The 144,179-nt window shown below is 41.5% G+C and overlaps 3 protein-coding genes across 6 annotated transcripts in view; 2 read left to right on the forward strand and 1 right to left on the reverse strand.

Moving 5' to 3' along the window:
• Positions 1 to 10,841, forward strand: part of MAEA (macrophage erythroblast attacher, E3 ubiquitin ligase) — a 69,006-nt gene extending 58,165 nt beyond the window's left edge. Inside the window, exons 5-9 of the mRNA XM_075194142.1 lie at positions 1,611 to 1,687; positions 5,891 to 5,999; positions 7,867 to 8,000; positions 8,898 to 9,093; positions 9,979 to 10,841. Of these exons, the coding sequence (XP_075050243.1) occupies positions 1,611 to 1,687; positions 5,891 to 5,999; positions 7,867 to 8,000; positions 8,898 to 9,093; positions 9,979 to 10,074 (612 nt within the window). The 3' untranslated portion in view covers positions 10,075 to 10,841. The remainder of the gene's footprint in view (positions 1 to 1,610; positions 1,688 to 5,890; positions 6,000 to 7,866; positions 8,001 to 8,897; positions 9,094 to 9,978) is intronic.
• A 24,056-nt stretch (positions 10,842 to 34,897) lies between these two features.
• On the forward strand, positions 34,898 to 94,830 carry UVSSA (UV stimulated scaffold protein A). 4 transcript variants are annotated; one of them, XM_075194145.1, is made up of 14 exons: positions 34,898 to 34,989; positions 36,031 to 36,147; positions 42,316 to 42,646; positions 47,864 to 47,984; positions 48,722 to 49,102; positions 50,975 to 51,084; positions 52,967 to 53,095; positions 67,526 to 67,631; positions 77,552 to 77,717; positions 78,908 to 79,033; positions 84,394 to 84,577; positions 85,279 to 85,407; positions 90,031 to 90,211; positions 94,099 to 94,830. In XM_075194145.1, the coding sequence occupies exons 2-14, from the start codon at positions 36,050 to 36,052 to the stop codon at positions 94,104 to 94,106; spliced, it is 2,070 nt and encodes a 689-aa protein (XP_075050246.1). In that variant the 5' UTR covers positions 34,898 to 34,989; positions 36,031 to 36,049; the 3' UTR covers positions 94,107 to 94,830. The 4 variants fall into 4 exon arrangements, with proteins under 4 accessions (XP_075050246.1, XP_075050247.1, XP_075050244.1 ...); XM_075194146.1 differs by lacking the exon at positions 94,099 to 94,830 and adding an exon at positions 94,086 to 94,096 and having other exon boundaries at positions 90,031 to 90,199; XM_075194143.1 differs by lacking the exon at positions 94,099 to 94,830 and adding an exon at positions 91,345 to 91,502 and having other exon boundaries at positions 90,031 to 90,199.
• Positions 94,831 to 107,952: 13,122 nt separating this feature from the next.
• NKX1-1 (NK1 homeobox 1) lies at positions 107,953 to 114,433 on the reverse strand. The gene is made up of 2 exons (XM_075188629.1): positions 113,567 to 114,433; positions 107,953 to 108,730 (listed from the first exon to the last, which is right to left on the reverse strand). The coding sequence occupies exons 1-2, from the start codon at positions 114,009 to 114,011 to the stop codon at positions 107,970 to 107,972; spliced, it is 1,206 nt and encodes a 401-aa protein (XP_075044730.1). The 5' UTR covers positions 114,012 to 114,433; the 3' UTR covers positions 107,953 to 107,969.
• Between the last annotated feature and the right edge of the window lie 29,746 nt (positions 114,434 to 144,179).

Below are 144,179 nucleotides of genomic sequence, written 5' to 3' on the forward strand. Positions count from 1 at the left end.
GTAATGATCTAGTTACAATTGATAACCTCATTAACGGGCATGCCAGTAAATGTGCTAGATCAGTGATGGCTAACTTGTGACACTCCAGGTGTTGTGAAACTACAAGCCCCAGCATGCTTTGCCAGCTATCAGCTAGTTATCTACTGGCAAAGCATGCTGGGGCTTGTAGTTTCACAACACCTGGAGTGTCACAGGTTAGCTATCACTGTGCTAGATGATGTCCCCTAAGGTGTTTTTTTTGTTTTTGTTGTTTTTTTTTTAAAGCTTTATTTATAAACAGCAATTTATAGATACAGTATGTTGTGCAGTTCCAGAGATATACAAAATAGCGGCATGCCAGCTGAGTAGTAAATATATGTAAATAGCTGTGAGTCTGCACACTAATTAAACGGTTTCAAAAATATTAACAAAACAGGAGAAGGTCTGATCTGGAGAGATAGCATTGACAATGGTGGTGAATTAGATGGACTATTCATCACCATATCACCATTTATTTATATAGCGCCACTAATTCCGCAGTGCTGTACAGAGAACTCGCTCACATCAGTCCCTGCCCCATTGGAGCTTACAGTCTAAATTCTCTAACACACACACACAATTTAGCTGTTATACAGTCCATATAGAAACAGGGCTACAACCGTCTTTAATGCCAATGCAAACTTAAATGAGAGTGGCTGTATGGGTAACTAAACATAGGCCATCATTGTGACATATACACAGCAACAAATATTCAACACCATCATTTAAAAAAAAAAAGTGATATTACTGTATACGATCCTCCCTTTCAATCAGGTTTTCCACTGCCGTCGTAAGGTTCAAAAAAAAAAATGCAAGTGCCAAAAAAAAAAGAAGCGAAAAACATAAAAGCATTCATACTGTAGTTAAAAATAGCAAGATAAATAGAGGAGGATATCCAGAGCGTAGTGAGCCATAAAACATTCTAACAAGTGTATTTAATTAAGAAAGCATTAAAATAGTAAATTTTGTGGTGAGGTCCCTAGCACCGCCTAATATATCCGTATTTTATAATTAAAAGATAATAATAAGTTTGTTCTTCTCTTTGAAGCAATATTTTAATACAGACACCCCCACTCCCGTTTTAGGGGGTGCATTTGATTAATCACCGTCCCTCTCAGTTCAAAGCTCAAATGGTTGTAATATTTTCTGTACAGCATTTCATACTACGGTGGTGCTACATAAATACACCAGAGTAATATTGTAGCACAAGATCTTTTTTCACCTTTAAGATTAACCTGCTAAGAATCTTTAGTATGTTGTAGGAATACCAGACTGTCCCACATCGGTCAGTGAGCAGCTGTATTGTACCTATTGCAAAGCTGAATGATGAGGTTATCTTCTCCAGTAGTGGATGGTTGGCAGTAGCTGAGCCCATAATGAATGCTCATGGATCTAGCTTCCTGCTAACAGTCTCCTACAGCTGTGCTATATTGTTTTATTTGTTTTGTAAAATCTTCCATCTATTCAAACATGTCTGGCTTGAAAAATACATAAAGCGCTAGCGATCACTCATGGCGTCCTGAGATTACACCGCGCCTGTGAGGAACCTTGTATCTTCATAAGTTGTTTCTCACGTCGCCTTCCTCTTCCAGAGCTGCCTGGAATTCAGCCTGAGGATCCAGGAGTTTATTGAACTCATTCGACAGAACAAAAGACTGGATGCTGTAAGGTAAGAAGACTGACAGTTCTCTAAATCTGGGGACGGTTCTGTGTTTAGTTTTCATGAAGTGGGCTCTTGTGTGTTCTGGAGGGAGGAACAGACTTATGGTGTGATTAGGGGTAGAGTTCTCAATGGGTCAATGCAGACAGTGGTAAGATACTGTTCTATAACGGCATCTGGTCTATGAGGCTGGACTTGTAATCTTTCTGGCTGAAAGCGTAGAATTGCCATTGTGTTTTGCTGGCAAATTAATTATACAGGCTGATTTGTCCACTCACTAGTGCTTCTATAGCTGCCTTGAATTTCTAGCTAATACATACTGTCGCACATAACCCACCTACCAGTGTGCCCGACTCTTGCCCAAATGTTGGCCAGCACACAGGTAGGTTCTGTCCAGTGCCGTTCAGCCTTGGTGCAGGCTAGTATGAATCCTCCAGAGAGGGTAGAGGTACACTATGCTGAGATGCAGGGAAGTAAGTGCAGTTCTTACCAAGGTCCCCTCTCGCATTACTGTAGTATAAATCATCATTTAAAAAATAAATACATTTTGATTGAGAAATGTTTTGGGATATGTACACTGTGATTTCCCTCATACTGACTTCCAGCTCTGTTCATTGCTTGTGAATACAGCTTAAATGCGGGATTGAAAAGTATGGTAAAAGTATTGAAGGGACGCCGGGCAGACCAGAATTAGAGCAAGCTGTGATTCCGCTTCGTCCTGTTGGAACAAGTGCCAATGTGTACTGACAGCCCGTTTAGCATAGAGATCAATATAACAAATACAAGATTCATATCTACCCACAATTGGAGTAGGTCTTACAGCTGTTTATGTAAATTAAGTTATCCGTCAATTGAATGATCTCACTTTGCATGTGTACCAGCAGAGGGCAGAGTTCTGGTGTTGAGCTCTCTGTGTTGTGACCGGTTCAATTTCAAGACCAGTCTTGGGGGTATATTTACTAAACTGCAGGTTTGAAAAAGTGGAGATGTTGCCTATAGCAACCAATCAGATTCTAGATATTATTTATTTAGTGCATTCTACAAAATGACAGTTGGAATCTATTTGGTTGCTATAGGCAACATCTCCACTTTTTCAAACCCGCAGTTTAATAAATATACCCCTTGGTGTTTACCATTGCTCAGCTGAGATTCAGAAAGCTTTTCCTCAATGTGTTCACAGAGCAGTAACTAGGTCACTCTTCTATTAGGACACAGAGTCCAATTACCAGTCCATTGAATAAGTTTGAAAGCTTTAGTTATGGCCTCCAAAGTTTCCTCGCAAGTGACATCTGGGCTTTTAGCAGACAATGGATATAAGCCTTAAATATGTAAATGTGTTTTTATCAATAACCATATTCCAGCAGACGACCACTTTACATATGATGTCTGCCTGCTCAGTTGAGGGATGAATGATAAAAGGCCTATTAGTAAGCACACAGGCATGAGCTGTAATGATTCAAGTATTAAATAGCATAGAAATGCAATTTGTGTTTTGAGATGATTGAACTTTATAGTATTAGCTGTAACTTACTCTCTCTTTGCAAAGTATGCTTCATAAGAACCAAGGGTATAATTACTAAGCTGCAGGTTTGAAAAAGTGGAGATGTTGCCTATAGCAACCAATCAGATTCCAGCTGTCATTTTGTAGAATGTGCTAAATAAATTAACTAGAATCTGGTTGCTATAGGCAACATCTCCACTTGTTCAAACCTGCAGTTTAGTAAATATGGGCCTAATTCATTAAGGAAAGTTAAGTAAAAAAAAATTGAGTAAGTATTTTCCTGGACAAAACCATGTTACACTGCAAGGGGTGCAAATGTAGTTTTCTATTTTGCACATAAGTTAAATGCTGTCTGGTTTTTTTTTTTCATGTAGCACACAAATACTTGATGCTTATTTGTACCCTGAAATTTGAAGTTGATATTTGTGTGCTAAATGAAAAACAGATGGTATTTAACTTATGTGCAAAATAGAAAACTAATTTGCACCCCTTGCAGTGTAACATGGTTTTGTCCAGGAGACTACTTACTCAATTTTTTTTACTTAACATTTTCTAAAAATATTTTAATGTAAAACCTATAGGGTCTGATTTTGAAAGTACAATAACCAAGCCATACACTTTAACCAAGAATTGCAGATAACTAGGCGGGGGGGACATTGAATTTGGCACAAGGTGCCGCGGTGTGTCTTCAGAGCAGTCCGCGGAGACACGTGGGGGTAAATGTATTATGATCCGGTTTTTTCAACTCGTGGGAGATCGGCGAGTTGACAGCTAAAATTTCAAGCGGAGCTGGCTTGTAAAGTCAAGTTTGCCTTTACAAGCCAGCGCCGCTTTAAATATTAGCTGTCAACTCGCCGATCTCCCACGAGTTGAAAAAACCGGACCATAATACATTTACCCCCTGGTCTTGATTCTCTGACCGAAATCTTAACTTTTTTTTTTTTTTTTCTTTGCGTCCCATAGAGGTGCGCAGATAAAGGAGTGAGATTCCTTACCGTAATGGGGAGCTGGTGCCCGCTGGCACCTCACACTGAATTAAATCTGCCCCTACGGGTCTTTTACATACTAATAATGACTTTACTTTATCAACAAGTTGCACGTTGAGGCCACACTGTGAAACTAAGGAAGAGGCCTTTAAACTTTCCAAGCCAAAATTCCCAAATCCCAGTCATAAAGTATTACATAAATGGATGCTGAGAGTTTAGTCACAATTTATATTCCGTACTTAGTAGCAATTTGGTTTCTGTGAACGACTACTGTTTCCTTTTATCTTGACGCGCGGACGTTACGCCCTCTTAACAAATGGAGTATAAGGAACCGCTTCTTGTCTGTCCCGCTTCATCAGTAACGTGGCCTATTTGTCTTCTCCTCTCGCTGTGTCAAACTGCTACCCAGAGCGTTTCTATTACCTCCGTTATTTCCCTTCCAGTCTGCTGCAAATAAAGATGCCATTAAAGAGTTGTTTTGCTATAATTAATAAACAGTGTGATTACTGCTCTGTGCAGGAGTTTTGTTTTTCCAATCTACACAAATTATTAACGGCAGTAATACGAAAATCCTCCTTGAAGGGCGACCGCCGTTCATCAACAGGGTAAAGAAATCCTGAGTGGCTGGTCCTGGTGTGAGCCTTTTCTTAATTGTACATTGGGACAGCCAGTACTTTGCTGTACGTTAAAGATCAAAATTAAAAGCCTGATGCGCCCATTATAGGCTGCGGAGACTGCGCGGTAGAAAGTTTACAGATAGGTAGATTTAGTTATTGCTTTTGCAAGCTGAGTTTATATATAAATAATATTTAATTGTACTCCTCACCAGAACACACTGGAGGCAGCAGTTTTGTGGGCTGAACCAATTCATTAATGAAAATGCAGCCTGTCTATTCTCTACATACCAGTAGTACATGTATTCTGTACTCCTGCACTGTAGTTATGAAACTGGTGTAGTACATGCTGTCTCCCATGTGTGTACAGCGGACACTTCTACCATAGTCCTCTGTAATCACACTTGTTCCAGCCGCAGTGGCCTCATGGGGCTTACATGTAATACATAATCTCTTGCCTAATCTCTATGGTACCTTTTTAATTAGGGAAGTGTCCAAGCTGGCCTTACTAGAAGAAACATTGACCATAAGATATACAGCGGATCAGGGTTTGAAGCTACTTGCATGTAAGCGGAGTGGAATAGTACCAAGAGCCGGTAGCCGTAAGGTCTAAGCATTTGCTGGTGGCGCCCATGATTTTGGATTGATTTGGCTAGATCTTAATAGATACAGCTCTTCCTCAGCTCCTGAAATATCCATCTGGCTCTTAGGTTGGATTGTCCAGGTCCTTTAATGCTATAGGACAATTCAGAAAGTAGATCTTGCATTATATGCCTACCAGTATCCTAGGTAACCCAATGCTCTGTACATACTACAGATAAGTGTATAGACAGATATACTGATAAATGACTGCTATGGCCTGTGTCAGAACCACTTTACACAGTGTCCCAAATGTGTGGGGGCGGCTGTAAATGTTTGTGATGAAGAGAGGAAATATGTAATACATCTTTACCTTTTAGTCCAGGCAGCAATGAAAAATGTAGATAACCTTAATGAACGTTTTGGTTGTTGTTTAAAGGTTGAGTGTAAATGGTGGTTCTTCTTTCTGATGCACATTATGATGAGGGAATTCAGCAAGAAATGTGTTACTGTAATGACTTCTCTCTTCTAGACATGCGAGGAAGCACTTTAGCCAGGCTGAAGGCAGCCAGTTGGATGAAGTACGACAAGTGATGGGGATGTTGGCCTTTCCTTCAGACACTCACATCTCTCCTTATAAGGTAGGTGTGCTCTGGTCTGTGTCCAGGAGAAACTGACTGAGATTAAAGGTGCCTGATCACCAAGCCAGCATAGGGGGGAGAAACTCAATATAACCTTATAAATGTATGGCTAGTCCAAGCTAAAGTGTGCACATAGAAGGCACTGAGCACCATGTACTGTATCACCATGCTCTATAGAGCAGGTACTGGGATTATAGATATCCTCATGTGGCCTGTACATGGCAGGGACTTGTAGTACCACAAGTGCTGGAGAGACTATGGGTTGCTTCAGGGGAATTTTTACTAAGCAGAGGGAAACTAGTGCACTAGAAAGAAGTCATTAAGGAGAGCAAAGAAAAAAAAAAAGAGTAAGTTTGCTCCTGGACAAACCATGTTACAATGCAAAGGGTGCAAATTAGTTTATTATTTTGCACACAAGTTCAATTCTGGCTGTTTTTTCATGTCGCACACAAACACTTGATAGCATTATGTTACACTGAAATTTAAAGTTGATCTAGGACATGCCCTACACAAACTATAAATCTGTCCTCACATTTTAAATTTAGCCCCCCCCCCCCCCCCCCTCCAATACAACATGGTATTGCCCAGCTGCAAAGTTACTCATTTTTTATGCTTTGCTCTCCTTAACGACTCGGGCCCTCTCACACAGGCCCTGCAGCTCACAATGACAGATCAGATAGGAGCTGTGATAGCAGCAGATCACCAGTTTAATGACCCTGTAAGGACCCACACAGAACCTCCCTGTTCCCCAGCCAGGACATGTGAGCAGAGCCATTTCCTAGGTACCCCTCAAGTCTCCGCTCTGCTTGGAGTTTGGAATATAGATGTGGGGGAGCAGGTGTGAGGTGTACTCAAACCATATAAATATAATAATCAAAATAATTTGGAATGTGCAGATACATATATAGAATCTTTTTTATTTTTTTACCTTTTATTTTACATTAAGATACAACAAACACACAGCCAAGTAGAGAGATATACAATTTGTCCCAAGTAATAGTCCCAAAGTGCCTGAATAAATATGGCCACCGAACCTGACAATACTTGAATTGTAGTATTTCTAAAGACCGTAAAACAGGAGACTTCATGATCAAAGGATATTTCATTCATGTATTAATAAATAAAAATAACAATCACCCAAGGCTACAGGGAGAATTACACAGCCAGATCTCTCACTGTCATTTTTACACAAACGTTTTGTGATTGTTCTTTGCTTATTAATATGTCGGTGGATGGCCCATTAACAGTACCATTGAACCTCTCGCCTTCTGTTCTATTTTCAGTTGTCCCAGATAACAGCCATTTAAGGATGTATATATGCTGGGCAAAGAGTAAAAGGCTACACTGTAGTATAATAATGAATCACATCTTAATAGTTAAAATCAGATGACCGTGCACTTGACCACGTATTCCTTTAATTCTAACATATGTGCTATGGTTTGTAATGGTTACTAGTCTTTCAAAAAATACCTACTAAACTACTATATGTCCTGATCTGTTTTCACATCAAGCCTAGGCTAGTTTAAGAATAAACATAGGTGTCCTGATGTATTGGGCTGAAGATCGCCTGAGCAGAGAATGGATTCATTGTTTGGTCATCTGTTCTGAAATTGCTGTTTAAAATAAGAAATAATACTTTGAGCCTTGGAAGACTTGTTCATTGATTTGCCCTGGAAGAAGCTCTGGTGACTAATGACTAATAGAATGGTTCTGCCTCTTCCAGTATGCAGTATATAAATTATACCCATCAAACACACAGTGAGGGCAGCCAAGTTTGGGGCATGTTTCCTGTATCATCATAGGGCTGATAAGCATTTGTGTCGTGATTAAGTAAAGACCTTTAACAACCCCCTCTCTTTCTGCACAGGATCTCTTGGACCCTGCCCGATGGCGCATGCTCATCCAACAGTTCCGATATGACAACTATAGACTACATCAACTGGGGAATAACTCTGTTTTTACTATTACTCTTCAAGCTGGCCTTTCTGCCATCAAAACACCGTATCCTTCATACACTACAAAGGCCTCTTCTTCTTGCCGAGATGTCTACAGCTTTATTTCTATCCCAGGCACAGGCCCACACAAGTTGTTTGTAGCCACTAAGCTTGGAAGATAATATTGTACTTACTGTCAAAATGCACATAGTGCTTTTGTGGGGGGATCTGGCAGCGTTTTCGAGTAAGTTCAATATGTATTTGGTATAAGTGAGGTTTGTGACTGATTGGCTATGGACATGGACACCATTGTAATGTCACGTCAACATTAATTATAGACTAAGGTAAGTACACCCTTACTGCTTCCGTGACAGTAAGGAAGGTAAAATAAGGTCATTTAATTATTTAATCATCAGAATGTGCTGTCACCACTGTATAAAAACAAAACCTTATGTCCGTTTTGGGTGGATATAAGGGCGTTTCCAAACCTTTACCATTATTCTCTTCTGCTCTTCTGTGTCCAACTGGGAGTGTGGCTCCTGGCTCTGACATCATCATAGCCTGACGCCTTCCACCCAGACTATCTCCGGCATGGAGGAGCGGCAGCCGGCGGCTTTACATGTAAGGAGCTGGCGGTGGCTCCTCCTTCATGTCGGCACCTGGCTCCCATTGTGGAGGCACTGCAAGGAATGTAAAAACCACTGTATGAGGGACATAAGGAGATCACTTTAGGTCGCCCGTTGGTATTGCCGCCTGTAGTGAACCTCATGGACGCTGTGTAATGTCAGAGTAAAATCACAGGATCATATAAATGATCACCTCTCACTACCTGAGGTTCTTCCAGGCATTTCAGGAGTTTCCAGGTTTTGGTGCCACAGATACTCCCGGGCTTGGCCTATTCTACCCAATCTCTACATAAAGCACCAATAAACCGTTCTATCTCCTTGACCCACATCCCAAACAGACAGTGCTACAAAGAGGACGGGACTTCCAAAAACCCTGACTGTCCGGTGTGCAGCAAATCCCTGAATAAACTGGCCCAGCCGCTTCCAATGGCCCACTGCGCCAACTCCAGGCTGGTCTGCAAGATTTCAGGAGACGTTATGAATGAAAACAACCCTCCCATGATGCTCCCCAATGGATATGTGTATGGGTACAATGTGAGTACCTCTTCTTCCATTGTGTTTAATACTCCAGGAGGTAATGGTATAGGTTTGTATCATGAGACTATGTAATCCACAAAGTCTATGCATCAAGGTTTCTTCTTTTGTTTTGGGCATCTTAAGATCAGATTGCCCCGGTAGTGAGTACAAGACTTGTAGTGATATGACAGAACTGGTAAAGATCTATATGCAGGGACCGAGAAGCTAGCACTCGTTGTGAGATACAGATAGTGTAGGCTTATTTCAACCCATCAGGTAAGGCAGTAATTATGCCAACAACTGTTGTACTATATAGGTCTTGAGAAAGATCTATGCTGAGATGGATACATGAGAACACGTTTAATTCTGCCTGTGTAATAAACGGTATTCGGAGTCTGAGAAGTAGAGACACATCAACCTCCTCTTACATTATGTTATATTTCCTTCTTAGCTGACGTTCCCCTAAACTGTGTATTATTACCTACAAAATTAAGTTAGGCGGGGCGTTATAAATGTGTAGTGAAATAATACATCGAAAGAATAAAGCAATATAATTTTTGTGGGTTTTTAAAGCTTTTTGGGTCTTTTTTACTTTTTTTTTTTGTACAGCCAAAAATTATTTTACTTGCCCACCTTACGTGATTTCCATGATTTTAATTTTTAATTTGCTAGAGTGGGAAAAATGATTTTTTTTGCCAACTTTTGCTCATTTACTTACGGTGTGGTCCTTATGTCCAACTGAAGTTGGAAGTGGTGTATTTTTAATGGAGTCTAAAAAAAAAATGTACCCCACCTTTCATAGAATAATCCTAATTATTGACAATGTTTTTCTACAGTGTATGTATCTGGCAAACTCTTAACTCTCCTAATAATTTCTTTCTTTTTTCCCCTTTTATAACCCAGTCTCTTCTCTCTATTCGCCAAGAAGACAAAGTCATTTGTCCAAGAACCAAAGAAGTCTTCAACTTCTCCCAAGCCGAGAAGGTCTACATCATGTAGACCCTCCCGCGAACGTGCCTCCAATCACTGCTGAAGAGAAGACAGAGGCCTCTTCGGCAGACAACAGTATCACACGCACAACCGGCAGACGGGGGGCGGCGTCGGCCCTGTTCAGTGGTTGCATTTATTGTCTCTTGCGACCAAAGATTATAAAACAAGCAACAACAACACTCACCAAATTCCATCTTGAAGTGCAAAAACATAACAACAATAATTTGTACTTGACAATAATAAATCATTTTTGATTGTAAGCATTTTTTGTAACGTTAGTCAAGACTGATGCTTCGGAAAACTTCTCATGTCTAAGAATTATTTACTTCCTAGCTCTTTACTACTACAGGAACATTCAGCGGTTTGCTGATCCCTGGAGTAGTAAGTCTATAAGGGTTTCATTAGTTCTGTGTTATAGGTCTTGGGATCATATCAGTTTCACGGCCTTATCCTTAGCTTTCAGAATGTACTCACATGGAAACTCGTACTACAATCCTTTCTGTGTCGGATCTCTACAGTTCCCCGGGGAGCAGTCTGACTCTCTCTAATATGTTTTAAAAGCTAACCATGAGCCATGAGGAAAAGCCACAGTTCCTATTTTAGTAGCGCAAGGTTCATCTTCATAAATACTCAAGCAACAAACATTTTAGTCCTTTACAGTCTTTAGGAAACAGTGCTGTAGACATTTGTATTTACTGCTTATTTTTATTTTTTTTTGCATGTTGGTGTAATTAGCTAATAAAAACAATATGTAAATTTGAAACCCGTTAATAGAATATTGTTTTTGTTTTGTGTGTGAATTTTAATGTATGCAAATAACATATAGGTGGCGAAAAACTAATATCAGTCTGGAGCTTCGCCAAGTTTTTAATTGCAGTTGGTGCAGAATCCGGCATTAGATTGTAACTCTACGCACCATTTGTTGCCTGGATTATAAACCGCTTGTGATCACTGTGTCTTGTCCGCAGGTCAGATTAAAAGTGTCAAACTGTTGTCTGGATTGAAATACATTTGAGCAAAGGACAGATTAATAACATAAGGCAGAAAATAAAAACAGACTTTATATATTATTTGTGGATATTTTCTGGATGGTGTATTAAGCATTGATGGTCGTTTCAATGTCTTCATGTCTGTTTTAAAACAGTAATATAACCCATTTAGTCCTCAAATAAGATTTTTTTTTTTATTATTGTTCTTAAGCACATTATTCCACAAAGTGAATGTTTTGCTTTTTTAACGTGTAGATTTTGGAATTAGAATAATAATATTTGAGGCCAACATTATCGAGCCATGAACTGTACTTCACTGCAGTCTTGGCATCGGCACAATGGTGCAAACAGTGTACCACAAAGTTTACGTCTAATTTATTTTCTTACATTTAGCCCGTAGTGACCGGCATTGACTGACTGAATGTGTTCGAAGGGAGGGACCTGGACGGATTTTTGGAACCCTAATTTGAAACATACTAATTCCGATCAGCCACTATAATCATTACAGGGCTCAACATGGAGTATTTTCCCCCAGCAAGACCCTCCCCTGGCCCATAACCTCCTTTTGCCACTCCCTGCTGGGTCTGATGTGGGCACTCTGATCCCTGTAGGTACTAGAAGAATGGGGCCACCAGGTGAGACAGAAACAGATGACAGCCGAGAGTGCTCTGAAAGCGGCATGTTTTATGGGGTTCATAAAATGTCGGCAACTACTTTTGGTTCCAGTAACGACTATTGATAAAGTAACCATGAGCCCCGTGTCTCATTTAAAATGAATCTGTGTCCCAATTAGAAGATATCTATATTTGTAAAAATCAGTAGATAACACTGTAAATTGTATATAAAATATAAAAACAACAATGTACATAATTCTGGCAATATCCTTGCTACTGACGTCCTGGTCTTATAAGGGCAGCCTGTTGTCCATCGATAACACTGCATCGGGGGCAAGCTGGCAAAAACGGGCAACGTTGGGGGGGACCCGATGGATCACATCAACGTCGTACTCCAGGTAAGTAATCTATTTGGGACCTGGTTTTACTTAGGATATTTTATCCAAAACTTAGATTTACATTTGGGTGGAATTACCTTTTAAATAAAAGACAACTAATCACTTATTATGACTGATTGTATTAGGTGATCGCTAACCAGATTATATACAGCATCAAAGTTCTGTTCAATTAATAACAGTTTTCTATACTTATTGGATCCATTCCAATTTTAAGCCCACTGGCCCTTTCAGAGCACTCAATCACCCAACTTCCACCATAAACCTACATCATTGTAATGAATACAGTGTTTGACATCCTGAACTGTAGACTTCTTTATATATCATCTTCAGCTGTAATTGGTTGCATTACTAGCTCATTGACGATGAGTAGTCCAACACTAGTTACAGAACGGAAAAACATACTTGCAGATCTTTTGGATTATCTGTTTGTGGGTCATTGTTATAAGAGTCGGGGAAAGAAGAGTGTGGTTATTGTCGGACGTTTCATACATCTCTCAGGGTAAACTTGTCACTCTTCATCTATTGAACTAGACCTCCCGCCATGTCGTTCCAGCCTGTAACTGGCAGAGGTTGTTGGGATTGGACTTTGATGAAGCTGAAGAACCAGAGTTACATATTTACTATGCCGATTGAAAAGGTATCTCCTCTACAGGGCAAAAGCTAAATGGCAAATCAGTAATACACAGGTTTTGATACAGAGTGCATACAAACAGTCTACACTCCCTTAGCGAAATTGCAGGGGTTTGTGATGTGACGCTTGAACTCAAGGTAGATCATGTCAGACCTTTTTCCACCATAAATGGGATATTAGAACCAACTAAAGTCAAGTAATAAACAAATAATTGTTTGGGGGATTTTTTTAGGTAAAAGCAAAAAAAAAAAATCTACAATACACCCTTTCATAACGGGTCTGTAACTGTACATCTGCCAGCAATGAAAGTTATTGTGATTAACCCCAAATATAGGCTGTTCCTGGTGGATTTCCTGGCAGTTATCTTGGTTGCATTCTACTGGGATAGTCGTGGTCCTCCAGGAGCTTTCAAAACAGCTTCAGGATTTCATTGTTGCAAGGAGGTACCAATCAGGAGAGAGGTATACAAGAACTTCAAAGGCATCACATGTACCCTGGAACACTGAAGACTATCATCATTAAGTGGAGGAAATGTGATACTAAAGGGACGTTTATTGTAAGCTTGCGAGCAGGGTTCTCTTACCTCTCTGTATGTATTACCCAGTATTGTTTTATTAATGTTTGTTTCCAGTTGTAAAGCGCTACGGAATTTGCTGGCGCTATATAAATGTTGATGATGATACTACAGGGACATTGCCAAGATCAGGACATCCCTCCAAAGTTGATCACCGGACAAAAAGAAAACTAATCGTGGCGGCTACCAAGAGGTCACATTAAAGGACCTCCAGGAACTGATCATTCCCTGCATTTGACCACAATTTCCAGTATTCTGCACCCGTGTGGGCTATGGGGTAAGGTAGCAAGACGGAAGCCATTTCTCACTATAAAGAACTTCCAAGTCAGTCTTAATTTTGCAAAAGAATACATTCAATTACCCCAAACCATGTCTTGTAGTCCGATTTGACAAAGGATGTGCTTTTTGGCCCTAATTCTAAAAGATGTGTTTGGCTCAAAGACAACACAGCTCAATCACTCAGAACACCATACCTGCTGTGTAATCCGGTAGTGGTAGCATCATGCAGTGGGGCTGCTTCTCGGGGACAGGGGGCATAATGAACTGCTTCAAATATTGATATATTTTGGCATGAAACCTGCTGACCTCTGTCCGCTGACGATGAAGAGGAACGTCACCGTCCAACATGATAACGAACCCAACCGCACATCCAAGTCCACCAAAGAATGGCATCAAAGGAGGAAGATCAAAGTCTTTGGAATTGCCCAGTCAAAGCAGACCTCAACCGCATTGAAACCCCGTGGAATGACCTAAAGAGGGCTGTGCACAGCAGTCACCCCTCCCAATTTGGAGGGAAAAGTGGGATAGAATTGTAAAGTCCAAGAGGTATATTTACTAAACTGTGGGTTTGGAAAAGTGGAGATGTTGCCTATAGTAACCGATCAGATTCTAACTGTTCTGAAGAATGCACTAAATAAATGACAGCTAGAATCTGATTGGTTGTTATAGGCAACATCTCCACTTTTCCAAACCCACAGATTAGTAAATCTAGCACCAAGTGTGCGAAGTTTAGAGACTCACTGCTGTAATAAAATCTTCTACAGCATTAGTTTAGGGTTGTGCACACTTATGGAACCCAGGTATTGTAGGGTTTTTTTTGTGGGTTTTTTTCACCACTTTTTTCCTATAAATTGTCTATTTTTCACATGAATTTTCTTGGTTACAGGGTCACATTAAGGAATGAGGGCTGACATGATTTATCTTAATTTCAGGCTTTATATCACAAAACCCTGCAATAATGGTGTGTAGACTTACTATATACACTGTATTAATGTCCTTTCGTATTTTTACCTCATTTACTCTGTGTTTACTGCAATTGTTACCTCTGTGGGAACACTGGAGCAGACCATTGTGTAGTGTTAGAGTGTATGAGAACTGTCATTGCACTGTTTGCAGACCACCCCTCCACTTACATGGGAAATTCCATTATACTGCTGATACCAGTAGCAAAAATAAGTTTCCTTATAGCGCCACCTCCTGGATCACATATTTACTAAAAAAAAATAATCACATTTTTCCACATTTTCCAAAATACATTTGACTATTTTAAACTCTTATTACATTTATAACATGGATTTGTTTTAGGTGGGGTGAAAAGATACTTTCTGAAGAAAAATCAAAAAAATATTTTCATGGTATAGAAGCTTTAAAGAAGACCTGTCAGGAGTATTATATGCGTGCAATAAAACTTAAAGATTTTATTATTAATACTTAATATTTTATTTTGTTTATCCTCTACCCTAGTCATCTCGTTCAGCGTTTCCCAACTCCTGTCCCCGCCACCCAACAGTCCAGATTTTAAGGATATCCATGCTTGGCTACACGTGACGTGTGTCAGTCATTTTTATTTACCCACCTGAGCTAGGCCCAAATAAGAGGTAAATGTGGGTAAATTGATGGATTAGTAGTGGTAATGTATTGTGAGAAGTCTGTAAATCCTGCACATAGATTAGCCCAAATGTGTCTGTTCCAATTTATACTCCCAATAGGCTCCATACAACAGATATTCACCCTAATGTCCCAAATGTACAAGGAATGTAGGCACATATGAATCAACAGTTGATAAACCCTTAAATTTACTCTCCGTGCAAGATTTACGAGAAGAGTAGGCGTGAATCACTATATTATGAAGGGTGTAACAATACATTTATTTAGAGCAAATAAATATTTGTCTTAAGTTATCAGTGGTAACCTCTTTCGATGTTTAAAATCCTCTTTGGGCATGTTTAGCCCCTCATTGCAGGGGCAAACGCAGGTTTTGTAGAGGGGGGTTTCCACACCACGCCACCAGTGGGCGTGACCAGCATGCATGGGGGGCGTGGCTATAAAATTAGACAGTGCTTGGCTGCTCTCCAACTCTTACTATCCCCATAATATACATGGGCAATGCTGCGTGCACTACTGTTAAGTGCACGGAGCTCTCCCTTTTCAAGCAGAGCAGTGTGTACTGCAGGGGCAGGGTCCAGCCAACTCAATTATACAGTGCCCCAGGCTTGGAGGGGGGTTTCCAGGCACTAGGAACCCCCCCCCCCCAACCTCGGTTTGCCTATGCATTGTGTGCAGGTGCTGCTGGTTTTTCACCAAAGTGGTGGTGGTTGGCTGGAGCAAAGTTTACAATAGCCGCTGGGAGAAGTTGGGCCGAGTAATAGTGTTTCCTCTCAAATTGTGGACTGTATCTACTTCAGCCGTCCCAGGAAGAAAATGAGACTCTGTTTTGCAGAGTGAGGCTATTCAAATGAAGCATCCGGTCTGATGTGGGTGCGTTGTTAGTGGAGTCCATTGCTTTGTGGAAGAGAGCTCAGCCAATTCCACTCTGCAGAAACACCTAAATGTTTGAATACTGGGAAAGGTGAGTATAATGTGGGTTTATAGGGTGAATTGTGTCTATATCTATAATCACTGAAAAGGTTTAAGAAAAAATGGATTTAAAAATAGTGTGTAAAGTTAGTTAGGACAAGTTTTGATAGATCAGTGCTTTTTTTTTCTTTACAAACCATAGTTCCAACTTTTTTTTCCCCCTGGACGGACTATGGGGTAGATTAACTAAAATTTCTAAAAAGTAAAGTGGAGATGTTGCCCTTAACAACCAATCAGATTTTAGCTATCATGTTCTAGAATACTAGCACTAGATAAATGGTAACTAGGAACTGATTGGCTGCTGTGGGCAACACCTCCACTTTTCCTTTTTAAAAGTTGTAGTAATTTTATCCTTTTGCCCTATTTTTTGTGATCGATAACTATAGTTATCTGCCACTTTCATATCATTAACTTAACACTCTCCTCCAACATGATACTGGCAATATTCTTTTATGATCTTCCCTGTCGTTCTGGTTCTAAAGCCACATAAGAGGGACCTTTCTAGGTTTAAACAAAGAAAAGATACAAACAACCTGACTCTTCCCCTTTAAACGCTCACCCGAGAAGACGCATTTGCCCTTCAGTTAACATTTTTCTAGCTTTGCTCTGTAAATGAAAGCGGACAGACCACAGGAGCACCAATTTAGATTATAAAGGGTTTCCCTGAACAGTTAGAGCGACGTGAACTGAATCTTTAAAAATGATTGGCAAGTCCTCACCTGCGGTGCTGTGCAGGCTTTACAAATAGTAATCACACAAGGAGCACAAGCGTTCCCCAAATGGAAATTCAGACGGTTTACGGCCAGCGCAGAGAACTTGGCTATTTTTATTTCCTTAGCTTTCAATACCAAATGTGTACACACTGACTATCGCCCAGAAAGAGATACCATCAGCTATTCAGTGTTAACTCAGTGCGCCGGCAGTTACCTAGTAAAGTACACCATTATTCACAAATGACTTCAGTAAAAGTAAAATAATCAATAGATCTCCTTACTGTGCAGACTGTTCATTTAATGTCGCTGAGCATTTCCTCTTTATTTACCTCTTCCCCCGCTACAGTCCCTGCTGAATATTGACATTCCTGCATTGACCATATTTCTCTGGCTTCTCACTTCGCTCTACCTTTACTGCACTTAACATTGCTCTCTGGAGAAGAATCGCTTGTTACATTTCTAGAGTGCAATTAATCTGATTCACAGAAGTGTACGGAGGAGTACATGAGATATATATCCACGGAACGGCAATAGAATTTTACAGTTCTTGCGTTGAATATTTTTGCTCAGTTGTCAGGATAGATCTGTTTATGCAGAAAGACGTTTTATAGTCTCCACCTGCAGCCTTAATCATTAGCTGCCCTCATCTGCAATTCCAATATGTGCGACAGCACGGAGAAAAGAGAGTTGGACTAACCCAGTCCTAGCTATGTAAATAGTTGATGCAGTACCTGATTGATTTGTCTACAGATCCCATCCTGCACCACATACTCGCCTCTATTCCCAGTATTTGGAGTTTCTGACTTCGGTTTACTGACCACTTTCCATGTTGATGTTTATGGACAAGCACCGGCAGATCCCTAAGGGGCGGTCAATGGTTGTACAGTATGGCAGTGACACTAGTTTAAAGGTGAACTCTATGTTGACTTAAGTCTCCACTAATCCAGGCAGTTTAAATGCCCCAAATGCAGAGTAATATTGCAGCAGAGGTGGAGTCCCCTCATGTCAAGTAAGATGCTGGTAGGGAGGTAATTCCTGCTAGATTCCCACCTGTAACTGTGTGGGTACCTACAGCATAGGCAAACCAAGGGGGTTTCCTAGTGCCTGGAAACTCTCCTCCAAGCCTGAGGCACTGTATGATTGAGGTAGCTGGACCCTGCTCCCACTTCACACAGCTCTGCTTGAAAAGGGAGAGCTGCTTGTGCACGCAGCATTGCCCATGTATATTATGGGCATAGGAAGAGTTGGAGAGCAGCCAAGCACTTTCTAAAATTAGAGCCACGCCCCCATGCATGCTGGTCACGCCCACTGGCTGTGTGTTGTGGAAACTCCGCTCTACAAATCCTGCGTTTGCCCCTGCTACAGCCTGAAAGGTGAAGAAGGTATGTAATTTTACACTGCGGAAAATGATACTAAAACTATTTCCGTTGACGACATGACCATAGATCCTACCCCACAAGCTCGCTGCCTAGGTATGATCCTTGACACAGAACTATCCTTTGTTCCCCTCATATACTCTATATCTAAATCATGCTGCATACATTTTAAAAAATAAAACTGTCCGGAATATGCACATAGCTTACACAAGACACTGCAAAAACTCTAATTCATGCACTTATCTCCTGCATTGAATATTACAAAATCATCCTTACTGGTCTTCCTTGAATCAAACTCTCACCCTACAGTCAATTTTGCACACAGCAGCTAGACTGATTGCAAATCGTCCTTGCTCTGCTGAACCACTCTGTAAGTCTCTACATTAGTTGCCTGTTTTTTTTACTGAATCCAATATAAAATACTTCTACTAACCTACAAGGCCATCAACAAAATTGCACCAACATACATCTCCTCACTTGTCTGAAAATATCTCTCAACTCAACAACTCTGTTCTGCACAAAATATGCATCTCTCTTCCACTCTCAACACCTGCTCCCATTCCTGTTTACAGAACGTTTTTCAAGCTGCACCCACTCTATGTAATTCCATCCCTCGCACAATAAGACTTTCCTCTGGTCTACAAACCTTCATGCGTTCTCTGAAAACCCACCTCTTCAGGCAAGCTTATAATATTCCTCAACCACCCTCTTAACCTCACAAGGTTACCCTATTACCACCCTTTAGCACAATTCACACAAGACAACAACACTCTGACCCCCCCTGCCCAATATTGCTCTGTGACTGGATCTTATAGCATACAAATCACTTTTTATCTCTGCAATCTGGCTGAACCGAAATGCAATATGTAGGCTAATCTTATGTATCCAACTCCCATTTTCCCATAGATTGTAAACTTGTCTTCTTACCTTTCTGTCTGTATTACCCAGTATTGTTTATTACTGTATTTTGTCCCTAATTGTAAAGTGCTACGAAATGATGATGATGATGATGATGTATGCACTGAAATGTTTTATGGGGTACTACCTAGAATGGCTGCTCTATTTTCTCTCAGGGGATCCTAAATGTATAGAGTTATGGATAAATTGCAGCGCAGAGATTCTGGGCAAGTAGACTATAATGTGTCCTCACTTACTGCAAATTAGTTGGTGGTGAAATTACACTTCTAATCGCTCATTACATTTATCTCATAAATGCTTGATCAGCTTGAGGTTAAGGAGATTGCCGTATTATTTTGAATTCACTGTCATGTTCCTGGACCCATTTCAGTACTTTCCTAGCCTGGAGGAGTGGAGCATAGCCTTGCTGAAAATGCCCATTCACAGATGTGTACACTGCTGCTGAGTACGGCAGTACAAGGTTTCTATGCACCCTAAATATAACTTCAGCCTACCTCTCCTGCTCTCTCCAATATCCTCTTCCCAGCCCCTCACACACATACATACTTGATATTTTAAAACAAATCAATACGAATTCAGCATTTATTATTCAATTCTACGTGAGTGGGCATGACCAGCATGCGAGGTGCATGGCTATAATTTTAACCCCTTCCCATCCCCTTCAATGCTGCGTGCACTATTGTCTGGAGCAGGCAGCCTCCCCCCCCCCCCCCACACACACCTTCACAAGCAGAGCAGTCTAAAGCATGACATGCCTCTCAACTGTCCTTGTATTGGGGACAAAGTCTTGTCTGAGCGATCCCAGTTGTCAGACTGCCCTGCTTTCTCCTACCTGTTTTTGCAACTTTCACTACCTGCGGCTGCTGGTGTCTTAAGCTCAGTTTCTGCTTGGCCGGATCCTGGAATGTTAGGGCCCTTTTTGAATAAAAGGATGGGTACGTGAAATATGGATGTAACGATCTGCTTACAGCTTACTGCTTTGCCTGGCAGCTCCTGCCTCCTGGACTTTTGGACTTTATTATTTGTTCATTTTGTGTGTTGCAGCAGTACCTTCATTCACCATAGGTGCTGCTATTGTGCCCTACTTGTTTGTATCAGGGGTTAACCTGCCCTGTAATTATTCCTTGCACCTGGGTGTGTCCCTTCTTAAACCTGTCACTCCCAGCATACATTGCTGGTTATTGTTGTCCCATCCTGTGATGTCATATCCTTGTTGCAACCTGTGGATTCTTCCTCCAGCCTTGCTCCTCTGGTTCATGCCTGCTTGGAACCTGTTCATACCGCCTGCTTCCCTGCATTAGCTGCTTACCTGCTGGTTTCTGAACATTCGTATCATTTCCTGCATCAGCCTGCACCTGGTATTTACTACTGCTCTCAATTACCTGCTATCATAGCCGGATTAAGGGGGGGGGCACAGGGGGCCGGGGGCATGTGCCCCGGGCCCCCCTCTCTCCGAGGGCCCCCCGCCGCTGCGCGCATAACCTCTGATGATTTTTTTTTTTCTTCCTCTTTTTTTATTTTTTTTAATGGCGGCGTCGGTGGTGGGGGGGGGGGGCGGGCTTGCGGGCGGCCAGGTTCAGGGCTCCCTTCGTTGGTGGGGGGAGCAGGGAAGCAAAAAAAAGAAAAAAAAAAAAAGATATACTCACCTGATCGTTGCGCCGGCGTCCCTCCTCCTCCCTCCTCTCTGCACTGTTAACACTGAATGACAGGCATGATGTCATCAAGGCACGCCTGTCATTCAGTGAGGAGCAGCGCGCAGAGGACCAAGAAGACAGAAGAGAAGACAGAAGAGAAAAAAGAAGCTAAAAGAAAGGTAAGTAAAAAAAGAAAAGGGAATAACGCAGAAAGGCACAGTATGGAGGAAAAAGGGGGAGAAGAGAGGCACACTACTGAGGATAAAAGGGGGAGAAGAGAGGCACAGTAAGGAAAAAGGGGGAGAAGAGAGGCACACTACTGAGGATAAAAGGGGGAGAAGAGAGGCACACTACTGAGGATAAAAGCGGGAGAAGAGAGGCACAGTAAGGAAAAAGGGGGAGAAGAGAGGCACACTATGGAGGAAAAGGGGGAGAAGAAAGGCACACAATGGAGGAAAAAGGGGGAGAAGAGAGGCACAGTATGGAGGAAAAAGGGGGAGAAGAGAGGCACACTATGGAGAAAAAAGGGGGAGAAGAGAGGCACAGTAAGGAAAAAGGGGGAGAAGAGAGGCACACTACTGAGGATAAAAGGGGGAGAAGAGAGGCACAGTAAGGAAAAAGGGGGAGAAGAGAGGCACACAATGGAGGAAAAAGGGGGAGAAGAGAGGCACAGTAAGGAAAAAGGGGGAGAAGAGAGGCACACTACTGAGGATAAAAGGGGGAGAAGAGAGGCACAGTAAGGAAAAAGGGGGAGAAGAGGGGCACACTATGGAGGAAAAAGGGGGAGAAGAAAAGCACACCATGTAGGAAAAAGGGGGAGAAGAGAGGCACAGTAAGGAAAAAGGGGGAGAAGAGAGGCACAGTAAGGAAAAAGGGGGAGAAGAGGCACAGTAAGGAAAAAAGGGGGAGAAGAGGCACAATAAGGAAAAAAGGGGGAGAAGAGAGGCACAGTAAGAAAAAAGGGGGAGAAGGGAGGCACAGTAAGGAAAAAGGGTGAGAGGCACAGCATGAGAAAAAAGGGGAGAGAAAGGCACAGTATAAGAAAAAAGAGTGAGAGACACAGCATGAGGAAAAAGGGGGGGGGAGAGAGGCACAATAGTGGGGACAATTAATTAATTTAAGATGGGGTGGCTTGGGCGCTACTGAATGTGGGGGTGAGTTTGGGGAGAATGAGGTCCCTTTATTAAATGTGCCTATGAATTATTTAATGGCAGTGACGGTTGCGAGAAATAGGTATATTTCTGAAATGTAAATACTATTAATTTATTGCTGGGGCTGTTTGTAGGGAGGGAAATAGGTTTATTTATTAAATGTGAATGCTATTATTTTAATGTTGGGGCTGGAGGAAGGCCTAATTATTAATCATGGGTGGTACTGATTTAACGCCGGGGTGGCTGTCATTTTCTAAATGTACCCATTTTTTTTTCCAAATAGGGCCCCTAACATTCCAGGATCTAGATAAGCCACTAAAGAAACCTGCAGCACAGGTGGTGAAAGTGAGAAGAACAGGTAGGAGAGAGCAGCAACGTCTGTGAAATGTTGTGATTCTAGTGGGACAATCCCAATTTTTGGTGACCGTTCAATGGTGTACACAACAATGCAGGTTTTTTTTGTCTGTAGGAGGGTGGCCTGGCCATGCCCAATGATGCATTATCAATGGTATTTTAATTTGCGGTATCATTGCTAGTTTTAATGTGCATTATAAATTTTATTTTAAAAGTGCGGTATCATTGCTAGTTTTAGCGTGCGGTATCATTGCTAGTTTTAGTGTATGTTATCAATGGTATTTTTAATGTGTGATATCATTGCTAGTTTTAATGTGTGGTGTCAATACCCATTTTAATGTGGTGTTTTGGTGATTGTTTTAATGTACAGTATTTTAGTTTGTGGAAGCAATGATTTTTCTTATGCAGACAACCTAAGCGAGCCCTCTGGGAGAGCTGTAAGTGTCATACTGTGGGCTGTAGGTGATGTAATGCAGGATGTGTCACTATGCCCTTAATTTTAGATTTTAGGGGCCCCCCTGTCTTAAGTGCCCCGGGCCCCCCGAAGCCTTAATCCAGCTCTGCCTGCTATTTATACTTTTCTGCAAATAAACAGAGTGTTTTCACCATATTCGTGACTCCTAGCTGTACTCCTGTTTGTAACCGTGACAATGGAAAGCCGGGCAATGAGTGAACCCTCTAGGCCTCCATTAAATTAATAGCATTTATCCACAGAGTATTTTTTTCATTTGATTTGGTTCCAGCTCTTACTTCACTGCTAAGCTTTACCCTACTCAAGATTCATTACACAAGGATATTTGTAGACTTATTCTCGGTTACTTTGCCTGTATTTTAAAATCGCATTTAATAGGCAAACCCTGTCTTCGTTACTTGTCTTAACCTTCTTCTCTATTGGCTCTTACTAAATATTTATCCATTTAGAGCATTGCAGGTAGAATGGGGATATAGTCCAGCTCGTAAATGATGCTTTTTATAAGTTCATTAAGGTACTGATTTACTGACCGTCCAGCAGACACCTCATACACATCAAATCTCCACTTAAAGGACCACTAAACCCCAGAATTGAATCTTTCATGTATGAACCATAAAGGTAGAATACATTGTTCTGTGTTAAACTGACATTTCATTGCAGCTGCATTTAAAAAACGTATTAAAAAGTATTATATACTTATACTATGAAATGATGAGAATTGGCCATATCAAGCTCAACATAGACTTTTTTTTTTTACTGTATCGGATGCACTACAAAGAAATCTCATTCTTATAGGAAACATTCATTCATAAGTGCTGGAATAAAGTTAAAAACTGCATGAAAACCAATCCTATACCATTGACAAATATTTGTTCTAGTTTAGTAAATGAGAAGTTAAATGAGCTCTTAATGGAAACTGTGCTCTATTTCTGCGAGGGTTATATAACTATTCCCATGTTAGACTGTGTTCCTCAGCATTTGACTCTGTTTGCCAAATAGCTTCAGACCACCAAAATCCTTACCAAGGATAATGTGTGTTTTGACCCTATTATGTTAGATACATTTCCACATCTTTATTTAACTGAATACACTTGTAGTCGAACAGATCATATATCTGTGTGTCTAGGGCACGATAAGAAAAGGCCATTTAAAAACAATAGGCAAATATACTGCTTTTGGCTTTCATTGTCTTTTGGTCAGTGGTGTAAATACTGACACCTGATGAAAATTGGTCAGGCCCACTTCACATCTCCCCTGCACTTAGGGCATGCACCACAGAAGACTTGTCCAGCAGGCCATCATAGGTCTTTCCTTTACCCGGGGGTGGAGCTTGTGTGACCTGGGAGGGGCCTAGATGTAAGTCAGGACAACTGGGTAATTAAAATGCTGTGCAGAAGCAGACTTTAATTATCCTTTCAGAGGCCGGCTTCATTTTTCTTCCTGGCCTCAGTGGCTCCCCTCCATGTTCCCGTACCCTACGCAGCTGCCTAATGGTGGCGACAAACCTGCTGTCAAGAAGAAAGGCGCCCTATTGGCAGATGTTCTGAAATCTTGTAGCAAGTAAATATTACACCTCTTGTATTGGTAAACCCAGCGTGTGCCACATATATTCACACCATGACGCCGCAACAGCTACCTGCCTACGTTTGTGACACCCAGCAGAATGAATACCTATACTTGTCTTTAGCAAGGGGCTGGCTGGCAAATTTTAGCCCAGGGGGCGAAACTCGTCTCAGCAGCCTATTAGGAACATTTTTAAGGACAAATGCAGGTAGCCCAGTCTCCCAGCTCAAGGTAGCCTACACTAGGACCATTTGCCCCCCAGCCCCTGTCCTTAGCCAACTGTAATCAAAACTTTTAGCTGAGAATAGTGGGATGCACTTGTACCAGCAGCTACCATCTGTGATGTCTCTATGAACGCTTGTATATGTCTCTATAAGCACCACTGTTCTAGTCAGGTTACAGCCTACGCTCTGTCTTTCAACTACAGTCTATTGATAATTACAGGACCAATGTGAGCTGACTTGTATTTGGGTAGCTGCCTATTCACTATATACCTATGATACAGAAGTGATTGTGTCCTTGACAAACTTTTGCTGTGTGTGGCACTGACGACGACTAATTGACCATTTCAGATCATTCTATAGAAAGCGCAGCGGAAACCTATTAAACTGGCTGCCCAGGATAATATTTTTAATGAGAAATCATTTTTGCATCTGAATCCATCTGTAGGATGAATGTCTTGCTCATTGAGGTTACTCTATTCCTGTATACCGGATGTTAGGAGAAGGAATGCTGGACTGGACTCCATACTGAAATACACGTCTGGAATCTGGAACATGATGGTCTGGAACCCGGCCGTAGGAATAGGAAAGACCTGAACTCACGACCAGACACTCAGTATCTCCAGGAACTCAGACGAATATAGTACCACAACTGGGATTGGGAAGACTCAGGCAGTGGATATACAGGGGTGGTAACCTCCTGAACAGAATAAGCCTGGAACTGGCCCTGGACAAATCAGAACCTGGGGTAGGCCTGGAACTGGAAGTCTGTACCCCGAGACACAGTGATGGCTCCAGAAAGTGGATGACTCAGAACAACAACCTACTACTTCAGATAGCCAGGAATAGATTGATGAGAGGAGGATTCACACGGAAGGTAACAGCTGGAATCTGTACATGAGCAGATAGAATGATGTTGAATCCACACGAATAATTTATTTCAGCAGGCAGAATGAAGCTGAATTCACAGAAAGGGTTAATGGTTAAAGTCTGTATCACAGCAAGCAGAGTAAGGCTGAATTCACACAATAGGTAAATGGTTGAAGTCTGTATCACAGCAAACAGGATGAAGCAGCACCACACAGCAACAGTGGTGAACTGGAAGTAGGAAGTGCTGCACTGGCAATTAGCTGAGTATAGGAGAAGACTCTTATACCGCTTTCATACTGCCGCCCCGGCAATATCCCGGGTTTTTCAAGTCGGGTTTTTGCCGGGGCTCGGAGCGTCCCAGCTCAGAAACACCATTCATACTGCACCTCGGACCCGGGAATTTCCCGGGTTGACCCCATTCATACTGCACAAGTCTGTGCCCTGGCAATTTGTGGGAGTCATCACCAGAGCAGTTTTCATTGGCTGAAAAATGGTGATACACAATATAATAATACAATAATGAATAAAGGATACCTCCAATTGGCTTATATATTTAGTCGTACTAGTCTAGGAGGGCTTTCTGAAAGGCATAAAGAGACTGGGAAACATATATTTAAGGGAAGGTTGTAGGAGCTTTTAAAGCTAGGCATTGCATATTTCAATGATTACCCCAAAAGACTAGACTTCTAGATGGAAAATTAATGGCCTCTTTTTGGCAAGCATAAAATGAATGAGAAATGCCTAATTCCAAATTGAAACTCCACACAGATAAGGCTAAATCAAACCCATGCCCGCAGTGTCGTGGACCCCTGGAGTGGCTCCCACCGATGACATCATCCTCCAGAGACAGGCAGACAGCCAATCAGCTCGTTTTCTGTGCAACCCGGGTTGAAAAACCCGGGTTGCACCATTCATAGTGCAGGCAACCCGGGTCCGACCCGGGAATTACCCCTCGATAAATCCCGGGTTGAAGACCCGGGTTTTTAGACCTGGGATTTTTGACTTGTACCATTCATACTGCACCAAGACCCGGGTCGTTTGAGCTCGCTCTGGCAAAAAGCCGGGATTTTGGTGCAGTATGAATGGGGTATTATAATCTGCAGAGGAAGCTGATTGGTGGATGAGATCAGCTGTTCAGAGTCAGCAGGATGTTAGCAAATGTCTCACCCAAATGACAGCCTCCAGTACAGCAGACAGAAGTCACGCTTTGTCCCAGGATTTAGAATGCTGCATTCTGACAGGAGGGAGATGCATGGTGATATGATACCGCCGAGTGGCGTAAACTAGAGATGAGCGGGCTCAGATTATCGCAATCCGAGCCCACTCGAACAGTGCAGATCCGAGGGCGATCCGAGCACTGTTCGGGTACTTCCGGCGGGGAGAAACACTGAAAGCGAGGCTGAGACTCAAAATCCTGCCGTCGGATCTCGCGACATTCAGATTTTTATTTTTTTATTTGTATTCCCCGCTATAATGTGCTCACCAGACAGGAGTGCTGTATGGAAGTATGGGTCTGCACAAATTCCTCCATTATGTCTGGAAGCCGACAAATTATCAATGTACATTGACTGCACACCAATCAGTCAGTATAAAAATCCCCAAAAAGGTGAGTACAAATCAAATATGAGCATTACAAATTATTGTAAGTCTAGGAGTCATAAAATGTGGTTTTAGTATTATTAACGTTATGATTCGACTGGAGAACCCTTTTTAATTCCAGTTTTTGGACTCCCCTTGTCCCTGTGGCTCCATTGCAGAAATTGGTGGTTGCAAGTAAATGTTCATTTAAAAAAATAACATCAGACTACTTAAATATAACAATAGCAATTATTGTTTGCAGTACAGCTAAACTTGGAATATACTACTAACAGAGAAATAGAACAGTCTGCTTTTAAATAAAATGCGTTTTGAAATTATAATGTGCAAAGCATTGTCAATTTGTGTGGAAGAGCTGTAATTGAACTGATTGCAGTTGTAATAAAGCTGATGGAGCAGTTGAGAAAGTGAATTAGTACATTTGTGTTACAGAGATATAATTGATATGCTGTTTATGTATTTACATGGTACATCTCGTGTATGTATGTGGTGTCATATATCTGTCAATTTAGTATGAAAATGTACAGAGTAGACTCTGCTTATTCACTCACAATGTATTATGACATAAATGTTGTGTCTGCTTATTGATTTGGTCATAAGGTGCATTATGGTGTGATATAATTAACCAGAAATCCATATATTCTATATATGCATAACTAATGTGTATGAACCAGATCCTGTAAATATCTATTAATCTGTGTTACAGTTAATGTTATAGCTATTTATGATTAGCGGTCATGTTCCAGTTTTACAGCCCTCTGCTACAATGGTAGTATCCATAAAGTATGTGTTCCATATTTTACTGGCCATGCCCCTGTGTGCATATTTGTACAGATTATTTGCGTTACCTAGGAGACTGCAAGCAAGGCACTGATCCAATATTGTGAGGTGTTCAGAATAGACTGGAAATGAGTGGAAATGAATGTTATTGAGGTTAATAATAGCGTAGGAGTGAGAAAAAAAAAACAACTGGATTTTAGCACTTTTTATGCTTTTTTAAAAAAAAAACAGAACCCAAAACCCTAAATCAGAACCAAAACCTTTCGTGTGGTGTTTTGGCAAAACAAATCAGAACCCAAAACCTCAAGCTAATCAGAACCCAAAACCCAAAACACCAAAAGTGGCCGGTGCACACCCCTAGCGTAAACAGGACTAAGACCCCAATTCATGACAAACACATAGGACCAAAAATATGTCAAATATCAAATGAAATTAGAAATCATTAATAGACTAATTGAAAGTTGATATGAAGTATGCCAGAACAAAAGATGGCTGCATGTTAGACGTGTGTCAACTACCTCTACCCAATCGGAAGCATTTTTAATGCCAACTCTGCTTGTAGTAAGATTAACTACCATTGGTCTATTACCCCAGTAAACCTTTACAATTCCATTGTTAATTGACAGAAGGCTTATTGCATTCGTAGTCTCTTTGTGCTATAAACTCTCTTTAGTGCTTAGAAACATTGTGGTTGACCTACTACATTATTGACTGAACTTGGAAATCTTATACCCCCAATGAACCTCTCCTAAAACAAGGTCTGGCTGGGATTCAAGCTGAGGTTTAATATAAGATGTGTTAATGCAAAAAGTTCAGGCAGGGAAAACCAAGGAAACCTATTACAACATAGAGTAAAGTAAAATAAGAAAGCAGCGATATCATGTCAAAGTGAATATTCAGAAGATTTTATTTTAATGATTATGATTAGACAATGAATCGACCACAATTACTACAAGTACTATAATGAATATAATTACAGTTAGAAACTGTGTGGTTTATGCCGCAGGGATAGTCCTATGAGTGAACAATCTGAGCCATGATCCAGGCACAACCTATTGGAGAGTGATAGTTAGATATTAAGTAGTACTATAGTGTGATGACAGTAAATATTAACTCGGCCATCTAGTCTGTCTCTCAAATGGTTTATTCTCAGACTATAGCAGGGATAATAACATTTTATTAGTGTTATTCCAACATACAGAGACTTTCAACCAAATAATAATTTTAATAACATTTTTCCCAATAACTCCCCATATAATTTTTGTCTGCATTCGACTAGTGTAAGAGCTCCTATTGCATTCATTCTTCACCTCTTCCAGATCCGTGTGTGTCCAGTTTTCCATTGGGCGAGTTAGGAAAACCTGCAGCCAATCACATCATTGGAATATTCACAATAACACATACCTTAGGAGATGAGTGTGCTGGTCTTGTGGGAGGCAGTTATCTGTCCACTTGTCTGCGATAACAAGAGAGGGCACAGAGCATTAGATAATGGAATCAAGAGGATCCCCCAAAAACACGCAGTCCAGATTGGGATTTCTGAATTTACCCCCAAACTCATCTCTTCTCTCTAGTGTTTATCATTGCGCAGGGTGTTATTTCTATTTAAGGATCTTTGTATAACAGATCAACACTTGACCTATATCATATCTATGAGTTGTAGAAACTCAGCAAAAAGTTCCCAGAGCCTTCAGGCCTATGCTGGAGATCTAAATCAACAGTTGGTACGCTGCTCCGTATTTGATGTGACTACCCCATGATTATACCGTAAGGGCAAAGTGTCATAAAGACATCAAGTTACGTAGTGGGGGAGGGGGGATAACCAGTGGCCCAGAATTCTGGTTATTAAACTTAACCAAAACTCCCACCTCGAGATGCAAATAATCTTTTCAGAGACACTTGAACATTGCTGCGGCAGTGGTTTTGCCATACTGGCGTTGTTAGACTATTTCTTCTCTGTAGGGATGGTTTAGCAAATTAGATTATTATATGGACAGAGACAATATCACAATGTCAGCCAGAGGTCAGTGTGATGAATTTAGTAGTAAAGTAGTTCAGTATATGACTCCCCCCCCTACCTTCTTCTTTCCTATGTTCTTTCTATCCCTCTGGCTTATGTCTACTTTTCACCGATTATATAAAAAGTTTTCAATCTCACTCTCGTATTTTGATTAACATTGAAATAAGACAAATACTATAATGTTTTGACTTAATCTTGTCTTACTTTACAAGAAAACCCAAAATACCCGATCAGTGGTGTAGCAACGTTGCCAATGGAAGCTGATCTAAAGACACTCTGGAGTTATCTGACAGAGAGTTGCTTTGGAGAGTGACTTCTGATTGGTCCTCCCTCTGCAGCCATTTAAATGTGGTCAGCTGCAATTACTCCCCCCGGGAGAGTGTTAAGGGAAGAGTAGCGTGAGATCCTCAACTGCTAGAACAGCTTTGCGAGAAGTTCATCTTTAGCAGCCCCCTTTCCGAGGAACTTGTTACGTTCCACAGTTCCTCGGTTGCCCCCAGGACTTGGGCTTGGGTAGTACAAGTTGTTGATCTAGCACCTGCCCAGTGGAGAGGACAGAACACAGTAGGACGTAATGAGCAACCAGTCTGTATTAGCAGAACTCTGAGCCAGACAGGCAAAGGTTAATGTGGAGTAGTTGGCACTTGTCTGATGGAGTGTTACAGATAGTGAGCAACCAGAATGCAATTGGCAGAACTCAGAGTTAGACAGGTAAGGGTCAGGAGTAGAGAAGACAGAAGAATTCTCTAAACAAGCCAGGGTTCAGGGCAGGTAGAAATATGAGAGCAAATAAGTTTAACAAAGACAAGATTCAGAAGTGGAGAAGACAGCAATTACTATAAACCATCCGGATCAAACACTGATAGCAAGACAGATCAGGATACAAAGCACATAGGTCAGGCAAAAATTATCACCATCATTGGTATGCTGCCAGGATGAGGTATATAAAGGCAGCAGCACCAATCAGAACTGCAGGATGATTAGCTACATAGGTGTGGTAAGTGATTGCACATCCGAGACTGCCAGACTGAGAGCTGAATGAAGCTTGCAACTATTTGCCTAGCAACTGTTACAACTCTGTCTGTTGTTTGTACCTAGCAGCAGTGCCTCATACCACCAGAGGTGCTGCTGTTCTGTTCCTGAACTCTTCTACGTGCCTGAAGGAGTTAATCTCCTTGCATTATGCCTGATTAGAACTGCACCTGTTGCACTGCTTTAAGTACCCGCCTCTAGCTGTGCTCTGTGCAGTTCATCCCGTTTGTTCCTGGCTGCTGCTAACCTGCTCCTGTGCTATTTGGTATATACCTGCTGGACTGAACTTCTGTGTATGACCCCTGCCTGTACCTTGGACCTGCCTGCTTGCCTGAGACCCCGAATCGTTTGCCTGTACCTTGGACCACGCTGTTTTGCCTGTTGCCCTGACCTTTTGGACAGACTTCTGGACCTCGCTAATTTGCTTGATCTCTGCTTGGCTACTTGGATTTGTTTGTCTGATCACTGCCTTATCCCTGGACTCTGTCTGCTTTCCTGGACAGCCTTGTGCCTTCTGGACTTGGGTAAAACTTATAATACCTGTTCCTGCCATTTTTACTATACAGTCTCCTTAGGAACCTGTTCTTATCAGTGGATCTGAGTAATCTTTGTTTGTGTATTTACCTGAATAAAGACACTTTGCTTTACCTTTCTGTTGCTCTTCGTGAATACACTGGGATTCATAACAGCAACCAGCTATATCAGTGAACTGCAGGAATGATCCTAGACACAAAAGTAGCAGTAATTGCACAGATGATAGATCAAACAGGAGAGCTCCTATTTCTTAACAGAGAGCAGCTTTAATAACCATTCACCCCCATAACTATTCATTTGTTGAACCACCTTAACAGCTATCACAGCCAGTAGTCTTTTGGGATATTCTCTTGTAGTGAGTTAACATCCAATCACCAAAGTCTTGAGTGAAGGTCAACCAGAAGCTTTATTGTGAGGATCCGCAGCAAAACATAGCTATGCAGAAAGTTAAACATATATTAGCTCTTTCATCGGGGCTGTGCGACACTTCTACTCTCCCCAGACATTAGCCAATGCTAGGCTAAATTTACGCAGTTAAATAGGTCCAACCTCCTCCCCTCTGAGGAATGGGTGGGACTTCCTCCTGAAGCCCCGGAGTTTAACCCTTTCCTCAGATGTGGCAGTTTCTCGCCCTGCCGCAACTCCATAAACTCTGAAGACCGACATAGCTATATTTGCTCACCATCTTTGCAAAATTGCTCATGTCGGATCAGGTTAGTAGGGGAGCGATGCTGGACAGGACGTTTGAGCTCTTTCCACATATTTTCATTGGGGACAAAGTTCAGTGTTATCCTTGCAGCATGCTTTGGAGCATTGTAGTGTTAAAAGACAAACTTCATCCCCTACTTTAAAGTTTTTGGCAGTGAGTAGCATTTTTTTTTTACAGGATTTGTTTGTATTTTGCACCATTCATCTTCGCGTTGTTTGCCCTTATTACTGAAAGGTAACCCCTGAACATGATGTTACCACCACAATATCTCACGGTGCAGATGGTGTTACCTGCCTGGTGTGCAGTGTTTGACACATCTCTGCAGTCTCTTCCAGATGGTGTTTTGCAATACTTGATGGCAATAACATGCTGTTTTTATTTAAGCCATGGCCTCTACCTTGTGAAACTCCATAAAGATACTTTTCGTATACTGAATTGAAGACTGTTGGTCCTTTTACATTATTTTCTAAGCTTGTAATTTTCATACTTGTTCATCATCTGTTTGATGGACTGTACTGAGCTCCGAGAAATGTAGAATGCATTTGCAGTTGTCTTGTAACCATCCTTAGTGTCACAAACGCCCAGCCTATCACAGATACAGCAATCTGAACAGCTGGCCGTGGCTGACGTCACTTTAGTCACTTAGCAATGAATACACCTTTTCTGCCACCACAAACGATTTATTACGGTGTCCTTACTTTCACCAAAACCACTTATTAAAGTTTCACAATTAAATTATATACACATGTAGCATGAGCCTCTCTGGGTTTTGTAAATTCACAAAGAATCACGGAGAACACACTAGATTAAATTTATTTAATCTGAAAAATGTTTCCAAGGATTCGCTACAAAAATTAATAACCTGACATACAATATGTTGCACAAATAAGTTTCAGAAAATAAATTAGGAAATAAAATCAGCGTCACTACTTACTAGTTAAGACTTGGGGTGTGAGGGAACTCAAGAAAAATATGGGACATTTCAGTCTTGATAGACCCCCTCAGGAAAATGCACACGTTATTGTCTAAGGCAGAAGATGTTTTTCACAGATGTAAAGTGAGAAACATCACTTTCAAAGTGAGCTAGGGCTGGCCTGAGCTCTGGACTGTTCACAGGGCCTGATTTCTCACCTTTACTCATTCGGCTTGGCTAGTGAGGTCCACATCCTCTGCATCCCAAAGCAACTCCTCAGACCTGCTTATCTATCTTCGGATAATTTCAAGAGATTAATGTCACTTGCGTAGTTTCAAACTCATGTCATTTAGCAAAGCACACGTTGAAATTACATTACAAGGTTACATAAAATATTCACATTGTCATACATGAATTCAGCAAAAAATAAGTCAGTCAAATAATCAGTCATTTGATATACTACATAATCGTCATACTTAGATTTACGCCCTTTATAATAATGTCTCTGACTAGTTTGGAATTTTCTTTCATTTCCACTTCGGATTTTTGGTCCTTACCATGCAGTGATCCACTAATTTTACACAGGAGGTGTCAGTGGACAAATTGTCTGACTTTATGATGTAATGTATTGCATCCAGGGCGCCGAGAGGGGGGGGGGAGCGGGTACTAATTACCCGGGCCCGGGTATGCCAGGGGGCCTGCGCCGACTGGTTTTTTTTTTGTTTGTTTTTTCAAAACAATTTTTTTTTGTTTTTTTTTTGCGGAGGGGGGGGGGGGGCCCTCGGTCGTTGGTGGGGGGAGCAGGGTGGTAAAAAAAAAAATTCATACTCACGTGATCGCGGCGCCGGAGTCCCTCCTCTCTGCTGCTCTGTGCTCCATTCAGACTGTCTGAATGCCGGGTGTGACGTCGTCATGTCATGCCCAGCATTCAGTCAGTCTGGAGCAATGGACCACAGAGCAGCAGAGAGGACCAAGAGAGAAGAAAAGGAAAAGGGAAGTAAAGGGAAGAAAACAGGGGGGCTGTCATAGAGGGGTTAAAAAAGAGCCTATTGATTTTGATGTGTTAGCCACGCCCCAATGGTCATTTGCCACGCCCCCAAATGCATGACCACATATAGGGGCAGCACGGTGGCTCAGTGGTTAGCACTTCTGCCTTACAGCACTGGGGTTATGAGTTCGATTCCCGACCATGGCCTTATCTGTGAGGAGTTTGTATGTTCTCCCTGTGTTTGCGTGGGTTTCCTCCGGGTGCTCCGGTTTCCTCCCACATTCCAAAAAAAACATACTGGTAGGTTAATTGGCTGCTATTAAAATTGACCATAGTCTGTGTGTGTCTGTTAGGGAGTTTAAACTGTAAGCCCCAATGGGGCAGGAATTGATGTGAGTACTCTGTACAGCGCTCCGGAATTAGTGGCGCTATATAAATAAATGATGATGATGATGATGATGATGATGATATAAGGGGGGCCCCATTCATTTGTTGTACCGGGGCCCTGAATTCCTCTTGGCAGCCCTGATTGCACCTATGCAATTGGATTTTGCAATTACAATAGGGGTGTATGAATACTTTATTTAGATTTAGTTGTTTCTTATCCTAATTCTTATTCTGGATCAGCGCCAAAAAATCATCTTAATCCCATTTCAAATTCAGATTCAAAACCAATGTTCCGTGGGCTCAGTACTTGTTCAAGACCCTGAATATAAAAAATACCCAGTGGATCTAACACTGCTTGAAATATGTTACTGCCAGTGATAGGTAACAGATAAGGATTATACAATGACATGGTCTCAGTAGTCAGAACACACATGTAGTATGTTGGCCGGCACATGTCAGTATATGACAGACGAAGGTTGTGTATATCACCATGACAACAGATAGCCCCGCCCAGCCAACGGCACGACACTGCAGGCGATCCCGGTGACGTAGCCGGAATGGGCGTGTCTGGGGAATGCCTGTGATCAGCGCTGGTGTCATGTCCGGGTTCCGTACAGCGACCTCAGTCCAGGTATCTGTCCGTACATAGCTGTGTGTCTGTAGACGGAGGAGCCGGACCCCACCGCAGTGCATCCTCTCCTGCTGGGTGACGGGGGGCGCTGGGAGCAGCAGGGATTCAGAGCTGTGCGCCCGGGGTCCTGGGGATCCGTGCAGCGGGCAGAGATCAGGGTGTAACCTGTTCAATAGCATTACCATTACACTAGTGTACTATCTGTGGGTGTGGGTGTGTGTGTATATGTGTATATATATATATATATATATATATATATATATATATATATATATATATATATATATATATATAATGAATATGACATGCCTGGGCATGTGTGTTTTGCAAAAGATGTGCTCAGTTATATCATCATCATCATCATCATCATCTATTCATATAGCGCCAACATATTTCATAGCGCATTACAATTGGGATGTAAGTACGTTTGTGCCAGGGACGTGCCCTCCTAGATGTAGGTACGTTTTCCCTGGGGACGTGCCCTCCTAGATGTAGGTACGTTTTCCCTGGGGACGTGCCCTCCTAGATGTAGGTACGTTTTCCCTGGGGATGTGCCCCCTGGATGTAGGTAAGTTTGCGCAGGGGAGACACAGGTCCATTTGCGCCGGAGGCCTCCCAGCTAGATGCAGGTTCGTTTGCGCCGGGGGCGCGCCTGCTAGGCGTGGGTATGTTTGTGCCGGGGACGCGCCTGCCTAGACGTAGGTTCGATTGCGCCGGGGATGTGTCCGCCTAGACGTGGGTATGTTTGTGCTGGGGACGTGCCCGCCTAGACGCACATATGTGCCTGCCTAGATGCATGTAGATGTCCATGGGAGAGGTGCCCGTCTAAACACACGTGTCCACGAGGGATGTGCCCATCTAAACGTACGTTAGGTGTGTGCAGTACTTGTTGTAGGTGCATTCACTACCTGGCATCTGTGGTTTGTCCAGCCTTGTCTAATTGCAATTGCTCACTGCTGCATAGACCTTGCATTTGGAATAGGAAAAGAAAGAAAATCTGCTATGAATTAAAATGTAGCTGTGTTTTTTATTTGTTCCTAGGCATGTGTGACTTGTAAAGATGGACCAGCAACTGGAGGAGTTGGTGGAGTCACTGACTACTTCTGGAGAGCCACAGCTCAACCCACAAATACTGAAGCAGTTGAAGAAAATTTGCAAGTATGTGATTATTTATAAGAATTTATATCTCTGATTTTAAGATTAAAACAAGTCTTATTTTGCGTTCTGAAAATCTTTTTAAAAAGCTGATTCTTCATCTCGGATGCTGCCATGTTCTTGGAAAACAAAGGTCTGTGCTTGTGAGAGAGCTTACAATCTAGGGGGTAGAGGGTGGAGCTGAGCCTGCAGCTCAGATGTACCAGTATGAGTAATGTAGGTGGGGTGGGGTAGGCTCTAGTAACTAGATCAGTTTTCTGAGAGTGTTTAAAGATTTGAAGTCTGGGCGAGTGTCAGATCAGTTTGTGGTAAGGAATGGTGTAGGGCAGGCCTTGCCAACCTTTGGCTCTCCAGGTGTGAAATTACAAGTCCCAGCTTGCCCTGCCAGCTATTGGCTGGCTATCTGCTGACAGAGCATGCTGGGGCTTGTAGTGTCCACAACACGTGGAGAGCCACGGGTTGACCTGGCCTGGTGTAGCGGGTAGCAGGCCTGGAGAGTGAGAGTTGGTCAGAGGCAAATCTTAGAGGGAGCAAGGGGAGAGTATTTTGGGATGAGGTATAAGATGGATGAAGTTGTTGAAAGCTTTGTATGTCGGGTATGTATTTTGAACTGGGTGTGGCAGATGTGGAACAGCGAGGGAAATTTCATTCTTGTCACGGCTTTTAGGGTGAACTTAAACGTGGGGTCATGCAGGGCTGCGGAGTTAGTACGATGAACCTTCGACTCAGACTCCTCTATTTTACCGCTTGACCGACTTCTACTCGGACTCCCGACTCAGACTCCTTCATAAATCGCAAATGTATATTAATTCATAATAACAAATTTACTGCACAAGGCATTTTCATCATACACAGTAAATCATCAGGCTACCTGGATTAATGGAACATAAAATAAATTGTATTAACATTTCTGAACAAGAAAACAGTGCTAAATTCCCATGAAAGTAAATATCAACCCCACCATAATAATTTATTTTATATAGCGTGTGCTGTACAGAGAACTCATTCACATCAGTCCCTGTCCCTTTGGAGTTTATAGTCTAAATTTCCTAACACACACACAGACCAAGGTCAATTTGATAGCAGCCAATTAACCTACCAGTATGTTTTTGGAGTGTGGGAGAAAACCAGAGCACCCAGAGGAAACCCACGCAAACACGGGGAGAACACACAAACTCCACACGGATAAGTATACCTTAAAACTAAAGATTATATAAAATGTAAGACTAACAAAACAGGATCATAATAAGATGTCCTCTGCTTACAAACATTTTATAAATATATTGCCAAATAATTATCTAGAAATATATTTAACTACTACTGTACTATGTATGGCGAATCTAAAAGAAGATGGAATAATTATAGAAAAATAGTATATCTCTTTAATCAACATTATATAAACATCATTATATAAATAAGCCTTTTAGGTCACAGAATATATTTACTTGAACAAAAAACCTGAACAATTTTTTATTTTATTTTGTAGTTGGAGTCGGTACATTTTGTCCAACTCCACTCAAAATTGACTCTGACTCAGCCCTGGACACATGGGGCTAGATTTACTAAGCTGCGGGTTTGAAAAAGTGTAGATGTTGCCTATAGCAACCAATCAGATTCTAGCTGTCATTTTGTAGAAGGTACTAAATAAATGAAAGCTAGAATCTGATTGGTTGCTATAGGCAACATCCCCACTTTTTCAAACCCGCAGTTTAGTAAATCTAGCTCTGGGGTGTGTCGGCTAGGAGAAGGTTGAGAAGGGAGATGAGAGAGTGGATAAGTGTTTTCTAGCAATGAGTTGAGTGTGCGTTACAGTGTGAGTGAGCAGGAGAGTTTTCCATACAGAACAATGTGGATGGCTGCTCTTTGTTTGGTACTTGTTTAATTGTGGTTTGAAAGCAGTCATTGCCACTTCCAGCGTTTGAATGTGCTTCAAGCTTAAAGCATCTAATAGTGATTTATTTTGTTGTCATTGTGTTAAACACAATTGATAAAAATGTAACTTTTATTCTATTATTGAAAGATACACAAAACGGGAAAAAAAAGCAAACTATTATGTTTAATTGATCTATCACCGTCTATTAATATATAATTCACATCGGCGACCCTTTCTGACTGGGATTTTGGGGTGTGGAAAAAACATCAAGTGAAATCTGAGGAAAGATGATGTAAACCATTCGTTGGTTCAAAGATACAGAGTGAACCTATAAAACTCGCTGTGTTATCCCTGCTGGATTGAATGATCATCTCTTTCATCCTATGTATTTACTCTTTGATTTACTCCAGATTGCTATGTATAGTCGAGATCCAGTGCTGACTCTAGTTTAAGAAGACACATTACATAACCTCTATGTCTTCAGAAGTGATTGGCAACAAAACTGACGATGTGCAACAGAAGCATTATAATGTCCATGAAATATTGATAAATTAATCATTATTACCCCTAGAACAAGAATGGTCCTGATTCTACGTGTATATAGGTAGCTGCAGAGAGTGCGATGAGGCCTGGTAACTAGGGGGCCCTAGAAACCATCATCTGAGTAATTGTCATGTCTCAGGCACAATCAGGATACCCTGTGATGCCGTTTGGTTGGATAGAGGGTGGGCTTGGTGCCACTGTTTAAGCTCATATTTGGAAGGGAAGTTTTGCCATGCGCTATGTGTTACCCCTGGTGCGTAGAAGAAAAGCGCTATTATTATCATTTATTTTTTGGGCGCCACAGGGTTTTCGCAGCGCCTTACATAGTATGAACAGTAGACCATACAGGGTAAAACATCACAGAACAATAAACACTAAGTACCAATGCTTCGGAAACTCCGGGCAGACATATGGAGTGAGGGCGGAGCAGAAGAGTCGGTATGAAGACAGGAGGGGAGAGGGGCCCTGCTCATACAAGCTTACATCCTAAGGGAGGGTGGACAAAACAGGCACGAAGGGAGGCAGTGATGCAAGGGAGAAAAAGGGACCAGGGGAGAGGGGGAGAACAAGCAGAGCAGATGAGGGGTTAAGTGAATGGTTGTAGGCTTTGAGGAACAGGTGAGTCTTGAGTGCACGTTTGAAGGAGCACAGATTGGGAGCGAGACGGATGGAGCGAGGGAGGTCATTCCAGTGCAGGGTGAAGTCTTGGACTCGGGAGTGGGAAGAGGTAATAAGAGTGGAGGAGAGGTGACGGTCGTTTGCCGAGCGCAGGGAGCGAGCGGGAGTATGAATGGTAAGGAGGTTAGAGATGTAGGGAGCAGTAGACTGGGAGAGAGCTTTGTAAGTGGTAGTAAGGAGTTTAAAGAGGATTCTGTAAGGGAAAGGGAGCCAGTGTAAGGCCTGGTAGAGAGGGGAGGCAGAGGAGGAGCGACGTGAGAGAAAGATAAGTCTGGGAGCTGCATTGAGTACAGATCGGAGCGGGGAGAGAGGGAGGCCAGTGAGGAGGAGGTTGCAGTAGACCAGGCGGGAGATGATGAGTGCATGGATGATGGTTTTGGTGGCGTCTTGTGAGAGGAAGGATCAGATGCGGGCGATGTTGCTCAGTTGGAAGCGACAGGCTTGAGCAAGGGATTGGACGTGGGGGGCAAAAGAGAGAGAGGAGTCAAGGGTGACACCCAGGCAACGGAGTTGGGTGACAGATGAAATGGTAGTGTTGTTAACAATGATAGAGAGGTTGTGGTGAGAGGGGAGTCTGGAAGGAGGAAAGACTTTGAGTTCCGTTTTGGAGATGTTAATTTTGAGAAAGCGTGAGGACATCCAGGAGGAGATGGCAGAGAGGCAGTCAGATACACGAGAGAGGAGGGTGGACGAGAGATCAGGAGAGGAGATGTAGAGTTGAATGTCGTCAGCATAAAGGTGATACTGAAGACCAAAGGAGGAGATGAGCGCACCAAGGGAGGAAGTGTAGAGCGAAAAGAGAAGGGGTCCGAGAACAGAGCCCTGGGGGACTCCTACTTGGAGGGGCGTGGGGGCGGTGGAAGAGCCGGGCGTGGAGACAGAGAAGGTGCGGTTTGCAAGGTAAGAGCAGAACCAGGCGTGGACAGAACCAGAGAGGCCTAGAGAGAGAAGAGTTTGCAGAAGGAGGGGGTGGTCCACGGTGTCAAAGGCCGCGGAGAGGTCGAGGAGGATAAGTAAGGAGAAGTGACCCCCGGATTTGGCTGATACGAGGTCATTGGTGACTTTAACCAGGGCAGTTTCAGTGGAGTGTAGGGGGTGGTAACCAGATTGGAGAGGGTCAAGGAGGGAATTGTCAGAGAGGTATCTGGTGAGACGACAGCAGACTAACCGCTCAAGAAGTTTGGAGGCGTAGGGGAGAAGAGAGAGAGGGCGATAATTGGCGACGGAGATGGGGTCAAGGTTGGGTTTTTTGAGGATAGGAGAGATGAGAGCATGTTTGAATGAGGAGGGTACAACACCAGAGGAGAGCGATAGGTTGAAGAGGTGTGCCAGGTAGGAGCAGGCAGTGGGAGAGAGAGAGCGAAGGAGGTTAGAGGGGATTGGATCAAGAGGACAAGTGGAGGGAGGAGAGGAAAGAATAAGGGAGCGAACTTCATCGCCTGATGTGGGGCTGAAGGAGCTCCAGAGTTGTTTGTTAGAGGGAGGTGAAGCAGTAATGGCAGCGGGAGAGGGGTTTGAGGAGGCGATGTTAAGTCTGATGGCTTCAATTTTGGAGGAGAAAAAAGTGGCGAAGTCACCAGCTGAGAGGGAAAGAGGGACGGGAGGGGGGGGGGAGAAAGGAGCGAGTTAAAGGTGGCGAAAAGATGTCTGGGATTAGAGGACTGAGAGGAAATGAGGGATTTAAAGAAGGTTTGTTTAGCCAGGGAGAGGGCCGAGCAGAATGAGGAGACGATAAATTTAAAGTGAAGGAAGTCAGCCAGGGAGCGAGATTTCCTCCAGAGACGTTCTGCAGTGCGATAGCACTTTTTAAGGAAGCGGGTGAGTTTGGAGTGCCATGGCTATGGGTACTGTCCTTTCCATGACGTTCAATGGTCCTTGACCGTTATCTTCATCAATGTGTCTGAAAGAACACAGGTTGTGATGGATCAGTAATGGTGTAATGGGGCTGGTGAAATAGCCTGTGTAAGCATTGTAGCTGACTCCTGGTTAAAGTAGAGCCAGCGCTGTGTTAAAAGGATTTCTACGTCAGTCAGATGAGTCATTTTGTATAAAGATTTCGAGCAAATTGAGAATTAGTGTTGAAGTATCCTGCGGAACATAAGAGTTAACCAAGGTGTGTGATATCTAGTCAGATATTTACCACACTACTGACGTACTTGGCACAGTTCTGACTCCTAGGCTAAGAAGACAACCTGTTCTACCAGTGCTCTGTGTATAATATTGGAATATAGGGCACTGTGACTGTAATCTACCGTTAGTCATTTTAATGTCTGACCCAATAAGTGTTCTGTTCAATAACCGATAGAGCAGCACCTGATAACTTACAATTCTTCCTTTGGTTAGGGAATACCAAATGAATTGAAGTTACAGGAATATAAGGGAGCGTGTGCCCACACTAGTAGTTCTTTAATGGTTCGATTTAATTTTTTTATTTTTTAATTCACTAATGATTTGGAAAATGTTAAATTATGGAATTGGGTCCATTTCAAGCTTAGGTTTGAAATTAACTCTTGACTTGCTTGAAGTTGTTCCAATGTAATCCCTTCTACACCCACCTAACATAACTAATGGTAACATGTCTGGTACCTCCATGGTTTCAGCAGCATTACTGAGTATCCGGGATGAGATGATTTATTTAATAGTTATATTAGGTATGTAATGTGTATGTCATGTTACATTAATAGAACATTTGAAAGTGTTGTTAAAGCGAGTTCACTGTCCCTCATCAAACATTTTTGTTGTCATTCTTGAACTCCTACTTGTCTGAAGTTCTGAAGTGGGTGAGGACAGAACAACTTCTAGCCAATCAGATTGTTTACAGCAGTATAGAGTGTTCTAAGAGGTGAGTCAGCTGGTCTTAACCAATCATGTGATTGTGTCTGTGAGGACACTTCAGCATGTGACAGGGGGCAGTGTAATGATACATGGAGGGGACCAGAGGCAGCAGGGAGACTGTGACTTAAAAGGTGGAAGGCAGAGAGTCCTCCCAACAGCACAGATGCAGGAAGATTGTGGGGTCACATGCTTCTAAATATGAAACAAATTCATTTATGTAACATGTTGCGTTTATTTTGCAGGTCTTCAGATGAAAATATCAACCACGTGTATCACCTGTTGATGACGCAGCTGAACCAGGATCACGCAGAGATCCGGCTATCCGCCTTCCAGATCGTTAGCGAGCTGTTTGATCGCTCACATCAGTTCCGCACGCTGCTGATTTCCAACTTCCAGGAGTTCCTGGAGCTCACCGTGGAGACGGACTATGACCAACCGCTGCCACCTCCCAGGGAAGTGGCTCAGAAACTCAAGGTTCTGGCTATTAAGACTGTACAGGAATGGCATGAGAAATATGGGGATGCGTACAAGAAATTGTCTTTGGGGTTCCACTTCCTGAAGCAGAATAAAAAGGTAACAATCCTGCGCTTCTCAAGTTAGAAATTGATCTGAGGTATATGGAGACACTCACAAATGGCCATCACATCATCCGAGAAAATTTTTAGGTGCTTTTTTTGCCAATACATTAAAAACATTTAAATGTATGTTGTTAATTAGTCCCTTTGATTAGATGTTTAGAGGAGAAGAGACCTTCAATCTGCCACCTGTGACCACACCATAAATGACCTGAGGGTCACTGTACTCGTAGACAGTAGACTTAGCAATAGTGCTCAATGTCAAGCTGCAGCTGCAAGGGCCAATAAAGTATTGACATGCATAAAAAGGGGCATAGATATAAGGGAAAACTGTAATTTTTTCAGTATATAAATCGTTGGGAAGACCTCATCTTGAATATGGAGTACGGTTCTGGGCACCACTCTGTAAAAAAGACATTTTTGGAACTAGAAAGGGTTCAGAGAGGGGCAACAAAATTAATAAAGGGTATGGATTCATTAAGTTATGAGAAAAGGTTAACCAGTTTAGGCATGTTTACTTTAGAAAAGAGGCGTCTAAGAGGGGATATGATTACTATATACTAATACATTAAGGTTCAATACAGAGAACTTTCATGGGAACTTTTTACCCCAAGGACTGAACACAGGACACGCGGTCACCCCCTAAGGTTAGAGGAGAGGAAGTTTCACAACCAGCACAGGAAGGGGTTCTTTACAGTAAGGGCAGTCAAAATATAGAATTCACTACTAGGGAAGATTGTTTGTCAATTGATATGTTTAAGAAAGGGTTAGACATTTGTAGCAGAAGAGGGTATCCAGGGATACGACTGTTAATTAAAATGAAGAATAGTAGTGGATCCAGGGAGAAATAGGACTGTAATATTGGGTCAGGAGGGATTTTACCCGATTGAAACAGATTGGTGGTTGCTTCATCTGGATCAATTTCAAATATAAGAGAGAGATCACAGGAGATCCAAAATAGGTTGAAAAAAAAAATACACCAGTCCATCAAGATCAATCTGGTCAATTATGTTACTATGGGTAGAGGAAGAATTGACAATATGAACTAAGCTTTCAATAAAGCAATGCAAATGTTTAGTGTTAGTGGTTCTTTAAAGCCAATAGGACAGTGAAAAACATTAACTATAAGCCTATATTTAAAAGTACAAAATCTTTCCATAATATCGCCCCTTTAAGTACAGGGCAAATGAAATTGTTAAAGAAACATTACAAAGGGAAACGTATGTTTAAACACTGCCATCATATGTATGTTCCTCTAGACCAGGCCTGTCCAACCTGCGGCCCTCCAGATGTTTGTGAAACTACAAGTCCCAGCATGCCCTTCCAGCTATCAACTGGTTGTCTACTGGCAAAGCATGCTGGGACTTGTAGTTTCACAACACCTGGAGGGCCGCCGGTTGGACAGGCCTGCTCTAGACCATTGACTGTTCCCCAGTGATGCTGTACCCATCCCAAACTATTGTATTGTGTGTGTAAGATGATAATTACATATGAAGAACACAATCCTCTTCCTCTTCACAGAGCCTTCCTGTCAATCACTATATTCACTTTATATAATCCTACATCATCATCATTACAGTATTGTACATTCATGTTTCTATGTTAACATTAGACATATAACAATGAAAGCATGCCATGTGCAGGTATATGTCTTGTCCATTAGGCCAGTGCCAGTCTGTCGTAGACCCACAGGGTGCCGAATGTTCCCAGCATTATCATCATTTATTTATATAAGTAACATAGTAACATAGTTGATGAGGTTGAAAAAAGACACCAGTCCATCAAGTTCAACCTATTTTGGATCTCCTGCGATCCTGCACTTATATTTGAAATTAATCCAGAGTAGGAAACCGCCCATCTGTTTCAATTTTGAAAATCCCCCCAGACTCAATATTGCAATCCAATTTTTACCCTATATCCACTACTATCCTTTATTTTAAATTAACGGTCGTATCCCTGGATACACCTTTCCGCTAAAAATTTGTCTAACCCTTTCTTAAACATATCTATTGAATCTGCCATCACAACCTTCCCTGGCAATGAATTCCATATCTTGACTGCCCTTACTGTAAAGAACCCCTTCCTTTGCTGGTTGTGAAATTTCCTCTCCTCTAACCTTAGGGGATGACCACGTGTCCTGTGTATGGTCCTTGGGGTAAAAAGTTCCCATGAAAGCTCTCTGTATTGACCCTTAATGTATTTGTACATAGTAATCATATCTCCTCTTAGACGCCTCTTTTCTAAAGTAAACATGCCTAAACTGGCTAACCTTTCCTCATAACTTAATGACTCCATACCCTTTATCAATTTTGTCGCCCTTCTCTGAACCCTTTCTAGTTCCAAATTATCTTTTTTATAAAGTGGTGCCCAGAACTGTACTGCATATTCAAGATGAGGTCTTACCAATGATTTATACAGTGGCAAAATTACACTGTCTTCCCTTGCATCTATGCCCCTTTTTATGCATGCCAATACTTTGTTTGCCTTTGCAGCTGCTGCTTGACATTGAGCACTATTGCTAAGTCTACTGTCTACGAGCACTCCCAAATCCTTTTCCATTATAGATTCTCCCAAATTAATTCCATTTAATTTATAGATTGCATTCTTGTTTTTGATCCCTGAATGCATAACCTTACATTTATCTGTGTTAAACCTCATATTCCATTTAGCCACCTAATCCTCCAGTTTATTTAAGTCCCTCTGTAGAGAAGCTACATCTTGCTCTGATTTTATTACCTTACAGAGTTTAGTGTCATCTGCAAAAATAGAAACTTTACTCTCTAAACCATCACCAAGGTCATTAATAAATATATTAAAAAGGAGTGGTCCCAGCACGGAACCTTGAGGAACTCCACTTAAGACCTTTGACCAATTAGAAAATGTTCCATTTATCACAACTCTCTGTTCCCTATTCTCTAACCAGTTTTCGATCCAAGTACAAATTTTGATTTCTAGACCCAGTTCCCTTATTTTGTAAACCAACCTCTTGTGTGGCACTGTATCAAAGGCCTTTGCAAAATCTAAGTAGACCACATCTACTGTCCTGCCCTGGTCTAAGTTCCCACTAACTTCCTCGTAGAAACTAATTAGATTAGTTTGACATGACCTATCCCTCACAAATCCATGTTGATTCCCACTAATAATTTTATTGCGTACCAAGTAATCCTGAATACTGTCCCTTAAAATACCTTCCAGTAGTTTCCCCACTATTGATGTCAGGCTTACAGGTCTATAATTCTCTGGTTGTGATCTCGTCCCCTTTTTAAACAACGGCACCACATCTGCTATTCGCCAATCCCTTGGTACTGAGCCTGATGAGATTGAATCTCTGAAAATTAAGAATAGCGGTCTAGCTATTTCCAAGTTTAATTCCATAAGGACCCTTGGGTGTATGCCACCTGGACCTGGAGCTTTATTTATCTTAATATTCTTCAGTCGCCTTTGGACTTCTTCCTCTGACAACCAAGTATTAATTAATGGCATGGTTTCATTTCCATTTTTATGTATTACTCCTGCCATTTGTTCCTCTCTGGTAAATACTGAAGAAAAGAACGTGTTTAATATCTCTGCTTTTTCCTTAGTATCATTTATCAATTCACCCATCTCACTTCTTAGGGGTCCTATATTATCTTTTTTAATCCTTTTGCCATTTATATACTTAAAAAACTTTTTGGGGTTTGTCTTACTTTCTTTTGCAACGTGCCTTTCATTTTCTAATTTAGCCAATCTAATTTCCTTTTTGCATGTTTTATTACATTCCTTGTACCTACGGAAGGACTCCTCTGACCCTTCAGACTTAAACTATTTAAATGCACGCTTCTTCCTTTGCATTTCTTCCCTTACCTTTTTATTTAGCCACATTGGTTTAGACTTAATTCTTTTACATTTATTTCCCATAGGAATGAACTTATACGTGTATGTTTCCAACAACATTTTAAAGACAGCCCACATTTCTTCCGTATTTTTTCCTTCAAAGGCTTTGTCCCAGTCTATGCTCTTTATAGACTCCTTTAGTATATTAAAATTTGCCTTTTTAAAGTTTAAAGTCCTAGTTGGTCCCTTATACTGTTGTTTCTGGAAACTAATTTCAAATGAGACCATATTATGATCACTGTTTCCCAAGTGCTCCTTTACTTGAATATTTGATATTACGTCTACATTGTTTGTTATTACTAGGTCCAGTATAGTCCGGTTCCTAGTTGGTTCCTCAACTAATTGGGACATGTAATGGTCTTTTAGCGTGCTCAGAAACCTATTTCCCCTAGCTGTACCGCAGGTCTCAGTACTCCAATCAATGTCCGGATAATTAAAATCCCCCATAATTAAAATTTGACCTAGTTGTGTAGCCTTTTCAATTTGCTGTAGAAGTTGGGCTTCCTCAATCTTACTAATATCTGGCGGTTTATAGCATATCCCTATCAGAAACTTCTCTGAACTTTTTCCTCCGCTGGATATTTCCACCCACAATGCCTCTATATTATCACCAATATTCTCGTATATAACTTCCTGATTACTTGGTTTTAATTCTGGCTTAATATAAAGACATACTCCTCCTCCCCTTTTATTTACCCTATCCCTCCTGAAGAGAGAATAGCCTTCCAAGTTGACTGCCCAGTCATGTGTATTATCCCACCAGGTCTCAGTAATACCTATAATATCATACTGCTCATTCATTGCTACTAGTTCTAACTCCCCCATTTTACCTGTCAGGCTTCTTGCATTTGCAAGCATACACTTAAGTCTATTGCCTCCCTTAGGTATTTCTTTTTGCTTTAAAAAGGGCCGCTCCTTATCGGCTATGCTTCCCTTTCCCCCCTCTCCACCCCCTTTACTCTTGTTAAATTCCTCCTTACTACTCTCGATGTCTATCCCATAAATACTTGCTTGCCCCTCCTCCCCGGAGCCTAGTTTAAAATCTCCTCCAACCTTCTAACCATCCTCTACCCTAGCACTGCAGCCCCCTCCTCATTCAGGTGCAATCCATCACGACAATAAAGATGGCAACTGACCGAGAAATCAGCCCAGTGCTCTAAGAATCCAAAATATAGCGCCAACATATTCCGTAGCGCTTTACAATTGGGGACAAACATAGTAAACTAATAAACAAACAGGGTAACACAGACAAAGAGGTAAGAAGGCCCTGCTCGCAAGCTTACAATCTATTGAGCTCCCCCTGATATTGCTCCTGATGACCCCTGCAGTGTTCTCTTGTCAGGTGGATTTCCAGGATGTGAGGACGCAGACGTTGGCCCAGCGGAAAAGAGAAGAAGAGAAGCAGAAACGCTTGGAGAACATTTATAGGGAGAAAGCCAATAAAGCAAGGAGTGAAATGGAAGGTGAGAAAACGCTAACGGAACGTTCTGCTCCTTTGTTCTATTATAGCGTCTCTTCCTTCTATATGAAACAGAACTGCTCACATGTAATATATTCTTTCTTCCATACAAGAAGCTATCCTTGTGTGTCATGTGATGGCCACTAGAGTCGGTGTTGCTCAATAATAAGGATAAGAATAAGAAGACTTAACAATTGGAGTTAATGGCTGGTAGTGGGGTGCAGCTGTTGCGGTTATAGACTTGATCTAGAGGACGTTATTTGCCCTAATAGATTTACAACCATAGAAGAGAAAACGTTCTTTCTCATATATTTATTTTTTTTCTAAAACTTTAAATGTGATCTCATTTATAAGTATTGTGGATATGTAAGTATTTAAACATACGGATCAATATAAGTTTTTTATATTTTTGGGATCTTGTATTCATTGTAGGTTGGACCACCTACTGTATCACATATGAAAGCGTAAAATGTGTATGGTGTAGATAGTTCTTCTCTCTGTATTGCCAAATGGATTACTCAGGCTCGGATACTTTACATTTACTGTACGTTTGTTCATGGAAAATGTATGTGATTAAAGGGACGCAAGTAGGCAAGGCCTATTTATATGTGTTTTGTATACATGCTGCTTGGTTATAACAATTTCCCTAAAATTTTATTTTACTTGGAATTTGGGCCGGTAACAACATCCTTTCTCTGTACTGTAATCATATTTTTGAACTTTTTTTTCTTTCATCATCAGAAATGCTGGAGGACATTCAGTCCTGCCTTACCGAGATGCAGAATTGCTTTAAACTGCTGTTGCCGGATCCTGAAGAATTCAGTTTGATTGATGAGGAGAGGGATGAAAGAGCGACTGCTTCAGAGACCAACTCTTCTCGTTCCAAACCAAACCACCCAGCGTCACATGACGACGAGCAGCCATGTTGTAGCAAGGATTTACCCGCCTCTGCGATGCCCAGCTTCAGTCATGAAAATGGACCAGAGGAGAGGTTGGATAACACCTCGAAAGAATCCGATTCAGAAGAGTCCGACGATGACTTTGAAGCGGTTGAAGAGTCTTTTCTCAGAGACCATGGGCTCGGATCTCACAAGTATTCGCTCAACATTGAAATATCGACAGGTGACTACACACTAATCAGGATACTGATAGTCATGGGGGGAATTTATGAGTTAGTTACCATATGATTAAATAGAGATGACCTAATATGTTGTGACATCTATAGATATGTAGTGGAGAAATGTATAATCTTATCTTGCTTTTTAGTTGACAATTGTTTGCTGTACGGATTATTATTTACACAGACGTCCTGACTAGTGATTTTTAAGCGTCTAATACTGCACAGAATGAGGTGCCGGGAAACTGCTCTGCAAATACTGCAAGTACTGGAGTCATTTATCCTGCAGTCGGCGCGTATCCTCCGTTCGCATCCGCATCAACTATGGGCTGTAAAGCTAAAATTGTTTTGGTCAGTCCCAAATTTTAGCTGCTGCCTGTCTAGTCGGCAGACAAGTGTCGGTCCCAGTATTTGATTACAGCATTTTCTGAACTCTCTTCTCACGTCTTGTTCCATACACAATGAGATGTGAGAAAGTGCTCACAAAGTACTTGTCTGGATGAGACGTAACTGTGAAGCACCCAACCGGGGCCACAACTCAGGCTGTGCGAGAGGTGCAGCCAGCCAGGGTGCAAAGCAGAAGGGGGGCGCAGGATAAGCAATACTTCAGGTTGGTGTCAGTATAATTTAGGGCTAGGGGTTGTCATTTCTCCTTTCTTGCCCCAGGCGCTAAAATTTCTAGCGACGGCTCTGCGCGCAACTCGCACCAAAATGTTCACATCACACAAGCTGTCATTTACTCACAGTATATAAATCATTTCCATCCAATGTTTCATTTAAAGGGTAAGTCCACTTTCGTGGGCTCATAACAATATTTTAATGGTTAAATTTGAAAAATACCCCAAAGGCCTATATGGCAAACATAACTCCTATCCTATGCATCATCTGTGCCCTCCCTCCTAGTGCCGTTGCTGGCTGACCTTCCCCTCTCCCCTCTAGCTGTGCCTTGAGCTCACTGAGTTACTGTGATTATTGTTTACTATTCTGTGCTGTCTCACCTCGTATTGTAATCTTGTCTGTCCCTGTACGGCGCCGCGGACACCTAGTGGCGCCCTATAAATAAAAATTAATAATAATAATAATCTTCAACAGCTTGTGAGATGAACTCCATATAGGTATTGACTATTTTACATATATAATTTTATTCTATATACCTTGATTTTTCTGCAGGCTTTAATGGTATGTCACAGCGGTGTGAAAGGGCAGCGAGATGCGGGAGTCACTGTGTGTTTGTAGTGCAGAGTCTGGGGCAAAGTAATAGAGAGAATTCAGTATTGACGATTGATAGGATTGCGATACAAGACTGATACATTTTCTACATGTGATAAGAGATTGGATTACTAATATATGGAACAATCTCACCTTTAAGAAGGACTGTTTTGTCTACATCAGACTATTAATGTACTATCATTGAATCTCTATGGTGTTTAAACATTTGGAAGTATTATTATAAATTACAGCACCATTGGTTGGTGTGTCCAATTAATGTGCTTTATTTGATACAATTAGGATTGTTGGATGACAATCCAGACACCCACCCTAGGCAGCAGTATAGAGGAGCGCTCTGTAGCGATATCATTTTATGGTATATAAGACTCTGGTAGAGACACAGTGGTTCTCTTTTCTCAGCCGTCACAAATCAATAACACATTCATTTCATGTTGTGGTTGCCGGACATATTAACTGGTATTTAAAATGCATCAAACCCAAAAACATAATTTTCATTTAAAATATTAGGTGAATGTGATCCGGTTCCAAACCCCAGGACCTTTGCTGGTTCATCATGACTAGGGGCTAATATAGGAATACTTTGACCTGAAGGAATAAGACTGTCAGAGATAGGGTGAATGAAGTCTGATTATTTCTCTGTCTTCTAGATATGAAAGTAACGGAGAACAATGACAATGTGGATGTTGTAAACAACTTGACGGATGCTCAAAAACTGGCTAAGAACAAGTACTGGCCTGCGGTGCAATCCTGGATACAGGTACCTGCCATCATCATCATTTATTTATATAGCGCCAACATATTCCGTAGCGCTTTACAATTGGGGACAAACATAGTAAACTAATAAACAAACTGGGTAAAACAGACAAAGAGGTGATAAGGCCCTGCTCGCAAGCTTACAATCTATCGGACAATGGGAGTATGACACATGAGGTTAAGTCTACATTTGCAGTCGGCCCAGCCAGACTGCAAAGGTAAAAGTGACTCATAAGCTGAATGATCCTGTCACACAACAATGTTGGTCATAGGGTAGTTGTATAACGGGCGGTAATACGGCAATATAGTGAGGTTAAGAGGGTGGTTGAGGAATATTATAAGCTCGTCTGAAGAGGTGGGTTTTCAGAGAACGCTTGAAAGCTTGTAGACCAGAGGAGAGTCTTATTGTGCGAGGGAGAGAATTCCATAGAGTGGGTGCAGCACGAAAAAAGTCCTGTAACCGGGAATGGGAGGATGTAATGAGGGTGGATGAGAGACGGATATCTTGTGCAGAACGGGAGATATTTTGAGACAAGAGAGGAGATGTATGTTGTGTCTTATCCTCTGCTACACATGTTAAAAGGTGATCATGAATGATTTGTCCTTTTGGCCAAAGAACCACAAACCCCCACAGGTAATAAGCTGAGACTTCATTGATTTCAACTGTTATGACGGCACTGGCCCTCTCCTTTTGTATGACTCCAATGATCTACTCTGTGTCCTTGTGTAGAGCAAGTCTACAAGACTGTCACTCTCACTCTGCTGGCTCAGACAGAGAAGCATCTCCAAGCTGATGCTTTACTTGCTCTTTAAAGGATGCTGCTATTTTTAGAGGAAGCAATAGTAACAGTAATTAGACTAAGAGTTTTCTTCCGTAGTCTGAACTGAGCAGAGGATCTCATTCCTGGATGTTGCCTGTGACAAGTGAATCTGATGTAGCTGCATTAATATAGTTCCTAAAATGAATGCAAATAAATTAGAAAATGTGTTCACCTCCATTTGTTTTGGCAATCCCTAGATGTTTGTAATGGTCTGAGCAGGAGATCCTATTTTTTTCTGTTTATACTATACTTTTTATTCATTTTTACCTATTTCCACTCAAATCTACTTTTTTTGGGTGGAGTTTTCCTTTCATTCAACTTTAAGTGTGTTTCCGTGACAGAAATATTTGAGCACAGAGATTTGCGGTTCAGACAAACCCATTTTTCTATTGTAATATGATAAACACAAAGCAAGTTGTATTGTGTTTGTGTAGGGTAGCTAGCATCAATTTCATGTATGGTTTTCTGTATAGCAATGTTAGTACTAATGAAAGAAGAAGTAGCAGCTTTTTGTATAGGTGTGTATGTATTGTGTACATAACACCACACACACTGCCAATTATGTAGAGGCTTTTCAGAATGACCAGACACTACAGCCAATCAGAATCTGGAACTATTCCTGCTACTTGCATTGGCCAATCAGATCTGAGGACTATAGCTTATTAGCTGACCAGCTGACTTTTTGTGGGTAATAGCCAATCAGTACTGGTTTCTTTGGTTTTGCTAACTGTATAAGCCACACGTCCTGTGACCAAATGCGAACTACAAGACCCAGCATGCCTGGCACAACAACTGGCGACCACAGTATAGCTACTTCTGATCTACAATTTACTTTATGGATATGCAATGACAAATTTAGTAAACAATGGCATTTATCTTGTATAACGATCATTAATAATCGTTTCCAGTGGATCCATGTTTCCTTGTTGTAATCCGCCTGTCTCCCTCACACCAGGTTGTTGCATTTAATGACCTGCGTCATGTCAGTTTGGGCTGTTTGTGGGGTCCTCCGCTCACCCAGACACCGCGCTGATTTGTGCAACACAAATTTTGTTTTCTGTTTAGGTTTTTACAAAGGCCGGAACAACTGATGACAGCCTTAAATGCGCTATTGATCTGAAAAAGCAACTAGAAGCAGCTATGAAAAAGCACAAAGAGATGAATATCGATTGCCAGACGAGAGACAGGAGAGTGGTGAGTGGTTTGACCCCCCGAGTTACGTCATGTGATCTGACCTCCGTGGCCCATTCCCAGCTCCCCAGGCAGCTAATTGCAGCCAGAGAATCTGTTATTAGAGCTTCCCATGCATCAGAATTACCAAGAACTGTGAGGGTCTATATAGGAAAGACTTTGGGGTATATTTACTAAACTGCAGGTTTGAAAAAATGGAGATGTTGCCTTTAGCAACCAATCAGATTCTAGCTGACATTTCGTAGAAGGTACTAAATAAATGATAGCTAGAATCTGATTGGTTGCTATAGGCAACATCTACACTTTTTCAAACCCGCAGTTTAGTAAATCTAGCCTCTAGTGTGAAACTTCAAATAGAAAGATCAGCTGATATTCTTGTATCGGCAAAACCCTATTGTTGAGTTTCATATCTGCACTTTCAAAAATAACAATTTATAACAGTTTGGTTATTATTCCTTTGTGCAGGTTTGTATTATTAGGTGTTGCCTAGTGGATTGATTGCTGCTTACAGTTAATATTGTGGCCCCAGAAACACTATAATCATTCATGCTACTGCGGCAAAGACAGGAAAGGGGAATTTTCGACCTTTCCATTATCTGTGTGACCTTTGACACTGAACTTTTGGGTAAATAAATGAAAAGTTTGTAATTACAATTATAAACTGTTTCTAACTCCCAGCATATAGGCTAATAAAGTTCTTTAAAGACGTCTATTTTTATGCGTGTTTAAACTGCACGTCTCGCCTGTACACAGGGAAAGCACCCAGTTTGTGGGATGAAACAATATTCATAAGACTGCAGTTTACCAGTTCGCTCAGAACATTGCTGATGCACAGTGGGGGCGGCCATTTTGTGAGCTGAATGCGAGTCATGGTATTGGAGCCCATCAATTCACTATCTATGGCAGACATTTTGTGGGTTATCTGGCTATCCGTTTACTAGGAAGACACTAACGATGTCATGTCAGAATAAGTGATCCACTTTATTTCTTTACATTTACTTTGGTTGCCTGAATTTTTCTAAATATTATAGGTTATCTGAAATAGTTTTTAATACACTAATAAATCGTCTTAACTATAACCAAAGCGCTCACAAAAGGACATATATTTTATTTTTTTTTACTCCATGTAATTGCTTCCAAATCAGATTAATTGTGGACCATAGAAGTGTTTTTGGGGTAGATTTATCAAACTTTCTAAAAAGTACAGGTGTTGCCCATAGCAACCAATCAGATTCTACCTATCATTTTAGAAAATGTATTAGATAAATGATAGCTTGAATCTGATTGGATGCAATGGGCAACACCTCTACTTTTCCTTTTTTCCGACCCTTAAGAGTGAGTGTGTGTGTGTCTCTAATATAAGTTATTGGTTCATTTTTTAATCAAAACATTTAAGCTTGCCCCCTGTGTCAGGGGTCCTCATTTCTTGCAAGACCCTACAGGCACATCTATACTTTAGTCATCAGTGAAATGTAGTCAAAATGACGTATACTCGCCTCTCGACTAAGGAGCCTAAAACAGTATTGTTGTTGGTCTTTGTTTTGTGTTTTGTAAACCATACACAAATAATCTTTAATATGCTGGTTGGACAGTAGCTAAGGTAATATTTGCAAGCAAAATAGAACATTATTAAGCCAACACTTGGCTAAGCCAGGGTGGTAGCTGTGTGTGAACGTATCTCTCTCGTATACACACTGGTACTGGACCAGAAAATGGACAGTTACTCCATAGAGCATGCAGTCTATTATGCAATGTAGCGCGTACAATGCAACACCAAAAAGTCACTGAACGAATGCATGTTTAATGGTAAAAACCCCTGTCCCAGGCGTCGTTCTAGAATGTCCCTAAATAATTGGCTGGGCTTAGATCTGGGGACGGAGAAGCCATGACGCATGGATTACATCAGTGTCCTGATTATTAAACCATTGGGGGAGTATACCTTCCCTGTGGATGCAGGTATCGTCATTGCTGGAGGAGATGTTTTTTTTTTAATCAATGCCTAATCCAAGCCTTGATTTCAGTATTTTTGGTGTCCCCCATTTACACAGGTGCTTCCATTTTTTTGTCTATTGTATAATGTGAATATCTTATGCCAATCATCTGTGAGTCAATAAGCTTTTAAAACAGGCGAGTTTACAATCTGTTTCCTAAATCACAGTTAGGCAACCAGCTGTTGGGAAACTACAAGTCCCAGAATGCCATGCCAGCTTATAGCTGGATAGGCTCAGGTTGCCTGTGAGCCTTTAAAGATTACACTTGAAGAGTTCATTTTACTTTATAACCACTAGAGGGAGCACACTGCACACACAATTTTATTTCACACCTGATAAATTGAGCAGTACTATTATTATGTATTAAACACCAACACCTTAAGCAGTGCTGTACAGAGTACGGAATATATACAGGGCACAAAAACAATAACATTATTTTAATAATAGGAATGAAAACCCTGCTCAAAGAGCTTACAATCTAAAGCACTTTACTGTAACTCTGATGTAGTGTATTGTTTTCATCGCCCCGTTATAAAGTGTCATTTTCTAGCCTGTTTAACCCATTGATTTTTCATTTCTTTTTTTACACCGAGGGGGGTATTCAATTGTTAGCGAAATCCCCAGAAAAAGAGCGCTGGAAAAATATTAGCGTTAATACGGTAATTACTCGCTGAATTTCATCTCGCAGCTCAGAGCTGCGAGATGAAATTCAGCAAGTAAACTACCGTATTAACGGTATTTACGAGCATATTACCGTATTAATGGTAATATTTTTCGAGCGCTCATTTTTCCGGTGATTTCGCTAACAATTGAATACCCCCCCAAGTGTTCAATTTTGTCACAAACTGTTTTTGTTTTTAATTTCATAATTTTAAAATACCAAGTGGTCTTAAATCTGTTCCTTTTGTCTGTAGAATAACCTGCTTTCACCATTTAGTTGTAGCAGTTTAGGTCAGTGGATCCCAAACTTTCTCACCCTTAGGGTCTCAATAATTTTTACAAGGCACCCCTAAGCCAAAATTATTTACAAAGTAGTCCCCGCCTTGCTTACCACCAGCCCTGGCCGCGGCACCCCTGTGAGATCCGCGTGGCACACATTTTGGGAACCACTGGTTTAGGTGTTAACTCTGTGTGAACTTCTCACATATGAAATCACATCTGAGAACACAGCAATGGAACAGTAATGGAGTTCATTAAATGTCTTATTTGTAAATGGATCGTCAGCTTCTTATACGCTAATCTGAACTGTGTGAATGGGAGTTTTCTGTGTCTAATGACGGCAGAGGCTGTGATTTTTGGCACCTGAGACTGGTTCAATCTGACTTGTTGGATGTAATTCAGCCAATGACCGTAGCTCTGTGCTTACATAACCAACTGTTTTACCTCTATAGTCCACATAGAAGCCAACTGTATCCTTCAAAAAGTAGGAAGATCTTAAACTACAGCCGTTCCTCCTCAGTCCGAGGCTGCAGTTGAGAGTATTTTGCTTCATGTTGAAGTTGAGTAAGCCGTAGCTTTGCCAGATACAATGCCTTGACATCTTCACCATTGCTGATCCCATTGTCGGTGTGTAATGACGCTATGGATGTAATGGTAGATGCTGGCACTAAAATTTAAATGATCATTTGATTATGTAAAACGGCTTCATACTTTGATATATACATATTTTCCATTATTTTTCTCCTCTTAAACATAAGTTACGTATTGCATCACTTCACGATTTCTTTCCAATAATTTTATTTAACCAAAAGTAATTATTACTTAAATCCTGAGGACACTTTCATGCTGACATTTTCTCTTAAAAACAATTTTTCATAATGTTAGATTCCTTGACTTATGGTACCTGCTCAGCTGTCTGACCTCCATATGTTTGTGGAGCGAATTAGAGAGCCGCTGAGAACCGAACTTTATTAATGGCAAAACACAATAGGTACAAGGCTGCCTATTGTGTGAGATCTTTATTGTGGCAACACACATCCATATTGTCCAATTGGCCCTGTATTGTCATCTAGCACCCTGATAAATACATGCCCATGAAGGTAGGTTCTCATTGAAATACATGGACCATATGCCAACTGTACCTGTATGTGATCCGGGAATTCTGGTCGATCAGGACACCGCTCTGACTGGCATATGGCCAGCAATTTAGAGACTAAGAAAACCACTGGTCACTGTTGTGGAGTTGGTCAATGGTCCGTGTCGCAAATTTTGTGTGTCTGTATAAATGTTGGACCAGTTGAAGTGTCTAGGTGAAGGCTAGATGGTCCTTGGCATGCTGGCATCACTTCTATACTAAGGACATTTAGAAGCAAAGCAAACAACTGGAGCAAATTTGCACCAGCATAACCCATGCCAGGATGCACCTGGTGCAAAAGCAATTATTATTATTTTTTTGCATGCACGGAAATTACTGGCTTCTTTTGCATGTAGCGCACACAGTTGAGCTAAGAAATGCACCCTCATAGTGGCTCTTCATTAAGCCCCTCCCACAATGGGCGTGTTCTATATATACCGCTCCATGAGACAACGGAAAAGTAGGTTCGGGTGGGAGCGAACTTTTAATTCAATCATAGTTATTATTTAAACATCTCGCTTTATTCTTAGTCGAAAAAGTACTGTATTGGGAGAACCCAGCAAAATCATTTTAATTATGATTATCAATTAAAAAAGTTTAGGAAATTAAATATCTAACATACCATAAATGGCTGGTAACCATTAATTAATTTTTTTTAAATTAATTTAGTGTTCCCTAAAATATCTGTAAAAGTGCTGGTGTAGATTATTCAAGAATGTTAGCAAAAAAATGAGGAGCACAGCCTCTGAGTTCGTTGCCACTTTGTTGTTTGGTAAGTGAGTCTGGCCCCGTAATATCATGTGCGATAACGCAATCAGAAATCCTTTAAAGATGAAAACAAAGCGATCTTCCCTGGAGAGAAATTAGCATCTCGGTATCTGATTGAATTTTTTTTTTTCTGTTCTTGTAGCGCTAATGCAGTTTGGGCGCCCTATCAAATTCAGTGAAATTGGCCATGAAATTCATTGCCCTGTAAATAAAGATGATTCAAATGAAAACAAAACCCCGCTCCGTTCAGGAATATACAGGGCGTAATGAAAATAAATGTTGGCTGTTCAAGTCTCGGATAAACACTTTGTTCCTGCTATTTAACCGCTTCTTTCTGTCAGGCCTAAAGTTTTGTATTTTTCCACTTATGTAAAATTCAGATGGAATAAAGATATATAAAACGAGGTGCCAAACAGAATTTTTTACCTGTCATGGTGGTGATCCCTTATATTATGTCAAATGCCTAGAGAATAGGAAAACTATTGGATCTCTAAAATGTTCCCATGTATCAGCAAGACTTAATATTCAGATTTATGTTTTGCTATATATTCAATTAATTCACGTTGTCTAAATAAGCAATTTTGTTTTGAAATTAAAATGATAAAAATTCAAAAAAGTGACTGTTTTGCGAGACGATAGATTAATCTATATTTAGGTTTTGTTCCTAATAATCCAGTTTACTCATTATTTTTTAAACCTTTCATTAACAAAAATTTTAAAAAACAAGTACTTTATTTTTATCGTTTTGTGTGTATTAGGTGTAAATATAATATATACACCAGACACAGATTCCTTTTGTGTTAGATTAACAAAAAAAAAAAAAGGTATAATAGGTTTCTGGGGTCCGAGCAGAGCTTCTTCTTTATTTTGGATCTCCTCATAATTTATGAGAATATCAACAAATTAACAAATTGATTATATATTTCAAACAAGCTCAAAATCACTTTTTTTTTTTTCTAATCCTAAAAAATGTAGAGCCTTAAGTTTTATCTTTTGAAATGAATATATTGGTCACATAAAATCTAGACCGATGTCAGCCAAAATTAGAAATACACCTAATGACTTTTAGGGATTATTGAAACCGTATTATTGTCATTAAATGATATAATAAACTTGTGATTTTTATTTCCCAGCTCTATACCCAGCTGTTCATATAAGTGGCTAGCTTAAGCTCGGATTAGAACTAATTTTTATAATGATCTATTTTTGGCAAAGTAACCCAAACCGCAGATCTGAAGTATGAGGAACGTATTTAATCGTGCGTCTTCTGGCAGTGATGTGGTTAAGTAGATCCTGTTTACACCTCCCATTGCTTGGATGGGGGGGGGGGGGGGGCTGTTGGGGGTTTGGCTGAGTAGATGCACATGAGATATTGGCATGGCAGAATAATTTGCAAGGCCTTCCAGTGGAGGGTATTAGCATATAAATAGCAGATGCGATGGCCACCATCACAGCTGAGTACATTTAATTTTTAGTTTATAAGACAGAATGGGTTTTTAAATGCACAGCCATCAAGCTTGCTTGAAAGACAAATGAAGTTTAGAGTTCACGTGTCTGAGGACATCTTCACATCTTTCACTTGTGTATTCCAGGCAAAGCGGGCACAGGACGGGGCGTAAGACAGTATGGCAATGCGGGATATAATGCAGGTTGCAGAATGAGAGTAATTGGTAAATGTGCTTAATAGCCCCGGTGCTGGGTTGAGATGGCAGTGTAGTAGGTTGGTTAGTTTGCTGGGTTTCCCCTGCTAATAATTAGTTTACATCATGAGCTTATTAGATTAGGATGTTGTGTTGCTTTTTTATTGCACTGTATGGCTTGTTTAGTTGTCATTTCATAGCAGTTTTAGGGCCTCTTAATATAGAGCAGAATAGGCGTCTAAAACTGAATCTCTATATTTTGTTTGTTCCTAAGTATAGTTACACGCACAGTGTGTCAAGTGTACACTTTATATCTCTTGATTATTGGTTTTAGTGTTTTGAGTATGTGTGTGTGTGTAAATATGTATATATAGGTGTGTGTATGTGTGTGTATATATATATATATATATATATATATATATATATATATATATATAATATATATATATTTTTTTTTTTTTTCCTGTGGATCTTGAGAACACTAATTTTTAAGTAATACTTTTCATTATTTGTAAGGAAAGTAACTGTTGTACATTTAGTATCTTACCCAAACAAACAGAGACGACCTTACATTCTTTTGAAATGTTCGCCATAAGCCAGACTACAGTGTAAGCACTAATCTATTTGGTTGTTTTGAGTGCAGTTATTGGTTGAACACATTTACGTCCTCTGTTGTGGGAGGAATGAATTTTCAAACGCAAAAGCAGAAAAAGTGGCAAAAATCTATCCCCATTTCCGAACATTCATTTTATTTGAACCATGTCCTTTTGCAGTACACGGGCACTTTCTTCTTGTAGTCTTCGTTTTTGCTACATATGATCTGCAATAGAATAGATTTTGAAATCCTCCCAGATGTCCTGTAACACTTTTGCTGGTGCTCTCCCTGGGAGTACCACCCTTTGGTAAGACCGTGCATTCAGCGTTTTATCTGTTCCTCTGCCGTTGTTTTGTAACAGTTTCCTCTGGGGGTCCAAATAATGAAGTTATAATTACTATATAAAAAGGGCTTTTTTCTCTGTCTTCCTAAGACATGATTTACCAGTATATTTAGATGTAGTGCGTCCAGGCTGCATTTGAACTTTGGCTCCGCTCACAAAGCGCACGCCTTACAAAGTGCCTCTGTCATGACGGTAGTTCTTAGGGAATTGATAGGATTCTTATTGGCTCAGCCCATCACATGACATGAGCATTTTAAATTGTGTTCTTAAGAGATACAAAAACACAACTTGGACAGGTTAACTGCAAAACAAAAAATAGCCACATTGGTGATTTTAAACCATTCAGCGTGAATTTGTAAATTGTACAAGGTGTACGAGCAGTTCTTGACATTATTTTGATTTCCATTTATTTAATTACTGTTGTTATTTTGACAATATTAGAATACTGTTGAAATGGTCAGACTCTAATACTGGCGGCTTTTATGCGGTGCGGCAGCGTTAGCGGGTTGGAATTGCTACCACCTGTTTGGTATTGTACTATTGGACTATGAGAATGGTAAATTAAGGTGACAAATCCACTGTTAACAGCAGAGTTTACTTGGTAAATTGTTTTTAGCTTAATTTCTAATATTTAGTTTTTCAAGTTGCAAAATGTATTGCCGGGTTATCAAGACCACCTTAAAATCCAAGTTGAATGCCTGCCACATTCAATGCCTATGTGACGTTACATATGTATAACTGGTGCGTTGTCTTCTATGGCCTATCGTCGTATTGGTGTTCCGGTGTGGTGCAAGGAAATCCAGACAGTCAGTTTAATCTACAGTATAACAGCTCCCATGAAGCCATTTACTGGCTGGTCTTCATAGTGGTTTGGAAAAGCGGCGTGTGTGTGTTATCATCTTGGGGGGTCCAGTTCAGCTGTGCATTCAGTTAGCGTATGAGGTAGAGAAACAGAAGCTGTGATCCATAGGCAAACCAAGGTTTTTTTTTCTAGTGCCCGGAAACCCCCCTCCAACCCTGGGGCACTGTATAATTGAGGTGGCTGGACCCTGCCCCTGGTTTACACGACTCTGCTTGAAAAGGGAGAGCTGTGTGCACCTAACAGTAGTGCACGCAGCATTGCCCATGTATATTATGGGGATAGGAAGAGTTGGAGAGCAGCCAAGCACTGTCTAATATTATAGCCACGCCCCCATGCATGTTGGTCACGCCCACCGGTGGCGTGGTGTGGAGACCCCCCCCCTCTACAAATCCTGCATTTGCCCCTGTGATCATTGGTTGAAACAGAGAGAAGAGGGTAGATTTCATCTGGTTGACAAACTTCATAAACCATTGAAGGACAATCACTGATATAGTAAGTTAAACAGAACTTTGTAAATCGGGAATGTCAGGCGGTAATGTGAGATGTGATGCTCTCCTTGAACAATCTGTGACTCATACTATTAATGATGATTATTAATAAAACCTTGTATAATACTGTGCCCATTATAGGATGCATTTTCCCAAGCACAGGAAGTAGAATTACATACCGTGTAGTTTCAAGACGTTCCAGGTGTTTGCATGTAATGTTGCTGGGCTGTCGCTTCCTGGTTCTTTTAATGTAGAATAAGGAATAAACAATTTGTACTCCTTACTCTAGACATACACTTAGTTACAATTCACATAATTAAAGCAAACGTCTTTATAAGGCTTCCCTATCATCATTATACGTTAAAGCATATATTTGGGGTATATGATATAAGCTTAAAAAAAACAAGAAAAAAAGTTTAATTGACTTGATTAGACTAAGTAGCAATAGTTCTTGTTGTGACTGACGCTTCATAAATCATCATCGTCACCATTTATTTAGCACCACTAATTCCGCAGCGCTGTACAGAGAACTCGCTCACATCAGTCCCTGCCCCATTCGGGCTTAGTCTAAATTCCCTGACATACACACACAGGACAGACACAGACTAGGGTCAATTATGTATGCAGCCAATTAACCTACCAGTATGTTTATGTATGTCATTTTATGGGAGGAAACCGGAGCACCCAGAGGAAACCCACTCAAGCATGGGGAGAACATACAAACTCCTCACAGATAAGGCCATGGTTGGGAATTGAACTCATGACCCCAGTGCTGTGAGGCAGAAGTGCTAACCACTGAGCCACCGTGAAACTCTATTTAGATCGGAGTCTGTACAATATTCTTCTGTCATGAGGTTACAGTACAAGATTACATCCTAAGCACATTAATTCAGTGTATATTATTCCATGACCATAACAATGTAGTCGAGTTACTTTCGCCATCTACATATTTCTAAAAACTGTCCTGTGCTCATTGCTGTACCTATCTGGCAGCCTAATGAGAAGTGACGGTGTCGGGAACGGGACCGTCCACGGCTCCGGCTACCAGAGGTCAGCCCCAAGGAGTTACATGTGTAAGAACTCCTGAATGAAATACTAAAGTGCATACAATAAGCATAATCTTCTTTTTAAAATGACCCCCATATTTAAAAGCCTGCCAGTCTGTTCTGCCTTGTAGCACCAAACTCACATCTACCGTTTTTAGGAAATTAAAACCCATAAATTCTGTTTAGTGTTTGATATGCACTGCTGTCGGTGAGAGCTATAATGCCCCTTAAAACCTTGGGTTGCTTTTCACCTTTCATAAATTCCTGGGGAGATTCTATACAAAAAATAATTTTCAGCTCCGTAGCTCATTGTTATTCAAAGTTGATTGATCGTCGTCATTTGCTCACTGAGGAAGTTAAGTGCTCCTGTCATTTTCAAGAGTATAATTGGGACGTTTCACAGGTCAGCGATAGTGGCAGGGCTTCCCTTTTGATTAGTGTTAGACTGATAACAAAAATTACAGTTCCCAGTGATTGATGGGTCCCACAGTGTCTAAATGCACAGCTCATGCATTTTGCCCTAAACAAAACGAATTTGCATCTGATTATGTGTTTGAAGAGCATGGGACTAGGGACCTGGGCTTTTGGGTTATATATAAAAAAATAAAAAATACAGGGATAGGGGAAAAGTATGTTCTTGTTATCAATACACAGATTTTCTTCGCTGTCAAATTGGCCCCATTTATGACAGCGTAGTTCCCATTATTAGACCCAACACTGGGCAGGTGATGAGAGATATTTTCTGTAAAGTATTAGAACTGTGAGACGCAGACGAGAGAATTGAGAGAAGCTCATGACTTCCACATCTGTCATTTTACTAATAGGTGCTCGGATTTTAGTGTCTATGAAAGAGTCCCTGGTGCTTGCACAGTGTGGGATCGTTAAGGAAGGCTGGGATTTGGAGTGGTCGGGTAACAACCCGTAGATGTAAGCTGACTATAAAAATCGGGGCAAAAACTGTCTATGAGACTGTGTATGGCTTTAGGATAAGAACATTATATCTGAAAGACTGAGAAGAGTGAAGCAGAGTGGTTAGCACTTCTGCCTCACAGCACTGGAGTCATGAGTTCAATTCCCGACCATGGCCTTATCTTTGTGGAGTTTGTATGTTCTCCCCGTGTTTGCGTGGGTTTCCGCCGGGTGCTCCGGCTTCCTCCCACTCTACAAAAACTAACTAGTAGGTTTATTGTCTGCTATCAAAATTGACCTTAGTCTCTCTCTCTCTTTGTGTGTGTGTGTATATATATTAGGGAATTTAGACTGTAAACTCCAACGGGGCAGGGACTGATGTGAATGAGTTCTCTGTACAGCGCTGCAGAATCAGTGGCGCTATGTAAATAGCTGCTGCTGATAATAAAGGGTTCATATAGTGACTGGTCTTTACATAAAATGACATGGGCAGGGACTATCTTTGTATGGGTAGATGGACATATAAGGCATTCTGTCAGACGTGGTAAAGATAAGTAGGTCAAGTGGTTTGCCCTGATAATTATATAAATTAGAATGTCCTCAGCCCCCACTGAATTCACTTCAATATCTATGGACACAAACCTCGGCCGTTCATTGAAACTTTGGGAACGGGCCATCGAATCCTAAAACAAGAGTTTAGAATGTAGCGTGAACAAGTTGGGTCCATGAACGTTTCCTCATTGGCAGATGCATCTTGTACCACAATTGTCCTATGTTCATATTTAGATGCTCGGATTGGCTACATGTTGGCCTTTCCCCTCCCACTTTTAACAATGATCATGAGATATCTGTTTTAAAATACTCCGTGTAGCAATATAATGATCTACAGGTTGATTTCCTCCTGTACATTGTATCTCCTATATTCATGCGTAACCATTTTTGAAGACTGGATATGATAAATCTGCTCACTTTTGTCAAAAGCTCCAAAATTAACAACATCTCCAAAATGTGTTAATGAGAGAAATGTATGTGTGTGTTTTTCCCCAAAAAATTCCACCTTTCGCCATCTCCAGTGTCAAACTGTAGAAAATGATCTTACAACATCTGTTGTTTTCAGATGAATCTACATTAAAGATCATATTCCGTGAATGTCTTGGTTGTAATTGGTTGAAGTTAATGTGACCTAAGACAAAGTCTTGTGTTTGCTATTTGGTTTTTACATTTTTAAGAATAAATGAGTAAAGTTGGGAGTTTAAAGTGTCCTCATTAATAGTGTTGTTTGGCTCTGATTGGTGAGACGAGACGGGCAATGGTTTATAGGTCATTTAAAGGTGTTCTATTTAGGTGTGTTAGTAATAGACCCAAGGGTGTCTTATTGAAGCTTTGGATATATTAAGCATTTTGCATAGTGAGTCCTTTGTTAGCAGACATGTTCATTAGAAGAATTATGGCATTATTAGGACTTTTGATTTAGAAATTACTTTCCACATTTTTCTCAAATACTGTTGACCCTCGTTGATGATTCATAGAACGACTGATATTATAGGACATCGGAGCTGCTTTTACTTTGTGTCAAATATTTTGCTTTGTTTTCGACATTCCTGCTTTTGCAAAGTTTACTGCTGTAAGTTTTCAGCGCTTATTAAAATCCATGTGTTGCCCTGTAAATTCATGAACTCCTAAATGTATCCATCCCTTTCCTGATTATTTACATTTCATGGAAACCAAAATCTACAGTTTAAAAATAAAGAAATTGAGTACACAAAACCACAACTAAAACTGCACTTTGCTGTGTTCAGTCGAGAACTCCAACACGACACATAGAGATGTGGGAGGTTGGGTTAAATTAAAAGGGTTAGGGAGAGTTATAACATGCAAGTAAACAATACTTTAAAAAAAAAAAAAAAAAAGAGTCAAATCCATGTAAATGTAATTTTTTTTATTTTTTTTCCCAGAGGTGAGATCTCTTGAAAATTTTGCTTATTTGCAAGACTGGGGACCTTTTAAAAGGGAAGTCCACAATTTTACTTTTGTTAAAATAAATCCTCATACTCTGAGTGGTGGTATTGTGATTTGTAATGTTTTACCCATTTTATTGCCTTTTTGGTGGAAAAACTCTCCCCGCAGTGTAAAATAAAAAAAATCTTTCGCGGGTTTTTGGCGGCAATAGCAACCGTTTTTTTAGTTAGCTCAGTGCGAAAACTTGTGTAATTCAAATGAAAAAGAGGGAACGCTGCCCCTGCGCTTTACACATCGTGTTTGCAAATTTTTAGGGGAGTGTAGGGAGTTTTATCGCGGTCATGTATAACACAAAATGCTTTGCATACATTTTGATACATAAGATTGCATTACACATTGATAATATCTATATTACAGTACTTTCTTTAGCATATGTTTTAATTTAACTATTTTTTTTTTTTACCATAGAATTATCTATACCATGTCAAAACACATTATTGCATTCATATTTGTACCAAAAACACATAAATATAATTAATTAGTGATTTTATTTTTTTTTTAATTTTTTTTTTATGTTTATTATTTTTTCACAAGAAAATCAACTTTTACATGTTAGGCATTAGTGATAAACATAAGTTTAACTTTTTTTTTTTTTTCCACATTATTACATGATTTAAAATACTTTTCAGAGGTTTTTTATTTTTAACACACCCCAAAGAGGTGCGAGATAAAACAGCATATTGGCCTGTTTAACCCACCGCGTTAAAAAACAATTGAATAACTTTTAATGCGGCTGCCTCTCGCACAACCTATACTTTCAATAGACCTTCTACTGCAGCGCTAGAGGACCGTTTCATGAAAAAAAACTGAGCATTCAAAATGGAATTGAATTGCGGGTAAAGTTAACCCGCTCGAAAATGATAAAAAACAGCGTTAAAATGACTTAATGCAGTCAAAAAAAACTCAATGACAATTGAATACCCCCCATAGTCTTATATGTATATGTGTGTGTGTGTATATATATATATATATATATATATTTTTGTAACCTAAGCGGCCTGTGTGAGCTCAACCAATATTCAGTGAGGCACAAAGCAATTAATAAGCTGCCTGTTTCTGAATATTTATTCAGGATACAGGTTGGATATTTGGACTGTAGCTGTGTAGGTGACCCTTTTATATTTATATAGTATGAAAAGCTCAGAGACAGCTGTAGTGGGGAGATGCATAGAGTAATAATGACTATGGGCCTGATTCATTAAGGATCTTAACTTGAGAGACTTCTTATTTCAGTCTCCTGGACAAAACCATGTTACAATGCAAGGGGTGCAAATTAGTATTCTGTTTTGCACATAAGTTAAATACTGACTGTTTTTTCATGAAGCACACAAATATCAACTTTACATTTCAGTGTACAAATAAGCTATCAAGTATTTGTGTGCTACATGAAAAAACAGTCAGTATTTAACTTATGTGCAAAACAGAATACTAATTTGCACCCCTTGCATTGTCACATGGTTTTGTCCAGGAGACTGAAATAAGAAGTTTCTCAAGTTAAGATCCTTAATGAATCAGGCCCTACATGTTGATGAAAATTGTAACTAATCTTTTGGTTTATAAAGAAGCTACCAATAAGCTGCCCACAGAATGCATCATACTGGTCTTAGTATGGTAATATTTTCTTTGTGCCTTTTTTGTCTTTTTCGTTTTTATTTAGTTGTATCGACAACAATATCGTTCTATGTTCTGTCTCTATAGATGAAAGCCAGTGATGATGATGAGGATGAGGAAGATGATTTCGAAGAGGTCCCGGAGAAGGAAGGTTATGAGCCTCGCATTCCGGACCACCTCCGCGCTGAGTACGGTGAGTTTGCCCAGCTGTGAAAGGCTTTATCCCGGCATGTTACTGCGGCAGTAAAGTAAATAAACAGCCATTATGAAGTAATAAAGAGATCAGTGGTGTGGGTAATCTTTCCGACTGCTGCGAGGAAGTCATTACAGAGATAGGGAAGCCGTGATTGGCTGCAGATAAACAAATACTTTGTAGGTGAAGAGGGGACGGAGACTGGGGGTTTATTTCATTCAGTCATGTAGCCTTGTAGTTTAAAGCCTGCCGCCGTTATGTGGGGCTACAAAGGAATATTTCTAAAAGGATATTTATTTCTCCTGGAAGAAAAATAGAGCACTTCACACGCCTCTCTCTTGTAGAACGGCTTCCTCGGTGCTCTCGGGTGACAGTAAATCTGTTTAATTAAATCCTATTATACAGAGTGATATGACACCACCTCGCACTATGCAATTATACTCTATAGGAGGCTTCTGTAAAATAACCTTTGCCGTGCCTCTTCACAAGCCACGTTATGCTTTATAGAAAAGACAGACATATTGACTGCACTTATACGGGTAATGAGATCACAAAGTAATATTACGCAGGAGCACTTTATACTCTAAACAAATAGCCCATGTGTTATTATTTTAATGTTCACGGAATAAAACTTGAGGTTGGAAAGAGGGTCGTTAGTAGGTGTGCTACCTGTATACAGGAACGAAGACTGTTTTCTCTTTATTTTTATTTTTTTGGGGAGGTTATAAAGCTTTATCTAATCATCTATGTAATGAGTGTTTTTATGAGACGGCTTTTTGTGGCGGGTTTGAATGCAGGTCGACACAGCTGCCTGCCCTATCCTATTAAAATAAACGTCTCTACAGCAGGCCGCGGTCGTTGTTGAGGAACTACTTCTCTCAGCATGCCCAGACGGCTTTTGTGAAAAAATTCAAGACCTAGGCAGGGGATGCTGGGACTTGTAGTGACCCAGCACCTGGAAAGCCACAGGTTTGGCAGTGCTGGAGAATGTCACAGCAGGATTCTGATTGGACGACCGTTTCAGTCGTCCAGTAAAACGCTGGCTATCCTTGTTAGCGTTAAGGGCGGATTACAGAGGCTGGTCAGCATCGGACCACAAAAAAGATGTCCACACGCAGCAATATTGGCTAATGTGTGTCCCTAGTGCAGTGTTTCTCAAAACCAGTCCTCAGGACCCCCTAGCAGTACATGTTTTCCATATCTCCTTGCTGGAGCACAGGTGTATTCATTACTGACTGACACATTGTAGCAGGTGGTATAATTATTTCACTGGTCACCTGGCAATCCTGCACTGTTGGTGGGTCCTGAGGACTGGATTTGAGAAACACTGCTCTAGAAGGTGACAAACACAAGCTGATAATGTAGTCGGATCATTATGGGGCATGGTGACAAGTAGGGTCTGAAGAAGGCGGCTATCAGCCCTTGTGTGTGGTTCTCTTATCTAATAGCCCACATGTTATCCTGATGGGGAAAGATCCCCCATCAAAGTACTAGTGGGAGATAGGAGGAAGAAAATGGCATAATTTTAATGTAAAAAATACATTGTAAGGTCTTCTTTATTTGCCATATAGATCAAGTAATGCTAAAATAGTGAAGTTGTGAATTGGCTCAGCTCATTAATGTTGGTATCTTTCTTTTTTTTTTTTTTTTTATTGTAAAATGTTTTTTGTTCTTGTGTTAAAGTATAACTTGCTATATGCTTGTTCCGCAATTTGGCTGCGAGATTTCACACGTTTCCCTGGCGGAGTTTGTTCCTAGTTGTGTTCCTAGTCCTACCCCTCCCACACTATACAGCATCATTAGGTTGACTGTTATCTTACCAGCTCTGCTCACAGATTATAAATACATAGATTATAAATTGTGCAAATTTACAGAAACGGTGCAGATTCCACGGAATGATGAGGTAAAAGACATTTAATACTGAGAGAATACAATGTCTTGGCTGCAATTCAGTTTATTCTGGTGAAAGTCTGCAGGTGCTTTTAGATAGGTGACAGCATGTGACGGAACTCTGGTGTAGCCTAAGTTTAGGTGTTGTCCACAGCAACCAATCAGATTCTAGCTATCACTTTGTAGAATGCACTAGATAAATGATAGGTAGAATCTGATTGGTTGCTATGGACAACACATCCACTTTTCCTATTAAGAAGGTTGATTAAATCTACCCCCATGATTATTTCCATGTGTGCTCTGCTTAAATGGCTGAATCGGCTTTCCTTCCTGTACAGGGTCGGATGTTTCCACCAGTACCTGAAATTTCTGCTATTTTCCTTGCAGAACAAAAATTAGATCAGATGAGTGAGATTCAATTGATTACAAGATAATGTACAAAAGGAAAGGTGATCCTTGAGCATCGCAGTATTAAATTGGGAGTACTTTTTTTTATTTTATTTTATTTATTTGTTTTACTCCTAGTAGAGTAGACAAATTACAAATGAGCTGGAGTAGTTTCTTTCCCCCGGCCTCCATATATAAGATCTGTACTGGTGAATCTAAAATCTAAAATGCAAACTAAATCAATATAAGTTGTGAGATAATCAGACATTGCATTCAGGTGCAAAACATAGTAATTCATCAGACAGTCTCATTGTTTCACTTAACGACAGACAAAAGCAAGTAAATGCTAGTGTGTGTGCGTGTGTATATATGTATGTGTGTGTATGTATGTATGTATGTATGTGTATGTGTATATATATATATATATATATATATATATATATATATATATATATATATATATATATATATATATATATATTTATACACACACACCATTATTGCTGTTTTAGAGAGTCATAGGAACAGGTACAGGGTTATGTTTTATAATTGATCTATAATAATCTTTTTTTTTAACCTTGATGGAACTAGCGGAGTCATGCAAGATTCTAATAGGTCTCTCCTGATTTTATTATAAACAGATGCAAAACAAACATGATCTATTAACAAATTCAATATCCGTTACTATTGGATCCATGATATACACCGATCAACCACAACATGAAAACCACTGACAAGTGAAGTGAATAACATTGATTATCTGGTTACATTGGCACAGGTCAAGGGGTGGGGTATATTAGGCAGCAAGTGAACAGTCAGTTCTTGTAGTTGATGTGTAGGAAGCAGGAAAAATGGGCAAACGAAAGGATCTGAGCGATTTTGACAAGGGCCAAATTGTGATGGCTAGACGACTGGGTCAGAGTATGTCCAGAACCTCAGGTCTTGTGGGGTGTTCCCGGTATGCAGTGCTTAGTACCTACCTAAAGTGGTCCAAGGAAGGACAACTAGTGAACCGGCGCCAGGGTCAGAGAGCTTGTGATAAAACTGACCAATGAGGGCCAGCCCTAATTTTGGGTTTCCTCTCTAGTTCTTTGGTAAGGATGCCTTTTATAACCTGTAGGTGTCGCTGTTGCTACAACTGTCTATGTAAAAGCTTAAGCTGGGTACACACTACAGAAATTTCCACCAACTTTTTATGCCGAGCGATTTTACATGCGATCGATGGTCCGATCGCTCGGTCCATGGGCTGCATACACACTAGCCTTGTTTAGGACGATAAAGGGAAGAGCGGATGTCCCTTTAGCGACTTTTTACAGCCATGTTGTCGTGAGCAATGACTGTAATTTCGTACTCACTGTTGTGGATCGGTCAGAAGTTTATACACTACACAACGGAAACGAGATTGGAACAAAAATATTAAACGGTACGACCAACCAAATGAGGCGACAATCGTCCATTTGGGCAGACTTTCGACCATCGTGTCTCTGCACACACTGACCCGACTTTTGAAAGAGCGGTCGTATGTCAGCTGTTTGAGCCGATTATTGGACGAAAACAGTGTAGTTTGTACCCACCTTTAGCCAGGGAGAGGATCCTCTCCACAGATAAAGGGTCAATAGAACAAATCACTGAAAGTTATCAAAATTGTGAATTCTTATAAGAAAGTAATTGATATATTGTACAATATTTATTTATTACAGAATTAAAAAAAATTGATTATTAAGTGTCCGCATGATCTTGTGTATACTCTTTAGATCTGAGTAGCCTTTAGCAGTGAACATTGAATCTCCTACGTATCACCCTGATTATCTGCAATAAATGTCAGATCATGATAATTATTCACTCACGTCTGTAAGTCCCTCTGTTTCTGCATTTCAGATCTTTCCTCTAAATGTCATTATTACTATTTTTTTATTTTCCAAATGAAAAAAGTTTAGCGTCTTCGTCTTGCATTTTTTTCTTTCAACATGAAAAACAGTCTTTGGTTTCCTTCATATAATAAAATGTGAATTAGTTTTAACATTGGCGATTAAGAGATTAGCTAAGTGAGCTGTGAAGCCATTACCCATTAGACAGTGTCATAGCAAATGAAGGTGTTTGGTGTTTTTAATGACCTTTCATTAGCAAAGTCCTTATTTACGTTTATCCCCGATGCCTGGGTGTACAGAAGTCAGGGCTCGTATGAGGAGTCACATCTGCTTAGTGTGAGTGTGGGGACCTGAACTTCTAAACTTCATGGGGGAAAACAAACTTCTAGTGAAATCTTCTTGTTGCCTGCTGAAGGATGTCTACAAAGACTATAGCTGAACGTCGGTGGGGACAATTGGAGCACTAAACGGTGCATCTTGTATCTGGCACTCTACAAACACTTAGGGGTATATTTACTAAGCTGCGGGTTTGAAAAAGTGGGGATGTTGCCTATAGCAACCAATCAGATTCTAGCTTTCATTTATTTAGTACTTTCTACAAAATGACAGCTAGAATCTGATTGGTTGCTATAGGCAACATCCCCACTTTTTCAAACCCGCAGCTTAGTAAATCTAGCCCTTAATCCCCCTTCAATAATAATAGTAAAAACCATTAATACAAAGAGGTATTTCCTCTACACAGAAGTATATTAGGCATTTATATCATTGTAAAGCACCATATTTATAGTGTCACCTGCACTATGTAAAGAGGAGCACTGTAGTTACATGTAATAACTTATTGCTCCTGTGAAAACGGTCTTTGGGGCGATCTTCTCTTTTACTGAATGTCTCCTAGATAGCAGCTCATGTTTAACATTCAACCTCTTCTATTCCGTTAAAGTGGAACAGTCCTGTCCATATGAGATTAAAGGTGTATTTAAGACAGTCTTGGCCAAAAGGTGGCGCTCTAGGTGTTGTGAAACTACAAGTGCCAGCAAGCCCTGCCAGCTGTCGTCTGACTATCTTCTGGCAAAGCATGCTGGGGTTCGTAGTTTCTGGAGAGCAAACCGGTTGGCTGGGCCTGATTTTAAACATCAAATAAGTATTGCCTAAGTACTGTGCAGCCTATCTATTCACAAGGCACCTGTCTGAGACATGAGGCACTTAATAGGCTGCATTGTCATGAATGTTGGTTCAGCCCAAGAAAAGGGTTATTTCCACAACTTGTGGGCAACCTGTACACTTTTCATAACATTGTAGTAGAAGCGACTCTCTCTACACTCCCAGAATCCTGCTGAATCTGTCTCCTGCTGCTCATTTGCATAGTGGAGCCACTGACTTGGGTAACAAATATCCGTAGGAGGCCATGAAGAGAGCAGATTGATTTGTGAAGAAGTAAGCACCCATACTTATTTTTTATACTAGCGAATGAGAGAATAATTATTTTTGGTCATTTTTAGATTGTCACGATAGGTTTACATCTGCTAAATTAATTTCTATAACTTATTTTAAAATCGCACATTTAACGCTGTAGCCTTTTGGGATAGTGTTGTGCCCTTGGACTGGGAATGAGAGAACTTGCACAACAAACATACAGGAGATATAGAATACGGATGGCTGGGGGAGTAGCTTGAAGTGCCCCATTCATCAGACTGACTCGCTGCAGAGAGGTGCTTTTATGCCTTTTGATACAACGAGGGTCTGGAAATGTGATTATTTCCTCTGTATAATTAGATGGGAATAAAACATGATTAAAACAAACAAGTAATTGCATTTTAGAGACACTAGTCTTCCAAGGCACTGATTAAGAATGTTGTTTACACAGCTTGGCGCCTAATAGACTCATAAATTCATCACCGGGAAAGAACTTCACAAAAGCCAAGCGTGACAGCCGCACCTCTTCTCAGTACGCGCAAGTGCGCAGACCCTGATTTGTCGCCATCTTATCTGGGTCACTGTGGTGTTCTTTACGATGCTGTCTGACGTTGTTGTACCGTTGAATAAGTATAGGGGAAATCGCCTACTAAATAACCTTGACGTTAAAATAATTTTCTTAAATCCACCGACCAGCCATTGTAATCTCCTGTTTTCATTCAGCAAAGGCTCGTTCCCTTTCCAGCTGTGGAGACATGGCCTTTCCTCATAGTGCACCTTTTTGCCTGCACACATTGTAGGCCGCCATTTTGTGCACCGAGCCAATATTCATGGCAATCCACCCTGTCCACTCCCAAATATCGGTAACCTCGCTGAGAAGACAATGTTAGTGCCTCATTGATATTTTCTTTGCTTAATAATTTCCCCCCTCCAAAAATTCTCCACAGATAAAAAAAAAACAAAAAACTCGCTGTGGAAGCCATGTTGGGCGGTCAATAAATAACATGGAAAAGCTGCAGCTCTGCATAGCCCGGTAATGCTCCAGTTTGTTACCCATATCTAGTACAGGCAACTTGTAATGCCCTCACCACAGCCACAGGCCCATCTGCCCACTCGCAAATCCCCCCCACCCTCACCTCACTCCTGAGTGCCAAGCATTGTTTTACCTCAGAGGTATCATGTTGTATTTATGTTTGGGCCTAATAGTTTGAGTTCTATATTTGGATGTAACTCACCGAGTCTGATCAAATACTGGAAGACTAAAGGCCCTTGTCTGCATTACATACAGTGTATGCGATCAGTAGTACATACTAAAGCTGGGTACACACTACAGAAATTTCCACCAACTTTTTATGCCAAGCGATTTTACATGCGATCGGAACATGTTCCGATCGCTCGGTCCATGGACTGCATACACACTAGTCTTGTTTAGGACGATAAAGGGAAGAGCGGACGTCCCTTTAGCGACCTTTTTACAGCCATGTTGTCGTGAGCAATGACTGTAATTTCGTACTCGCTGTTGTGGATCGGTCGGTAGTTTATACACACTACACAGCGGAAACTAGATTGGAACGAAAATATTGAATGGTACGACCAACCAAATGAGGCGACAATCATCCATTTGGGCAGACTTTCGACCATCGTGTCACTGCACACACTGACCCGACTTTTGAACGAGCGGTCGTATGTCGGCTGATTGAGCCGAATGTTGGACGAAAACCGTGTAGTGTGTACCCAGCTTAACCGTATATACTGTGTTTTTATTAAGATGTCCAGAGCCAGATACCATCAGCAATGCTTTGCTTGGTTCAGTCTGTCTGCCAGTAACTCTGATAAAGAGGGAGCGACGTGCAAGGGAAAGTGTCAGCACTCTGTATGTGTCATTATCTGTGAGCTACAAGAAGAGACACTGCATGTATCAGACAATGTGCTTTACCTGTACCTCTGCCGTGTTATCATGGTGCCGTCATGGTGCATAACAAGCCTTGTTGCTTTAGTGATGAAAGGTGATGTTAGGAAAAAGCAAAGGTTTGTTTCTGTATATAGATGTCCTCAGTGGTCATAACGTTGGATTTCATGGGGATTCTCATCAGTGATCAACACAAAATTCACTATAACATCACAGAAAAGAAAAACACACTAACGTTTTTGTTTTGATTACAAAATGGAAAGCAGACAACAATTGATTACATAAGCCCCCTTTATTTTAGTAGAAGCATCTATTTGGGATGTCTACTAGCTCTGCAAATCTGCACACTGCAATCTTCTCCAATACTTCTTTGCAATAATTAATGCACTTCCATGAGGTTGGATGGGACTATTGGTGACCAATTGTCAATATAATTCCACATACTATCGATGGGATTGAGGCCACTAAAGAAATTGTTTGTTTTTATTTAAGCTGCTCTAATGTGGTTTGTCCTGTTGGAATATAAATCTTCTTCCAAGTCTTAGGGGTATTGTGGACTGCAGCAGGCGTTTCTTCCAAGATTTGTTCTTATTTTTCTCCCTTCGTTTTGCCCTTTAGACTGGCGCATTTCACAGTCCCTGAAGCTCTCCCATAGCTTTATGATCGAGCCGCCATTCTCAGTAGGCATGGTGTTCTTGGAGTGATGTTCTGGGCTTGCACCACACAGCATCTAGCACTCTTGGTCTGATGAGATCACAGAATCTCCCTCCAATTGGGTCTCACAGATGATTTCATGCGAGTTATCCGCAATAATGGTTTCTGTTTTTGACACCCTCGCATAAAGTGCAGACCTGGGAATTCCACGGGCTACTGTTGTCCCATGGACAGTTTCTCTCATCTGCCATGGGAGACTGAAACTCTGTCCGAGTTACCATAAGCCTCTTGGTGACCTCCCTAACAAGTGCCCTCTCGTCTGGATGCTCCGTTTCCGAGGACATGTTCTAGGCAAATATTTCCTCCATTTTTATGTAATGGACTTGACATTGCTCCAAGGAATAGTAAATAATTGAAATCGTAATATTTGAAGCTCCTGATTTAGTGCTGTACAGAAGCCTTTTTTAGTATTTACTTTAAAAAAATGATTATCTTCATGATGAAGCTCTCCTTAGAAATGCATTAAGCAGCTGTCGGACCTCACAGACCCTTGTGAATTTTTTTTTTTTTTATTTTTTTTTGTTACAACAATTGGAAACGCCTACATTATGCACAGGTGGACTCCAATCAGTGAATTGTATGATCTCTGAAGTCGAAGGTTGATATACTAATTATTGTCTGGTTTATATCTGGAATTGGGGGGGGGGGGCTATAGAGTTGATTTGTTTTATGTAGCTTTAGAGTGTTTTGCAGTGTGTAATGCTGAGAACTCCCTAACAAAAGCATTGAGTCCATGTTGTAAGAAAATATACAGGGTTGAATGCTTTTTATATGTACTCTGTGTGTGTGTATATCTATTTTAGTGGCTGTTGTAGGAATTTTGAATCCGTATTATGTATCAGATTTTGCAGACCTCTACTACATATTTTAAGGATCAGCTCTATTAACAAATAATGAGCTTTAATTATAGCATTGCTTCTTATCCATGACGAGAGGTTCAAGAGCTGTCTGCGGACATACTTTGTTTATTTTCGAGTAAGGCCACACAGCTGTTAAGCCCCCTACATACAGCCTCCTTTTATCTACGGCGAGTGAATTTTCACGCAGGGGCTTTTATCATCCTTTTTAATCCCACCGTTTCTATCAGGACATAATCTCTTTCTCAAATTTACATTTTAATTACCAGACCAGCTGAACTGGCTAAAATCAATAATGTCAGCATTCCGCGTGCTATCTCTGAGCCGAGCGGCCTGCCTCTCTATTTCCCATTATCGATTGATTTCCCCAGCGCACAGCGCTTTCTATTTCTCCCAGCAAATAGGTGCTATTTGGTCATTTAAGCCATAAAAAAAAGAAATCTTTTGACCGCGTTACGGTTACATTCAAACAATTTAATACAATTCTATAAAGGAATGTACGAGATATTCAACCATTTAAAAATGCTAAATATTTGTCTTTTTCTAATGGTTGGTTGTTGTTTTCTTTTTCCTTTTTTCTTTTTTTTTTAATCGAGAGAATGCAGTTTATCCATTCACTAGCGGCTGGTAACATCACTGAGACACGAGGTTCCTAATGCCTCAGTGCTGTCCCTAGTGAAATGATAGGCTGCGTACTCTCGAATATTGGCTCAGAAAATGTCTGTCTCGATTGTAGATAAGCAACGTACACATTTATCCTTCCTTGTCTGTAGAACGGGATCGTTATCATTTTAGTGTAGCGTGCATTGTGTATGTTTATAGGCTTGTATTTGCTGTGATCTTTGTTGTGTTGTTAAGTAATAACAGTGGTTATTGGGACAGGTCTTGACACGACTTCTGCATCATCTGCGCCAGAGAAGAGCGTAGAGAAACGTCCTGATGTTCTCAGGAGAAAGAGGAACGACGAAAAGCTGGAGCCCACCGGTGCTTCTGCTACACTCAACATCACGCGGGGCAAACTGGCAGCCGTGACACCTCCAGAATCCAGGTACGGTGGGACTGCCCGGTGTATGGGACAAATCTACAGAAAATAGTTGACCTATGTCCAATATGGGCTTCTGCAGAAAAGATAAATTTATGCTACTTTAGGGCAATGCACTGCTGGCGTTTAAAGGAAATGTCCTCATACGGAGGTCGGCATCTCACTATCTAGACTTGACGCCGGGGCCTCTGCTCTGGAAACATTACTGAAGAGCCACCTGCTGATTCCTCTTCTCCAGGCTTTGCTGCCTGGAGAAATTACAGACAGAGCTGGACTGTCCATCCAGTCAGGTGACACCGTTCCAATACTTGTATGTTCTCCAGGCAATAAGGCCTAGACCCCAACTTATTACTTCTCAGGAACATGTACAGCGGACATCACCTTTTACGTTACAGATAGTTGAGCGTATGAGAGCGCTATAATGTAATTGGATATCATATGAAATCACTTTTGTTTTTCTTCACTATAACTTATGACTTTTATACAAGACACCCAAAATGTGAAATGCTTAGTTGTATGAGGTTCGTTTTATGACGTTCAGTGAGTTATACTAGAATGTAAAGTTCTACTTGGCTTAAGTCTGGTGTTCCTATAGATCCAGCGGTTCTCCTTAGGTCAAGGTTGGTCAACCTGTGACTCTCCAGGTGTTGTGAAACTACAAGTCCCAGCATGCCCTGCTATCCACCAACTAGCTATCTACTGGTGAAGCATGCTGGAACTTGGTAGTTTCACAACACCTGGAGAGCCACAGATTGGCCAGTTCTGCCCTAGGTCTTGAACTGTCTAGCGCTGTACTCATGGTCTCCTACAAAGGTTGGATTTAAACATACCGCAGTGATGAAGACGACCCACTCACATGAGATAGGCAGGCGGTGGTTGGAGAGAGGAGGGTCTGGGCTGTCCAGGCCTTAAGGGGGTCTTCCAGATCTAGGACAACATTGGACACCAGCTGAGTAGATCTGGGCATTCCTTATTGAACTCCACCCACAAGTAAATTAACTTTTCTGGGGCGGTATTTTATCAAGTAGAATACGTGTTGAAATGCACAGATATTCGCTTTCATATGCCTGACTACATAATACTGATAAATGCTCATATCTGCTCGCTGAAGGTCACAACACGTCATTGCACTTTGCGCCCATGTAATGAACTGTGTGTTTAATACCATCTGCTAATCTTCTCCGTGTCCACCTCAGTGCAGGAGAGCCCAGCAGCAAATGCACAAAGCGAGAAGAAGAGTTATCCGGAGCACCTGTCGTCCCATGCGGGATAGATCTAAACTACTGGGGGGACGAGCAGTCCACAGCTGGCAAAATAATTAGGTCAGTAAAGTGTTTTTCTTTGTCTCAAGAAGGGATTTGTGACCCCGGGAATGTAAACGTTCTCAATCCAATTAGTATTTGTTTCGGAAGACTTTTTTTTTTCTTTCTTTTTTTTTTTTCTTTTAAACTGATTTGTTCCATGGGAGGGAGGGGGGGGGGGGGTCATGTCCTGGCCAGAGAGCTTATAAACTAATATTAGGCCAGGAACCACAAGTAATCATAGTTACAGTGAGAAGAACATAGACGTTTCTCACTAATGGCCTAGAAGCTGGATCTGGATCGTTACGGCTGAGAGCATACGAGGGGTACGTAGTCAGACTGGTAGGGGCATGTTATAGCCTCCGAATTACAGCTGTGCCAAAAGAGGTTTTTATTTCCTGTAAAAATACATATAATTATTGCTTTGTAAGACTAGTATATTTAGTGCCCTGTGTGGCTGCGTATACATTTTAAAAGACCGCTGTCCCATCTGTGTGGCATATGTGGGGTTTCCTTGTGTCTGCATGACTAGTGTTCCTCCGACTTCTCCACCCAGTCCAAAGACATACTGGTATCTTAATTGGCATCAGAGTAATTTGGTTCTGGTGTGTGTGTGTCTGTACCTGTTATAGGCAAAGTTGATTAGGAACTGAATAAAATCCACATTGTACAGCGCTGCAGAATATGCTGGTGCTATATAAATAAAAGTAATATTAATGTACATCTCTTACCTTGGCTGCTTCGGGTAGTTTTAGTTTTCCAGTGCCCAAAGGTCTCCATTCTTGCCCTGCTAGTTGGCACAACTTGGCAGTTGGTACCAGCTTTCCCAATAAAGGTCACTCGCCAATGTACTATACTGGTTTGGGGGGTGTAATTAATAAGGAATTGGGGTTGTGACACCCAGTGGACAACCGTTTAAATACAACAACCCATAACATAACCCAGATACCCAGGAATACAGTGACTAATAAATCATTGCATTGTTCTATCCCAATGATTCAACCACAATGTGTTATCATCTCTTTAAAAATATATGTCCAACCAAAAGTCCATTCTGCCCTCTCCCCCAGCCCCCTAAAAGATAACACAGACGGACATAAATCTATACTTCACTTACCCTATTCACAGGTTGCTCATCCTATTGTGTAATGTGACAGTTCTGGTCTGCAATAAGACTTATTATAGGAATGTGTGACAAGCCCGGTGTACATGTAGTGCGCCTGTATACAAAGATCCCTTCCATACTAATCTCCACTACAGTCGCTCATACAGAGATGATTTCAATTAGCCCTTTAGTGTGTAGTGTAGACGGACGGGACAGGGAATCGTCACGTTGGCTGGATGCTGTCCGAGCTACGCTGGTTTTATTTTACAACCGACTTATTCAAGTCACAGGTGAAATCAAAAGCATATTTCACAGGCTGTCTTGCACTTGGTGTACGGCTTCCCTTTTATGCTGTGCCATAAAACAGAGGGCACACCTCTGAACCGCGGAGCTTATTACTACCGAGACGCCAAACTAACACAACATAATTTACTTCCTCCCAGAGACGACCTGACCGCTTTATGGCTGGGGAAGATGCATGCAGAGATGGCAATGTCTGCTAGGCCGAACTCAAATCCCAGTTTTTAAATGGAACCATAAAAGCTGTTTTCTTCTTAAAATGAGTTTAGGCTAAACATCCGGCTTAACGGCACTCTAAGCTGTAAAAAATAATTAGCTTAATCATGCATAGTGCAGGGGAAAGTGTGTATTGAAACCCCTGGACCTGGGCATAATCCAAGCCTGACCACTAGGAGGCGCTCCACACACTTGTCAGAGGATTACTAGACATGAATAATTCCTCTTTCCTACATTAACTTCTTTTATACAGTTCTAAAGGTAACTGTGTAGACAAGGTGGTGTTGCCCATAGCAACCAATCAGATTTTTGTTTGCATTTTCTGTACTTTGAAAGTTGGATCGTGATTGGTTGCTATGGGCAACACCTGTATTTGTACACTATAACGTGTAGAAAGCGTTTTCATAAACGCCGTCCCTTAGGTCCTTGTGCTTTTCATTTATGTGATAATAAAATGGTGAATAGTGTACTTGCCTTTCACGCAGCCGGGTCACTTTTCGATTCCACGGAGTATGTGAATGTTTTCCACTAGGTGGCGCTGGAGTGTGACGCAGCCGCAGTCACTGACAGATATGTCTCGGAGGGTTTTATTCTTGTCACACCTCAAATTCCCCCCCCCCCCCCCCCCCCTCACTTGACAGCTTTAAGGACACACATTGACCAGCGGCTTAACTGTTTTGTGTTCTCCTGGAATACCTCATCTCCTACACAGTGAGGTTATCTCCGCCAGAGCAGTATTGACCACATACTTGTGTCGTTTAATTGCTTTCTAGGCGAGATGAATTTGCAGCTAAACTTATGTCAGGTTAGGGCAGTAAAGGCATAATGCATTCATCTATAGCGACGCGCTGAGACCTGTCCGTCGTTGGCTGCGGCAGATGGGACAATGCTGATTTCCACATTTGTTGATGCAGAAAATTAGTTACAGCCTGACGATGGTCTAAACGTCATAAAAGAAACCAAAAGCGGTTGATTGAAGAGCAGCCATCGCCTGCGCGTAGCGGAAGCAGCCGTTGTGTGTGCTGAACCGTTGCTTGCGAGACTGCAGCCAATCAGTTCACTGGGAACCAGTGACATCACTCACGCGGTTTCTAACCACACATTAATGAGGCTTCTGGTGAATTGCTTGGTTGTATTCTGAGGAGTGTTGGTTTAGCCCCCAAAATGGCTGCTGCCTACTTTGTACCTCAGTGATGTCACTGGTGCTTTGTGTTTTGATAGGCTGCGTTCTAACGAATATTAATTCCGCCTGTAAAATGGCTGTGTATGAGGCAATGTCTTCCTCGTGCTTCGGTGCTGCCATTAGTTTTTAGCCAGTAGGGTGCAGTTCCACAGATATTGGTTCTGCGTCCAGAATGGCAGCAGCTGCTTAGTGTAGGTGACAGATACACTTTAATAAGGTCCCCTAATGTAAATTAAATAGTTTGACTTACTGCCAAACTTAGGGTTTAGTCCATTTCTTTTAGAAATCATTTGCTTTCAGGCAATACTTATAAATGGTTCATCTCTCCCCTCCAGGTGGAAAGTGTGGGAGGAGGAGGTGGGGGGGGGGTGGTGATACGTTTGCCTCACTGCAGCCCCGCCCCCCTGACGTGAGTCGCACAATTGTGTAACATGGGCTCAAGGGCGCGAATCACGTGGTTAAGCCCCGCCTCTGTCCAGGTTCTGGGAGAGTGCCAGCTCCTCCGGGAGTTCAGAAGAATCCTGAACATTCCGGGAGAGTGCGCAAATATGGTTGTGCTGTATACTAAGTTGTGTCAGACACACACCAGCACAGATTCTCCACAATAAAATGCTGGTCTTCCTTGTTACCTGTACTATAAGATTAATTTTCACACTGTTAGTATAGCCTTACCGGTGGTTATAGTGGTATATTGTTCTCTGATTGTCAGCAGTCGTCAAACAGCCCGGCGCGCGCGCAGGGTTATTTTGGCTCAGCCAATTATGTTTGATTAGTTTAAAATCACTGCTGGGCACTCTACTCTTTTATTGGCTGCAGTGCCAGTAATTAATTATGCAGACTGTGGGAGCACTTGCAGGGCTTTGCCCTGATTGGCCCTTTGTACTATTTAAGGCAGTTCAGACTGAGCCTCACTGCCGGTTATAGCGTTCTGTCTCAGTACTGCTGCCTGCTTCTGTGCTGTGTTGGTGTTTAACCTTAGATTGCTTTCCCGTGTATGACCTCTGTGTGTTCCTGGACTCTGAATCTTGTCTGTGACCCTGACCTCCTGCCTGTACCCGGACCCTGAACCTTGTCTGTGACCCTAACCTCCTGCCTGTACCTTGACCCTGAACTTTCTCTGTGACCCTGACCTCCTGCCTGTACCCGGACCCTGAACCTTCTCTGTGACCCTGACCTTCTGCCTGTACCCGGACTCTGAATCTGTGCCTGTGACCCTGACCTCCTGCCTGTACCCGGACCCTGAATCCTTGCCTGTGATCCAGATCTTCTGCCTGTACCCGGACTCCAAACCTTGGCCTGTTCCCCTGACCCAGCTAGCACCTAAGGTCTCCACCTGTGCTTGGTGCACTCCGCAGATCTCTGGCTGGTCCCTACTCCGTGTATTACCTTCTGTACCTGTGCGCTGCCGTGTGAACATAAACTTGTACTACACTGAGTGTAAGTCCTGGGGCATCCGAGTACCTGTGAGCATAACCAGTCTCTACGGGAAAGGCAGCTGCTATAGGTGAAGACCTCTACTGCTATAGTTCTACAAGTTTATGCCGCACTGGTGGCCATAACACCGATACAGAGGAACATACAGACATCGGATCTGTTATACACAATGCCTGAGACTTTCATCTTTCCATAATTAGGAGCGCAAGGTCGAAAAATATACTAAATCACCCCGGACACACTCCCAACTGCGCCTCCTCTTTATCACTGCTCCTCACAGTGACTATTGGAGGAACTGGTTGGTGAGCATGTATGTGTGAATATTGGTGGACAGCAGCCGTTTTTTTTCCTTTCTGGCTCTTGGAACTCTGCATAACAGCTGTACCCCAAATGTATAAACTAGAATGTCCTCTCCCTTCCATCTAGACATATTTGGGTTTTTAGTACGTAACTTGAGATCTCTGACATGAGTACTTCCATTGTGTTCCCTTACTGGGGGATAATTGCCTTAGGGGGCAGGTTTAAACTTGAGCTGAGGAATTCATTGGCGGTTGACTGCCATTCATGACCCACAAAAAACTTGACATACCATGACTGCAGGTAAAGGAGTTGTTGTGTTTATAATATACGGATCTAAGGTTATAGTTGGTCACCCAGCTTTCATTGTGTTCTCCCACTTTACAGTTTTGAGGTCAGTCAAGGTCGCTCCATTGACCTCCATGCATTTTAATTTCTGCGTATTGAATGAAGCAAGCAGTGCTTGAGGAATGGCACAATGCTCCTGCAGACAGTGGGGTTACATTCTATGCAGTAACTTGCTAGTAACAGCAGGTAGTATAACACCAATATGTGACTTATGGGTGTTCCTGGCTTCCTACTACGTTGTAGTTACATCACGCTCAGAGATCTCCGCCTGCATTAAATCACTGGCTTTCTTTCTGTATCTATGACGCTATGTACTGGTCATTCTTGTGTAATGCAAGCACAAGGTACAAGTAATTAGCAAGTTTCCTATATTGAGTTTGTCAATGAAAACAGAGATATCATTGCCTTAAAATAATGCACTGTGTCATCGGTATATACACTTAAGGGTAACCGCTAAATAATGTAATGACATATGGAATTGGTTATTTTCACTCCCAGGCCCAGTGTTCAGCATCGGTTCTGGGCTCCCCGGGAAGCGGAAGAGGAATTGGAAAGTAAAGAATTAGAGGCCTTCTTAAAGACCAGATACGTCACATTGCCCAGCAAGTTTGAACCCGTGAAACACAAGTGCCGGACACCATTGCCTAATGGCTCACTGTGTGAGAGACAAGACAGGGTTAAGGTGAGTGAACCATTATCGGTGGCCCGTACCCCCCAAACATGATGTCCATTCATTATTTTTCATGTTTTGCTCACTGGTTACTTTAGTTAGAAGTCTATTGCTGACTTGGGCTTGGATATAAACTTCCCAGCTAGCAGCTTCAGTGTATCTAGAACTATATAATCATTTTAATTGTCGCTGTTTTTTTTTTTACATCATCAACATGACATCAACAGGACGTTTAGTGCCGTGAAAAGATGCCATATTATTACGTGAGGTTACATGTTCTCTGGTCTTTTTTAATTTCATTTTGCATGCATTTTTTTCCCAACACTTGTAAAATGCATGTGAATGGGTCTGACACTAGAAAGTAATTAAAGTGTTACCATCCCTTTTGTCGTTTTTGCTTGTGGAAGTATGTTAAACCGCTATTTCTTCCATTTCTGGCATTGTGTAATGCGATCCCAGAAGGGCCAGTTAAAATGTATCTCAAACGCTTTCAACTTCAGCTTTTTCTAGTCTTAAAAATAAACCACAACTAGACCATCAAAGAATATGTAGCCTAATATTGGACAGTGGGGACCAGTGTTAGTGATGTTGCTCGGTTGCAATAAATGAACCAACGATCAGAAGATTGGGCTGTTTCCAACCATAAATTGATTGATATACAGTTATAAAGGGCACAAGGTTTTTTTTAAATATTTTATTATGCTTTTTTCAAGTGTCCTTTCCATGGGAAGATCATCCCGCGTGATGAACTGGGAGTTCCGACCAACCCCCAAGATCGTAGCAGAGAAGCCAGGGAGACGTTTGAGAACGAAGCCAAGGAACAAGGTTTGTTACACGCTTCAGTATATTTTGCCAAAGTGACGACGCCCCTTTTGAGCAGTCCTACATCAGTCTATATGTCCCCAATGTACCCCAAAAAATATTTTCTGTGTGGTATTCGTTTGAAGACAAAACACCCACAACATGTCTTAATGTGGACTTGCCTAGCGGCGTCAAGCTTGGTCAGGTTTTTCAATTTTTTTATTTTTTACGGGTTCACAGATCCGAGTGGCGTGAAACCATTTTGTTTTAATAAAACATAGTGATAAATTGAAGTTTAAGTAGGCCCAGCCTAATGACACCCCATAGCCATTAAACTTTGCCCCTTGCGTCATTAGCATCACTTAATTTGCGGTGAAGTATAAGACGTAATGAGTCTTTAGGTCATTAAGCCGCGCTGACATACCATCAGCACAGTGATCAGCCTGACCTGATTACCCTTCAAGCTGCGCACAGGGCCATCTACAGATTGGGAGGTGGGTGGGTTTTTATTTAAAAACTAGTTTTATGACTCATGCGTCAATCACAGACTGCCTTATTGCGGGCTGTCGGGTTTAATGCTACAGTAGTTTAAAGCACTCATAGGTTTCACTTTTGTTTAGGAATGAATCAAGACTTAAATGTTTTATACACTGTTGAGTTGGTGGTCGGGCAAAGATGTATTACATAGAAAAATATGATGCGCCGCCTAACCAAATATATATATAAATTTTGCTTTAAAATAAAACGTACTTGAAAACTGACGGCAGAAACTGACATGATCCAATAGTCTAATTTGTCATGAAGGCCCCCTCCCATGAATGGTGAGGTGTCTTTGTACAGTTTTGCAGTCCAGTTTTTTTAACAATACACTAGATAAAATAATAAAATGTGTATGTTTGTCTTGTGTAGTAAATTGTAAGGTTCAGTTATTTAATTGCACAGTACGCAAATCCTCTGCTCGCAGCCTCATGTCCCTGTAACCACTAAGGTCGAAAACAGCCTTAAGGTTCCAGAGCTCACCACTAGAGGTCACCAGTGGGGGGTAACCAACCTCACAGGTATCAGTGCTTGGCCCAGCCCTTTTATTGGGCTTAAAGATGATCATTTTGGCTATCAGTAAGGAGTAGGGTGACTCAATTTTTTGCTTACAACTTGATTTACTGGACCACTATTTGCCTCGTGAAAAAACGGCTAATAACATAAACATGTTAAAGTTCATATGCACTAATAGAATTTTAGACATTTCACATTGTATTTTACCTTGTATTTACATATGCTTTGTGTCTAAGTGCAAGCTATTGTTCTCTGTTGTGTTTTTTTTTTTTCTGAAACATGCTCCTTCCTCTAGCCTGAGTCTAGGCCAACAACTGAGAGGAGGGTGGGGGGTGTAAGCGGGGAGAACGGCAGTGATTTGGCCAGTTCCGTATTACAGTTCCTGCTAGGGGAGGAGCACGTGAGTGACATTTTACAGTAGGTGGTAGTGCAGGTTTAATTATAAAACCGCATTATAATTTGCATATTTGGGTTTACTGGTCCTTTTAAGAACCTCGGGAATACATCACTGTTTGACAAGGATTTTTTTTTTTTTTTTAAACATCTGTTTTCTCTTCCTCTAACTTGTAGAATGTTGAGTTTTGAGGGTTCCGAGGGTGGTGTATTTATCTCGCCCCTTCATGAGTGTCTGCGCAGTAACTCGTGTGCTGTGCATCTTTGGATATCCGGAGGGACCCTTACAAACGCGGCCAGTCATGAGCATAATTAGTAGAGAGATCCTTACCGGAAAGTCCCTTTTTAATCGTTTGTATATTGCCAAAATGTTACACTGTGTTGTACAATGCAGGGAGTATACATCTGAGGAGTGCAGCATGAACGCTCATATTGCATGTTTGTGAAACAAGCTGGGGTCCTGAACACGTTTTATTCGGCACTGAAGGAGGTAATAGATGCACAGGTCCCTTCCAGCTGGGAGATGACCCCTGTGGTTTAGAGATGATTGCTCCGACCTGTTAATCTGCAGTCTTCATCGTTTCCAGTGGCTCATGGACTAAAGCAAATTAAGTGGCTATTTCTTGTGCCGCTGGCGAGGAGTGTCTGATTCTACGGCTTTTAGTGACTTGTTAACGGCCAGGTACGGGAACAATCCTGTAGAGGCAGTGCCTTGGCCAGTCACTTGTGAAATAGCATCTCTTCACTAACTACAGTATTGATTCCCACATACCCCCGCAAACTGTGTCATTTTCTTCCCCTGGCCACTAAACTCGGTAACAATACATGAAGAGGTTTTTGGGGCCCCATCAACACTCAAATAAAAAAAAAAAAAAGCTCCTCTTTCCCGGCATTTTATTGATTTTTCTAAAAAGCTTTTAAATTGCCTCTTCATTTGACTCAAACACTCATTTTATCTGTACTGAATGGCGGTTTTCCTTCCTTGTGTTTAAAACAATCGCCTGCTCCACTCCGCTACTAAACTGTGACGCCTTATTATTGCTGCAAGGTAAACTATTTACACCGTGAGCCTTAATCCCTGTTATCTCGTCCTCGGCTCTGAATTGGTCTCGCACCGGTCCAGGAAGCAGAGACGCGAGTTTAACTGGAACTGACACAGTTATGAGGCTGCTTTTAGTTTTCTGGCTGCAGTGATTTCCAGTTCCACTTTTTTAACTTCTCTTCATTAGATGGATATTAAAGTCAAACTATTCATACTAGAAAAAATATAGAAAATATTGTTTTTATTTAAATTATTCTTGTTGAATAAATCAAACGATTATTATTGAATATAACGGGTTAAAGGGGACTGGTTGTGTCAGCAGGGGCAAATGCAGGATTTGTTGTAGGGGGGTTTCCACACCGCGGTACCAGTGGGCGTGACCAGCATGCATGGGGGCGTGGCTATAATTTTAGACCGTGCTTGGCTGCTCTCCAACTCTTCCTATCCCCATAATATACATAGGCAATGCTGCGTGCACTACTGTTAGGTGCACGCAGATCTCACTTTTCAAGCAGAGCTGTGTGAAGCAGGAGCAGGTCCAGCCACCTCAATTATACAGTGCCCCAGGCTTGGAGGCGGGTTTCCAGGCACTAGGAAACCCCCCCCCTCAGTTTGCCTATGTGTCAGGTACAGGGGATGTATATGCTGGATGTAGTTAACATATTTATGGCTACCACCTTCTTTTCTGCTCTCGGCCATATTTTCACTTCTGTCAGGACCTTGCCATGACACACACACACCTCGCTCTAGGCCACTTACCCCAATCTATTGTATTTATTCAGTAAGATTAACAGGAGGGCTCTGGGATGAGATAATGGCATTATGGGAATGAAAAGTCAAACAATGACTCTGCAGAATGGCGAGCTTAACACTAACATAGCAATTAGGTAATGTCCTTTAACAAAAATATTGTTGTGCATCCATCCCTTAATATTTACACTAAATAAACACAAAGATAATAAAGAGACATAGGGTTTAGAGTCCCCAGGGTCTATATCTGATGTAGGGACCATTCTTCTCCAAGTAGCAGACAATGACATGATAGTGCTATAGTTTTCTTCTTTCTCCCTAAACGTGTTGTCACTTCTTACCGTGTATGTGACAACAGGTAGCCGTACTGTGACGTCCTAGCTGTAGGTGCTGTCTATAGTCTATATCGTTCTTGTACGCGGAACGACGGACACTTGGAGTATATTTGTGGTAAAGGGCTAGCGCTGTGCGGAAGCAATCCCTCCCGTTGTTCATCGCTGTGGAGCATGTAACTATGGGATCACTGGCTTTACATTGCTCTGGATATTCAAGTTAGGGGGGAATCCCAAAAACGACATGGTAGAGAAGTTACAAGCAGGGAAAAGTGTGGAGTTAAGGGACGATTGCTCTTGTCTTTACAGCACAGTATGATGACAGAAATAAAACATTTTTTCAATGCTAGTTCTCCAAGTTATCCTCCCATTGTACCCACAGACAGTCGGTGTCTAAATAAACGTTGTGAAAGCTGAAGCTTTGTTACTGTGGTTTCATTCCTGTACGTGGAAATGTACCGTCAGGGACCAACTTTCTCTGTGGATTCTGTCTTCTCATTTGTAGACGGATGTCTCTTATAATGGGGGGGGGAGGAGAGGGTGTCTGTCAGAGAGGGAGTGAACCTCAGTGGTTTCTAGTGAACTGATGGACTGAATGTTGGAATAGCCCACAGAATGGGTTCCTACACTCAATGTACAATATAAACGACTGTCTGCTATAAAGTGTGACTATGTATAGTTTTAGAAGTATTTTTGGTTAAATTCTAAATATCTTCCTTGGCACTTGGAAAAAAAAAAAATCAAAAAATAAATAAATCAAATCTCCCTAATACGTGCCCCCAAACGCCATATCGCAAAATCACATATATATTTTTTTCTGCCTTCCTAGTTCTACTTTGCATGTGCCTCAAATGTCAAGAAGCCGCTAAACCAGGCAACTGTTGGCTTCATAAAGCCAACCTTCCCGGTATTTTTCTTTGTGATTGACAGACCCAGCACTGGTGCAAGAGCTGGGACTGCCAATCATTAGTCAGGAAGTGAGCATTGGTTTTAGTGCAGAACATGTCTATGTGAAATAGGCTGAGTTTGTCTGTAAGTACACATGGCGTTAATGGTCTGTCTTTTTCTGTTTGTAGATTGGAGAGGACCCAGAGCTGATGAGAGAAAATCGAGCTGGCTACGGGGGAAGATCTTGGGTCATCCAAATGTGCGAAAGGGAGCAAGAAAGGGGAAGGGCTAAAAAGAAAAAGTATCCAAACCTGACGGACCTGAAACAAAAAGATAACACTTCTCGCTCCCGCCTGAGAAGAAAGTCTTTAACACGTAAGAAACTGGCTATGATCCACCTCTTACTAATACACTGTTGTGTGTGATCAGATTTGTCATTCCTGCTCCTGAGATTCCAGTAGGGGTCTTATTCAGTTCATCAACATTCTAAGCAACCTGTAGTTCTCCATCTATTGTCAAACTACATATCCCAGCATGCCCCGGGACACGGAACTCCACAGCAGCGGGATAGCCTCCTGTAAATTAGCACGGATGGTGTTGGGGAAGAAACAGTCAGATGGTTCCATGTTTATTATTTTCCATGTCAATGAAACTAAAACTAACAATGTATCCCTGCACGTATCTATTAATACACGTGGTATCCTGTATACTAGTGAAGGGTTCTGCAGAGTAGATTCAGTAACCCCCCCCTCCCTCCCCCTCAACACACTACAGTAATAAAGACAGCATGCTTTAAAGGGCACAGGTCATCTACACCTGGAGGCAGCCATGTTGTATTCCAGGCCTGGGCCAACCTGTGGCTCTCCAGGTATTGTGAAACTACAAGTCCCAGCATACTTTGCTAGTAGACAGCCAGACAGTTTTTTTTTCCCATTTAAAGGTTTCTTTTTGGCTCCTTTTATTACAAGTAGAACAATGTCAGAGTATGATTGCAGATTATGTTGTATGACCTGTGCATTTTGTTATAAGAAGACTGCTGGTAAACCTAAACTGAACCAAATGCAAGTACAGGTTTATATGAGTTGTTCTGTGTTGTTGGCAGTGTGTGTGTGTACTCAGCTGACGCTGTGCATTACAATCACCCAACACAGCCGCTCCTACCCCGGTACGCATCATAGAAACATGTCTGACAGCTGTTATCACAACACAAATTATATGCTCACACGCAACAGGTCTTAATTAACAAGTGGATGGACATCTATAGGAGTGTACGAGACATCAATTAAGAGTGCCCTTTCTCGGGAGAACAAACGAGATTTAATTAGCTCTGGGGAATTGAAGGGAAATCATGCATCCAGCTGTGGAAACTCTTGACGAGTGCTTAACAATTGTTGTAAATAAGATGCTCCGTGACAGGGAATGTCATGATACACATTTTATCCCAGCTCAGTTTCTTCTGAAACTTGTCATCACTTCCCGGGCAGCAAACCGCAGACATTTATATCTGTTCTATGTTCTAGAACTTTACTGGACAATGCTAATTCATGGCGGCGTCTTGTTATCCAATCTGATCTCTTTGGCGTGTGGACTTCTTCATCGATTTTGTCACCGTTCTCCTCTTCCTCACTATTTCTGTTAAATGGGGTGATGGGGCGGCAATTTGATGGAGGATCTATTTTTAAGGACTCGACTCAGTAAGTAATGCAGATGGAATTAATGGAGTCCTTCATTTAGGTCCAGGGGACCCGGACAGGGCTGTCTGCACCCCTCCAGGAGACGTGAAGTAATCCTAGAGACACTGAACTTTTCTTGCTCCTCTTAAAAGGTTGGATGTAAATTAACGTTTCTGACAGCTTGTTAATAGGGAAAGATTCCTTTTGGTTCTCTTCTGCCTCGCCACTTCAGCTGCTGTGATGTCATGGTTCTCTTCTGCCTCAGCTGCTGTGATGTCATGGTTCTCTTCTGCCTCGCCACTTCAGCTGCTGTGATGTCATGGTTCTCTTCTGCCTCAGCTGCTGTGATGTCACGCTTCTCTTCTGCCTCGCCACTTCAGCTGCTGTGATGTCAGGCTTCTCTTCTGCCTCGCCACTTCAGCTGCTGTGATGTCACGCTTCTCTTCTGCCTCGCCACTTCAGCTGCTGTGATGTCACGCTTCTCTTCTGCCTCGCCACTTCAGCTGCTGTGATGTCACGCTTCTCTTCTGCCTCGCCACTTCAGCTGCTGTGATGTCAGGCTTCTCTTCTGCCTCGCCACTTCAGCTGCTGTGATGTCAGGGTTCTCTTCTGCCTCGCCACTTCAGCTGCTGTGATGTCACGGTTCTCTTCTGCCTCAGCTGCTGTGATGTCACGCTTCTCTTCTGCCTCGCCACTTCAGCTGCTGTGATGTCAGGCTTCTCTTCTGCCTCGCCACTTCAGCTGCTGTGATGTCACGCTTCTCTTCTGCCTCGCCACTTCAGCTGCTGTGATGTCACGCTTCTCTTCTGCCTCGCCACTTCAGCTGCTGTGATGTCAGGGTTCTCTTCTGCCTCGCCACTTCAGCTGCTGTGATGTCAGGGTTCTCTTCTGCCTCGCCACTTCAGCTGCTGTGATGTCACGCTTCTCTTCTGCCTCGCCACTTCAGCTGCTGTGATGTCAGGGTTCTCTTCTGCCTCGCCACTTCAGCTGCTGTGATGTCACGCTTCTCTTCTGCCTCGCCACTTCAGCTGCTGTGATGTCAGGGTTCTCTTCTGCCTCGCCACTTCAGATGCTGTGATGTCAGGGTTCTCTTCTGCCTCGCCACTTCAGCTGCTGTGATGTCACGCTTCTCTTCTGCCTCGCCACTTCAGCTGCTGTGATGTCACGCTTCTCTTCTGCCTCGCCCACTTCAGCTGCTGTGATGTCACGCTTCTCTTCTGCCTCGCCACTTCAGCTGCTGTGATGTCACGCTTCTCTTCTGCCTCGCCACTTCAGCTGCTGTGATGTCAGGGTTCTCTTCTGCCTCAGCTGCTGTGAGGTCACGGTTCTCTTCTGCCTCTCCATTTCAGCTGCTGATATGTCACAGTTGGATGTGACAGATAGTGTTTTCCATCCTCTACATGTAAGATAGAGCCCTCTTAGGTGTTACTGACTAACAGGACTGAAATACATAACACTGCCCCTCCACTGCTTTACTACTTTTTCAGCAACTCCACCTCAATTAAAAGCATCTTTTCTTACCATCAACAAAGCCTCAAGTACTTGGATGTATGCACACCTTATAATCTGCTGCCTTCCCTGCTTCTAATCCCTTGTGGTGCCATGGAGAGCTAATGAACCAGGAGCTCGAGCTGGGCTGACGCGTGCCACCCATGTTCATACGTCTGGCAGAGGTTCCAGACATCCGGACCCGCCATTCTTTGCTGCAGGCTTATCATGACGTGTTTAGTGCACGCAAGCAGAATTTCTATTGGTGTTCTTGTACTATGTTTCTACTACTTCCCTGACCTGCAGATACAAAGCCATCATAAAGCACTATAGATTATGTTGGCGCTATATAAAAAATGTTAATGATAATAAGATACTGATCACCACAGTAAATGATATTAGAAATAATACAAACACACTGGCATTTTCTGCAATCGGGACGTATCAACCCGTCTTTAGTCTCCCTTTATATTGCCTGGAATATGCAGACATAAACACTGGGTCACTACCACAATAGCGCAGATACGCTCTAAGAAAACTGCCAGCGGTTTCCCATAACCAGTGCCGTTCCACAACATGTCTCTTTGCTACGATAAGCCTACTGTGTAAATGTACCAACAATATAATCATGGGGCACAAGGAAACCACTTGTAAATTGGTATCTGTCCGAGTGACCAGGCAGTTCCATCCCCACAATCTGGATAGCGAGGGTGGCTCGCCTTCTGTCTAACAAGAGCCCTCCTTTATAAAGATCCTCGGATGTCTGCCATTTATCTTGTAAGGTTGGCGTTAAAGAATAATGACGAAGGTGGAGGTGCGGGACATTAAACCGAGAGTTCAATTTGTTTACTCCTGTTATTAAAACCTTGTTGGATTAAACTATTTGTATTGCAGTACTTAATTTACTTAACACGTCTAATTTGTTCTGCCTCATCTATGCAGCGTTAGGAGGTCCGATCAGTAATTAATGATACCTCCTTCATTATTTTTTCTTCTCTAGCATAGCTATAAACACTCCGACTTGTCTTGAGGAAGGTATAAGCGGAGTCGTGTGTTCTTATTTTGGGCTAACAGACTCTCTCTCTTCCTCTCTCCTGCAGGGGATCAGTGAACACGGGTGATAAACGCAATGAACCAAATGGATCAGAGACGACATGAGAAGTTTGCAAACCAGTTTAATTATGCATTAAATTAAAACGCAGGAGAAAGATAAACCATCCAGCCAGCTTTTACATGGAAGACTTGTTTTAAAGACCTTTAAAGAAAAATTGTTGTAATATACATATATTTTTCCCTAATGATTATGTCTTAACTTATTTGCATAATTTGTTCTACTTCCTGGGTTCCCAACCCTTGAAAACGTTGTACAGATTTGTATGTGTTTTTAAAAAAATAATAAAAAATATATAGTATTGCAATGATATGCAGAGAAAAAAGAAATTAAATAATGACGTTAGACTATAGCGCCCAGTAGGCTTTTGTGGTATTATAGATATTTTAATCATGATTACCCAGATTTCTTTATTTAAAAGAATAGCACCCCCTAACAAAAATGTGTGTTCCCCATCTATTGCTTTTATCCCAATAATGCGATTTTACTTGAAAAGTTTATGTATTTTTAAAATAATTACAATTTGAGAATGTACAAGAATTTTACACTACAGACAAGACTTTTTTGTATATTTTTTTCCACTGTTTTTTTTTTTTTTATTCTTTCAAAACCGTGTGATTGGGCCAAATAACTGAACGTGTGTCATGATAATACAACTTACATTATAAGCCTTTTTCCACATAATCTACCAGTGTGTATTTGTATGTGTAGAGTTTTTTGTGCCTTTATTCCAGCCACACTATGTGCTTTTATATTATGTTTTATTTAGTATTATTATTAGTTTTATTATTTCTGTGCATGTTTTGTAAAGACCAGGAATTAGTGGGAACACAATTACATGATTAAAATAGGAAACAATTGGCTCTTTGGAATTCTTTCCTAGGGCTTCCGCGATTACGCAACCTTCCATTCCTTACAGCTCATTCGCCCAGAGACATCATTTCCCAGACAAAGCTACTTGAATACCTTTTGTTGTGATCTTTTCTTCAAGCTTTTCCAAAGGAAAAATGGTTTGGAACGATCATCTCTCTCTGCCATTATGTTCCCAAGAGGCCAGGTCTCCTCTCCCTGTTATTATAACACATGCTTCGTTCTCCTAATGCTGAACCGTTAATGAAACTTGAATCGGATTTGGGACAGGATTCAGTCCTCTACCAGATGAGGACTCCTGGCAAACTATTAGACAAGGAGTAGCCAAAGAATCCATGTCCACACAAATTAAGGAGAACTCATTAAACGGATATGGTTCCCCTCTATCGGTGGTAAAAGGGGCAACTTATATTGTTTGGCTGGACTTGTCCGAAGATCTCTTCCGAATGTATATCAAAAAGCGTCAAGGCGAGATGCCTACAAACTAATGATCCGCTGAGCTCTTGGACTGGTCTTCTGGGTCTCATTGTCTCGGGCCTAAAAATTCTAATAACCATAATATAGTACAGGTCCTCCAAGTGGACAGAAGTAATAAATAATTTGCACTGTTAATATAAAAAATAAAATCACATTTTTTTTTTTTTAATCTACACATTTACATGCTGGACATATTTGTGTTTGCATTGTCTAAATAAAAAATAAATAAATATATAAAGTAACCGCTAAATAATTGAATACAGAGGTGGAGAGGACTGGGTACTCTGTGCTGGAGATGTGCTTGTTATCATGCAGTGATGTAAAACAGGAGCAGGGGTTAGAAGTGAGTGAGGTCCTAATGGTGGGTGGGATCTAAGTCTTTAGAACATACCGCCAGCCAGCTATAGCAGCCAATAGGTCAGTGTTTGCTAACCTGTGAAACTACAAGTCCCAGCATGCTTTGCCAACATATAGCAAGCAGCTTATTGCTGGAAGGGTATGCTGGGACTTGTAGTTTCACAACACCTGGAGTGTCACAGGTTAGACAACACTGAAATAGGTGGTTCTTATCTACTAAAACAAGGGATGCCTCGAATAAAATGAGTCCTGACTTTTTACGCCAATCAAGTCCTGATTTCTGTGCAATGGTCACATGCCAGATGTAACTATTACCTCTAGGAGTTAAGTAAAAGTCGAAGAGCCACTTAAAATAGTTTTCCATGTACTAAACCTCATGTGCCTATTTTTGTACAGATATGTCAGATTTTATACAAAGCATGAAATTACCACAACAAAATGGCTTTGCCCGTTCTGATTTGAGGTGTACGTCTATATGCAAAAACAAGATCTAAGCACTATATAAGTAATAGGCTTCAAAGGCACATTATACCTATCTGTGTAAAACAAACACATACAACAGTGAGCCGTGGTAGATTCAGTATGAAGGTCCCAGCACTCGTGGTCTAAGACCTAAAAGGTTAAGATGAGCAGTATTTTAAAGAAAAACAAGAATGTTATTTAATGAAGATTGCACATTCCAGATGTGAGTTTAGAAGTAATGTTTTCACTCTATAAACTTTCCTGGATTCTCATGTTTAACTTTTCCTATAACTATGGTCCCAAAGCGCTAACAATAATTGGCTATATGTTCATAATCATCTTTTATTTATATAATGCTACTAATTCCGCAGCGCTGTATAGAGAATACTTGTCACTCACATAAGTCCCTGCTCCCTCGGAGCTTACAGTCTAAATTCCCTAACACACACAGACTAGGGTCAATTCGATAGCAGTCAATGAACCTACTACAATGTTTTTGGAGTGTGGGGGGAAATTCACACAAACACGGGGAGAACATACAAATTCCACACAGATAAGGCCATGGTCGGGAATCGAACTCATGACCCCAGTGCTGTGAGGCAGAAGTGCTAACCACTGAGCCAACGTGCTGCCCATATTCCGTTATACAAAATATTACATTGAATGGCCTTGACGAACTGAGCTCGGTCTCTCCTTTCTGGGAGCCCTACGTCATGCTGGCTGCACACGTGCCATAGAAAGTTCATAATATTTTATTACATTGGACGTGTACCTGTCTCTGAGACACAATGGAGACAGAGATTATGTGGGTTAAACCAATAATCAAGCTAACAAATCACTAAGGGATGACTGCAAAGTTACTTGTTGTGCTTCAGTCTGATTAATATCAACTCCACCTACAAAATGGCTGCCTCCAATGTGTATAAGTGAAGGGTACACTTTAAAGCAAACAAGTTAAAAAAAAAAAAAAAACAACCCTTCCAAACTCCAATTCAATCCATTAGCACTGATAACTTAAAAAATGTGCTAATTAGATTAGGGACATTAAGCGCCTACATTTTCCCAATTGCTTCATACCATTTTCTCCCTCTATCCTTAATTTACATAATTACAAGGTAATGTTTGAGCGGCATAGACCATTGCTTTCATTTATTCATCCAGCCATTAGAGTTTTGCTTATATCAGTAGACTGTAAAATATTTATGTCAACTACAAAATCAATTTATATTTGTCATCTGCTCAGTCGTTTCCTCTGTAAACATCATCTCTGCACAAGCTGAGATGGAGAGAATGAAGCATAAACAGTACAGTACCTACAGTATGGAGCCAACAGGAGCCAGTAGCTACAGTATGGAGCCAACAGGAGCCAGTAGCTACACTACAGAGCCAACAGGAGCCAGTAGCTACACTACAGAGCCAACAGGAGCCAGTAGCTACAGTACGGAGCCAACAGGAACCAGTAGCTACAGTATGGAGCCAACAGGAGCCAGTAGCTACAGTACGGATCCAACAGAAGCCAGTAGCTACACTACAGAGCCAACAGGAGCCAGTAGCTACACTACAGAGCCAACAGGAGCCAGTAGCTACAGTACGGGGCCAACAGGAGCCAGTAGCTACACTACAGGACCAAAATATTTAGAGCTGACACTTAACTTTGTGGGGAACATTCTCCTGCACACAGTGGGGGCTCAATTGCCCTCAACATACACCTAGAACTGTCCAGGGCTTGTCTGCAATGCAACAGATTCCTTAAAAGACAATTCAAATAAAATTGAATATAAAGAATTTCTAAATTGCACAAATTGTTCAAACAGAATGATGGGGGGAAAAATCCTACTAAAGTACAGATGATAATTATGATTTTACAATATTTTCTCCTTTTTATGTCGACAGTACCTCACTAATTCTGTCGCAGTCTACAGTCATGGCCAAAAGTTTTGAGAATGACACAAGTATTGGTTTTCACGAACGTTGCTGCTTTAGTGTTTTTAGACCTATTTGTCAGATGTTGCTGTGTTATACTGAAGTAAAATTACCAGCATTTCATAAGTGTCAAAGGCTTTTATTGACAATTACATTAAGTTTATGCAAAGAGTCAATATTTGCAGTGTTGACCCTTCTTTTTGAAGACCTCTGCAATGCGCCCTGACATGCTGTCAATCAACTTCTGGGCCAGATACTGACTGATGACCGCCCATTCTTGCCTTAACAATGCTTGGAGTTTGTCAGAATTTGTGGGGGTTTTTTGTCCACCCGCCTCTTGATGATTGACTACAAGTTCTCAATGGGATTAAGGTCTGGGGAGTTTCCTGGCCATGGACCCAAAATTTTGATGTTTTGATCCCTGAGCCACTTAGTTATCACTTTTGCCTTATGACAAGGTGCTCCATCATGCTGGAAAAGGCATTGTCCATCACCAAACTGTTCTTGGATGGTTGGGAGAAGTTGCTCTTGGAAGATGTTTTGGTACCATTCTTTATTCATGGCTGTGTTCTTAGGCAAAATTGTGAGTGAGCCCACTCCCTTGGCTGAGAAGCAACCCCACACATGAATGGTCTCAGGATGCTTTGCTGTTGGCATGACACAGGACTGATGGTAGCGCTCACCTTTCCTTCTCCAGACAAGTGGTTTTCCAGATTTCCCAAACAATCTGAAAGGGGATTCATCAGAGAAAATGACTTTACCCCAGTACTCAACAGTCCAATCCATGTACCTTTTGCAGAAAATCAGTCTGTCCCTGATGTTTTCCCTGGAGAGAAGTAACTTCCTTGTGGCCTTCTTGACACCAGGCCATCCTCCAAAAGTCTTTGCCTCACTGTGCGTGCAGATGCACTCACACCTGCCTGCTGCCATTCCTGGGCAAGCTCTGAACTGGTGGTGCCCCGATCCCGCTGCCGAATCAACTTTAGGAGACGGTCCTAGTGCTTGCTGGACGTTCTTTGGCACCCTGATGCCTTCTTCACAACTATTAAATCTCTCTCCTTGAAGTTCCTGATGATCCGATAAATGGTTGATTTAGGTGCAATCTTACTAGAAGCAATATCCTTGCCTGTGAAGCCCTTATGTGCAAAGCAATGATGACTGCACGTGTTTCCTTGCAGGTAACCATGGTTAACAGAGAAAGAACAATGATTTCAAGCAGCACCCTCCTTTTAAATCTTCCAGTTTGTTATTCTAACTCAATCAGCATGACAGAGTGATCTCCAGCCTTGTCCTCGTCAACACTCTCACCTGTGTTAATGAGAGAATCATTGACCTGATGTCAGCTGGTCCTTTTGTGTGAAGGCTGGAATGCAGTGTAAATGTTGTTTTTGGGATAAACTTCATTGTCATGGCAAAAGAGGGACTTTGAAATTAATTGCAATTTATCTGATCACTCTTCATGACATTCTGGAGTATATGCAAATTGCCATTATAAAAACTGAGGCAGCAGACTGTGTAAAAAATAATATTTGTGTCATTCTCAAAACTTTTGGCCATGACTGTACAGGGTATTAGTGGAGGGGTGAAATTAAAACTCAGTACATATATAGCTTGTAACACTGGTTTATAATGCCTGCTGATATTACAGATAGGTGTTTCTTTCTTTGATTATATGTATTGTTTTATCTGAGCTTATGGGTACAGTGTGGCCCTTTTGAAGGATAGAGGGTCACCCCTGCAGTGTATCATTGATATACAGAAAGCAGGTAAAGTTTGAGGAAAACAATGTGAAAACAGAACTTTTTCCCCTTTGAAAGAGCGAAACGGGGAAGCTACGTACTAGTATTAGAGCAAAGTTGCCTATTGCAGTAACCAACAACAGACAGTCAGCTTTTGATTTAAAAATTGCTCACTTACTATGGGTTACATCACTGAGCACGTGTGCACTTATTTTTAGTAAATAGCCTTTATTTGTCCTAATTTTTAAATTGGGAATAATGGAAGGTTGGTTTGTTTTAAAAAATAAACTTGATTGGACAACCCACTCTCTTGTGTAGCTCATGGTTGTCTGCATACATTGATTGGAAGTGGGTTGGCATCATAGTTTTCTAATACAATTATCAATTACGCTGTGCATGCTAAAAAAGTATGTAATGTACCATGGAATGCAATGAAGTCCATACTCGCAACTTATTTAAAGCTGGAGGAGCGAATTCTGAAGAAATAAAGGTCTTAAAAATGTAACTTATTAGGAGACATCCATTCTGCAGGGTTACACTGAACAGCGGATGCGCAATAATGCTTCTCAGGATGGAGATCTCCGATTAAACATTTAACTCTTTCTGCACTCATCTTAGATTAGACATAGCTATAGAGCGTTCCATTTATTCTCCACCTGGCCGATTATTGTAAGGACTCAGGCGGAGTTGTCTAGGATGATGTAAATTCCGGAGGGTTTCCAAACTGAATAAGCTTGAAAAGGTTGTATGGATTTTTATATCAAATATTATTTCAGTATTATAATACCATTGATTAGTATAATATGATATATAGATTAAATAATGATCAGTATAATGTATTGATTAATTGTATTTTTGTAATATTCAGTATAATTACTAATAATCTCCTCATCCTAATTTCATTACCACCAGAGTAATTTAGAGAGCGCACCCTGGCCGGTCGCTAGGTGCGATTTGTCGCTATCCATCACCTGCCTTAAGCTTCAGCAGCAGACGTCAGCAAAGGTTGGAACGATGACACTATGCTCTTCATTTTAGACCGTAACAGCCCCCCTGATTTAAGTGCCCCCCAAAACCTTAATCCAGCTCTGACTCTCGTCCTGTTGCAGCAGGAAACAAAAGTTGTTTTTTTTCAATCAATCTGAGACAGAGATACCCAAAGTTGTGACGGGTGGTTTATAAACCTCAGGATGTAGCAGAAGACACATCAGATAAACTCTTCTCTCCTCAGCGATACCTTCTGCCACAGGACCTATCTGCATCTTATAATGATCAATTAAAGCATGATCCCATATGTATGTGTGTATATAGCTATATATCTATATATATCTATCTATCTATAGAGATATAGATATATATATATATATATATATATATATATATATATATATATATATATATAAAATCTTCCTCAAATAGCAAGTGAAATACCTTCTAAGATATTGGCAAACAAAAGTGGCTGCCAGACACAGTCTTCTACACAGACACAGACTGACTGCTCTCAGCGATGTGATGGTAGACGGTAGACAGGAAGCACATCACATGCAGACATGCCGTGTGACTGTGGTTGCCATGGCAGTCCAGAATCATAAGTTATTAATAGTAGCATGTCCGGATTTGGATCTCTGATCCGTATCACAGCTGCATTTTGGGGCAATTTCCAAGAGGTCAGTACTCTGTGTACTCACTGTGGGTAATGCCAAGATATACAGGGGGCCTCCAACATGGTCTTCTTCTGAATGAGGGATACTTATATCAGACTGAGGACAAGACCAACACTCTGAACCATGGTCCTTATTAGATTTTTGAGAAATCCATAATAGAAAAATTACTTCTACACAATATCAGCTCCATTCCCTGGAACTATGTTATATTATTTCTGTTTCTGGGGGAAATATATATTTATGTGTATCCTATTAGAGTGTTTATGTAGATTGTAATATATTGAACGCTATCTGTGGTGCTGAAAGCTGTCACGTTAATACATTGCGATTCCAGTCCTTATACTTCTGAAAATCGCACAAACTTCCTGATGTTCCTGGATCTGACGCCCTTCATCTCAGTAGAAACAAATCTACAGCATGTTCAGTTATTGCCACTGGACCATTTAATCTGATCATCATAATGTGTATAGAACAAATGTACAACACAAAGTAGAAGAAAATAAAGACAGATCCTGTAGATCAATTGTTCGTCTGGACTCCTAGAGGTGTATTTACTAAACTGCGGGTTTGAAAAAGTGGAGATGTTGCCTATAGCAACCAATCAGATTCTAGTTATCATTTATTTAGTACATTCTACAAAATGACAGCTAGAATCTGATTGGTTGCTATAGGCAACATCTCCACTTTTTCAGTTTAGTAAATATACCCCAGGTCTGTTCTCACAGCCTTTCATATTCCTAAGTGCTGCTAAGAAAGAAAAGAATGCTAAAAGACAGCAAGATGGGTGACAGCATTTTTTTTGTTTTGCTTTGTTTTTGCAAAACCTCCTGTAACCTTCCAGATGTACAAGAAGGATAATACTTGGAAGAAAAAAAAAAAACATGATGAGGAAGAGACGTTGTTATGGTGCAGTTGTCTTCATAGTAGGATCAGTTCATCAGAAGCACTGTGCAAACGTGGGTTTTCTTAGGCATACTGAAGTAGGCAGCTAAAATCCATGTATTTATCCTACAGGTGCTTTTTATTTTACGTTGACATCACATGTGCAGAGTTATTTAAAGAAAGAATAATGGTTCAAATCCCATAGTTACATTCACATGACTATGAATATTTCCTCCAAATGTGATTGGCTGCCTACTGCATAAATAGGGACATCACACCTGGAGATCAGAGGCAGAACTAGTGAGTTGTGAGTCCCCGATGCAGGAAACCGGGGAAGAGGGAACCGGGGGCCCACAGCTCACTAGTTCCCTGTGTAGCGGGCCCCATTATCGCCATGGGCCCCGGTGCACCCCACTTGCTGCACCAATGGTCCTGCAACTGCTGGAGATGCCAAGAGTATTACACGTGAGGAAGGGAGGAGGAGGCTAAACTAAAGGGGAGTAACAACACCTGTTTGTGGGCGTTCCGCATCCTGACTCACGGTAAGCCCCGCCTCCACCGGTGTTAATGGCTTTGATAACAATCCTTTCCTCTGATCAGCTGGTGTAATACCTGGGCCACCTAATGCTACACTAGTCTTTATAGTGTAAGACTCAGGAAAGGTGTTACGACCCCTGGTGTTAAAACCAAATTAAGGGAGTTTATCTAGTGATTTTAAGTTGTCTGCATTACATTTGTTGGTGACAACCATTCAAAATATTTCTGTATCATGTAGAGAGGGTGTTACAATCTGCCCGTGCAGGGGAATGGGTTAAGGGAAACAAATCTCAAACTTTTTATATTTTATTTTCACCAGGTTTTCTTCTTTTTTTCTGTCTTACACAATGAGGATCAATTGTGTGCACGGAGTTAACTCACTAATAATAGTAGTATCATGCTCACTGTCACAACAGCTAACATTATACAATTCTTTCAATTTACTTAGTGTACAGTACCTTAGCTGGGGTGCATGAGGGATCCTGGACCATCTCCTCTGCGTTTAGGCTCCTACTGTGAGCAGCCAATCCTCAATTTATCCATCAGATCAGGATGTACTGAGATCAGCACTTCTAACAGTTGCTAAGGGGTTAGTTGATATAGTCCCGGCTACTGCACTCCTGTAAAACAACAAGGGGTAAATGTATCAATCTGAGAGTTTTCCGGCGAGTTTGAAAAGTGGAGATGTTGCCTATAGCAACCAATCAGATTCTAGCTATCATTTTGTAGAATGTACTAAATAAATGACAGCTAGAATCCGATTGGTTTTTCAAAACCAACGGAAGACTCTCAGCTTGATACATTTACCCCCAGGAGTCTGTGCACTGGGGGAAATGAGGGATGATGGAAGTGCAGACTGTAATTTGGGTGTCATTTCGCTGGAGAAAACTTTGTGCCTATAAATATCCCTCTTTACCTTCCACTTTGTGCTCAATCTTCCTAGTGACCGATAATCATCTTTCATTTATTTAATAATAATAACTTAAAATAGACAGCGCTTGTAGGATAAATCCAGAGCACATTGATATCATAAATCTTTTGAAATAACTCCCAGGTGACAAGAAGAAGCTGCAGAGAGTCAAAGTGGATAAAAAGTGGGATAAGTAATGAGGGAAGATAGACAATTTACAGCACCTCCCAGCGTTTGAAATACCCAAAAAAGCAAAACTAAAAATGTTTTATTATAATATGTTTTCTCCCAATTATAGACAGGCCTTGCAAATCCGTACAGTGGATATTGGATTACATTAGCTGCAAATACCACTGGCTAATGGTGTTATTGTACACTTGGCAGTCAAAAATACACTTTTGGTAGCTAATGAAGGGGTTGTCTACAAATATATACTGATCATAATTAACAAAAGGGACAATACGAGAGGACAGAGACACAGTTGGATGAAAAGGCTGCTCTAACGTGGTGCTATAGGGGCAGCGAACTGCTGCAAGAACAAAAGTATATTTATTGCGCCATCTGGCGGACACTGTCGGTACTATCATTGTGTGTGCTGGTGTTTCCTGCTATCCGTCCCATCTCCCCACTGCCATTTACATTGCCAGGCATCAATGTCTGCGGAAAGATGTAATTTCCCTGTCAGAAATTATAACTTGCTCACGCTTCAAGTGTCAGCAGCCGCAGTAAAGGTTGTCAAAAATGCTCACTCAAGGAAGCCAACAAGAGGAAGGAGCTAATGGGATTAGAGAGATATCATTTAATACTGTCACACAGCGGCTGCAGGATGCTGAAGTGCCTGGTAAACTGCTGGGTGTGTAGTCAGCTGAGCGCTACATCCATCCACTCAGAGCTTATTTGTGGCAGGCACAACACCACAGTATATCGGGCTACATCTGTTAGTCATATCTTCTGTGGTGACCACTGAGCCACTAAATATAGTAACCATTGTAATTGTTATGTGACCTCTATCTCATATCTATCTATCTATCTATCTATCTATATATCTCATATCTATCTATCTCATATCTATCTATCTCTCTATCTCATATCTATCTATCTCATATCTATCTATCTATCTATCTATCTATCTATCTCATATCTATCTATCTATCTATCTATCTATCTATCTATCTATCTATCTCACATCTATCTATCTATCTCATATCTATCTATCTATCTATCTCGCTATCTTATATCTATCTATCTCATATTTATATATGTCATATCTATCTATCTATCTATCTATCATCTCATATTTATCTATCAATCTATCTATCTATCTATCTATCTATCTATCTCATATTTATCTATCTCATATCTATTTATCTATCTATCTCATATTTATATATGTCATATATATCTATCTATATATTTCATATTTATCTATCTAGCTAGCAAGCTATCTTATATCTATCTTATATCTAATAGCTATCTATCAATCTATTGTATATCTATCTTATCTCTATCTACCTACCTAACTCATATCTATCTATCTATCTATCTATCTATCTATCTATCTATCTATCTATCTCATATCTATCTATCTATCTATCTATCTATCTATCTATCTAATATCTATCCATCCATCTATCTATCTATCTCATATCTATCTGTCTCATATCTATCTATATATCTAATATCTATCCATCCATTTATCTATCTATCTATCTCATATCTATATATCCATCTATCTAATATCTATCTATCTCATATCAATCTATCTATCTATCTATCTGTCATACACGTGTGCAATTTAAAGAAGTAGCACAATTTCTGAGCATCTATTCCAAATATAACCTAGAATACATTTAAACAAGGGTCACATTATAATATTATCCCTTTCTGTACCGTATTGATGATGTGTGTGTGTTCCTTTGGGTGTGTGGCTGATATTTCTAGGGGCAGTATGTCTTACTACATAGGTCGTTCCCTAAATCTTTGTACAATCTAAATATCCAGCTTATTTGGTGGGTATCATTCAGGTGAGTGTGAGTGTCCTGGAATGTGAACGCCAAATATCTATCCACTGAGCAATGTATGTGGGAATCAGAGTATTGTATCCGTGTTAATGTAGAAAAATAAAAAGAAAGAATTCGCTATTACATAATAATTGTGTTCGTTCATTCTCTGCATAACAAATATGGGGTTGGATTAAATAAAATTGCAGAACATTTTGAATGATTTCTATTTTATTTGTCTAAGAGGAATGTAACCATATTACTGCAACTGAATAATCTCACAAGCCGGATTTATTTTACATCATGATATTTGAAAATATGAATTTTGGAGGTATGTATTATAGATTAGATGGTATATACAGTGATCGCCTTCATATATGTATTTTATTTTCAGGATCATATTTTACAGTTTCGTTCCCATAAACTAAATAATAAAAAAAACAACCAAAGAAACAAATCTAAAATTAATTTAAAAAAAAAACACCCAAAGAGAAAATATTTTTCAGTTACTATTTATTGTCCAAGGTTTAAAGTTCTCAGCAAAGTGCTTGAAATTGTTTCTATAATAACGCCCAATTGTCATACATTAAATATAAAATTAAACATCATCATCATCATCATTATACTTATATACACAAATAAGCAAATACAAGAAAATAAAATAATCGCAATCGGATTGGTTAATTGGATGTTAACCCGTTCCCTGCCAGGGAGTTTGCAGAACTCAGTGACAGTAATCTTCTCTTCTTAGATAATTGGATAAATAATACATACTGTATATCGTGATATCACGAAAGGAAAATCCATTGTTTGTTTCAACAATGCAGTTTCTAAACTCCTATATTAGCCCTGAGAGGAAAATGGACACACAATAAAAATGTGATTTTTTTTTTTTTTTTATCCATCATTCGTTTTTAATTTTTATTTTTTCTTATGAAAAAATGTCCCCCAATTCGTAAACCAAATATTATTTACACCCCGAATATTCAGAAGTCTGTGGTTGCAGTAGTCCATTTTCAGGAATAGGAAGTTTGTGAGCAATGCAATGCTAATGGCCGTCTGTCTTTCAATACAGAAATAAGTCATATAATAACATTATTATAAAACAATGGTCATTTCAATGTTTTTTTTCCCCTTGACCGTGGCTGCCAAGTACTGCAAATGTCATTAGTAATGGTGCATTGGAGACTGGACGATTGCTCTCTCGGGGTTGTAGGCAGAAAAAAACACAAATTCTATTAGAAAAATAAATAATCAACTCAGACTTCACTGTAGCATTTGAAGGGACATCTAGACGCTTAATAAGTTCTCTCCAGGGCTGCCCAATTTATAAATTAAACCTGTTCCTCATAGTCTATACATAGAAAACTGCATGGGCAGAAACTTCTCATTAAAGTGCTCCCCTTATTTAATTAGTGTCTAATCAGTCTGAAAGTGGGGTGATTAGATGTGTTACCTTCCTACCTACAGTGCATGTCAAAAGTCAGTGAGCTATTGTGCTGTATAACAGTGTCATATACTGTATATTTATATAATACACAAGTGATAATACTATATGTATAATCTCCTGTAAATAGCTGTATAAACAGTAAATTCCCATGTCATCACTACAGTGTTCATCAGGGAAAGTTGTGTATTATAAGAAATAATGCACCTGTAATGTAAATTATTAGGAATATTAGAAGAACCTGGATCCCTGTGATCTGTACATGACCCATAGCTTCCTGCGGACACAGAACCTCAGTGGATTCTAATATGCAGATAATTTACAGTAAGTGATGCATTATATATGATATCACCGGCTTCACCTGTCCTGATTTGTACGTGGTCCTCCAAATGACTTTTTAAAAGGAAGGTCCCGTGTCACTTATGGGGCACTATTAGTGCCCCATTTTGTAAAATATCGCCCCCCACCCCCAGGGGGATTTTTATGCCATCAGCTTGAGTTAATGTAACCCACAGGGGCATTGCCCTGCCTGGGGGTGAGTTATCTGCCCCTTGTGTGGGCACTTTCAGAGCTATACATAGGATTGAGAGTCAGTGGGCGCCCTCTTATAAGTGGGAGTGGGCGTAGAAGGCTGGGGCCCCGTAAGACTGAGAGCTCAGGACGAAGGGGGACAGGACTGCGGGGCCGGAGAGGAAGGGCAGCTGGGCGGCACACATCAGCCCACTAGGGCCATGGGTTGGGTACCCCGGGTGACCATGCATGCCCAAGGGGTTCCCCATAGTGGGGGAATGACTGAGAGGGCTGAGCCCCCCGCCCATATTGGGGCCCCCAGACCCTCCCCCGTGGTTGGAGCCTCCTGTAGGGGCGCTGGTGTCGGCTCCGGGGTTCTGCTTCTTCCACTTGGTGCGCCGGTTCTGGAACCAGATCTTGACCTGGGTCTCGGTCAGGCTGAGGGACAGCGCCAGGTTCAGCCGCTCGCACACCGACAGGTACCGGGTGGACTTGAACTTGTTCTCTAGCGCCACCAGCTGTTCATAGGTGAAAGCGGTGCGAGCTCTCCGCGGCTTGCCCGACTTGGAGTCCGAGCCCGTGCGCTTCCTCTTGGGCTTGCCGTGCTGGCCCTGCTGCTGCTGGCCCTGCTGCTTGCTGCCAGTGCCCTGTTGTGAGCAGGACGGGTTCATCTGACCCCCCGGGCCATCCTCGGCCTCTGCAGCCGCTCCACCAGAGTCCCTGTCCTGGGTGCTCTCCTCACTGCAAAGCTCTTCATCCTCCTCATCCTCCTCGTCCTCCAGGTCACTGCCAGGACTGGGGCTGAAGTCCTGGTTCTGACATTCCTCTCCAGCCTGCTGGTACAGCTCCCCGTCCTCTGCAACAGAAAGCAATGTGGTTAGAGAAGTGCGCCCCCTGCTGTCCACCAAGAGGTAGTGACTCTATTCTCTCATCCCTGTCAATCAAGATTAGGCAACCTTCAGCTGTTGTGGAACTAAAAAGCCCAGCGTGCCCTGCTTGTATTTCCACAACCACTGGTGGGGAGAGACAGGTTACCTAAGGTTGCTAAACACATCAATCACTGCTTAAATAAGACGAATGCTCATCACACGTCAGCATCCAAAGCAAACACACGACAAGAGATAAGAGGTAGCAAAATATTGCAGAATATTTTTTTTAAAAAAAAAATGCATCATGACTCATGAGTCTATCGCCAGCATCTGCATCAGAATGGACCTAGAGGACGTGTCAATCACTGCTGTGACAATCTGTTACATGGGGAAGTATTGATGTTTCTAGCTGAACCCTTTTCTCTCTCCCTGTAACCTGCAATTAAACGGTTTAATACAAATATAAAACAGCTGTAACTCCCAATGAAACTGCCATCCAGACAAGGCGCAGGGATCCCATAAGTGAAATCATTTCACCAGAGGAATATCCAAAGAATCTGGACAGATCTAACAGAACACACAATTAATTACAATAACAGACAGTAGGATCTGTAGACTGGTTCGACCGGATGTGTATTAATCTGTTAATCAGATAAATAATATCTATTTTGGTATTTGAATACAGCAAACAGGAATCCTCTCATCACCCACTGAGGATGTGCTAATTATAACATTCTATACAAAACACTTGTCTGGTTTTTTTTACTATATTTCATGATTAGCCAAATATTGTTTTTCATGTTTAATAGAGACTATGGGTATGTTAATTTTTTAAAACTTTTCCAAATAAACATATTCAAAATATTTCAACCAAGAGAAACTTCCACTCTCTCTCTCTGGGCTTTAAATATATATGTTATATAAAAAAAACAATTGGAGTAAAAAGTCTGAATTTCTTAATACATCTAAAGGAAGGAAGGTGAATTAAGCGTAAATCCACTAAAGAAATGGGGGGGGGGGGGGGGGGGGTAATAAACACAATACGAGGAATGAGGAATAACAGACACCTGTTTTCAGGAATCACATATGGTCACAAAATACCTATATAGATGTAATACACCTGTACACAGGAATTACACATACATCAAAAAAACCTGTATGCAATAGTTGCACATTCACAAAAAGAATACAAGAATTAAACATTTATATACACACCAGTATACAAAGATTACACAAAGATGCCACACACCTGTATTCAAGAATAACACACAGAACAACTGTTTAAAGAATTTGAAATTTACGTGATCACGAAGAATTGCACAATAACATAACTAACCTCTGTGATGTAAATCTAGTGGTATTAATTTAAGGAAACCCTAATGGCAACTTCATTAAGCATAAGTGTTTTACCGAAGAAATAATTACTTTAATTTTAATTCACCAAACCAATGTGATCCCCAAACAGATTTCCACTAATGAACCTGGATTCACCACTCACTCATAAAGATCGGGATGAAATGTAGGGATACTACACAATAGGACATTACACAGTATGGGCAGTTTCTGCACCAAAAGTATCAGTTGTCTACTGGGATTTCCTAATTTATTTTTTAGTTTAATAACCTCAATTGAACGACAATTTTTTTTATTCTTATAATTATTGTTGCCATTATGATTATTATTTGAAGTTATTAAGTCGCAATATCGGTTTTTTTAAAGGAAATATTTAAATAATAATAATAATATAATAATTATTTTGCCATTTTTTTTTTTTTTTACTAAAATTGCAAACTTTTTCACTTTTTTTTTACTCCAATATCCATTCCTCCAAATTGCTGTCGACGCTTTGTATGGAGGCAGGAATGTGAGTGTTAATTTGCTGCAAAATAGCTTTCAGAGGGGATCTCTACCTCTCTACCTCCACGTACTGTGTCAGCCAATAGGTGGATCCTACACCCAGGACAGTGTGAGCAGGCTGGTTATCTGTCTTGTTTAGAATATAGAGTCAGGGCACAGATCAATCTCCTACATGAATTGTACTTGTCTCCAGGCCCAGGTTACATCTCCCTGTCCATATCATTCTTTACAATAAAAACCTATACAGCCAAATACATTGTTTTATTGTGAGACTGTAAAGCACGCCAGCAGGCAATCAATGGGAGTCTTGCATGAGTGCTCAGCCAGAGAAAACACGTGTTCTGCGCTGTTTGCCTGCGAGGAAGTTCTGCAGAAAAACACACATGTGTGTGATGTGGTCAACAAGTCCAACAATGTCCCCAAACATGACAGTGGGTGTCAGATCTGTATAAATACAATTGTTATGCTTAATTGTAATTGGGAGTGAGAACACCGACCTATATGATCTATCATCATCAATCATCATCATCATTTATTTATATAGCGCCAACATATTCCGTAGCGCTTTACAATTGGGTGTCTATCTATCTATCTATCCATTATTATTATTATTATTATTATTATTATTATTTATGTACACGTGTTGTATATGGAATATATATGAATGCATAATCTAGGTTGAATTTATGAATTATATATATATATATATATATATATATATATATATATATATATAATTCATAAATTCAACCTAGATTATATATATGTAAAGTTACCTACTGTGGTGTTGAAAGATAAATACATATTTTCACTTTAATACTAACCTTTCACCTCCTGATTATGGTATTTGAAATTATATTCTTCCTATGTTGAAAATTGGTGCAAATATTTAAAGTTTGTTGAATAAACCCATAACTTCGTGGCTTCGATTTAACAAACTTATTAAGATATAAGTATATGACATTTTTAGGTGTTGAACATTTGTACAGGAATGACAGAAACAGGCGACTGACAATTGAGAATGAATATGAATTTCTAAGGAGGGTGAAAAGCAACAACCGGTCTTTGAAAAATAAAAAAAAATATTTCAATACTTTTCTCTTATTTAATTTCATTGACAGAGATAAATATTTCACCCTGTTCTTTAAAACATTAAATCGTATAATAATGTATCGTGCTGGAATATATTTTGGGGGAAATTTTTTTACAATTAACATGATAATATCTATTTCAATCAATCTTTACTTTCCACTTCCATTTGATCGTTTAATCCCACCTTTCCAATCGAAGTTGTCACGTCTATACTAGTCTGCAATTCATTTATCCTGTAACATATTTAAAATGGGGTTCTCCCCAGTTATTATAAATATACTACAATATCCTTCTTGTAGGACGATTCACAGGAAAAATAACTGAAATGTCTGTATCCCCAAAAAATCTGTAGAATACCATTAGGTACTTAAATATATTCATTCAAATTCCTATTTTAAATATACGATTTTAACTGTATAATTATACCTCTATAAGATCATACTATATAACACTATTAAATAATAATAATAATAATAATAATAATAATAATAATAATAATAATTATAATAATAATAATGTTATTCGGTCATATCCTGGCGGCATTACATTATATATTAAATATATGTAAAGTATGTTTGAGAAAATTGTAATATTATAAACCCAAAAAAGCAATTTGTTGCCTGGGTCGAATGCAATTCTCGATCAATAGACACCCTAATAAGTGTAATAGGTTTTAATCGAGTAATTATCCGAATTTTGACCCTATAATTTAGATGTTAGGAGAGAGTTTGCAAGCTGCATGAAAGAGATACGCACAATTCGATAATAGGATATCGACCGGGCCAGTCCTACATTGCACGCTGGGGCGATCCCCCCCATTATCACAGCTCTTTACTTGTGCTAAGCACATTTTCCCTTAAATGTAATCGAAGGAATTTAATTGTTTTTCCAGAGATAACCGGCGTTTTGTCACAATTAGTCTGATTTGTCCTGAAAAAGCCAAAGGGGAGAGAGAAAATGAAATGTGTCGCCCCAAGCGCTAGTAGACCTGTCCTGCGTGGCTTTAACCCCTTGCTGGCCGATCATTGTGAAACAAAACAAAAAAAAAGGTTAGAGGACAATTTGAGAACAAACTTAGACACTGCTGAGACCCTTAACTAGATATTATTGATTGCAAAGCAGTCTATGATCTGTCATGTTCTCAGGGGCAGGGGGATCCTAGCACAGAAAATAGTATCCAGCTGCTGGGGAACCATAAGTCACAGCATGTCATGTCAGCCTCTGGCTGTGTCCAGTAAGTACCATAACAGCTGTGAAGCCACAGGCTGCCCGGAAAATACGTAATAGGACATGCTGTGACTTGTAGTTCCACACAAGACGGAGAACCCCATAGAGACCATATCACAGATATGAAAGGAACATTTTTACATTTTAATTGCTGCTAAAATAAGCCGCCCTTTAGAAACTTACTGCATCCGGTTGTTTAAAATAAAAAAAGTGACTTGAAAATGTACTTTCTTAACTTTGTTGCAGCATTTTTGCTGATATGTCAATTTTAAATATTATTGCGATAGAGCATACTACCATAGATAAAACTCCAGCCAGCTAAATGGAGGCTTCATAATATTAATTGTATAATTATTTCCCTTGTCATTTTTAATGTAGTCATATCATATATTTTAGTGCACAAAGTAACAATTACATTAGCGGTCATTTCGTCATATTAGGCAGGTACAGGTTCAATCTCACTCATTAATCACAGTAACAGTTTTTGTGGCTTTCTCTGTGTACACAATGCATGCGATTATATTAATTGTATTTAACCCATTATATGAGTATACACTACCTGCTAGGAATATACACATACAGAAATCTTCATAGCTGTCAATGTACCTTATAGAGAGAGTTAATGATACATTAGGTGAGGAACTTACTTAGAACATCAGGGGACTTTTTGCAGTTATCAAAGTCTTCTAGGAAGGGTTTCTGGTTAGGTAAGTCAATGGTAGCGTCTTCATTCTTGTCCTCACCCCTCACTATATAGTCACTGGAAGACTTGTATACTATTGTGCAATGTCTCTGCTTGCTATTGAATTTATTAGGGTCCAGGATGTCCAGGACAGAAAAAGAAGTGGTTCTGTGAACGACTAGAGGACCAGCCACTAAGCCCTCTTGCCCAGGGGTATTGCCATTCTGATTGTCCCCTTGCCTATCCCTGGGACAGACAAAAACCGGGAGGTCGTTGGCGGACAGCCTCTGGTCCCCATGGTTGTCCATGATTTCCCCGTGCAAGCTGCAGGACACTGCCTCCACTACAACTGCTGCTTGTGCCTGCGGCATTGGGATGTCCACTTGAGCCTTGTCCCTGCTCACGTTCATTGCTCAGTCACTGGTCTCTGGAGGAAGAATGCAGGTCCTCGCCGTGCAAACTTCAGATGCCCCCAGGTTAAACGCTGGAGCAGCACACGGGAGTCATAGTACCGGTCGTCTGAGAGGTGCCTTCAAGCTGGGTACGATTCTCTCAGTCTTGTGATTCTCGCTGCCTTTTGTTCCTGGTAGGATCCTGAGTCTTCTGGACCTGTACACCTTGTGGACAATCTCAGGTCTTCTGGTCCTGTACACCTTGTGGACTATCTCAGGTCTTCTGATCCTGTACACTTTGTGGACTATCTCAGGTCTTCTGGTCCTGTACACCTTGTGGACTATCTCAGGTCTTCTGGTTCTCTACACCTTGCAGACCTCTCAGTATCCTGGTCCTCTACACTTTGTAGAGTCCTCGATCTTCTGGTCCTTTACACCTTGAGAAGTTCTCAGTCTTCTGGTCCTTTACACCTTGTGGGATTCTCAGCCTTCTGGACCTCTAGTCCTGCTGTCCTTTAGCCTTGTACCAGTCTCAGCTCAGTGGGACCATGGGCTCCTGCCAAACTTGGACTCCCCTCAATCTAATGATCTTCTCAGACTTTTTGCTCCACCAGCCAGAAGTCAGAAATCAGCAAGTGATGCCACTAAGACTGTTGGAACTTGCAGCATTGCCTCTGGTCTCTCAGATTTTTAAAGAACCCTTGATGCTAATTTCCAATGACGGGTGTTTAAATGAGCAGAGTGAGCGGTAAGAGCCGGTGGTGTGTCCTCCCCATCAGCTGGGAGAGCAGTGAGAGGTGTGAGGGGAAGCAGTGAGCACTGATGCTGTCTGGTTTCTGGCTCAGCAGCGCTCCCTCAGCACACCTCCATTCATCTGTGCGGTATCTAAATAGCCTTATTTGGAAAAGTGGGAGGTGATGGGATTTCTTTTAAATAATTGCGGGATCAATAGCAGGAACTTATATACAGAAAGAGACCATCAGATCAGATATGCTAAGCCTCAGTTGGAACTGGCTAAATGGATTAGAACATTGTGCCATTATAAACCAGGAGGCTGCCACGGAACGAGATGTATTATTTTCCATGCACAATATATAGCTGGAGATAATTATGACGCGCAATGAAATACAGTTTATTCCTCAGACTGAGTGTGTTGCAGAGCGGCATTCTTCATGGAAAGAGTAACACTTATATGCTGTGTTTTCATAAATAAAAGGTGATTTAATGACCGCGCTGGGTAGATTACTGGAGAAAATATTTGTTACTTGAAATAAATGGGGTGACATTTAAGATACACGGGGCAGGAGATTTCTGTGCGTCTGTGAATAAACAGGAGCCTTGCATTTATTTTTTATTTTTTTTGCAAAAATGCATATCAAAATATTTATAATAAGGTGAAATTTATTATGGGATCTATGTTGATTTACATATATATAAATATATGTGGATATTGAGATATATATATATATATATATATATATATATATATATATATATATATGTCTATATATATGTAGAAATGTATATATATATATCTCAGATATATATATATACATTTCTACATATATATAGACATATATATATATATATATATATATCAATATCCACATATATTATATATATATATATATATATATATATATATATATATATACATACACATATATATATACATACACATACACACACATATATTATATATATATATATATATATATATATATATATCAATATCCACATATATATATATATATATATATATATATATATATATATATATATATATACACACATACACACACATATATTATATATATATATATATATATATATATATATATATATATATATATATATATATATATAATTTCTGCACACTGCAGCCTGTTATCAGTATTTTAAGTGGAGGTGACGCAGGAATGGGAGAAAGAGACGATTCCTTTCCCCCTGGACGCCTTCCTGACACACACAAGGACATGTCTTTGTAATTATCGAAGGCAATGATCCTTTGTAAAGCAGAAATTAAAAGTTGTGAGAAATAATGGGCTAAAACTATCACATGCAATTTTGGCAGGGGTGGGACACGATTAGCCCATCAGAGGGCTGAGCCCAGGGGAGTTGGTGCAGTTCACAGTGAGGGGGGGAAAGGAAAAAAAACCTCATCTCTTGTCCTACAGCTGCACAGTCAGATTGCAATCATTCCCCACAACGCGATGCATTCAATCTATGCCTTTATTACGCTTTATCTTTAAATTATAAATCACTTACAAGAGGGAGGGCTTGGTATCGTCTATCTCTGACCATGTCTGGGTAATTACTTTTCCCTCCTGATGGCTCTAGCTTCCAGAATTTAAAATTTCGTTTATTCATTGGATTTGCTTATTTGAAATATATGTATATTTGTATTTTTTTTTGCTAGAGACTGCATGCAAAGCCTTCATTCTCCCTACTCTTATCCCCGTGCCTAAGAAAAACACATTGCAGGAGATCTATCATGGTGCAAAAAATATTATATTTTACTGCAACATATTTGCAACAATTGTATGACTTCAGAAAACGTGGAAAACCCAGTTTAAATATTAACAATCCACAGACTGCAAAGTTATAATAATATTGATGATAATGATATTAATGTAACATTTCACACAGCAAATGTTGCTAAACTGTGACATTCGCGTATCAACAATCCAGAATCCAAATGAATAACGCGATGTTGTTGCATTGATGTCTGATAATAAACGTGATTATTAAATAAATAAATATAAATACGAAATGCAGGTGTTATATAAACAGGAAAGAGTATCACACTAGCACCTCCAGAGATAGTATTTATATTCTTGCAATGGAGGATAGTTAAAATACAACTATATTGGGAAGGGGGGGGGGGACTTTAAATGCAAAAAACAACAGCTTCCTTTAGAAGCCAAGCGATATAAAGATGTTCTATGGCTTCTAATCACAATTGATTGTCAATTAAAGGCTCATTTGCGCATTCTCAATCCATCTGCCATCTCTGGTTATCTGTTAGCCGGGAACTTAGCTGTGAGGAGTGTCTGGAAGATGACTTCTGACATGTAATATCTCTTTTATCCCGGGCAGATGACCGCTTCTTCCTGCTAAGAAAAAAAAGAGCCATTTCCATCTGATTCTTTCACTTGATAAATCTACATTTCTTTTGCTTGGTATTGATTGATAAAAACTGATTTTTGATTCAAATGGGCTGTGCGAGCTTGGGATAGAGCAGATAACTGAGGGTGTTTGGTAATTATCACAGCGTTGGAATTGGGACCTCGGTGATTTGCTCACACCCTGTATGTGCGTTCTGTGCACAGGTAATGACAGCGCAAGCTATACATATTATAATGGTTATATAGGCATAGGGCTTCATGCAATGCTGTTCCCCCCAATTCCTGGTTTAGAGATCCTGTAGAATTGCATAAAACATAGCAAGTGTACAATATTATGCTGCATAAGAATACAAGGGCATCATTTACTAAGTATAGAAGTTACATAGTAACAGCATGTGTGTGAAGTATACAGAATCAATGTATATATGTACCTTATAGCTGAAGGTTTATAGGTAATTACTTATCATTGAGCTGCTGCCTTGGGGAAACTAGCAGTTTCCTGATTTACATAGAATATACAACTCTTTATTCTGTCCACCAGATGCACAATGCTTGTTTTCCAGCTACAGTAATTTGGCTTCACACCATCAGGTGATATCAGGCTTGAGTTACACTGTATAGACCTCATTTAAAGTCAGACGCAAAGTCCGTTTTAGGCGCATTGAACAAAAAAACACTATCACGCATGTGCAGCAAGCACCATATCCACCTGCATCTTGGACGCAATTGACACTTGGGACAGCTTGCGGCTCACTAGAGAGAATGGGAGGAATGCGGAATTGTGCAGGCGTGACCTTTTAAGTAAATCCTAGTTGCAGTGAGGCGCAAACGCAACACACATCAAAAAAGGGCTAAAACTGTGCGGCAGGAATTAGGCGGCGCAAGCGGTTAGCTAGCTGCAGGAACTGCTCGCAGCTCGGTAGGGACGCAACTGAGGTTGCTTTCCACTCGCAATACTCTACCAAGCTGCGGCACACTCCCACTCCTACACTTCTTAGATGGACTTTGCGCCCGACTTTAATGAGGTAGTATGGGTCTTGTTCAGACTAGTATATTCAAATAATTTGGCCACACTGCTTAACAAAAAGATAGGAGAGACCTATTTAGGTATGAGGAGCAAAAAAACCAAAAAAAAACTGCACCATGTTGCAATACATGGGGGGAAATGCATTTTATTTGCATGCAGGGAAAGTACTGGCTGCTGTTGCATGTAACACAAAATTACTATACAGAGTATTTTTACACTGCAGTTTAGAGTTGAGCTGGGTCATGCCCCCTTCCAAAGATTCTTCTTTCTCACAGCACATTTGGGGGCATGATAGAAGAGGCAGTGGTCGTTTGTTCTAAAAAAAAAAAAAATCGCTACTATCCATTTATGATATTTTAGCTTGTTATTATTGCATTCAGTAGCACAGAGGGGATATTTTAGGATTATATCTGAAGGGGGGAAAAATGCTTTCAGATACAGTGCAAAAAAGTTTGTCCTTAATATTAATGAATTTTGCACAGAATACAGAACACTAATAAGTAAAAATGTCAACAGACACACAGACGTTAGCCTGACTATTTGATCTATTTCTATCATCTCTCTGATACGTCTGCTCTTGAACTTGGCTCTGACTGAATTAATCTGGGCTCTATTAATTCATTGATTTAAAAGGCTTGTATAATATTAATTAATTAACTGAGCAGAGATGACTTTGGGCAGATAGAGCGAAGTTCAGGAGCCGGCGAATACCTCCCAGATGACGTCTGTCTCTGACATCTGACGGTGGAAGGCAAAGTATTGAGGGAATGATTACCAGCCTTTTAGGGCTTTTAGGATTGCAATCATAGGAAATACATATATTGTAATGTAATTGGAGTACATGAATACCTGTATAGTCCAGATACGTTTATCATTTGTCGAAGTCAGCAAATTGGGTAAAGTCATTTCAATTGAAGTCTAGCAAACTTGGTTGTCTTTGTCTGAAAAGATGTGTACGGTACGCTACAGCGTACAAGGGCACGCTTTGGCGTGAAAGGGCGTGCGCATCCACTACACGTGGCAGCAACAGTAATCGGTCTTTTACCATACATTCGCACAAACACGCATACTTATAAAATAGTACACATTAATGGTAGTTGCAACACATAGTCAGTTATGTCGAAATATAGTAGTATTTATATGTTATATCAGAGTTACATGCATATTAGTGAAATACACGGAATGGGTTGAAGGAATAACATCATGAGTGGTATCATAATGAACCTTGTCACATACCCTACTGTGTGGTTCACTCTGCGAGGGAATCGCAGAGTGCATACGCAAGTTATGAATGATAGGAATTATGAACTACTTAAGACTAAGGAATCTTGGCGGGAAGAGCAGAGCATACCCCCTGCTGAGATGACCCCCTCCTTTGGATTCCTTTGTATGAACTGGCCAATGATGACGACCCCTTGGACCTTCCTGAGACCTGGACCAATAGATGCAAGCTATTCCATCTTCATTGTATTACTGTATTTGATTGTGTATATAAGCAGCAGCTTGTGATCCAGAGTGCAGACATCTTGTCCCCAGACTTCAGGATTGAATGACTGCACTGGATCCAGAGCACCTGCGATAAGTAACGGCTGTATTTACTATTACTTCGCTTGAGCATATTATTCTACTTATTGCGAATAAATCTTTGTGCTTTGGAAACACAAATCGAGGTTCGACAATCGTTATTGGTTAGCGACAATACGCACATAACACATTGTTACTAATCTGCATTGTATGGAAGATCTGGTCTCACCTGTGATCAGCTGTGGTATAATAATTCCTGTAAGTCAGAGGTGCTCAAACTCTGTCCTCAAGCTACCAACAGTTCATGTTTTCAGGATTTCTTTAATCTTGCAAGGATGAGTTAATTTATTTTTCTGGGTCAGTAATTATCTCACCTGTTACTACAGACAGAAATCCTGAAAACATGACCTGTTGGTAGCTCTTAAGGCCTGGGTTTGAGCACATCTGCTATAAGTGGAGGAAATGCACCATCATCATCAACATTTATTTATATAGCGCCAGCAAATTCCGTAGCGCTTTACAATTGGGAACAAACATTAATAAAGCAATACTGGGTAATACATACAGACAGAGAGGTAAGAGAACCCTGCTTGCAAGCTTACAATCTATGGGATACAATACAGAGTGCAATATAATTGTAAATCTGTTACTACCTTGTTACTATAGACAAATGTCCTGCTACTGCCCTGTGTGCTATGGGCTGGCCACATCACTGTCCCTATGTCCATCTGACTTCTCCTGCCCTGCTGAACACTGTTATATTTTAATAGTCTGTACCCATGAAAAAGAAAACATTTCCTGACAGGTGACCTCAACAACATTCCCTACACATTCCTCAATGTTTATGCTCCCAATGCGAACCAAGCTTAGGTCTTCCATACCCATGGACAAACTGAGGGGGGTTTCCTAGTGCCTGGAAACCCCCTTCCAAGCCTGGGGAACTGTATAATTGAGGTGTGTGGACCCTGCCCCCACTTCACATGGCTCTGCTTGAAAAGGGACAGCTGCGTGCATCTAACAGTAGTGCACACAGCATTGCCCATGTAAATTATGGGGATAGGAAGAGTTGGAGAGCAGCCAAGCACTGTCTAATATTATAGCCACGCCCCCATGCATGCTGGTCACGCCCACTGGCGGCGTGGTGTGGAAACCCCCTTCTACAAATCCTACGTTTGCCCCTGATACTCAGGGGCGGGCTGGGCAGGGGGGCAGATGGCACCCGGGCCGGACAGAATAACAGCATTTTGGGCTGCCTGGTGGTCCAGTGGTAATGCGATGGAGACAGCCTTTGCGGTCTGTGCAGGCGCTGTCACATCGCAGAGTACTCACAGCAGCCGCATCATTCATTCACAGAGTATTGTACTATAAAATATTCTGTGAATGGATGATGCCCCCGCAGTGAGTACTCTGCGATGTGACAGCCGCTGCACAGACCGCTAAGGCTGTCTCCATCGCATCTCAGTAACAGCTACATTACCAGGTCATGTGACCACGTAGGAAGTGTAGGCGGGGCTGCTGGAACTCTATGGTCTGTGCAGAGCTGCAGCAGTTCTCTCTGTCCCTGGAGCCACTCGTGTACAAAAAGGTAAGAGGAAGGGAGTTAATGTGTGTAGGGGGGGGGGATTGAAGCTGCAGGGTATAGGGATACATGTGTGACTAAAGGTGCTGGGACAGAGAGGGACATGTGTGACTAAAGGTGCTGGGACAGAGGGGGACATGTGTGACTAAAGGTGCTGGGACAGAGGGGGACATGTGTGACTAAAGGTGCTGGGACAGAGGGGGACATGTGTGACTAAAGGTGCTGGGACAGAGTGGGACATGTGTGACTAAAGGTGCTGGGACAGAGGGGGACATGTGTGACTAAAGGTGCTGGGACAGAGAGGGGGCATGTGTGACTAAAGGTGCTGGGACAGAGGGGGACATGTGTGACTAAAGGTGCTGGGACAGAGGGGGACATGTGTGACTAAAGGTGCTGGGACAGAGGGGGACATGTGTGACTAAAAGTGCTGGGACAGAGTGGGACATGTGTGACTAAAGGTGCTGGGACAGAGGGGGACATGTGTGACTAAAGGTGCTGGGACAGAGGAGGACATGTGTGACTAAAGGTGCTGGGACAGAGAGGGGGCATGTGTGACTAAAGGTGCTGGGACAGAGAGGGGACATGTGTGACTAAAGGTGCTGGGACAGAGTTGGACATGTGTGACTAAAGGTGCTGGGACAGAGGGGGACATGTGTGACTAAAGGTGCTGGGACAAAGGGGGACATGTGTGACTAAAGGTGCTGGGACAGAGGGGGACACGTGTGACTAAAGGTGCTGGGACAGAGGAGGACATGTGTGACTAAAGGTTCTGGGACAGAGAGGGGACATGTGTGACTAAAGGTGCTGGGTCAGAGGGGGACACGTGTGACTAAAGGTGCTGGGACAGAGAGAGGACATGTGTGACTAAAGGTGCTGGGACAGAGAGGGGACATGTGTGACTAAAGGTGCTGGGACAGAGGGGGACAAGTGTGACTAAAGGTGCTGGGACAGAGAGGGGACATGTGTGACTAAAGGTGCTGGGACAGAGAGGGGACATGTGTGACTAAAGGTGCTGGGACAGAGGGGGACATGTGTGACTAAAGGTGCTGGGACAGAGGGGGACATGTGTGACTAAAGGTGCTGGGACAGAGGGGGACATGTGTGACTAAAGGTGCTGGGACAGAGTGGGACATGTGTGACTAAAGGTGCTGGGACAGAGGGGGACATGTGTGACTAAAGGTGCTGGGACAGAGAGGGGGCATGTGTGACTAAAGGTGCTGGGACAGAGGGGGACATGTGTGACTAAAGGTGCTGGGACAGAGGGGGACATGTGTGACTAAAGGTGCTGGGACAGAGGGGACATGTGTGACTAAAAGTGCTGGGACAGAGTGGGACATGTGTGACTAAAGGTTCTGGGACAGAGGGGGACATGTGTGACTAAAGGTGCTGGGACAGAGGAGGACATGTGTGACTAAAGGTGCTGGGACAGAGAGGGGGCATGTGTGACTAAAGGTGCTGGGACAGAGAGGGGACATGTGTGACTAAAGGTGCTGGGACAGAGTTGGACATGTGTGACTAAAGGTGCTGGGACAGAGGGGGACATGTGTGACTAAAGGTGCTGGGACAAAGGGGGACATGTGTGACTAAAGGTGCTGGGACAGAGGGGGACACGTGTGACTAAAGGTGCTGGGACAGAGGAGGACATGTGTGACTAAAGGTTCTGGGACAGAGAGGGGACATGTGTGACTAAAGGTGCTGGGACAGAGGGGGACACGTGTGACTAAAGGTGCTGGGACAGAGAGAGGACATGTGTGACTAAAGGTGCTGGGACAGAGAGGGGACATGTGTGACTAAAGGTGCTGGGACAGAGGGGGACAAGTGTGACTAAAGGTGCTGGGACAGAGAGGGGACATGTGTGACTAAAGGTGCTGGGACAGAGAGGGGACATGTGTGACTAAAGGTGCTGGGACAGAGGGGGACATGTGTGACTAAAGGTGCTGGGACAGAGGGGGACATGTGTGAATAAAGGTGCTGGGACAAAGGGGGACATGTGTGACTAAAGGTGCTGGGACAGAGGGGGACACGTGTGACTAAAGGTGCTGGGACAGAGAGGGACATGTGTGACTAAAGGTGCTGGGACAGAGGGGGACATGTGTGACTAAAGGTGCTGGGCAGAGAGGGGACATGTGTGACTAAAGGTGCTGGGACAGAGGGGGACATGTGTGACTAAAGGTGCTGGGCAGAGGGGGACATGTGTGGCTAAAGCATGTGGGCAGAAGGGGGGCCTAATTATAAAACTTGGGTGATATATTAATTTAATGCCAGGGATTGTTGAAGTTTTCTAAATTTCATGTACCCATTTTTTTTTTTTACCAAATAGGACCTCCAAGGATCCAGAGCCAAAGTAACCAGCAGCCACAAGTGGTGACAGTGACAAGAACAGGTAAGAGAGAGCAGGACAGTCTGCCAACTGTCCTGTATCTGGTGAGACAGTCCCGAATTTGGGTGACTGTTTCGCTTAGGACAGTTGGGAGGTATATGCTGCTTCACCGTGTACTGCTCTTGAAGGCAGAACTGTGTGCACCCAACAGTAGTGCACACAGTATTGCCTGTGTATTTTTTCTCTAAAATGATAACCATACTACATCACAGGGGGTTACCCTGTCTAAAGTGCCCAGGCCCCCCAGAGCCTTAATCCAGCTCTGGGCCTGGGCATAAATATATATATGGATTAAGAAACACAAATAGCCTCTTTGTATATATATAAAAATATATTTTACCAAAAACCACGCTTTAAGGATGGGCCGCTACTTATGGGCCAGTGCTGTGTGCTTGCCCCCCGGGCTAAAGTTTGCCAGCCCTCCCCTGCTGATACTATAGGTGACCTCTTATCCCTGCACCGGGTGGGTAGAGTAGTTTTGGCAGGTGATTTTAATGCTACCATAGACAACAACGTGGACAGATCTATCCCTCTTCCCCCCATGACCCATCAGATTACTGTTTTCAACTTTGAAGCCTTGAAATCTCTCCTCTCCCAACACCTTTTGTTTGGCGCATGAAGAATTAGCTAGCCCACCTTGAAAAATGTTGCCTTCTACTCAACGGTCCACGGCGTGTACACGCAGTTGGACATGGTCTTCCTGTGCATTGAATGACCTAGCTCAGCATATTCTTGATGCTGACATTCTCCCTAGCACATTTTCAGACCATGCCCCGGCTATGGTGGACCCCCCAGCTTGAGTGGAAACAATTCATCTGGTGCTAAAACTATAGAACCTTCCTTAACCCACATCTTAAATCGCAAATAGACACAGGAATCTGCGACTACAACATGCATAACGTTGAACCCTCCGTTTCACCCATGCTTCTCTGGGACGCCAACAAGGCAATGATTTGTGGCAGCTTGATGAGCTCGGCTGCATAAGTTAAAAAGATGAGGACTTTCTGGAGGTCTCTAGACATGTAGTGAGCTTAGATAAAACTCATAAAACCTCAGACTTGCCGGAGGACTATGCTAAACTGGTGGAAGCGAGAGGGGAATTAAATCTTTTACTTTTTACAAGAGCAGAAAATTCTCTCAAATACCTGAATCAAACCTTTTTATGAAAAAGCTGATAAGGTGGATAGAATACTGGTGTCTAGGCTACATTCTAAACTCTCCCAGAGCAATGTAATCCGTATTAAATCCCACTCGGGCGGCTTCACTCAGGACCCCAACAAGACAACAGAGAAGGTTAGAGGCTTTTACAACAAATTATATAATATTTCACAATCTAACGCTCTCTCTCCATTTACAGTAGAGGCCTCCACACATTTTCTCTCCCAGTGCCACCTACCCAGATTACTGCCGGCTGCATTTGAAAAACTAGGGGCGGATTTTACAATTCAGGAAATATCTGGTGTCATTAAAAATCTGAAATTGAACAAAGTACCGGGCCTTGACGGTTTCACGGCTATATATTATAAGACATTCTGTAAACTTCTTTCACCTTATCTTGTTGACATGTTCAATAGTGTGTTAAATGGAGGCTTCTTCTCCAAAGAAGCCCTGGAGACCCATATTATTGTTCTTCCAAAGGAGGGCAAAGACCCATCGGACTGTTACAAGCCCATTTCACATTTGAACACAGACGTCAAGATCTATGCGAAGGCTCTTGTTGACTGCCTCAATACCGTGCTACCACACATGGTCCACAAAGATCAAGTGGGCTTTATTCTGAACTGCCAGGCGTGGGATAATACCAGAAGAACATTTAGCCTCATTTACTATATCAAGTCTATTAACACCCCGGCCATAGTGGTCTCTCTGGATGCAGAGAAGACGTTTGACCGAATTAGCTGGTCCATTATTTTGGAAACTCTTCAGAAATTTGGGTTTGATGGCACCTTTCTTCAAGGCATCCAAGCCTTATATTCTCACCCTTCTGCTAGTGTTTCGGTGAATTGGGTGCGCTCTTTACTGATCTCTATCACTAGTGGCACACGTGAAGGGTGCCCTCTCCCCCCTGATTTTTACCCTTGTGATCGAGCTTCTGGTGGCCAAAATTTGTTCCTCTCCAGATATCAAAGCCGTCACTGTTGGCTCTGATGAATATAAACTTAGCCTTTCGCAGATGACTTCCTCCTCACATTAACCTTCCCCCACACCTCATCGCCAAATTTGTTTGCTAACCTCTCTGCTTATGGTTTCATCTCAGGGTATAAGATAAACCTTTCTAAAACTGAATCTCTCCCTCTCAATGTGTCCCCCTCAGCCCTGGGTCTTCTCAAAAGTAATTTCAGCTTTTCCTGGCAACAGTCTTAGCTAAAATACCTAGGTGTGTTCATTACCAACCAATATAATCATCATCATCATCATCATCATCATTTATTCATATATAGCGCCAACATATTCCGTAGCACAATATGATACTCTTTATACAGAATATTTCCCTGCCATAATCAAAACAATTAAGATAGATCTGCTCAGGTGGCAAAAAATTATCATTACCAGGCAGGGTAGGATAGTCGCCCTTAAAATGAATATCCTGCCACGCTTGCATTATTTCTTCCAGACTTTCCCAGTGCGGGTGCCAGGTCCACCCTCATCCAATTACATTGCTGTTTTTCTCAGTTTGGCAGCTTAAACCCCTGCGCACCCGTTTTTCCACTCTGAGAAGGGCGACGGTCAACAGTGGCAGAGGCTTTCCTGATATCCGCTTGCATTACACTGCTACTCAGCGGTGGCATGGTTTACAAGACGTCAAGGTCCTAGGTGTATTGATTTGGAGTTACGAGTGACAGACCTCTCTCATTGACAATCCATCCAATTGCCATTTTCACCTGTCAGATATGGGACTACTGCAAACTTAATTTTGAAACCACCTCAACCCTCTCCTCCATAGTGAGTCTCTGGGACAATCCTGCCTTTATCCTGGGGCAATGTCATTCTCAATTGAAGACATGGCAGGAAAAGGGTTTCAGGAAGGTGAGGGATGTTTTAACTGCAGACCAATGCACCTCACTACTGTTGTTACAGGAGAAATATGACTTCCCTAATATTAACCTGTTTGCTTACTTCCAAGTGAGACACTATGTTGACTACCTTCCTAGGTCTGATATAACGAGACCCCTCACTCCCCTGGAGTCTTTGTGTTCAATCACCTTTGCAAAGGGAATGATTTGTACTTTATATAATCTTCTCGCTTTCTCCAAACAACACCGCACCCCTATCCACGAGCTCCGGTGGGAGGCTGACCTGGGTAGACCGGAGGATACATGGGAGACAATCAGAGGAAGGGTATCTAAGACTTCCATCTCATCCATTGTTAAGAAAAACAAATAAAAAAAAATATTACTGCTGGTTCCTACCAGGCTGAAGAAAATATACGGGTCCACTTCTGACTTATGATGGAGGGGCTGTGGGGAATAGAGTTTCTTTCATCGACATCTGGTGGTCTTGCCCGGGAATAGCCTCCATCTGGGATGATGTGGCGGCTTTGATTAGTGCCGTTACCACCGTCCATGTTTTAAAGTGCCCATGGTCCTTTCTTCTTGGCTTTCCTATCGAGGTCCTCAACGCAGCCAGATTCCTGGTCGCAAAAACACTGGAAAAATCCAAACCCTTCTTCCAGACAGCAACTTCTCAATAAAATCTGGCATTTAGCATCCATGGAGAAAATTTCAGTGTACCTCAATAAGAAAACCCATAACTTCTCCCAAATTTGATGTGACTGGTTTATATATAATGGTCCCTCAGGTCCCAATCCATCATCTGACCAAGCTCAGAATATATCGGCCCTCTTCTTGTGAACAGTTCTGTCTAAGGTGGTAGCCGCAAAGTGCTCTGCTTGGTCTACCCTCTGGCCGCCAGAGAACCCAGACCTGGGGGTAAAACCAATCAGATTCTAGCTGTCATTTTGTAGAATGTACCAAATAAATAATAGCTAGAATCTGATTGGTTTTTCAAACCCACAGGAAAACTTTCAGCTTCATACATTTAACCCCTGGTCTCAAATTCCCCCCCACCCCTGTCCACCCCTCCTCTTTCCCATCCTACCCCTACCTTCACTACTATACACAACACCACAACCCCCAACATTTTTAAGGTTCATCATTGATTTATCATTGTGAAATTCTTCTCCCTGTTTATGTGGACTTGTTCATTATACTTCGGTTTCTGATTCACAGTGTAACTTGATTCTGCCCTCTTGGGATACTGCTGTATATTTGTTTATTGTATACCAAAACTTATAAATAAAAGTGTAAAAAAAGAAAACATTTTTACGCCAATGACTTGGGTACCGCTCTGCACAAATGCTACACTGACTTTCACTTACCAACCGAACCCTAATAAACTAGATGCCCTTTGGGGTCTATGCATCAATGTAATGTAGTGCCACTAAATATGCATCGCTACAAATCGCTAAGATGCCGAGGCTACTCTCGGCGTTGCGACAAAGTGACCCCTCTGCTGTGATGTCATTTTCCTGCTTATCAGCAGTTGAGTGCTACTGGTGAAAGGAGGAAGTGCTGTGCGCATTCCACTGTACGGGATTCTGCAAAGCCAGAGAGGCTTCAGCAGAATCCCATAGGAAAAGACAGGTAACGCCATCCTGAGATAGCATTACCTGTCTGCGCAATGCACCGCTTATCAATGCTTCATGCATTGCAGAACATTGCAGTCCCTATAGTAATCCGTTAGGCAGTTAATGTATAGCAACTAAACTTAAATCCTGCGGAGCCGCATAATTTAAGTGGTTTATCAGTTTGATGCATAGACCCCTTTATCAACTAAGACTCAAATACCCTCAACAGGACATTCTTGTAGCATGACCTGCTGGGGGCAGCTTTTAATTGTAAATTGCAAATAAATGCAAGAGTGAGTCTAGAAATTTGGGGGCCAAAATGTTGAGTGGAGCCCATTGGGTTTCGCCTCCATTGCAAACTGTCTTCAGCCTTTATCATGGGAATAAGTCAAGAGTAAAACATTTTTCTTAAACCTTACTATATTTTGAAAATGAATTTCGGTTTATACCTTACACTAGCACAGTTTTGCACCTACAAAAATCCCCCCTCAACCCTCAAAGCTTACCCTGTGCTCTCCAGAGCTTCACACACTTACATACCAGGAGTCACTACAAAATCAAATATATTTTTCCCTGTTACTTGTTTGAGTAAGTTTTAAAGAAACTACATTCCTGTAAATTCGTGTATCAACTCAGTCCTTATCCATTCACAATTACTTATAAACATATTTCCCAAACTGGCATTTGCAAAAAAGCTATTGTTTTAAAAAAAAGATGACAATTTTAAGAGTAAGATAAATGTATTTCTAGTAAATAAAGAAATTCATGAAACGTCACGTTTCTGTCTCTTGCAGTTACCTGGGCTAATTTATTTATTTGCCGAGAAGCCCAGGTTATGGCCAAAGGAAAATAAGTGGGAACGGAGCATTTTGTGCTAGGCGGTCGGGGTCAGGTTGGAGGGTCTCAGTGGCGCACGCAGGGGGGGTTTCTGAGTCTCTAGAAACCCCCCCTGCGCTAACTAAGTGGCCACTGTCCTATACAGCAGCCGCGGCGCTGTCAAAGAAGCTTCCGCGGCGGTGCTGTATTGTATACAGCACCGCCGCAGACGCTTCTTAGACAGCGCCGCGGCTGCTGTATAGGACAGCGCTGGCGAAAGGGAGCTCTCTCTCTGTTTTTTTTTTGGGTCGGCGGGGGGAAACCCCCCCCCCCGACAATCCTCCGTGAGCCGCTGGGTCTGATAATATTAGGAGAGCAGCCAGACATGTGGGTTTAACAAGCAGTGGAAATGACCCCACCAGTATTTATTAAGGAGGGAAGCGTGTCTTTATAATGGAAATGAAGGAGAGGTTTAAAGTGCTTTATAGGCCTCTATAGGCCTCATGTATATCTAACACACATCTCATTGTACCTGGCTGAGCTCTCATTTACTGCTTGAACCCACTGGAAATCTCTCATTACGAGGACACATCAGGCATATTTACAGCCACCGTTGTTTAGTTAGGTGCACTAAGGGTCAGTGTAGGGTTTAGTTATCTCGTCTGTTTACTGCTTTATCCCTCTATTTCCCCTGTTTATCCCCATGTTTCTACCATTCATCTAATTTTACTTGGGTTATTTTATATTGTAAGCTCCAGTGATCGTAGCCAAATGCCCTTTGTATCAAAGTATGTTCCTGTATTAGTGTGTTAGGAACCCCTCCAGCCGGCACAACACAACCCGGAATCTACTCTGCCAGTCAGGTGTTCACTGGAGCCCCTGATGGTGGGGACAGACTGGGCCGCAGACTGACAGAGGGTCGTGAAGTGCGTACCAGCTGGGGAGAACCCAGGCAAGAGGAGTCAGGTCCACGCAGAGGTCAAGGGCCGGCAGCAGACAACGGTATCGATGAACAAGCTGAGGTCAGGGGTCACAGGCAAATAGCAGAACGGGTAAACAGGCCAAAGATCAGGGTCACAGGAAACACGAGCAAGGTCCAAATCAAAGCCAAGGGTCATACACGGGGAGTCAAATAGAGATATCAGGATACAGGACAGGAACTAGCAGGTCAGCAGACTGGAACACAGAAGCTATAACCGGCAATGAGGCAGCAGACCTCATTGCCTTAAATACCAGTGGCCACCAATCAGAGCCTAGCTCTGAATTAGACACAGCCCCCAGCATAATTAATAGGCTGCATTAATTAGCCCACAGGCTAGAACATATGGTGAGCGCTGCGCCCGGCTTCCTCTCATTGCCGGGACGCAGCGCTGAAGCGTCTTCTCGTTGCCCCGGCAACGGCCTGGTCAGGGCCGGAAGTGACGTCCCGGTCGCCATAGCGACGGCCGGGACGCAGGTGAGTGAGTCGCGGCGGCTGGGCACCGCCGCGGCTCGTAACAGTACCCCCCCTTGAGGAGGGGTCGAGGGACCCCGACATCCAGGTTTTCTTGGGAACCTCCTGAAGAATTCCTTCAATTGTTTAGGGGCATGGAGTTGTCTTCGCGGAACCCAAGATCGCTCTTCTAACCCGCGATTCCTCCACTGCACCAGGAAGTGCACCTGTCCTTGCACTTTTTTGGAATCTAAAATCCTTTGAACCACATATCTTAGTGGCTTCCTCGAACTTCCCCCAGGCACAGTTGAGGATTGGCTAGGATACAATACCGGCTTCAACAATGAACAATGAAATATGTTCGGAATTTTTAGTGAGCTAGGAATCTTCAATCTAAAAGCTACCGGATTGATCTGTTTGGTAATCATGAACGGCCCAATAAATTTAGGCCCTAGTTTTTTACAAGGCTGTCTGAGCCTGAGATTTCTATTTGATAGCCATACTTTCTGGCCCACTCTGAATGGGCAGGTGGTACGGTGGCGATCCGAAAATTTTTTGGCCGACAACGAGGATTTTTTTAAGGAGGACTGAACTTTCCCCCAAATTACTTTCAGATCAGCAGCTGTGGAATGAATCTCCGGAATACCAGCAGATTTGAGAGAGTACAGAGAATTAGACCTGGGATGGAAACCGAAGTTACAGTAGAACGGGGAAGTTTGAGTAGATGAGTGAGATGAGTTATTGTAGGCAAACTCTGCCCAAGGCAGCAAAGATGACCAGTTTTCATGGAATTCTGAGGAATAACATCGGAGGAACTGTTCAAGTGCTTGGTTAACCCTTTCAGTTTGCCCGTTAGACTGAGGGTGGTATGCAGATGACAGACTGATCCGGATTCCGAGGAGGGTGCAGAAGGATTTCCAGAATTGTGCTATGAATTGTGAACCACGATCAGAAACAATATCGGAAGGAAGGCCATGGAGCCGGAAAACATGTTGTATGAAGAGAATGGCCAGATCTCGAGCTGTAGGAAGCCTGGTTAATGGGATGAAATGTGCCATTTTACTGAAACGGTCCACCACAACCCAAATAGTATTATGTCCTGCAGAAGGTGGCAAATCAACAATAAAATCCATGGACAAATGTGTCCAAGGTTTTGCAGGAATGGGCAATGGAAGCAATTGACCCACCGGGCGAGTCCTGGGGACTTTGTTCCTGGCACAAATTTCACACGAGAGGACATGACTTTTGACGTCAGCGGACAAGGATGGCCACCAGACCGTACGGGAAAGGATCTCCAGCGTCTTATAAACTCCAGGGTGTCCAGCAGACCTACTATTATGCGCCTCTGCAAGAACCGCCTTCCTTAGATGGACTGGAACAAAAAGACGTTGTTCCGGAATAGTATCAGGGGCTAATTTCTGGAATCTCTGAAGTGTGATACTCAGATCTTGGGTTAATCCAACATGGATTATGGAAGGAGGAATAATAGGCTCTGGGTTCGAAACTGGAACGTGGTGTGCCAAGAAACTTCTGGACAGAGCATCTGCCCGGACATATTTGGAACCCGGTCGATAGGTGATCAGGAAATTGAACCGGGTAAACGGGCCTGTCTGGGATTTAGACATTTGGCCGATTGTATATATTGCAAGTTCTTGTGGTCGGTAATGACAGAGATCTGATGTGGAGCACCCTCCAGCCAATGTCGCCACTCCTCGAAGGCCCATTTGATTGCCAACAGTTCCCTATTCCCGACATCATAGTTGGCTTCTGCTGAAGAGAACTGACGGGAGAAATAGGCACACGGGTGTAGACGATTAGTATGAGGGTCCTTCTGTGATAGTATAGCCCCAGCACCGACGTCAGAGGCGTCGACCTCAAGAACAAATGGTTTAGCTGGATCCGGGTGTCTAAGGACCTGAGCGGAGACAAAGGCTTTTTTCAGGCTTTCGAATGAGGCTACTGCTTGAGGCGACCAATTAGTTGGATCCATCCCTTTACGGGTTAGGGCGACAATGGGAGCCACGATGTCCGCAAAACCTGGAATGAACCTTCTATAATAATTGGAGAAGCCCAGAAACCTCTGCACCGCCTTAAGGTTGTTTGGTTGCACCCAATCTAGAATAGCCTGAACCTTAGTTGGATCCATGGAGAATCCCTCAGAAGAGATTATGTAACCTAAAAAGGATACTTTCTGCACCTCGAACTCACACTTTTCTAGTTTGGCGTAAAGGTGGTTCTCTCGCAGTCTTCGTAGAACTTGTTTAACGTGATTCTGATGTACAGACAGCGATCTGGAATAGATGAGGATATCATCTAAATAGACGACCACGAAACTACCAAGAAAGTCCCGAAGAACCTCATTGATTAAGTCCTGGAATACTGCAGGTGCATTGCTAAGACCGAACGGCATAACCAAGTATTCATAATGGCCAGAGTGCGTATTGAATGCCGTCTTCCACTCGTCTCCCTCCTTGATACGGATGAGGTTATACGCTCCACGAAGATCGATTTTTTAGAAGACAGTAGCACCTCTCAGCTGATCAAATAATACGGAGATGAGCGGAAGGGGATAGGTATTCTTGATTGTAATAAGATTCAATCCCCGGTAATCAATACAGGGTCTTAGTCCTCCGTCCTTTTTGGATACAAAGAAGCATCCTGCTCCTACGGGAGATTTAGATGGCCTGATGAAGCCCTTCTCCAGATTTTCTTCAATGTATTCCTGCATGGACTTGGTCTCCGGACCAGAGAGAGAGTACAGGCGACCCTTAGGCAACTTGGAACCAGGAATAAGCTCGATGGCACAGTCAAAGTCACGGTGTGGTGGTAAGGTGTCAGCAGCCTTCTTGGAGAACACATCCCAGAACTCATGATATTGTGAGGGAAGCTGCTCCGGAATAGACTGAATCACCCGCAGGGGCAGTGACAAGCAGGACTGTGTACAGTAAGAGCTCCACTGGACAATTTCTCCTTTTACCCAGTCCATGACAGGGTTATGACGGGAAAGCCATGGGTGACCCAAGATCAAGGGAACTGATGAACAATCGATAAGAAGGAAGGTTATTGACTCTGAATGGAGAGCTCCGATTTTTAATTGTAGTGGCGAGGTCTCCCAGGAAATCTTGCCACCAGGCACCGGACCTCCATCTAAGCCACAGACAGTAATAGCGGACTTGAGTTTTACCATCGGAATTTTAGCAGCGCGGGCGAACCCGATGTCCAGGAAGTTGCCTGCAGCTCCACTATCAACGAAGGCAGACAGGTCCATTGAACGAGCACTAAACATGAGCTGTGCAGGGATCAATACGGCGTTTTTCGGGGAGACAATCTGCAGACCTAGGTGAACTTTCCCCTCGTTCCCTAGGCATGCTCTTTTCCCGGCTTATTAGGGCAGGAACGGGAGAAGTGGCCTTTTGTGCCGCAATAGAGACATAGGCCCTGTGATCTTCTCTTGTCTCTTTCCTCAGGGGAGAGACGATACGCCCCCAATTGCATGGGTTCCTCACCATCCGTGGGAACAGGAATGAAGCCGGATAGAGGTGATGATGTCTCCTTTTCGATTTTCCGCTCTTTAAATCTCCTGTCGATTTTAATGGAGAGGTGCATCAGATCCTCCAGAGAGGTAGGAGATGGGTACTGCACCAAAGAGTCTTTGACCTGTTCCGACAGGCCAAGACGGAACTGACTCCGCAAGGCAGGATCATTCCATCCACTATCAGGTGACCATCTACGGAATTCAGCGCAGTATTCCTCTGCCGAGCGCCGGCCTTGTTTCAAGGCCCGTAGATGAGTTTCAGCGGAGGCAGTACGGTCCGGGTCGTCATATAGTAGACCTAACGCCTCGAAGAAAGCGTCTACTGACTGCATGGCAGGACTGGTCTGCGGCAAGGAAAACGCCCAGGACTGGGGGTCACCCTGTAGAAGGGAAATGATAATCCCGACTCTTTGATGTTCTGACCCGGAGGAGCGGGGTCTCAATCGGAAATAGAGCTTGCAGCTCTCCCTGAAATTCCGAAACAGGGACCTATTTCCAGAGAAGCGATCCGGCAAGTTCATCTTAGGTTCACAGACGGAACTTGGAGTGGGTTGTCACACTTTTGCGGCTTCTTCTTGAACAGACAGACGCTCAGCCAATCCCTGGATCATCTGATATAAGGACTCAACATGAGCTGCTAGGGCTTGTGCCGGAGACGGTGAGGATCCACTTGCATCCATTCCAACCTCGTCTCCGTGAGTGGGCCGGTTATAATGTTAGGAACCCCTCCAGCCGGCACAACACAACCCGGAATCTACTCTGCCAGTCAGGTGTTCACTGGAGCCCCTGATGGTGGGGACAGACTGGGCCGCAGACTGACAGAGGGTCGTGAAGTGCGTACCAGCTGGGGAGAACCCAGGCAAGAGGAGTCAGGTCCACGCAGAGGTCAAGGGCCGGCAGCAGACAACGGTATCGATGAACAAGCTGAGGTCAGGGGTCACAGGCAAATAGCAGAACGGGTAAACAGGCCAAAGATCAGGGTCACAAGAAACACGAGCAAGGTCCAAATCAAAGCCAAGGGTCATACACGGGGAGTCAAATAGAGATATCAGGATACAGGACAGGAACTAGCAGGTCAGCAGACTGGAACACAGAAGCTATAACCGGCAATGAGGCAGCAGACCTCATTGCCTTAAATACCAGTGGTCACCAATCAGAGCCTAGCTCTGAATTAGACACAGCCCCCAGCATAATTAATAGGCTGCATTAATTAGCCCACAGGTTAGAACATATGGTGAGCGCTGCGCCCGGCTTCCTCTCATTGCCGGGACGCAGCGCCGAAGCGCCTTCTCGTTGCCCCGGCAACGGCCGGGTCAGGGCCGGAAGTGACGTCCCGGTCGCCATAGCGACGGCCGGGACGCAGGTGAGTGAGTCGCGGTGGCTGGGCACCGCCGCGGCTCGTAACATAGTGTCAATGTATGTTTACCGTATCCCCCTACAGTATAATACATTTAAAAGTCATTCAATTGCTGAGGACATTACAAAATGTATACTTTTAAATTGGGACATGTCGGCTTTTAGAATTTTTATATTTTCACAAATAACAGAATCATGTGAGTGAGTTCTTTGTACAGCGCTGCGGAATTAGTGGCGCTATATAAATAAATGGTAATAATAATAATAATAATAATATACACACCCCTATAATACAGAAATACCATTAATTAAAACCCAAAAAACAAAAAGGTGTCTACTGGTTTTCTAGTAAGCAAAAAGGAAATAATCCTCACACACATCCAGAATATACAGGCAGGCATCTAAACAATAATGAAATACAAAGTACAGCATCGGCACCGTTATATTTTCTGTCGCTGTCTAATATCTGCTATAAATATTTAGGTTTTGAAGCTAAAAGAGGGTGGGGCTTAGTTCTAAACGGACAGTGGACCCACCACTCACACACAATGGAGGAATACATTGTGTAGACTCAACCAGTGACATCACTGTATGCCTTGACTTTGTAAAAGTGCTGCTGGTTCCTAGGGAATTGACAGGCTCCAATTTTCGTGAATATTACAGCAAAATGACTGCCTCCAGAAGTTGATAATTCCATTTGAATACAAAATGAAAACAATAAAATAAAAAAATTGTTAAACAAATGTGATTGATGTTACTAAAATAGTTATATTTTCATATTAAAGTGAAAAGTAATGACATTACAGTGAAAACATAATTTTCTTAATTAGTAATGACATTTTTCATATATATTATTATTATTATTATTATTATTATTATCTTTAATTTATAAGGCGCCACAAAGGGTCCGCAGCGCCGCACATGACATATACAGAAAACAGTGACCCATGACACAACATGATACAGAAAGAACATAAAACTCAAAAACACAAACAAAAACACACACACAGGTAACATGGTAATGCAAATCAAATTATATCTGGGCCACTGTGTGAAAGTGATGGTAGAAATCAGCGAGAAGTAGGCCAAAGCTTAAGAAAATAGGGCTAGGGAAGCAGGCCAAGAGGTACAGAGGGTGATGGAATAGTAGAAGGAGCACACAAGGAAAGAGGGCCCTGCTCCTGAGAGCTTGCATCCTAAAGGAAAGGGGAGACACAAATAGGGTGGCACTAACTGGGGGAGAGAGCTGGGACAAGAGAGTTAGGAGGAGGATAATAGAGTTGAATAAAGAAATGAGTCTTAAGGGCACGCTTGAAGCCTTTGAGAGTAGATGCTAACCTGATGGAACGTGGAAGATCGTTCCACAGCAGGGGAGCAGCTCGGGCAAAGTCCTGGAGACGGAAGTGGGAAGAGGTGATCAGTGAAGTAGTGAGGCTGCGGTCACAGGCAGATCGGAGGGGGCGGCTAGGATTATAGGTAGAGATGTGATTGGAGATGTAGGGAGGGGAGGAATGATTAAGAGTTTTAAAGGTGGTCAGCTCTAGTTCTTTATCTGTTAAAATATAGTTTAAACTCTGCTTCTAAGCTGCAATGCTGTTTTAGAGAGAGACGAGTACGTGGGACAGTCCTGAAGGCTAACATCTGTTTTAATATTTAGTTCACTAAGAGAATGGGGCTGTGAGGCTCCATCCAACTCCTTTGTAAATTCCCTTGATGGAGGTCAACTGGTTACAAAGGAGGAGGGGTGGGTGGTCCCCCACCGGAGTCAGAGGTCCACCACCCCTGCTATCTGATGCTAAGAGCTATCACAGCATTGGAATACTTTGTCCTTTTATAGTTCTTCAATAAAGTGCCTTAGAAGTCTACTGAAGAGTAATGGATGGATTGTAGTGGCCATGCTCTGCGGGGGAAGGGTTTCAGGGTACAGCGCACTCCGGTACCTGGTGCCTGGGACTCTCCTATACAGGAAGAGGCATATTCAATAAAGGAGGTGTTGCCCAAAGATGACAACCCATTAACGTTGTCTGTGATGAATGAATTTCAATAGTATTTTCTTTTCTCTAACTTATTCCAAAAAGTCTGGATACTTTCTAAACTTTCTTGACTTTTTTTTGATTCGTATTAGAACACACCATACGGTAATTGCTACTTTTCTTAGTGATTTTTGTCTTTGTTCTATCCTCCTTCGTGTATTCATTCTATAATATTGTAGGAAGCAGAAAGTTGAGGTACACTTTCAATATCATGGAAGTAAATTAGCCCCAGATGCTATAAAATAAATACTCTCCCATTGTGGCTATAAACTGGAGGTAAGTGTTTTGTGAGCAATATATAAGCCTATTCCTCATATCGTAGACCGTTTGCCTCCATGTTTTGCTACATAATTGTCGTCCTTTTGAAGGATGGATTGTTCCATCTTCGTCTGACCATTAGTATCTATATTTGTATTGATAAAGGTGTTTTTTGTTTAACTCCCTCATTAATATAGTTACTATAGATTGCAACCCTACCAGAATCTTTCATGTAACATTATAGGACTTTTGCTTTTCTCCTCGTTGGTCTTGCAGAATAACCTTGTGGAAGGGATTACCTGATAGATACATTATAATGACATATGCCAATGTCCATCTGTCAATTACAGCAGGTCTAAGCAGACGGCGGTATTATCAGATTTAGGATCAATAGCCTAAAATCCTACAATCTGAAAACACATTCATCCAATTTGTTGTAGACGCTAAAGGGCTGAATATTATTGATGATTATTGATGGTCTTAATTCAATTAGTTTGATTCAGAGGGGCTTTGCTCGATTCAGACAATGCAATGAGAAATCCAGGTGGGTACTTGGATGACTTGGTAGCAAGACGCTTGTCTCTTCTTGAAAAAGATTCAGGACCGGTTGAGGGGCCATCATATTTTTTTTTTTTACTGCTACCTGTATTAAGAAAATCCATCAAGTGTGAAATGAAGAGATCTCTGCGGACAGCGAACTACACTGGCAGTAAAACCATTTGCTAAAGTTTTCTTCGGACCTTTTAATAGGATATCTTTGTCACCAAGAGAAGAAAATAGAATAAATGACTCACCTGGTTATTCATTTATTGTGTTTGCTTTTGAAACTGATTGTACAGTATATAATAGTATGTTTATTGTAATGGCTTTTGATTACTTTGATGGCACTTGAAAGCTTTTCATTTTCACATGGATTGTCCATTGACCTGAACACTGTATTATAGGTATGTTATTATTATTTTTTTAACACAATGGGCCTGATTCATTAAGGATCCTAAATGAATAGGTATCTTATTTCAGTCTCCTGGACAAAACCATGTTACATTGCAAGGGGTGCAAACTAGTTTTCTGTTTTGCACATAAGTAATAATACTGACTGTTTTTCCATGTAGCACACAAATATCAACTTTAAATTTCAGTGTACAAATAAGCTATCAAGTATTTGTGTGCTACATGAAAAAACAGTCAGTATGTAACTTATGTGCAAAACAGAAAACTAGTTTGCACCCCTTGCATTGTAACATGGTTTTGTCCAGGTGACTGAAATTAGATACCTCTTCATTTAAGATCCTTAATGAATCAGGCCCGATATCTTTATATTATAGTATTTGCATATCAACAATAAAAGCTCCAAAACAAAATAATAATGCAATATTTTTATCCTTTTTGGTAGTGCCAAAATATTTCAATGGAAGTTGCAATCTAATTTCCCTACCACAAGCATACAAAGATACAAATGTATTCAGAAGCTAATTAACAGAATGTCTCTGGACTGTGGGAGGAAATTGATGTACTCAGAGGAAGTACATGCAAGAACACGGAGAACATACAAGCACATGGAGAAGTTATGGAAAATATATAAGCTCCACACAGGTGAAATCCTTGGTTGGAATTAAACCCCAGCCCAGAGAACTGCAAGGAAGCAATTCTAACCACTGTACAATCCATATATGGCACTGTCTATCTGTACATAGTCATGAAAAAATCTTTGTCCAGTTATGATGCTCACTTGTTGGAGATAATTTATGAAGCACAAAATAATGCAAAATCTACATTTGTCCTCCAGTTTACTTAATTTCTGCTAAAACGCATAGGTTTAGGAGGCAAGACTCCTAAACAAGTGCGGGGAAATGCTTTGAATGCACTGAAATGGAGCACAGCATCCAAAAAAAACCAACGGCCCACAATGCAAACATATATGCAAGTTTGAATTGAAAAAAGCAAATGGACATGGACACACAGAAGATAATGGATTTTATTTTCAGAAGTGGATGCATGCTGTGTACTTGTGTTAAAAAATGAAAATCAGAAATAGTCTTTAAATACTATTGGGTAAGGGCCCTAAGTGTGATTATAATATCAGTACTTATGTCTGCAAAAAAAAATGATGAAGATGTTTTAGGGATTACGCTTAATCCGATGCGTTTTCTTATCTGTAGAGAATAAAAACCAAGGCACAAAGTAATGAAGATAGTCAAATTAAGGTAAACTCTGGATATATATGAGGCTTATTAACAGGAAGAAGGGAAGTTGTACTGGCGAGAGACTTCTAACATTGTTTTAAGCTATAGGGGTGTGTAAAAAGCACAGATAAAGTGTTTCTTGGGACCTGCACTCGAATACTCTCCTGATTTGTATCTGATTTATAAATAAACATGTTTCTTGACATCCTCACCTATCCCCTCTTTTTCATGTTTACTCAAGAATAATCAAGAATTGTGAAGTGTAATTTAATGAAAGAGATGGCACTAAAGTGGTAAGAGGCTGGACCTTGACTTTCTATTTAAACTTTTGTACAGCACACCTCTGGACATTTCTCCACCGCTCCTATGTGTACTTGGAGTTTGCAGAGGGGTCTCATGAGAGTAGGGAGTGGACTTTGCACTTTGTCGTCTCAGATCATCGAAACACGGTAGCCAAGTGGTTAGCACTTCTGCCTTACAGCACTGGGGTCATGAGTTCCATTCCCGGCCATGGTTTTATCTGTGAGGAGTTTGTATGTTCTCCCCGTGTTTGCGTGGGTTTCCTCCGTGCGCTCCGGTTTCCTCCCACAATCCAAAAACATACTGGTAGGTTAATTGGCTGCTCTCTAAATTGACCCTAGTCTGTCTATCTCTGTCCGTGTGTGTGTGTGTTAAGGAATTTAGACTGTAAGCTCCAATGGGGCAGGGACTGATGTGAGTGAGTTCTCTGTACAGCTCTGTGGAATTAGTGGCGCTATATAAATACATTTTGATGATGATGGAGCAAAATCATGGTATTCTGCAGAGTGCATTGTAAATGAGGCCCATTGAAAGCAAAACAGAAATGCATATGAAAAGAAATTGATGCAACCAATCCTGGTGCCAGAAAGCTCCTGCTGAAATTGGGACAGTTGGGAGGTACCGCCTGAGGGGTAGAGGAAACTGGAACTGGACATGTACACTGCCTACTATGTATATTCAAATAGCATTTACAAGTGCAGACTTTAAAAGCTGATAAACACAGGTTCCATAAATTACTTGACATTAGCCTAAGAATCGAACGTTCAATCTTTGCACAGATATTTTTCCCAGTCTTGTAAATTCCGCCTGAAGGCGGGATCCACCCGGACGCAGGCTTCTGTTTTCATTCCAAGACAATTGTCTCAGTCCTTGACAACTACACCATGAACAGTGTCATTAAATATCCACTTTTGGGCAACTTATGCTATTTAACCGGGCTGACCTCTAGTGATCCCGTGGTGAGGCTCCTCCCATTGGATCCTTTACAATTACCTATATTTTGATCCCAGTCAACCATGGAAAGTGCTGTAAGACAAGGTGGACTGAACCCATCTTAGCTACTCAACCCATTTCGAGAGGGGCGTCTAATCACTACAACTGCATTATCCGTTCTCACCTTTGCATATGACAAGACTAAGCTCTAATTACCCGTAACAGAAGGACATCATCGTTATCATCAACATAATCATCATCTTTGACAAAGGAGGTATAGACATGAGATAGATGGTAGAAAAGGCCATGGATCTGAGACCTTACAGTCTAGAAGGTGAGGCTAATGTTTGGAAATAGGAGCTAATGTGACTCAGAGTGGAGATTGGGACTGTAGCTGGTAGTACACCCACAGAGAGTAATATTAGGTGGAGGTTGGATAATGAAGAGGTAGGTTTTGAGAGATCACTTTGATGATTGAAGGTAATGGGACCAATTGGTCAGGCGTGGTTGGGGATTCCATAAGTGGGGAGTAGCGCCGGAGAACTCTTGGAGGTGTGATTGATAGGTGGTGATCAGAGAGGAACTCACTCACAGGACAGAGGCATATCTAAGATGATGAGAGAGTATCTGAGAGATGTATGAAGAGAGCTGTCAGGATGAGTTTCGTAAATTGGGGGAGCCAGTTTAGGGAATTGCAGAGTGGTGCAGCAGATGTGGAGTGGTGAAAGGAGAAGGCCAGAACTGCTGCAGCATTTTGTATGGATTGTAATGGGGATAGGAGGATGAGGGAAAGGCTAAATAGGAGGTTGCAATAGTCAATGCGGGAAACAATAAGAGAATGGATAAGGGTTTTAGCATCGTCCAGAGTGAGCATATTCTACCAATGTTTTGAAGAAATAGGTTATGTGACAGTGCAAGTTACTGGATGTGTGGAGTAAAGCTGAGGGTGGAGTTGAGGATGGCCCTAAGCAGTGGTCAATTTACTGAGGATAGTCTGGATGGAGTGTAGAGGGTGGAAACCTTATTGTAAAGTATCAAGAAGGAAGTGAGTGGAGAGAATGTGTGTTAGATGGCAATACACAAGCCCCTCAAGTAGTTTTGGAAGCAGGGTGGAGGAGAGAGCTAGGTTTGAGAGATGGTTTCTTGAGTAAAAGGGCGATAAACACAGGTTTGAAGGCAGAAGGAAACTGCCAGTGTAGAGGGACAGGCTGAAGAGGCGAGCTACAGAGGAAGAGAAAAGTGTGATGACCTCATTCTCAGTAGTCTGGGTTTTGAGGCCTAGTTAGCAGCACTCTTCCCTTCTGACAGACAAAATCACTCTGGGCTGTCAAGCCGTATAAAATCCATAACTCCGCTCAGTTATGTGAGTGAGGGGTGGAGCTATCAAACTTCATGAGTACTTAACCCCTTCTTCACATCTGGCAGATCTCCACCCTGCCACAAATGTTATAACTGGTGCAGAGATAATAATCATTGAATTAATACTATTTCACATGTGAATTTTGGCTAATTATTGGTATAACTTGTCCAGAGAGAATTATCCTGAGGATGAAGAGATTAGTCCATTTCTCAAACCAACTTTCCTGTTACAGAGATAACAAATTGGAACTCCTGTATAACTCTATACTATAATTCTAACATACACCTTTTGAAATTTGAAACACACTAAACAGTAGATCTCCACCCTACACAAACCTATTCAAGCCATTTAATGGATCATACCCTGAAAAGTATTCTGTTGCTTTTTATTATAGTGTAGACTCCTTTTGCCAGTGTTGCTACAATATCAAGTTAACGAGGGCATGGTCTGGTCCTCATCCCTGCCACATTATTCTGCCTCTTCATTTCACCAACATAGCAAGGATTGAAAGTTCCGGCACCGATAGCAACCTTTCTGGAACCTTCACATCTCATTATGTCTGTGAAATAAAGGGGTAAAGTAACTCAATAGGGTACGGGACATACCGTTTGCTAATTTGCAGCCAGCGGCACATTGAGCTCTCCTTTCTAGGGGCCCAATTTCTTCAGGGTTACCTGTGTTGCAGTGGAAGGGCATACCCTTTAGAAAGAGGTCTGTGAATGGCCCATTTTTTTACCAGTTTGTTTTCTATCATTCTATCTATCTTGACTTGATGATGGACGACCTATGGAGTTAAGTTATGTTGGAATTTTCAAGTGTAAAACATGTATTAAGTTATTAATCCAATTGTAGGACTTTGTTTAACCAGCCAGCTGCTTAACTCTGTCATAGGCACTGCAGGTAAATTAGTTTATTATTGGTAATTCCTTTTGATTATTTCATGACATGTTACACAGCAATCCAGACGTGTTGCGACAAAGCTGCAACTTCCCTGCACAGTATTCCTACTGCGGCAGCTTTATTATGGTAGACAGTTTACAATGACCTTTTAATATTGATTGTTATATGGTTACAATATCTCCCCTTTTTCGCTCTCCGAGTTTTCAATTTCCTTAGGAGTTTTCACTTCCTCTACCTCTTCCATTCCAGAACAGGTAAATATTTCCTGAATTGTGTTTTTCTGATTGAGAAGCAACTTTCCATATAACCAATAACATATTAGTGAATTGTACACGTTTAACCACAGCAGGAGGACTCGGATCGTCCTTTCATTGAAGACTCTGGCTGCTTGCTTAAGACCATAAATCTTCTTCAGAAGTGTGCATGATTTAGAGTGGAAAATGCTCCATTTGCTTGTAGGCAGAGATGTGACTGTATTGTAAGTTACACTTTCACATACGTTCAACCTTGAATTTACTTGCACTTGGTTTATGCGGGTGCAATATTTACATCTTGTAGATAACTTTGACAAGCAGAAGCACTTATGATCTCTCTTGTGTAACTCGAAAAGTTATTGGGAACAATGTTTGCACCATAGGATGTATCTATTCCTTGAATATAAATCTGCCATGAAGACTTGGTGATTCTCCGATAGCTGTCCATCTCAGACCTACCAACATGTTCTATAGCTGGAAAAATATAATGGTCCTAAGATTTCTTTACCTTACTTTCAAACATAAACCCAGTTGTGAACAAGTTTTCACAAAAGTGTTAGG

Source organism: Mixophyes fleayi, chromosome 1 (assembly GCF_038048845.1).
Source record: "Mixophyes fleayi isolate aMixFle1 chromosome 1, aMixFle1.hap1, whole genome shotgun sequence".
Taxonomy (NCBI): Eukaryota; Metazoa; Chordata; class Amphibia; order Anura; family Limnodynastidae; genus Mixophyes; species Mixophyes fleayi.

Coding starts and splice junctions, on each gene's coding strand:
- UVSSA (XM_075194143.1), top strand. CDS start 36,050: ATGGACCAGCAACTGGAGGAGTTGGTGGAGTCACTGACTACTTCTGGA. Junction 84,578..85,278: donor AGAGACAAGACAGGGTTAAG/GTGAGTGAACCA, acceptor GCTTTTTTCAAG/TGTCCTTTCCATGGGAAGAT. Junction 85,408..90,030: donor AAGGTTTGTTACACGCTTCA/GTATATTTTGCC, acceptor GAGGACCCAGAG/CTGATGAGAGAAAATCGAGC.
- NKX1-1 (XM_075188629.1), bottom strand. CDS start 114,011: ATGAACGTGAGCAGGGACAAGGCTCAAGTGGACATCCCAATGCCGCAG. Junction 108,731..113,566: donor AAAGTCCCCTGATGTTCTAA/GTAAGTTCCTCA, acceptor TTTCTGTTGCAG/AGGACGGGGAGCTGTACCAG.